Genomic DNA, 144,179 nt, shown 5'->3' with positions numbered 1-144,179 from the left:
TCACCACTTCCTTGTTACTAAGCTGTCAGTCAAGATTTCAGATCCCAATCAGGCTGAGATCAGAAGATAATGCAGCAGTGATGTGGGATTTGCCCGTCTGTGGTCTTCCCATTGATTCAAGGGGTGATAGACTCTACATCTGAACTGTGTAAACTGAATCAGGACCTTCTGACAGAGGCAAAAGTGTACCAACAGAGCCTCACGGAATCTGAAATTAACTGAGAGGCAGGCGATAAGGAGGATATTGAGCCACTACTCTATTTGGTATCCTGAAAAGGAATCCACTGGGGTAGGGAACATGTCTGCTGCTGTACAGGCTAAATGCGTGGCATAGCAATGGTCAATGTGCGTATGACCATGAACTTATACATCTGAAATATGATTCCCCTGAAGTCAGTGGTCTGAATTCCACTGCTGAAGACACTTTGAATGTATCACAGCACTCAATGATTTTCTTCAGGAGATTGTTCCGTGAGACGATCCTTTGCCTGGCATAGTCTTTGTCCTAGTTTTAGATGATAGCATCTATGCTCCCGTCTCAGGCACTCTGAGAAGGTTCTTGCAGTAACACATCAACCAACTAGACCAGAATGCTCTTCCAGATTTCATCTTGGCATTCTCCAACCTGATGGCGTGAACATCAATTTCTTTAACTTTCCTCTGTGCCTCCTCCCACCCTTTTTCCTCATTCTGGTGACTATTTCACTCCCTCTCTTCTCCTACCCCACCCTCATGACCTGCTCATCACCTCCCACTGGTTCTCTACCTCCTTCCTTTTGTTCCATGGCCTGCTGCCTCTCCTATCAGATTCCTTCTTTTTCAGCCCTTTATCTCTTTCATCTATCGCTTCTCACATCATTCCACTTCACCTCCCTCCCCCATCCACCTATCCTCCCCCTCACCGGGATTTACCTATCACCTAACAGCTTGCACTCCTCCCCCTCCCCCCACCTTTTAATTCTGATTTACACTATTTAGTTTTTATTGTCTCCATTCCAGAAGCAAGATCACAGCATCTCCAGTCATCGGACTACAGTACTTATGCGTTCAGAGGTTCAGTTACAAACCATGGAAGCAGGCAAGATCTACTAAGGTGATTCCAGGGGTTAAGTTGTTTTCAAATATGTCATTAGACAAGAAAAGCTGAGTTAGTTAATCTAGGAACAGAGAAGACGATGAAGGAATCTGATAGAATGATTTAAAGTCATGTGGATGAAAGGATGCGCCTTAACACTAAACTTCTGAAAGTTAATGGTTCTTCAACAGATTATCCTTGCTACGTGACACCATCTGACAAATCAGTCAGTTATTAGTTGTATAGTAAATGCTGAAATTCATTACTAAACAAATGGCAACAATATGACTACCGCAGCTGAAATGGATTTAGGAATGGGAAATCATATTAATAATGTTTTAGGCTGTGGCGAGCATAATAGATGGATGAAAGACAGCTGAGGTGATAGATTTGACACAAAGGGCTTTGCTAAGGGACACACAAGAGGAAGGCATTACTAAACAAGATTGAGCATATGGTACCAGGGATAGAAGACTATTCTCAATCTGAATCAATGAGTTGATAAGTCTGTACCCAAGTTTGCAGATCATACCAAGCTAGGCTGTACTCTGAGCTATGGAGAGGATTCAAAGAGCTTCAAGAGCCTTAGAAAACTAAGTGAAGAGAAGAACAATGGCAAGGCAAGATGGAATATAATGAGGAATAACATGAGAATGTATACTTTGCTATAAAAAATAAGTAAAGTTTTTTTTTATGGTGAGAAACTGGGAAATGTTGATGTTCAAAGAATCAGGATTTCTTTGTATACAAGTCATTGATAACAGCTAGAGATGTTCAGGAGCATTTAAACTAATTTGGCAGGAGGATGGGAACTGGAGTGATAGGGTTGAAAATGGGGTAGTTGGTTTACAAACAGTAGCAGTGCATAGTGAGACAGCTAGTAAGGAGAGGCTGATGTTAGGGCAAAATTGCAGTCAAGGGAATGAATTGCAATGTAAAACAGGGAAAAGGTTACAAACCAATGAAGCAGGCAAGATCTACAATGATGATTCCAGGGGTAAGGAGTCTTTAAATACAGTGGCATGCAAAAGTTTGAGCACCCCGGTCAAAATTTCTGTTTCTGTGAATAACTAAGCGAGTAAAAGATGAACTGATTTCCAAAAGGCATAAAGTTAAAGATGACACATTTCTTTAATATTTTAAGCAAGATTACTTTTTTATTTCCATCGTTTACAGTTTCAAAATAACAAGAAAGGAAAAGGGCCCGAAGCAAAAGTTTGGGCACCCTGCATGGTCAGTACTTAGTAACACCCCCTTTGGCAAGTATCACAGCTTGTAAATACTTACTTTTTTTTTGGTAATTTATTTTTTATTGGAGTTCATCATCAAACAAACATTTCCATAAGATGTATTTCAGATATTGTACATATATCATATATATATATATCATATAATCATATTTGCCACAAATCTCCACATAATATTTATCTGAGGTATACACCTATAGAAAAGAGAGGAAAGAAAGAACAAGCAAAAGGAGAAAACTATATACAAGTAGGGAGTGATCTTATTTTTACAACATGTTCATTGATTTGTGAGAATAAAATCAGGCCTATGAGGTGTTATGTAGCTGAACCATTTTTCCCAGTATGAATCAAATTGTTCCAACTTATGATTAACAGATGCTGTTATCCTCTCCATTTTGTAAATGTCCATTGTAATTTCCATCCATGCGCTTAAAGTTGGGCTCTCCTGTGATAACCATTTCCTGGTAAGGGTCTGTTTACCAGCCACCAGCAGTGCATTCATTAAATATTTATCTCTTTTCAACCATTCTTGAGGTATATACCCAAAATATATGGTCTTACTCTCTCAGGGTATTTCACATTTAAAAATGTCTTGTAAGGCATTATGTATCCCACTCCAATAGTCTTTGATAACTGGGCAATCCCAGAAAATATGATAATGGTTTGTATTTTGACTGCCACAATTTCTCCAGCAAACAGGGAGGTTACTATTATTACGGGATTTCTGAGAGGGTGTAATAAAATATCTTATCAAGTTTTTCCATCCAAACTCCCTCCATTTCTGTGAACTGGTACACTTCCATTGATACCTCCATATTATTGTCCAGTCGTCCTCAGATATTATTATCCCTCCTTCCTTCTCCCATTTTCTATTAATGTATGGGGTCAAATGTGTTTTAAGATTTGACAAACCCTTATACACGCTTGAAATTATTCTACTACTGTTGTCTGAATTATATGCTTTTCTAAATAGCTCTATCAAACATGTACTTGCCTTGGTTACATTTTTAACCCTCCTATTAACATACTGTTGCATCTGCAGATACCGATAAAAGTCTTGTTTTTCTAATAAGTGTTTCTCTTTAAGCATTTCAAAACTGAACAGTGTTCCTTCTTTCATTATATTGCAAAGAACTGTTATTAGATTAGATTAGATTATGAGGACACACAGTTCTCTTTTATTGTCATTTAGTAATGCATGCATTAAGAAATGATACAATGTTCCTCCAGTATATCACAGAAACACAAGCCAGACGAAGACTGAAAAACTGACAAAAACCACATAATTATAACATACAGTTACAACAGTGCAAGCAATACTGTAATTTGATAGAAGAACAGACCATGGGCACTGTAAAAAAAAGTCTCAAAGTCTCTTGAAAGTCCCAACATCTCACACAGACGGTAGAAAGAAGAAAACTCTCCCTGCCATGAGCTTCCAGCGCCGCAAACTTGCTGATGCAGCATCCTGGAAGCACCCGACCACAGCTGACTCTTGAGTCTGTCCGAAAACTTCAAGCCTCCGACCAGCCCTCCGACACTGAGCACCGAGCACCATCTCTGCCGAGTGCTTTGACCCCAGCCCCGGCTGCCAGCAACAGGCAAAGCCGAGGATTTGGGGCCTTCCCCTCCGGAGATTCTCAATCGGACAGTAGCAGCGGCAGCGAACCAGGCATTTCAGAAGTTTCTCCAGATGTTCCTCCGTGCTTCTCACGTCTGTCTCTATCAAATCAGAATTGTGCACGGCATCCTACTTACAAATACGATATCATTTCACCGGCGAGGCTGCACGCGCTGCGTCGCGCCGCCATCTTCTCCTCCTTCCTTTAGCTGTCCAGTCCTTAAATCTAGCATCCAGTTTATTCGGCGTAAAATCCAAATCATATGCATACCATTTAAGAATTGCAATATCTCCTTCTAGTTTATATTCTTTTATAATAGTTTTCCACATTTTAAGAGTCCATTTCACTGATGGATTATCAATAGTATTTATGTACCTTTGTAGGTTGTTATCAGCCAAAATTGCCTGTATGGGGATGGGAAGTATCCCCTCCTCAATGTTTTTCCATTGAGCATCATATGATGGGTTGCACCAGCATATCACAGCTCTCAACTGTGCTGCAAAATAATAATCTCTGAGAGAAGGTAGGCCCCATCCCCCCTTTTCCTTGGCTAATTGCAAAGTTTTGAGACAAACTCTAGGCCTTTTACCTTGCCATATATTTCTGGATAACATTTTGTTACATTCATTGAATTGATTGTTACATTCAAAATTGATTGGAATGCGACACTAGCATCAATGATGGCAGAGTGGCAATGCCTGGAAATCCTGGGAGCAATTCGGAAGGCAGAGGATAGATACATCCCAAAGAAAAAGTAGTATTCTAAAAGCAAGATAACACAAATATGGCTGATAAGTCAAAGCCAACATAAATGCCAAAGAAAGGGTATATAATAGAGCAAAATTTATTTGGAAGTTAGAGGATTGGGAAGCTTTTAAAAACCAACAGAAGGCAACTAAAAAGTTATAAAGAAGGAAAAGATGGAATACAAAGCTAGGAGAGCCAATAATATTAAAGAGGATACTGAAAGTTTCTTTAGATATATAAAGTGTAAAGAGGGTCGAGAGTAAATATTGGACCACTGGAAAATGATGCTAGAGAGGTAGTAGAACCACAAACACGAGAAAATATGCCAATGCTAGAAATCCAAGCAACATGCACAAAATGCTGGGGCAACTCAATAGGCCAGGCAGCATCTATGGAAAAGAGGACAGTTGACATTTTGGGCCGATACCTTTCACCTGGAATGGAGAAAAAGTTGAGGTCATGGTAAGAAGGCGGGGGTAGGGGAAGAAGTATGAGGTTGCAGGTGATAGGTGAAATCGGGAGGGGGAGGGGTGAAGGTGATGGGTAGGTAAAGTGAGAGAGGGAAACGGGAGTAGAGGAATGGTGAAATTGCCAGAAGTTCAAGAAATTGATGTTCATGCCATCAGGTTAGAGGCTACCCAAAAGGAATACAAGGTGTTATCTATAAAAATATAATTGAAATTCCACTTCCCATTCCAACATGTCAGTCCATGGCTTCCTCTACTGCTGTGATGGAAGCCAGACTTAGGTTGGGGGAGCAACACCCTATATTCTGTTTGGCTAGCCTCCAACCTCATGGCATGCACATCGATTTCTGCCCCCCCTCCCCCGTCACTGTTCCCATTTCCCTCCCTCACCTCATCTCCTTACCTACCCATTATCTCCCTCTGGCGCCTCTCCTCCTTTTCTTCCATGGTCTTCTACTCTACCCGATCAGACTCCCCCCTCTCTAGCCCTGTAACTGTTTCACCCATCAACTTCCCAGCTCCTTACTTCACCCCACCCCTCTTCCAGTCTTCACCTATCACCTACCACCTTGTACTTCTTCATCCATCCCCTCACCCTCTTACTCTGATTTCTCATCTCTTTAACGTTCCCGATGAAGGGTCTCAGCCCGAAATGCTGACTGTTTACCCTTTTCTGCAGGTGCTGCCAGGTCTGCTGCATTCCTCCAGCAAGTTATGTATATTGCCTGGAGAGGTAGTAATGAGGGACAAGAAAATGGCAAATGAAATGAATAAGCAATTTGCATCAGTCTTCACTACAGGAGATACTAACAGTATGCTGGAAGTTTAAGAGTGTCAGGGGAGAGAAGTGAGTGAAGTTGCCATTACGAGGGAGAAAGTGCCTGGAAAACTGAAAGGTCTGAAGGTAGTTAAGTCACCTTCACTATATGGTCTGCACACCAGAATTCTGAAAAAGGTGACTGAAGAGATTGTGGAGTCCTAAGTAATGATCTTTCAAGAATCAATATATTCTGGCATGGTTCCTGAGAACTGGCAAATTTCAAATGTCACTCCACTCTTCAAGAGGAGAGATAGCCAGGAGGAAACTATAGGCCAGTTAGTCTGACCTCAGTGGTTGGGAAGATGATGGAGTCGATTATTAATGTTGTGGTTTCAGGGTGCATGATAAAATAAGCTGTAGTCAGTATGGTTTCCTTAAAGGAAAATGTTGCCTGACAGATCTGTTGAAACTGAAGAGATAGTAAGGAGGATAGACAAAGGAGAATTGGTGGATGTTGTGTACTTGAATTTTCTGAAGGCCTTTGACAAGGTGCCACACATGAGGCTTCTGGACAAGTTAACAGCCATGATATTACAGGATACTAGCACGGATTGAGCATTGGCTGATTGGCAGGGAGTGAAGAGTGGGAATAAAGGAAGCCTTTTCTGGTTGGCTGCCGGTGACTAGTCATGTTCCACGGGGGTCTGTGTTGGGACCACTTCATTTTAGAGTATTTAATCAATAATTTGAATGATGGAATTGATGCCTTTGTGCCTAACTTTGCAAATGATACGAAGATAAGTGGACGGGCAGGTAGTGTTGAGGATACCGAGAGGCTGCAGAAGAACTTGGACGAGGAGAATGCACAAAGAAGTGGCAGATGGAATACAGTGTCAGGAAGTGTATGGTCACGTACTTTGGTAGAAGATATAAATGGAGAGAATATTCAAAAATCTGAAGTGCAAAGAGGCTTGGGTATCCTCGTGCAGGATTTCCTAAAGGTTAATTTGCACATTGAGTTGGGGTGGGGAAGGCAAATGCAATGTTAACATTCATTTTGAAAGGACTGGAATATAAAAACAAGGATGTAATGTTGAGGCACTGGTGAGGCCTCACTTGGAGTACTGTGAGCAATTTTGGGCCCCTAATCTCAGAAAACTTGTGCTGACATTGAAGAGGGTTCAAAGGAGGTTCGCGAAAATGATTCTGGGATTGAACTGTTTATCATATGAAGAGCATTTGATGGCTCAGGGTCTGTACTCACTGGAATTTATAAGAATGAAGGGGCATCTTATTGAAACCTATTGAATGTTGAAAGATCTCGACATAGTGGATATGGAGAGGACACAGCCTCAGAATGGAGGGACGTCCATTTAGAACAGAGATGAGGAGGAATTCATTGCCATGGGGATAGGGGGCTGTGGAGACAAAGTCATTGGATATATTTAAAGCAGATGGATTCTCAATTAGTCAGGGCATGAAAGGGTATGGAGAGAAGGCAGGAGATTGGGGCTGAGTTGGAAATGGATCAGCCATGATGAAATGACTCGATGGCCTAATTCTGCCGTTATATCTTATGGTCTTATGAACAATAAGCCTGCAAGTATAAAAACCTTTATTGAAAGAGAATTTGAATTCAAGAGCTCCAAACTCCTAGACCTAAGACTCAGCACCTCACTTTGCAACTAGATCCTTGACCGCCTGACCAACAGACCGCAATCAGTAAGAATAAACAGCAACGGGCCGGCTGGTGGTGCAATGACATCAGTGCCGGACTCTGGAACAGAGGTTCCTGGGTTCGAACCCAGTCGGGTCTGCTCCCGAGTACGCTTTCCATCTGTGCCAGGTTGAGTGTCGAGATCGCAACTTGACCTTGTAAAATAAAGGGAAAAATGCTGCGAAATGTCTGTGTGGGGAGTGGCGCACCACACAGTCTCTCTCTCGCTCCGCGCCTTGTAAAGGCATGAAAAAGACATCGCCCCACCAACATCGCACGCGCACAGACGCAACACACGCATGCGCCAAAAAAAAAGAATAAATAGCAACAGCTCAGCCACAATTGTCCTCAACACTGGTGCCCACAAGGCTATGTTCTCAGACCGTACTTTTTTCTCTATCCACTTGTGACTGTGTGACCAGGGTCTGTTCTAGCTCCATCTACAAGTTTGTAGGTGACACCACCATAGTAGGCTGGATCTCAAATAATAATGTGATGGAGTACAGGAAGGCGATAAAGAGCCCAGTGTCATGGTGTCATGAAAACAATTCTTCCCTCAGTGTCAGCAAACAATAGTGCTTGTCATTGAATTCTGGAAGCAGGATGGGCCACATGTCCCTGCACGTTTCAATGGTACTGAAGTGGAGATGGTTCAGAGCTTCAAGTTCCTGGGCATAAACATCACCTGTAGCTTATACTGGTGCATCCACGTGGACACCACTGCCAAGAAAGCACACCAGCACCTCTACTTGCTCAGAAGGCTAAGGAAATTTGGCATGTGAAATGTATGTCACCTTCCTCACAAACCACTGACAAAGACATGAGAGTATGACCACTATCTACTGCCGGTGGTAACTTGCTTTCCAGCCTTTTGTCCTTCCTCATAAAACACAGGAAACCACAACACAAAATACATTATCCAACAGGAGAACAGTACCTTATGCAGGTCCTCTGGTTTTATTGCCAGGGCCAAGATGTCTTCTCCATTTAATACATCATCCTCTTCTGGTTCCTCTGTAATTGGAATAATCTCTTCAACTTCCTTTTTCTCTTTCTTCTTTTCTACTAATCACAAATTAACAAGTTATAACAACATTATCCTATAAAAATACACTTTGATTTTCATTCTTAAGACATGAATGAAATTTCAGATATAGCACAGTTAAGTGCCAAGTAAAAGTCCCTTTATTCTGTCCTACCGGAGTCCCAGATCAGGTAATGCATGGTTCTGATACAGTTCTGTTAAATCATTTCATGACACCCATGACAAGCATCAGAGATTTACAGAATGGTTACAGTAAGAGATGAGACCTTTTAGCCTATCAGGTCTGCACCAACTCTATGATTCATGACAGTTTAAGACTGATGAAGGGTCTCAGTCCAACATGTCCATTATTCATTTCCACCCATAGATTTTAGCATCGTAAACCAGCAAGTTGTTTCTTATGTCTCCCCTCTCGCTGTGAAATGGAGACATCTCTTTCTCCCTTATTAGGGAGAGAGAGAGAGCCTGTGGTATGTCAAATACCAGGTGAAATGCATAGTCTTTGGAGTACTGCAAGTCTGTGTCTTTGCTCTAGCTTTTGCTGCACGCTTGAGTGCTCGGTGGTGGGTGCCGATGCTTTTTTTGCTGGTGGGGGGAGGGGGGATCGTTGCTTGTTACCGCTTATGCGCGGGAGAGAGGGGACTTTGGGGTTCTAACATTTAACTGTCATCCATTCTTTGGGGCACTCCTCTGTTTTCGTTACTGGTTGCAAAGAAAAAGCATTTCAGGATGATTGTATACATTTCTCTGACATTAAATGTACCTTTGAAACCTTTGAGATACTGTCCGATCTGCTGAGTTGCTCTGGTGTTTTGTGTGAGTTGTTTTCAAGTAGTTATTCAGTTTCCTTTTCAATGCCTCCACTCGAAGACTGCTTCGTGCAATGCAGTCAAGGCTCAATTTAAAACAACTATTATCCTCCTCATTACTCTTGGCTTTTCTGCCAATCATCTTAATTCAACATCTCTTCTGCCAATGGTACCAGCTTGCCAAATCTACTCTATAGCCTCTATGATTTAAATAAAGCTTTACCAGATCTCCTTATAACCTTCTCTGTTTCTGGACTAACTTGGCTTCTCCAGTATAAAGATTTCTCACCTTCTCCAGAGCCTTGTGACTGAACCGTGCTCTATAAAGATTCACCGTGACTTCCTTGCTCTTGTACTCTGTATCAATTTATAAAACCCAGGAAATAGGAAGGATGTCAAGGCTTTGGAGAGTGTACAGAAGAGGTTTACCAAGATTAGAGGGCATGTACTATGCGGGAAATTGGAGAGGTGGGGAGAGATCTGGTAGAGGTTTAGAAGATGATGAAAGGGATAGATAGATTAGACAGACAGTATCATTTTCTAGGGGTTGAAATGTTTAATACCAAAGGACATGGATTAAAGATGAGAAGGGTTAAGTTCAAAGGAGGTGTTACACAAAGAGTGGTGGACACCTGTAAGGCACTATCTGGGGTGGTGGCAAAAGCAGATACATTAGGGACTTCGATGAGACATTTCTATAAGCACATGAATGGGAGTAAAATGGAAGTATATGGACAATGTGTAATTGGTTCGACATAACATTGTGAGCCACAGGGCCTGTTCCTGAGCTGTTCTCTTCCCAGCCATCTTTGAGATGTGGGAGGAAGCTGGAGCACCCAGGGAAGGCCCACGGGGTGGCGGGGGGAATGTGCCACCTTCACATGAACAAGACAAGAGGTCAGAATTGAACGCAGGTCACTGGCTGCCGCAGTTCTAATAGCTATGCTAATGCTCTGCTCCACAAATAACACCACTCTCTCAAGGATGTTGCCAGTTGAGGAACTGAGCTGTCAAGAAAGGTTGAACAGGTGAGGACTTTATTCCCTAGAATGTAGAAGATTGCGAGGAGATTTGATTGGGGTGTACAAAATTAACATGGGTATAGATAGTGAAACACCCTGGTTTCCTTGGCTGCCTAAGCCTAGGGAAGTGAACCTCTGACCTGTCAAACTAGTGAGGCCCCCCCATGCCCTGTTTGTGCAGATGCTGTGTAGTTTTCTACCCTGTTACAAATTGGTGTCACAAAATAACGAACACTACACTGCATATGATTAAAGGAATAATATTTATGAATTTTAACTTAACTAAAGGGTTAGTAAAGAATAACAAAAAGGGCCCATTCTAATTAAACAGTCAAATGTGTACAAGTTAGAGCTCATCTTGAACTTCTATGTCACTCACACACTGGGCCCTCGGTCAGCGTGAACACCCACCCACCTTCTGAACGTCGCTGGCAATCCATCTCGAACAAACAGGTCTCCCACCAGATCGTATGCTACGACTGGTTCTCCCCAGCATCTTCTCTCTCCATCTCCCGCCAAACAAAAGAAACCCAAGCCCAACCTCATTGTCCCTCACCAAGTAAACCTCCTGCTGATTGAATGGCACACATTCCACATCATCCCTGATCTTCAACAGTAACCCAAACAAGCTGAAAACAAGCAGCTCTTGCAGAACGGCCGAAATGAAATACATACAGCATAACAATAAAAATATGAAGCAGGGCAATACAATAGGGTGATTGCAAGCAGGCTTTTTTCTACTGAATTTCCAGCATCTGCAGAATTCCTGTTGTTTTTGCTTTTTTCTACTGAGGTTGGCTGAGACTAGAACTAGACGTCATGGGTTAAGGGTGAAAGGTGAAATGTCTTTACAAAAATATTTGTTTATTTATTGACATACAGTGCAAAGTAGGCTCTCCCGGTGCTACCCAGCAATCCTCCAATTTAATGCAAGCCTAATCACGGGAAAATTTACAGCGACCAAATAACCTACCAACTGGTATGTCCTTGAAATATGGGAGGAAACCCATGTGGTCACAAGGAGAAAATACAAACTCCTAATGGTACTGTAAAGCGCTGTGCTAACCACTATGCTAAGTGTCACCCCACATTTAAAGGGAACTTCTTCACTTAGAGAGTGGTGAGAGTGTGGAATGAGTTTCCAGTGGAAAGGGTGGATACAGATTCAATTTCCACATTTAACAGAATTTTGGGTAAGTATATATATGGGAGAGGTATGCCGGTACAGGCCAATGGGACTAAGCAGAAATATAGTTAGGCATGGACTAGATGGGCCAAAGGGCTAGTTTATGTGCTATAGTATTCTGATTCAATGACTCTATCCTTGTTTCTTTAACCACACACCCCTGTGAAGTTCCATAATACACACTGCCCAGTCTGAGAAACAACATTTCATTACAGTTCTATTTCTTAGTTCTCTCTCCATGCTGCTACTGCCCCTTTCGTTCCATAGCCTTTATCAGATTGCTTGATTACACTGTCTGCTGTAAACTCCTCCTTAGTAAAAGGGCAAAGGATCGAAAGGGAGATGATCAGTAGGTAAGAGAAAATAAGTTATGGAGTAGAGAAACAGGAGGAGGGCTATGGGAGTCCTCCAGTTTGTGTGTACTATTGCAATACAGAATGTTCTCTTTCACCTATCAGTCAACACACCGTTGTGTGTCCTCCAGTTTGTGTGTACTATTGCAATACAGAATGTTCTCTTTCACGTATCAGTCAACACACCGTTGTGTGTCCTCCAGTTTGTGTGTACTATTGCAATACAGAATGTTCCCTTTCACATACCGGTCAACACCCCATTGATCCTTTTGCCACTTTCCTACACTAAGGGGTAATTTATAGCAGTCAATGGGATTGTTCTGTTGGGAGCTAACATGGACTCAATTGGTCAAAGAGCCTTATTCTACATTGTACGAGGTAAATAAATCTTCATGACATTTCTTTAAGGTGAGATTTTATCAAATGCCATATGGGTGTCCACATACAGTAAGTAACTTCAATATTTCCCTCATCAACCTTCTCCACTGATTTATCCAAAAAATTATCAGGCAGAGTAGACATAATTTGCCTTTAACAAATACATGTTGACTTTCTCTAATAAATGCCCGATGACTACTAATTCTGTCTCTGATTATTAATTCTAGAACTGATTCAGTGTGTATGGAAGTCAGAAACTGGAAGATTAGATTTATTTGTCACAAGTAAATTGAAATATACAGTGAAAATAAATCAGCGAGTTGTTATGACTCCCCTGTCACTTATTAGGGAGAGAGAGCCTGTGGTATGTCAAATTACCAGGTGAGCGAGTAGTCTTTGGGGTACTGCAAGTCTGTGTCTTTATTGATGCTTTGCTGCAAGCTTGAGTGCTTGGTGGGGGCGTCGATGCTTTTTTGATGGTGGGGGGTGGTCGTTGCTTTGCTGCTGCTTATGCATGGTTGGGGGGAGCTGGTGCGGGCTTTGGGGTTCGAAGATTTAACTGTCATTCATTCTTTGGGGCCCTCTATTTTCATGGATGGTTGTGAAGAAAAAGAATTTCAGGATGTATATTGTATACATTACTCCGACATTAAATGTACCTATTGAAACCTATTGAAGTGTGTCATTTACATCAAATGAAATCGGTGAGCATTTGCAGGGTAGCCCATAAGCCACACTTCATGTGCCAACATACGAGGGGTGATTGATAAGTTTGTGGCCTAAGGTAGAAGGAGATGAGTTATACAGCTCTTGTTACATGCACATGCAGTTCAACTCTTTGAGTGATTATGCAGAAAGTTTGAAGTTAATAAAGTTAAATTGACTCCTTCTACCTTAGGTCACAAACTTATCAATCACCCCTCGTAGAATGCCCACAAGTCAATAACCTGTACATCTTTGGAAGGCAGCAATTACCCTATTGTGAGCATTCTATAACAAAAGAGTCACTTAGGAACAGACCAGGAGGCAGATTTTGGAGAGGTGCAAAAGTAACTTGGGTTATTGTCATGGGTGACTTCAACTTCCCTTATATTGCTGGCACCCCCTTAGTACAAAAGATTTAGACAGGGTGGAATTTCTTAGGTGTATCCAGGAAGGATTCCTAACAAAATATGTGGATAGGTAAACTAGAGGAGAGGCCATAATTAATTTAGTGCTAGACATTGAACCAGGTCAGGTGTCAGATCTCTCAGTTGATCAGTATTTTGACAAGATACTGGCACTGTAACATAGTGGTTAGCGACCTGGGTTCAATTCCCGCTGCTGCCTACAAGGGGTTTGTACGTTCTCCCCGTGACTGCATGGGTTTCCTCCAGGTGCTTCAGTTTCCTCACATAATCCAAAGATGTACTGGTCATTGTAAACTGTTCCTCGATTAGATGAGGATTAAATCAGAGATTGCTGAATGGTGTGGCTTGAAGGGCCTATTTTGTGCTGTATCTCAATAAATAAACAATAAATAAATAAATATGAAAGTAAGGTAGCCATTAATATTAGATTAGATTAGATTATGAGGACACGCAGTCCTCTTTTATTGTCATTTAGTAATGCATGCATTACTAAATGGCGGGAAGAGAGATAACAGCGCGCTGCATGCGTGCAGCCCTCTGGTGAAAAATGATATCGTATCCATTAAATAGGGGCCATGGACAATTCTGATTTGATGGAGACAGACGTGAAAGCACAGAGGAACGTCTGGAGAAATTTCTGAAACGCCAGTTCGTTGCTGTTGTTACTGCGCGATCGGGAATCTTCCAGAGGGAAGGTCTCAAAACCCCCGGCTTTGCCTGCTGTTGGCGACCGAGATTGAGGTCAAATCATTTGGATAGAGATGGTGTTCAGTACTCGGTGTCGGAGAGCTGATCAGAGGCTCGAAGTTTTCAGATGACTCAGAGTCGGACTGTGGTCGGGCATGGCAGGGAGAGTTTTGCTTCCTTCTCCCGTCTGCGTGAGATGTGGGACATTCGAGAGACTTTGAACTTTTTACTGTGCTCATGGACTGTTCTTCATCGAGTTATAGTATTGTTGCACTGTTGTAACTATATGTTATAATTATGTGGTTTTGTTAGTTTTTTCAGTCTTGGTCTGTCCTGTGTTTTGTGATATCACACCGGAGGAATATTGTATCATTTCTTAATGCATGCATTACTAAATGGCAATAAAAGAGGACTGCGTGCCTTCATAATCTCAAGAAATGACACAATATTCCTCCAGAATGATATCACAGAAACACAAGACAAACCGACTGAAAAACTGACAAAAACCACATAATTATAACATATAGTTACAACAGTGCAAAGCAATACTGTAATTTGATAAAGAACAGACTATGGGCATAGTATAAAAAAGTCTCAAAGTCTCTCAAAAGTCCCATCATCTCACGCAGACGGTAGAAGGGAGAAACTCTCCCTGCCATGAACCTCCGGTGCCGCAAACTTGCCGATGCAGCATCCTGGAAGCACCCGACCACAGTCCGACTCTTGAGTCCGTCCGAAAACTTCGAGCCTCCGACCAGCCCTCCGACACCGAGCACCATCTCTGCTGAGCGCTACGACCCCAGCCCCGGCAACAGGCAATAGGCAAAGCCGAGGATTTGGGGCCTTCCCCTCCGGAGATTCTCGACCGTACAGTAGCAGCGGCAGTGAAGCAGGCATTTCAGAAGTTTCTCCAGATGTTCCTCTGTGCTTCTCACGTCTGTCTCCATCAAATCAGGATTGTGCACGGTACCTACTTAACAAATATCGATATCATTTCGGAGCGGCCGCTCTGAAATATGAGATGAAACCAAGTTTTTTCTGATATATAAAGAGTAAAAAGTGAGTCTAGAGTGGACATCGACTGCTGGAAAATGATGATAGAGATGTGTAAGCAACACACATTAAAATTGCCGGTGAACGCAGCAGGCCAGGCAGCATCTATAGGAAGAGGTACAGTCAATGTTTTGGGCCGAGACCCTTCATCAGGACTAACTGAAAGAAGAGATAGTAAGAGATTTGAAAGGGGGAGGGGGCGATCCGAAATGATAGGAGAAGACAGGAGGGGGAGGGATGGAGGTAAGAGCTGGAAAGTTGATTGACAAAAGGGATATGACAGGATCATGGGATGGATATGAAAAGGGATATGAGAGGATCAACCCTCCTCCTCTTCATGGACACCCTGCTCTGGATCTCTTTATTGCTAACTGCTGACAGGACATCAACCCTCTTGACTTCACCGCACCTTGTTCCCATTCCAACCTCACTCCTACCGAATGCTCTGCTCTCCACTCCCTCCGCACTAATCCTAACCTTACTATTAAACCCGCTGATAAGGGGGGTGCTGCTGTAGTCTGACATTCTGACCTCTACCTTGCTGAGGCACAGCGACAACTCGCAGATACCTCCTCTTATTTACCCCTCGATTATGACCCCACTAAGGAGCACCAGGCCATTGTCTCCCACACCATCACCAACTTTATCCGCTCAGGGGATCTCCCATCCACTGCTACCAACCTTATAGTTCACACACCCCGCACTTCCCGTTTCTATCTACCTCCTACCCAAGATCCACAAACCTGCCTGTCCAGGTAGACCCATTGTCTCAGCTTGCTCCTGCCCCACCGAACTCATTTCTGCATACTTCAGCACCGTTTTATCCCCCTTGTTCAATCCCTTCCTACCTATGTTCATGACATTTTTCACGCTCTGAATTTTTTTGATGATTTTAAGTTCCCTGGCCCCCACCGCTTTTTTTTCACCATGGATGTCCAGTCCCTATGTACTTCCATCCCCCACCAGGAAGATCTCAAAGCTCTCTGCTTCTTTTTGGATTCCAGACCTAAGCAGTTCCCCTCTACCACCACTCTGCTCCATCTAGCGGAATTAGTCCTTACTCTTAATAATTTCTCCTTTGGCTCCTCCCACTTCCTCCAAACTAAAGGTGTAGCCATGGGCACCCGTATGGGTCCCAGCTATGCCTGCCTTTTTGTTGGCTTTGTAGAACAATCCGTGTTCCAAGCCTACACTTTTCCTTCGCTACATCGACGACTGCATTGGCGCTGCTTCCTGCACGCATGCTGAGCTCATTGACTTCATTAACTTTGCCTCCAACTTTCACCCTGCCCTCAAGTTTACCTAGTACATTTCAGACACCTCCCTCTCCTTTCTTGATCTTTCTGTCTCTATCTCTGGAGACAGCTTATCTACTGATGTCTACTATAAGCCTACGGACTCTCACAGCTAACTGGACTATTCCTCTTCTCACCCAGTCTCTTGCAAAAATGCCATCCCCTTCTTGCAATTCCTCCGTCTCCGCCGCATCTGCTCTCAGGATGAGGCTTTTCATTCCAGGCCGAAGGAGATGTCCTCCTTTTTTAAAGAAAGGGGCTTCCCTTCCTCCACCATCAACTCTGCTCTCAAACACATCTTTCCCATTTCACGCACATCTGCTCTCACTCCATCCTCCTGCCACCCCACTAGGAATAGGGTTCCCCTTGTCCTCACCTACCACCCCACCAGCCTCCAGGTCCAACATATTATTCTCCGTAACTTCCGCCACCTCCAACGGGATCCCACCACTAAGCACATCTTTCCCTCCCCCCCCACCGCTTTCCGCAGGGATCACTCCCTATGCGACTCCCTTGTCCATTCGTCCCCCCCATCCCTCCCCACTGATCTCCTTCCTGGCACTTATCCTTGTAAGCGGAACAAGTGCTACACATGCCCTTACACTTCCTCCCTCACCACCATTCAGGGCCCCAGACAGTCCTTCCAGGTGAGGCGACACTTCACCTGTGAGTCGGCTGGGGTGATACACTGCGCCCGGTGTTCCCAATGCAGTCTTCTATATATTGGCGAGACCCGACGCAGACTGGGAGACCGTTTCGTTGAACACTTACGCCTACAGAGAAAGCAGGATTTCCCAGTGGCCACACATTTTAATTCCTCGTCCCATTCTCATTCTGATATGTCTATCCACGGCCTCCTCTACTGTCAAGATGAAAACACACTCAGGTTGGAGGAACAATACCTTATATTTCGTCTGGGTAGCCTCCAACATGATGGCATGAATATTGACTTCTCTAACTTCTGTTAATGCCCCACCTCCCCTTCGTACCCCATCCCTTATTTATTTATTATTATTATTATTACTATTTTTCCTCTCTTTCTTTTTTCTCCCTCTGTCCCTCTCACTATAACTCCTTGCCCATCCTCTGGGCTCCCCCCTCCCCCTTTCTTTCTCCCTAGGTCTCCCGTCCCATGATCCTTTTATATCCCTTTTGCCAATCAACTTTCCAGCTCTTAGCTCCATCCCTCCCCCTCCTGTCTTCTCCTATCATTTCGGATCTCCCCCTCTCCCTCCTACTTCCAAATCTCTTACTATCTGTTCTTTCAGTTAGTCCTGACGAAGAGTCTCGGCCCGAAACGTCGACTGTACCTCTTCCTAGAGATGCTGCCTGGCCTGCTGCGTTCACCAGCAACTTTTATGTGTGTTGCTTGAAATTCCAGCATCAGCAGATTTCCTCATGTTTATGGAGATGTACAAGGGAACTTTATCTAAATGCCCGTAGTATTAGAAACAAGGTTAGTGAGCTTGTGGCACAGATCAGTACCAAGGCATATGATTTAGTGGCCATTACAGAAACCTGGTTGCAAGGTGGAGATGACTGGGAATTAAATATCCAAGGGTATCAGGTAATACAGAAAGATAGGCAGAAAGGCAGAGGAAGTGGGGTGGTGCTCTTGATTAGGGATGAGATCGGGGCGATTGTGAGCGACGATGTAAGATCGACGGAGCAGAATGTTGAGTCCATTTGGGTAGAGATTAAGAATAGTAAAGGGAAAAAATCACTGGTGGGAGTTGTCTATAGGCTGCCTAATAAAAATATTGCAGTGGCAGATATGATTAACCAAGAAATAACTGAGGCTTGTAAGAACAGTACGGCAGTTGTAATGGAGGATTTTAACTTCCACATACATTGGGTGAATCAGGTTGGTCAAGGAAGTCTTGAGGACGACTTTATAGAATGCATCCGTGATGGCTTTCTTGAGCAGCGTGTTAATGAACCTACAAAGGAAAATACTATCTTAGATCTAGTCCTGTGCAATGAGACAGGTAAGATTAACAATCTTGTAGTCAGGGATCCTCTTGGAAAGAGTGATCATAGTATGTTTGAATTTCACATACAGATGGAGGATGAAATAGTTAGATCTAAAACCAGTGTATTATGCTTGAACAAGGGAGACTACAACAGGATGAGGATTGGGAGCACAGGCTATTTGGTAGGACAGTTGAGGAACAGTGGAATACTTTCAAAGGGATTTTTCACAGTGCTCAACAAAAGTAAGTATATTCAGACATCCCACCCAGCAAAAACTCATTTCAGGGAGATAGCACCATCAATTTGTGGGAGACTCCCGGGAGAGGTGGGATGTCTGCAATAGAGCAGCTCCTTAGCAGCTAACCAGCTAGTTTAAATAACGTTAGCTATGCTAATGAACGAATGACACCTGTTAAACTCACCTCAACATTTGTTTTACAGTCTTAACCCACCATGGGCAATGGAAAAGTCACTGTTGCAAACAGTGCAGCGAGCAACACTGTCATTATTTTTGACCCCGATTAGGCAGGGGTACACTTTAGTGTAGTCTGGGGTGACGTGTGTTTTATATTTCTGTTTGGAACACTCTGCCACTCTGACTTTTTTTGGAACTCTCTCTCTCTTGCTCTTTCGCTCGTGGTCGCTCTCACTCGCGCTCTCTCGTGCTTGCTTGCTTTCTCTCTCTCGCTCTCGCGCTCTCTCTCTCATGGTTGCTCTCACTCGCGCTCGCTCTCTCGTGCTTGCTTTCTTGCTCTTGCGCTCGCTTGCTCGCTCATTCACTCACGCTCGCTTTCAAAAAAATCAATTTCTGGGACACTGTATATAATTTGCGGGCATCAGGGAGCCACTATTAATTTGCAGGAGACTCCCGGAACTTCCGGGAGAGGTGGGATGTCTGTATATTCCAGTCAAAAGTAAGGACAGTAAGTGTGGGGAGAGCCAGCCTTGGATAACTAAGGAAATAAAAGATAGTAACAAATTAAAAGCTCATGTGTACAAAGTCGCAAAGAGTAGTGGGAGACTGGACGATTGGGAAAACTTTAAAAAGCAACAAAGAACAACTAAACAAGAAATAAGGAAAGGGAAGATAGAGTATGAAAGTAAATTAGCACAAAATATAAAAACAGATAGCAAAAGTTTTTATGAATATATAAAGCGGAAGAGGGTGGCTAAAGTCAACATAGGTCCCTTGGAAAACAAGAAGGGGAAATTGATATTGGGTGATTAGGAAATGGCTGAGGCATTGAACGACTATTTTGTGTTGGTCTTCATGGTGGAGGACACGTCTAAGATGCCAAAGAATGATGTTATGGACTAAATGGGAGGTGAAGATCTTGATAAAATCACTGTCACTAAAGAGATAGTGATGAGCAAACTGGAGGGCCTGAAGGTAGATAAGTCCCCTGGTTCTGATGGGATGCATCCCAGGGTGCTGAAGGAATTGGCAGAGGTTATAGTAGACGCGTTGGTAATCATTTATCAAAACTCTCTAGACTCTGGGCAGGTCCCAGCAGATTGGATGACAGCAAATGTCACACCACTTTTTAAAAACAGATGTAGGTAAAAGATGGGCAACTATAGGCCAGTTAGCTTAACATCTGTAGTCGGGAAAATGCTTGAAGCTGTCATTAAGGAAGAAATAGCGAAACGTTTAGAAAGGAGTGGTTCCATTAGACAGACGCAGCATTGATTCAGAAAGGGCAGGTCCTGCTTGACAAACTTACTGGAGTTCTTTGAGGACATAATGAGTGCAGTGGACAGAGGGGAACAGGTGGATGTCGTATACTCGGATTTCCAGAAGGCATTTGATAAGGTGCCACACAAGGGACTTATAAATAAGACACAGATGCATGGAGCTGGAGGAAGTGTATTGGCATGGATAGTGGATTGGTTAACCAATAGAAGGCAGAGAGTTGGTACAAATGGGTGTTTCTCCGGTTGGCAGTCAGTGGTGAGTGGGGTGCCGCAGGGGTCGGTGCTGGGCCCGCAGCTGTTTACCGTTTACATTGATGATTTGGAAGAGGGGACAGAGTGTAGCGTAGCAAAATTTGCTGATGATACTAAACTGTGTGGAAAAGCAAATTGTACAGAGGATGTGGAGAGTCTGCAGAGGGATATAGATAGGTTAAGTGAGTGGGCCAAGGTCTGGCGGATGGAATGCAACGTTGGTAAATGCGAGATCATCTACTTTGATAGGAATAATAGAAGAGCAGATTATTATTTAAATGGTGAAAGATTGCAGCATGCTGTTGTGCAGAGGGACTTGGGAGTGCTTGTTCATGAATTGCAAAAAGTTGGCTTGCAGGTACAACAGGTTATTAAGAAGGCAAACGGAATGTTGGCCCTCATTGCTGGAGGGATTGAATTCAAGAGCAGGGAGGTCATGCTGCAACTATACAGGGTACTGGTGAGACCGCACCTGGAGTACTGTGTGCAGTTCTGGTCTCCATACTTGAGGAAGGATATACTGGCTTTGGAGGCAGTGCAGAGGAGATTCACCAGGTTGATTCCAGAGATGAAGGGGTTAACCTATGAGGAGAGATTGAATCACCTGGGACTATACTCTATGGAATTCAGAAGAATAAGAGGGGATCTTATAGAAACATACAAGATTTTGAAAGGGATAGATAAGATAGAAAGGAGAAACTGTTCTTCCCAGAGATTGGTGAATCTGGTGGAATTCTCTGCCCAGGGAAGCAGCTGAGGCTTCTTCACTAAATATATTTAAGATACAGTTAGATAGATTTTTACATAGCAGGGGAATTAAGGGCTATGGGGAAAAGGCAGGTAGATGGAGCTGAGTTTAAGGACAGATCAGCCATGATCTTATTGAATGGTGGAGCAGGCTCGATGGGCCGGATGGCCTACTCCTGCTCCTATTTCTTATGTTCTTATGTAGTAACAAGGGATGAAGAAAAGACAGATGAACACTATAAGTACTTCACATCAGTTTTCACTGTGGAAGTCACCAGTAGTATGGCAGAAAATAGTGTGTCAGGGGGCAGAAGTGACTGTCGTCACTATTACTAAGGAGAAGGTACTTGAGAAGGTAGATATGCAACCAGGGCCAGATGGACCACACCCCATGATTATGAAAGAGGTAGCTGAAGAGGTTGTGGAGGCATTAGTAATGATCTTCCAAGAATCACTCAATTCTGGAATGGTTCCAGAGAATCAGAAAATCACTCAATCTTCAGGAGGAGGAGAAGATGACGGCGCGACGCAGCGCGTGTGGCCTCTCCGGTGAATGATATCTGTAATCTGTCAAGTAGGGGACCGTGCACAATTCTGATTTGATGGAGACAGATGTGACAGCACGGAGGAACATCTGGAGAAACTTCTGAAATGCCCACTTCGCTGCCGCTGCTACTGTGTGGTAACCGGAATCTCCGGAGAAGGCCCCGGATCCTCGGCTTTGCTTGTTTCAGCGGCCGGGGCGAGGTCGAAGGCATTTGGCAGAGGATGGCGCTCGGGAGGCTGTATCAGAGGGGCTGGTCGGAGGCTCGAAGTTTTCGGACGGATGGACTCCATGTCGGTTGTAGTCGGGTGCTTCCAATACATCGGCAGTTGTCAGTGCCTGGAGGTTTATGGCAGGGAGTTTCTCCCTTTTGCTGCCTGCTATCAGGGACTCAGGAGTCGATCGGGACTTGAGACTTTTTTTACCGTGTCCATGGTCTGCTCTTCATCAAATTATGGCATTGCTTTGCACTGCTGTAACTATATGTTATAATTATGTGGTTCTGTCAGTGTTAGTCTTTAGTTTGTCCTGTTTTCTGTGATATCACTCTGGAGGAACATTGTATCATTTCCTAATGCATGTATGCATTTCTAAATGACAATAAACGAGGACTGAGTGTTCTCATAATCTAATCTAATCTAAAAAATTGCAAATGTCATTTCATTCTTTGAGGGAGGCAAAAGATAGCAAATTATAGGGCAGTTAGCCTGACTCCAGTAGCTGCTAAGATTTTGGAGTCCATTATTAAAGAAGAGGTTTTGGGGCACCTGGAGGCACATGATAAAATATGCTGAAGTCACCATCGTTTCCTTGAGGGAATCTTGCCTGCTAAATCTCTTGCAATTATTTAAGGAAATAACAGGCAGGATAGATAGTCTGGTGATGTTGTTTTCTGAAGGTCTTTGACAAGATGCCTTACATGAGGCTGCTAAACAAGATACGGTATCACATGAAAGATAATAGCATTGGCTGACTGGCAGGAGGCAGAGATCGGGAATAAAGATGGCCTTTTTTGGTTGGCTGCCAGAGCAAGTGGAGTTATACGGGTTTCAGTGTTGGGACTGCTTCTTTTCATTTTATATGCCAATGATCTGGATGATGGAATTGATCACTTTGTTGCCAAGTTTGTGGACAATACCAAGATGGCTGGAGGAGCAGGTAGTGTTGAGGAATCAGGGAATCTGCAGAAGAATGTAGACAGATTAAGAGAATGGGTAAAGAAGTAGCAGGTGGAATACAGTGTAAAGAAGTGTACGGTGTAAACTATTTTCTAAATGCGGGGCAAATTCAAAAATCATAGGTGCAAAGGGACTTGGGAATTATTGTGCAGTATTCCCTAAATGTTAACTTGCAGGTTGAGTCAGTGGCAAGAAAGGCAAAGGCAACGTTAGAATTCATATTGAGAGGGCCGGAACGTAAAAGCAAGGATATAATGCTAAGGCTTCATAAAGCATTGGTTAGACCACATTTGCAGTATTGTGTGCAGTTTTAGGCCCATTTCCCTAGAAAGGATGAGCTGTCATTGGTGGGTCTACGGGAGGTTCATGAGAATGATCTTGAGAATGAAAGATGGAGTTTAATGCTGATAAATGTGAGGTGCTACATTTTGGTAGGACTAATCAAAATAGGACATACATGGTAAATGGTAGGGCATTGAAGAATGCAATAGAACAGAGGGATCTAGGAATAATGGTGCATAGATCCCTGATGGTGGAATCTCATGTGGATAGGCTGGTGAAGAAAGCTTTTGGTATGCTGGCCTTTATAAATCAGAGCATTGAGTATAGGAACAACACACATCCAAGTTGCTGGTGAACGCAGCAGGCCAGGCAGCATCTCTAGGAAGAGGTACAATCGACGTTTCAGGTCAAGACTCTTCGTCAGGACTAACTGAAGGAAGAGTTAGTAAGAGATTTGAAAGTGGGAGGGGGAGGGGGAGATCCAAAATGATAGGAGAAGACAGGAGGGGGAGGGATGGAGCCAAGAGCTGGACAGGTGATTGGCAAAAGGGATATGAGAGAATCATGGGACAGGAGGTCCAGGGAGAAGGAAAAGGGGGAGGGGGGTGGAAAAACCCAGAGGATGGGCAAGGGGTATAGTCAGAGAGACAGAGGGAGAAAAAAGAGAGAGAGAGAGAAAGAATGTGTGTATATAAATAAATAACGGATAGGGTACGAGTGGGAGGTGGGGCATTAGCGGAAGTTAGAGAAGTCGATGTTCATGCCATCAGGTTGGAGGCTACCCAGACGGAATATAAGGTGTTGTTCCTCCAATCCAAGTGTGGCTTCATCTTTACTGTAGAGGAGGCCGTGGATGGTCATGTCAGAATGGGAATGGGATGTGGAATTAAAATGTGTGGCCACTGGGAGATCCTGCTTTCTCTGGCGGACAGAGCGTAGGTGTTCAGCAAAGCGGTCTCCCAGTCTGCGTCGGGTCTCGCCAATATATAGAAGGCCACATCGGGAGCACCGGACGCAGTATATCACCCCAGCCGACTCACAGGTGAAATGTCGCCTCACCTGGAAGGACTGTCTGGGGCCCTGAATGGTGGTAAGGGAGGAAGTGTAAGGGCATGTGTAGCACTTGTTCCGCTTACAAGGATAAGTGCCAGGAGGGAGATCAGTGGGGAGGGATAGGGGGACGAATGGACAAGGGAGTCGCGTAGGGAGTGATCCCTGCGGAAAGCAAAGGGGGGGGGAGGGAAAGATGTGCTTAGTGGTGGGATCCCGTTGGAGGTGGCAGAAGTTACGGAGAATTATATGTTGGACCCGGAGGCTGGTGGCGTGGTAGGTGAGGACCAGGGGAACCCTATTCCTAGTGGGGTGGCGGGAGGATGGAGTGAGAGCAGATGTGCGTGAAATGGGGGAGATGCATTTGAGAGCAGCGTTGATGGTGGAGGAAGGGAAGCCCCTTTCTTTAAAAAAGGAGGACATCTCCCTCGTCCTGGAATGAAAAGCCTCATCCTGAGAGCAGATGCGGCAGAGACGGAGGAATTGCGAGAAGGGGATGGCATTTTTGCAAGAGACAGGGTGAGAAGAGGAATAGTCCAGATAGCTGTGAGAGTCAGTAGGCTTATAGTATCCAGACAGCTGTGAGAGTCAGTAGGCTTCTCGGGATGTAATGTTGAAATTATACAAGGCATTGGTGAGGCCAGATTTGGAGTATTGTGTACCGTTTTGGTCACCAAGTTATAGGAAAGATGTCAACAAAATAGAGAGAGTACAGAGAAGATTTACTAGAATGTTACCTGGGTTTCATCACCTAAGTTACAGCGAAAGGTTGAACAAGTTGGGTCTTTATTCTTTGGAGCGTAGAAGGTTGAGGGGGGACTTGATAGAGGTATTTAAAATTATGAGGGGGATAGATAGAGTTGACATGGATAGGCTTTTTCCATTGAGAGTGGGGGGGAGGACATGAGTTGAGAGTTAAAGGGAAAAAGTTTAGGGGTAACATGAGGGGGAACTTCTTTACTCAGAGAGTGGTAGCTGTGTGGAACGAGCTTCCAGCAGAAGTGGTTGAGGCAGGTTCGATGTTGTCATTTAAAGTTAAATTGGACAGCTATGTGGACAGGAAAGGAATGGAGGGTTATGGGCTGAGTGCAGGTCGGTGGGACTAGGTGAGAGTAAGAGTTCGACACGGACTAGAAGGGCCGAGATGGCCTGTTTCCCTGCTGTAATTGTTTTATGGTTATATGGAAAGGGCTAGCGTATGAGGAGCATTTGATAGCCCTGGCCCTGTACTCATTGGAGATAAGAATAATGAGGGGGATCTCACTAAAACCTATCAAATATTGCAAGGTCTAGATAGAGTGGATATTGAGAGAACATTTCCTATAGTGGGGGGGGGAGGTCTAGGAGCAGAGGGCTGAGCCTCAGGAAGTCCCTTTAGAACAGAGAGGAGCGGCAATTTATTTATCCAGCGGGTGATGAATCTGTGGAATTCATTGCCACAGACAGCTATGGAGGCCAAGCCAGTCGGTATATTTAAAGTGAAGGTTGATAGTTCTTGATGAGTAAGAGCGTAAAAGTTACAGGGAGGAGGCATTAAAATGGAGGTGAGAGGGGCAAGCAAATCAGCCATGATGGGATGGCAGAGCAGACTTGATGGGCCAAATGGCCAGATTCTTACAAACCTTCTCATCATACAATCCTGGTGCTTATTCAAAACAGAGCAAAGTTCCCTCTGCACTGTTTGAATAAATACTCTCAAAACCTGCTTCTTCCTGGGCACATTCATATTAATTGCCTCATAATTCTTTCTCACCACTCCCCTCTCCTCTCTATACTGGCCATTTACCTCTCCACTCAGTATCAATCCTGATTCAGGGTTTCGAGACAAAACATCAACAATTTCTTTCCTTCCACAGATGCTGTAGGACCTACTGTTCCTAAAGCATGTTGTTGGTTGCTTGACATTTGATTAAAAACTTCTACTGGCCAATCAAATTATTATAATTTGAGTAGAACTTGGATGAAAAGCAGAGTGAAACTCATTGTATAGCATAGCATCATACATTTCCAGGTTGGAGCAGCAACGAGAACAGACTCTCAGAGGAGGGCTTCATGGACAAATATACCATTGTCAATGAGCTTCAAAGCCTACCGGTCACACACTCACATCGACTTATGTCTCAGCAACTCCCGCTGCAAGACAACCAATTGTCATCCTTGTAAGCGTCTACGCCCCCAAACTGCCAGAAGACCCTGCTGTGGAGGAGCTGTTCTATGGGGAGCTTATTTTTATTGGAAAAAGTAAGGCAGCCAAGTTCATCGTCCTAGGTGACTTCAATGCCAGGGTGGGTCGAGATGTTGAGATATGGCCAGGAGTCTTCGGTCATCATGGTGTTGGCAACTGCAATGACAACAGGAGACTGCTCCTGGAGCTCAGCATAGAACTAGGCCTAGTTAAAACAAATACACTGTTTCAACAAAAAGCCAGGTTCAAGACAACCTAGAGACACCCCCAATCCAAACACTGGTACCTCCTGGGCTACATCATGGTGTGACAAAAGAATGCGTTGGATGCTCTGCACACCAGGGTCATACCGAGCATGAACTATTATAGGGATCATAGACTGGTCAGGGTAAAAGTCAGACTGGCTATGATATACAGTGGCATGCAAAAGTTTGGACACCCCTGGTCAAAATTTCTGTTACCGTGAATAGCTAAGCAAGTAAAAGATGACCTGATTTCCAAAAGGCATAAAGTTAAAGATGACACATTTCAATATTTTAAGCAAGATTACCTTTTATTTCCATCTTTTATAGTTTCAACATAACAAAAAAGGAAAAGGGCCCAAAGCAAACGTTTGGGCACCCTGCTTGGTCAGTACTTAGTAACACGCCCTTTGGCAAGTATCACAGCTTGTAAACGCTTTGTGTAGCCAGCTAAGAGTCTTTCAATTCTTGTTTGGGGGATTTTCGCCCATTCTTCCTTGCAAAAGGCTTCTAGTTCTGTGAGATTCTTGGGCCATCTTGCATGCACTGCTCTTTTGAGGTCTGTCCACAGATTTTCAATGATGTTTAGGTTGGGGGACTGTGAGGGCCATGGCAAAACCTTCAGCGTATGCCTCTTGAGGTAGTCCATTGTGGATTTTGAGGTGTGTTTGGGATCATTATCCTGTTGTAGGAGCCATCCTCTTTTCATCTTCGGCTTTTTTACAGATGGTGTGATGTTTGCTTCCAGAATTTGCTGGTACTTAATTGAATTCATTCTTCCCTCTACCAGTAAATGTTCCCCATGACACTGGCTGCAACACAAACCCAAAGCATGATCGATCCACCCCCGTGCTTAACAGTTGGAGAGGGGTTCTTTTCATGAAATTCTGCACCCTTTTTTCTCCAAACATACCTTTGCTCATTGCAGCCAAAAAGTTCTATTTTAACTTCATCAGTCCACAGGACTTGTTTCAAAAATACATCAGGCTTGATTAGATGTTCCTTTGCAAACTTCTGATACTGAATTTTGTGGTGAGGACGCAGGAAAGGTTTTCTTCTGATGACTCTTCCATGAAGGTCATATTTGTGCAGGTGTTGCTGCACAGTAGAACAGTGCACCACCACTCCAGAGTCTGCTAAATCTTCATCAAGGTCTTTTGCAGTCAAACAGGGGTTTTGATTTGCCTTTCTAGCAATCCTACGAGCAGTGCTCTCGGAAAGTTTTCTTGGCTTTCCAGACCTCAGCTTGACCTCCACCGTTCCTGTTAACTGCCATTTCTTAATTAGATTATGAGACCACTCAGTCCTCTTTTATTGTCATTTAGAAACGCATACATGCATTAAGAAATGATACAATGTTTCTCCGGCATGATATCACAGAAAACAAGACAGACCAAAGACTAACACTGACAGAACCACATAATTATAACATATAGTTACAGCAGTGCAAAGCAATACCATAATTTGATAAAGAACAGACCATAGGCACAGTAAAAAAAGAAGTCCCAAAGTCCCGAGTCGATCGACTCCCTAGTCCCCGATAGCAGGCAGCAAAGGGGAGAAACTCCCTGCCATAAACCTCCAGGCACCGTCAACTTGCCGATACCTTGGAAGCAGCCGACCCCAGCCGACCCTGAGTCCATCCGTCCGAAAACTCCGAGCTTCCGAGCAGCCTCTCCGATACAGCCTCCTGAGCGCCATCCTCTGCCGAGCGCCTTCGACCTCTCCCCGGCCGCTGAAACACGCAAAGCCGAGGATTTCAGGGCCTTCAGCTCCGGAGATTCCGGTTACCACACAGTAGCAGCGGTAGCAAAGCAGACATTTCAGAAGTTTTCCAGATGTTCCGCTGTGCTCTCACGTGTCTCCATCAAATCAGGATTGTGCACGGTCCCCTACTTGACAGATAACAGATATTCATTACCGAAGTGGCCATGCACACTGTCGTCGCACCGCCATCTTCCCCTCCCTTACATTACGAACTGAGGAAACGGCTACCTGAAAACGCTTTGCTATCTTCTTATTGCCTTCTCCTGCTTTGTGGGCATCATTTATTTTAATTTTCAGAGTGCTAGGCAGCTGCTTAGAGGAACCCATGGCTGCTGATTGTTGGGACAAGGTTTGAGGAGTCAGGGTATTTATAAAGCTTTGAAATTTGCATCACCTGGCCTTTCCTAACGATGACTGTGAACAAGCCATAGCCCTAACAAGCTAATTAAGGTCTGAGACCTTGGTAAAAGTTATCTGAGAGTTCAAATCTCTGGGGGTGCCCAAACTTTTGCATGGTGCTCCTTTCCTTTTTTCACTCTAAAATTGTGCAAAACAAAAATAATACACTAATCTTGCTTAAAATGTTGAAAAGAATGTTTCATCTTTAACTTTATGACTTTTGGAGATCAGTTCATCTTCTACTCACTTAACTATTCACAGAAACAGAAATTTTGACCGGGGTGTCCAAACTTTTGCATGCCACTGTATATACTTTGATAATAAATGCACTTTCAATTCTGAACTTTGAAGACCATGGCTCACAAAGGTAAATTACATCAACACTGCAAGATGTGATACCATCAGTATCCTGGGGGTAACACTGTGCTGAAAGTGTTCCGACACTTCATCGGGGGGATGTCTGCAGGAGAAGGACAGCAGTTCTTCCACGTTCAAAATTCGAAATGCATTTATTATCAAAGTATCTATAACATATACTATCTTGAAATTCACCTTCTTGCAGGCACCCACAAGAAAATGAAGAAATACAATCGAATCCACAAAATACCAAGACCAGGAGAGAGACTGGCGTGCTCATTTTTCTGTTGTTTAGAGCAAAGTTTCCTGTTTGTCCATCACACATTTTATAAACTGTGTTTGGAACATAGCATCAATAATAAACTGAAACCTAGGAGTAAAGATAGAAAGGCTGAAGTATTTATTGCACAAAAATATAGTAGCATTTGCCAAAGAGAAAATAATGTAAAGGAAGTTGTTCAGACTGCAATTTTAACTAACAGTACAACAGGAAGGCCAGATTATGTTTCCCTCGGGGAAATAACACACCTTTGCAGTTGGGATATAGTTAAAAGAAAGACCTTATCTTTTCCTTTAGATACATACACCACTGAATCAATTAACTATTAGAGTGGGCTTAGCAGAAAGAGTTGTCTAAACAGGACATACTATGTCACTTTAGTAAAGCGACAGATGAGGAAGGAATATAACTGCAGTACATCACTTAATTGAAGAGTCATTTGAGATAACTGTTTGTGATTGGTTCATTTATTGGAGCTGGGTTAATATAATGTTAATAGACATGAAGCATTTACTAAGTTGACTAGGGGTGAAAGGCAACGGTGAGCTCCCTGAGCCGGAAACTTCACATTGACTATGCTATAACATCTGCAGCACTGCTGGAGGTAAAGACCGAAAGGCAGAAAACCAAGAAGGGTATTGCTGGCTGTGGCTAACACTAAGATACTTCATTGCTACCCTTCAACTGACCAATCCGTCAGGAGGGAGTTATCACATCACATTGTTATCACGCTGGTGTTTGTATAAACCAATTAAATTTCTTGGTTTATTGAAAGTATCCTGGACTGGTGTGGCAGTTTGAAAGCACAGGAACACAGGAAGCTGCAGAAACTAGCATACTCCGCTCAATGTATCACTAGCACATCCCTCCCCACCATCAATTGTATCTACAGGAGGGGCTGCTTCAAGAAGGCAACATCCTTCATAAAAGATCCACAACATCGGGGCCATGCTGTCTTCTTTCAACAAACATCTGGCAGGAAGTACAGACGTCTGAAGCCCCAGACCACCAAGTTCAAGGACATCTACTTGCCCTCAACCACTTGTTTTTGAACAAAATGGCAAAATCTTAATCTATACACCATGATCTCTTTGATGACTTTGCACTAAAGTGTACTGTTCTGTGTTCTTTCTTGTAAAAATTGTGTGTAATTTGTGTTCTTCTTGTGAATACTGTTTCTGTGTACCTGTGACGGTGCTGTAAGCTTTTCGTTGCACTTGTGCAGACACGTACTAGTGCAAATGGCAATAAACTCTGCAACGGGCAACAGGTGATCTTTGGGAGAAGAAAAGCTCAAATTTTACAAGTTATGTAATGCTACTTTGGAAGACAAATGTCCAACTACATGAACCCAGATGTCTTGTGCCTTCTTTCTCAGACATTCACAATATACGCAATGCTCCTTCAGACAGTTAGACAAGTAGTGGCTGTGCACTATAATGCTATGATTGAAACTCTGACATTACCAAATGATTTAATTTTACTTCATGATACTTTATAAGTTTATTTGTTTGTACTTGCGTTGTTAAGTGCTGTTAATTCCCACAGTAGTACATCCTGAACTAAAGCAATTGCATTCAGATTGGATTTACAGATAGTCATTTATCAAGGCTTTTTATTAGAACATAGAACACTACAGTACAGTACAGGCCCTTCTGCCCATGATGTGCCGACCTTCTAACCTACACCAAAATCAATCTAATGCTTGCCTCCCACATAGCCCTACACTTTTCTTTTACCTTTGTGCCTGAATAAGGGTCTCTTAAGTGTCCCTAATGTATCTGAACCTACCATCACACTTGACAGCACACTACACGCACCCAGTAATCTTCATTGAAAAAAAATCTTACTCTGACATCTCCTCCTAATTTCCTCCAACTACCTTAAAATAGCTCTCCTATTAGTTATTTCTGCCCTGGGAAAAAGGCGTTGGCTGTCCACTCTATGTATGCTGCTTATCATCCCTATTTTCTCCTCTCACCTCTCATCTTCCTTTGCCTCTAAAAGAAAAGCCCTAGCTCATTCAACCTGTCCTCATCAGACATGCTCTCTAATTCAGGTAGTATCCTGGTAAATCTCCTCTGCTTCCACATCCTTCCTATAATGAGGCAACCAGGAATGAACACAATATTCCTAGTGTGTTCTAACCTGAGTTTTATGGAGCAGCAGTACCTCGTAGCTCTTCAACTCAGTACTGGTGAACAATGAATGCTAACACACTCCATGCCTCCTTAGCCACCCTGTGAACTTGTCTGACAACTTTGAGGGATCTATGGACATGCCTCTGTTCCTCCACACTGCTAAGACGCCTGCCAATAACCCTTCAAGTTTGACCTTCCAAAGTATATCACGTCATACTGAACTCCCATCTGCCTATTCTCAGCCCAACTCTGCATCTTCTTAATGTTCCATTGTAATCTACGACAACCTTCTATATTATCCACAACACAACAAACCTTCGCGTCATCTACAAACTTATTAAACCACCCTTCCACTTCATCATCCAAGTCACCTATAAAAATCAGAAAGAGCAGGGTTCTTAGAACAGATCCCTGTGGAACATCCCAGATCACCGACCTCCAGACAAAATACACTCCATTACTACTCTCTGCCTTTTGTAGGCAAGCCAATTCGGAATGCATGCAACAAGGTTTTCCTGGATCCCATGCTTCTTGACTTTGAGTGAGTCTATTCTGGGGAATCTTGTTGAACGCATTACTAAAATCCAAATACACAACATCCAATTGCTCTGCCTTCATCAATTTGTTATGTCACTTCCTCAGATACAATCAGACTCATGAGGCACACCTACACCTCACAAAGACATTCTGACTAACCCTAATTAGTCAATGCCTCTCCAAATTCTCCTAAACCCTGTATCTAAGCATGTTCTCCAGTAGTTTGCCGACCACTGACATAAGACTCATTGGTCTATAGTTCACAGAATCATTCCTATTACTTTTCTTTGACAAAAGAACAATATCTGCCACCCTCAAGCCTTTTGGTACTGCTGTGGTAGCCTGTGACAACACAAACAGCAGTCTCTTCCCTTGGTTCTCAAGATAACCTGGGGTATGTGATGTTATGCGCCAGGGACTTATCTGTCATGATGCTTTTAAAAGGATCTTAACACCAACACGTTGTAGTGCATTGCTCTGTTCTACCCTGTCCTGCATGTTCTAATACATTCCGCTGTTCTACACTGCCCTGCACGTTCTAGCGCGTTGCTACGTTCTACGCTGCCCTACATCTTCTAGCACCTCACTCTGTTCTACACTGCTCTACGTCTCCTAGCACATCACTCCGTTCTACACTGCCCTACATCTCCTAGCACATCACTCCGTTCTACACTGCCCTACGTCTCCTAGCACATCACTCCGTTCTACACTGCCCTACATCTCCTAGCACCTCACTCTGTTCTACACTGCCCTGCATCTCCTAGCACTTGACTCCGTTCTACACTGCCCTACGTCTCCTAGCACCTCACTCCGTTCTACACTGCCCTACGTCTCCTAGCACATCACTCCGTTCTACACTGCCCTACGTCTCCTAGCACATCACTCTGTTCTACACTGCCCTGCGTCTCCTAGCACATCACTCTGTTCTACACTGCCCTGCGTCTCCTAGCACATCACTCCGTTCTACACTGCCCTGCGTCTCCTAGCACATCACTCTGTTCTACACTGCCCTACGTCTCCTAGCACCTCACTCTGTTCTACACTGCCCTACGTCTCCTAGCACATCACTCTGTTCTACACTGCCCTACATCTCCTAGCACATCACTCTGTTCTACACTGCCCTGCATCTCCTAGCACATCACTCCGTTCTACACTGCCCTTCGTCTCCTAGCACATCACTCCGTTCTACACTGCCCTACGTCTCCTAGCACATCACTCTGTTCTACACTGCCCTACGTCTTCTAGCGCGTCACTCTGTTCTACACTGCCCTACGTCTCCTAGCACCTCACTCTGTTCTACACTGCCCTACGTCTCCTAGCACCTCACTCTGTTCTACACTGCCCTACGTCTCCTAGCACCTCACTCTGTTCTACACTGCCCTACGTCTCCTAGCACCTCACTCTGTTCTACACTGCCCTGCATCTCCTAGCACATCACTCCGTTCTACACTGCCCTACGTCTTCTAGCACATCACTCTGTTCTACACTGCCCTACGTCTCCTAGCACCTCACTCCGTTCTACACTGCCCTACGTCTCCTAGCACCTCACTCCGTTCTACACTGCCCTACGTCTCCTAGCACCTCACTCTGTTCTACACTGCCCTACGTCTCCTAGCACCTCACTCCATTCTACACTGCCCTACGTCTCCTAGCACATCACTCTGTTCTACACTGCCCTACGTCTCCTAGCACCTCACTCCATTCTACACTGCCCTACATCTCCTAGCACATCACTCCGTTCTACACTGCCCTGCATCTCCCAGCACCTCACTCCGTTCTACACTGCCCTACGTCTCCTAGCACCTCACTCCGTTCTACACTGCCCTACGTCTCCTAGCACCTCACTCTGTTCTACACTGCCCTACGTCTTCTAGCACCTCACTCTGTTCTACACTGCCCTACGTCTCCTAGCACATCACTCTGTTCTACACTGCCCTACGTCTCCTAGCACCTCACTCCATTCTACACTGCCCTACATCTCCTAGCACATCACTCCGTTCTACACTGCCCTGCATCTCCCAGCACCTCACTCCGTTCTACACTGCCCTACGTCTCCTAGCACATCACTCTGTTCTACACTGCCCTGCATCTCCTAGCACTTGACTCCGTTCTACACTGCCCTACGTCTTCTAGCACCTCACTCTGTTCTACACTGCCCTGCATCTCCTAGCACTTGACTCCGTTCTACACTGCCCTGCGTCTCCTAGCACATCACTCCGTTCTACACTGCCCTGCGTCTCCTAGCACATCACTCCGTTCTACACTGCCCTGCGTCTCCCAGCACCTCACTCCGTTCTACACTGCCCTACGTCTCCCAGCACCTCACTCTGTTCTACACTGCCCCACGTCTCCTAGCACATCACTCCGTTCTACACTGCCCTGCATCTCCTAGCACATCACTCCGTTCTACACTGCCCTACATCTCCTAGCACGTCACTCTGTTCTACACTGCCCTGCATGTTCTAACCACCAATGAAGCTCTTTCAGACCTATACATTTAATAAAGCTTCTGATCAATTAAAGACACATTGACTTAGAAAGGAAAGCAAAAAGTTTCGATAATTACATTTGCAGCAATAAAATAGATGCTAGATATCTGACCTAAATTTCTGGAGTTGCTCAGCGGGTCAGACAGTATCTGAGGTGGACAAAACACACAACTAATCTTTCAGATCAGTAGCCTTTGGCAGATGAAGGTCATTGGAAGGCTAGTTTGCCACTTCTTATTATAGTTGCTGCCTGAGTTTCTCCATCACTTGTATTTATTTCAGGTTTTCTATTTTATGTCTGTAACATCTGAGATGTAATCAACTTTTTTTCATAATTTCCTTTAAAAAGCATTGAATCAGTGAGAAAATGGAGCTGCCATCCCCCTTTTCACTGACTGAAGTGTGGCTTCCGATGTGGCGGAGTGTGCTCCTGTATTACTCCCTCGGCTTAAAGAGAAGACTCCCGGAATGTACACGGGAAGAATAGGGTCCCACAGCCGGACATGGCAGAGCTGATCTGCCTGCTGGTGTGGGGAATGGTGGGGCTAGGGAAGAGCAGGAAAACCGCACTGCAGGACGCACCAATATGCTGGGCACAGTCATCACCAGTAAAGGTAAATTCGCGGGCAAACTTGGGACGGGAAGGCGGCATCACTGAGTTTGGCGGAGGGCCAAGGGAGAGTGGAAGGGAGGGAGAGGGGAGGAAGGGAGAAGGGAAGGGAAGGGAGTAGAGGGAGGGGAGGGAGAGTGGAAGGGAAGGGAGTGGAGGGAGGGGAGGGAGGGGAGGGAGAGTGGAAGAGGGGAGGGAGAGGGGAAGGAGAGGGGAAGAGAGGGAGAGGGGAGAGAGGGAGAGGGAGAGAGAGGGAGAGGGAGAGAGAGGGAGAGGGAGGGAGAGGGAGAGGGAGAGGGAGAGAGAGGGAGAGGGAGAGGGAGAGGGAGAGGGAGAGGGAGAGGGAGAGGGAGAGGGAGAGGGAGAGGGAGAGGGAGAGGGAGAGGGAGAGGGAGAGGGAGGGAGAGGGGAAGGGGAGGGAGGGAGAGGGGAAGGGGAGGGAGGGAGAGGGGAAGGGGAGGGAGGGAGAGGGGAGGGAAGGGGAGGGAGGGAGAGGGGAAGGAAGGGGAGGGAGGGGAAGGAAGGGAGGGGAGGGAGGGGAAGGAAGGGAGGGGAGGGAGGGGAAGGAAGGGAGGGGAGGGAGGGGAAGGAAGGGAGGGGAGGGAGGGGAAGGAAGGGAAGGGAGGGGAGGGAGGGAGAAGGGAGGGGGAGGGGGAGGGAGAAGGGAGGGGGAGGGGAGGGAGAGGGAGGGGAGGGGAAAGGAGGGGAGGGAGAGGGAGAGGGAGAGGGAGGGAGAGGGGAAGGGGAGGGAGGGAGAGGGGAAGGGGAGGGAGGGAGAGGGGAGGGAAGGGGTGGGAGGGAGAGGGGGAAGGAAGGGGAGGGAGGGGAAGGAAGGGAGGGGAGGGAGGGGAAGGAAGGGAGGGGAAGGAAGGGAGGGGAGGGAGGGGAAGGAAGGGAAGGGAGGGGAGGGAGGGAGGGGAGGGGGAGGGGGAGGGAGAAGGGAGGGGGAGGGGAGGGAGGGGAGGGGAGGGGAAAGGAGGGGAGGGAGAGGGAAGGGAGGGGAGGGAGGAGAGGAAGGGAGGGGAGGCAGAGGAGAGGGGAGGGAGGGGAGAGAGAGGGGAGGGAGGGGAGAGGGAGAGGAGGGGGAGGGGAGGGAGGGAGGAGGGAGGGGAGGGGAGGGGGAGGGGAGGGGGAGGGGAGGGGAGGGGAGGGGAGGGGAGGGGAGGGAGAGGGGAGGGGAGGGGAGGGGAGGGGAGGGGAGGGGAGGGGAGGGGGGGAGGGGAGGGGAGGGGAGGGGAGGGGAGGGGAGGGAGGGAGGGGAGGGGAGGGGAAGGGAGGGAGGGGAGGGGAGGGGAGGGAGGGAGGGGAGGGGAGGGGAGAGGGGAGAGGGAGGGGGAGAGAGAGGGGAGGGAGGGGGGGAGAGAGAGGGGAGGGAGGGAGGGGAGAGAGAGGGGAGGGAGGGGAGAGAGAGGGGAGGGAGAGAGGGGAGAGAGAGGGGAGGGAGAGAGGGGAGAGAGAGGGGAGGGAGAGAGGGGAGAGAGAGGGGAGGGAGGGAGAGAGGGGAGAGAGAGGGGAGGGAGGGAGGGGAGAGAGAGGGGAGGGAGAGAGGGGAGAGAGAGGGGAGGGAGAGAGGGGAGAGAGAGGGGAGGGAGGGAGGGGAGAGAGAGGGGAGGGAGGGAGGGGAGAGAGAGGGGAGGGAGAGAGGGGAGGGAGGGAGGGGAGAGAGAGGGGAGGAAGGGAGGGGAGAGAGAGGGGAGGGGAGGAGAGGGGAGGAAGGGAGGGGAGGGGAGGAGAGGGGAGGAAGGGAGGGGAGGGGGGGAGGGAGGGGGGGAGGGGGAGGGGAGGGGAGGGAGGGGGGAGGGAGAGGGGAGGGAGAGGAGGGAGGGAGGGGAGGGAGAGGAGGGAGGGAGGGGAGGGAGAGGAGGGAGGGAGGGGAGGGAGAGGAGGGAGGGAGGGGGGAGGGAGAGGGGAGGGAGGGAGGGGAGGGAGAGTGGAGGGAGGGAGGGGAGAGAGAGGGGAGGAAGGGAGGGGAGGGAGGGGAAGGGAGGGGAAGGGAAGGGAGGGAGGGGAAGGGAGGGGAAGGGAAGGGGAAGGGAGGGGAGGGGAAGGGAAGGGAGGGGAGGGGAGGGGAAGGGAAGGGAAGGGAGGGGAGGGGAAGGGAAGGGAGGGGAGGGGATGGAGGGGAAGGGAAGGGAGGGGAGGGGAGGGAGGGGAGGGGAGGGAGGGGAGGGAGGGGAGGGAGGGGAGGGGAGGGAGGGGAGGGAGGGGAAGGGAGGGGAGGGGAGGGGGGGGAGGGGGGGGGGGGGAGGGAGGGGAAGGGAGGGGAGGGGAGGGGTGGGGAGGGGAGGGGGAGGGGGGAGGGGGGGAAGGGGGAGGGGAGGGGGAGGGGGGGGAAGGGGGAGGGGGGAGGGGGGGGAGGGGGGAGGGGAGGGGAGGGGCAGTCGCGGAGGTGGGGGAGCCGGCTGGAGCGTACAGAGGCTGGGAGGGAATGAAGGAGAAGGGGTGCCCCGGGGGTGACAGGAATAAGGGCGGGCGCGGGGAGGCAGGGACCGACAATGGTTCATGTGCGGCGGGGGGAGGCTGGACACGGGACCGGCCCCCGAGCTTCACTTCACCGGTAACCTCCGTCCTCCGGGGGTGGGGAGACGGGAACGACAGACCCCGTGGCCGTTACCTGGCGGAGTCCGCAGACCCCCGTCTCTCCGAGAAGCTTTGGAGCCGGAGCGCGTCCCCATGTTTCTGCTCGGCGTCGCGGCTGACTGGGCGGACCTGACCAGCTCAGCCCGCACCTGGCAACCGGCGCCCTGACAACGGCCGGGGTCTGGCAACCACCGGTACGTGGTAACCACCGGCGCCCTGACAACGACTGGGGCCTGGCAACCGGCGCCCTGACAACGGCCGGGGCCTGGCAACCACGAGTACGTGGTAACCACTGGCGCCCTGACAACGACTGGGGCCTGGCAACCGGCGCCCTGACAACGGCCGGGGTCTGGCAACCACCGGTACGTGGTAACCACCGGCGCCCTGACAACGACTGGGGCCTGGCAACCGGCGCCCTGACAACGGCCGGGGCCTGGCAACCACCAGTACGTGGTAACCACCGGCGCCCTGACAACTGCCTGGTCCTGGCAACCGACACCCTGACAACGGCCGGGGCCTGGCAACTGGCGGGCTGACAACATCTGAACTTTAAGTCGTCGTCATGGGCACTGTCTTTCGGTGTTTCTAAGGGTGCCGAGTTCTGGAGCTGGCCAGCGTCATCACTCCACTCAGTGCCCACCCTGTGGGCCTGCCTTGCCTTGCCGAGGACCGTTATCCATGGGACCGGGTGAGGGTGAACGGCTCCGGGCTAAAGATCACCTTGGTGAGGAGCTGGCGGGAAGAAACGGGGGCGTGGGAATGGTAGGCTATTTGGGCATTGTAAATTGGCCCTTGTTTAGGCTAGGATAAATAGGTGTATTGATGTACAGCACAGCTGAAATGACCGGAAAGGCCTTTCCCATGCTGTCTCTCAATCAATCGATTGATACAAACTGTGGGCATGTGGCTGGGCGATCTGGAAGACTCTGTAAGGAATCTGGAGCAGCAGCTGGATGACCTTCAACTCATAAGGGCAAATGAGGCAGTCATAGATGAGAGCTACAGGGAGATATCCACATCTAGGCTGCTGGAAGCAGGTCGTTGGGTGACAATCAGAGGGGGGAAAGTGAAGGTGAGCAGACAGGTAGTGCAGAGCACCCCTGTAGCCATTCCCCTGAATAATAAGTTTACCATCCTGGATACTGTTGAAGGGGACGACCGACCAGGTGTGAGCCACGGTGGCAGGGTCTCTGGCACTGAGTCTGACCCGGTGGTGCAGAAGGGTGGGACGGAGAAGAGGAGAGCTGTCGTCACTGGGGACTCTATAGTCAGGGGAGCAGACAGGAGATTTTGTGGACGTGAGAAGGACACCTGCATGATTTGTTGCCTCCCGGTTGCCAGGGTCCGGGATGTCTCTGACTGGGTGCTTGACATCCTGGTACTAGAGGGAAAGCAACCAGAAGTTGTGATACATGTTGGTATCAATGACGTAGGCAGGAAGAGGGATGAGGTCCTGAAGTGTGAGTTTCTAGGCAGAAGGCTGAAGAACAGGACCTCAAGGGTGACGTTCTCAGGATTGCTGCCAGTGCTACGTGACAGTGATGGTAAGAATTGGAGGAGATGGCAGTTGAATGCGTGGCTGAGGAGTTGGTGCAGGGAGCAGGGTTTTAGATTTTTAGATCATTGGGATCTCTTCTGGGGAAGGTGGGACCTGTACTGGGTTGCACCTGAACTCGAGGGGGAGCAATATCCTTGCAGGTAGGTTTGCTAGCATGGTTCGGGAGGGTTTAAACTAATTTGCGAGGGGGATGGGACCCAGAGAATTAGAGCAGTGAAAGAAGTGCATGGAGTAAAGCCAGATCTAACATACAGAGCGGCTTTGAGGAAAGAGAAGCAGAATAAAGGGTGTAAAGACAGTAAGGTAGAAGGGCTGAAGTGTGTGTACCTCAATGCAAGAAACATCAGGAACAAAGGGGATGAACTGAGAGCTTGGATACATACATGGAATTATGATGTAGTGGCCATTACAGAGACTTGGCTGGCACCAGGGCAGGAATGGATTCTCAATATTCCTGGATTTCAGTGCTTTAAAAGGGATAGAGAGGGGGAAAGGGGAGGAGGGGTGGCATTACTGGTCAGGGATACTATTACAGCTACAGAAAGCGTAGGTAATGTAGCAGGATCCTCTTTTGAGTCAGTATGGGTGGAAGTCAGGAATAGGAAGGGAGCAGTTACTCTATTGGGGGTATTCTATAGGCCCCCTGGTAGCAGCAGAGATACCGAGGAGCAGATTGGGAGGCAGATTTTTGAAAGGTGCAAAAATAACAGGGTTGTTATCATGGGTGACTTTAACTTCCCTAATATTGATTGGCACCTGATTAGTTCCAAGGGTTTAGATGGGGCAGAATTTAAGTGTGTCCAGGATGGATTCTTGTCACAGTATGTGGACAGGCCGACCAGGGGGAATGCCATACTAGATCTAGTACTAGGTAATGAATCGGGTCAGGACACAGATCTCTCAGTGGGTGAGCATCTGGGGGACAGTGACCACCGCTCCCTGGCCTTTATAATTATCATGGAAAAGGATAGAATCAAAGAGGACAGGAAAAATTTTAATTGGGAAAGGGCAAATTATGAGGCTGTCATAGTCCGGTCCGTGAAGTCCATGTTCCGGTTCACGGTCCGGTCCATGGTTCCTTGTTCCGGGGTTTCTGGGTTTCCCCAGTTTCTGTTTTGGGCACATGTTTCTCGTTTTGGGGCTGAGACATAAATACCTCTGCAAATGAGGGTACCTCACCTGACTCTCTGCCTGTATCGCTGAAATCTTACCGCCGGAGCAAGACCGGAGCATTGTTAGGTCAGGATAAGGAACTGTCTTTCGTTGTGTGGAATTGTCTGTCTGTGTCCACACCTTTGCTAGGTAGGTCTGGCCGTTTACCGCTACCTAGTGTTGGGATCTGTCTCTATGTCCACATCTTTGCTAGGTGGGTCCGGCTGTTTGCCACCACCTTGTGTTGATATCCATCTGTTCATGTTCAGTGTTCTGTGTGTGAGTTCTGGCCCTACGTCCTGTTCCCAAGGGGAGATCCCGGCTCTATGTTATGTGTGTGAGTCCCAGCCCTACATCCTGTTCCCAAGGAAGGGTCCTGGCTTTGTGTTCCGTGCTCCTGTCTCTTCTTGTCCAAGGCTCCGTGCCCCTGAAGGCCCTCGTCCAGTCCGTGCCTAGTCCAGTCCTATCCGAGTCCTGTCCATGTGCCTTTACCTGTCCTTGTGTCTCGCCCTACCCAGGAGTTCCACATCCAAGTCATGTCCAGTCCTGTAGCCTCATCTTGTCCTTGCCTAGTTCTGGAGTCCGAGCCCAAGTCAAGTCCCAGGTTCTGGGTCCATGCCCAGTCTCTGGCTTGGAGTCCATACCCAAGCCTCGAAGTATCCTAGACCCAAGACCCCAGCCTGCAGGCTTCAAGACCAAGACCCCAGCCTATCTCCGAGCTCAAGCCTCAAGACCCCAGCCTGTCTCCGAGCTCAAGCCCCAAGTCCCCAAGGCTGTCTCCGAGCTCAAGCCTCAAGACCCCAAGCCTGTCTCCAAGCTCAAGCCTCAAGACCCCAGCCTCCAGTCCTACAGTCATGTCATGTCCTTGCCTAGTTCTGGGGCCCAAGCCCGAGGCAAGACCCAGGTTCTGGATCCTTGTCCAGTCTCTGGCTCGGGGTCCAAGCCCAAGTCTGCGTTCTTGTCCCTGCTCCTTGTCTGTATCCTGTCACGTCCCTACTCCAGTCAAATCCTGTTCCTTGTACTTCAGTGTCTGTGTCTTGCTTTTGGGTCCATTCCCAATGCCCCCTTTGTGACAGAGGCTATAAGGCCAGAACTTGCAGGTGTGAATTGGGATTATGTTTTTGCAGGGAAATGTACTATGGACATGTGGTCGATGTTTAGGGATCTCTTGCAGGATGTTAGGGATAAATTTGTCTCGGTGAGGAAGATAAAGAATGGTAGGGTGAAGGAACCATGGATGACAAGTGAGGTGGAGAATCTAGTCAGGTGGAAGAAGGCAGCATACATGAGGTTTAGGAAGCAAGGATCAGATGGGTCTATTGAGGAATATAGGGAAGCAAGAAACGAGCTTAAGAAGGGGCTGAGAAGAGCAAGAAGGGGGCATGAGAAGGCCTTGGTGAGTAGGGTAAAGGAAAACCCCAAGGCATTCTTCAATTATGTGAAGAACAAAAGGATGACAGGAGTGAAGGTAGGACCGATTAGAGATAAAGGTGGGAAGATGTGCCTGGAGGCTGTGGAAGTGAGCGAGGTCCTCAATGAATACTTCTCTTCAGTATTCACCAATGAGAAGGAACTTGATGATGGTGAGGACAATATGAGTGAGGTGGGTGTTCTGGAGCATGTTGATATTAAGGGAGAGGAGGTGTTGGAGTTATTAAAAGACATTAGGACGGATAAGTCCCCGGGGCCTGACGGAATATTCCCCAGGCTGCTCCACGTGGTGAGGGAAGAGATTGCTGAGCCTCTGGCTAGGATCTTTATGTCCTCATTGTCCACAGGAATGGTACTGGGGGATTGGAGGGAGGCGAATGTTGTCCCCTTGTTCAAAATAGGTAGTAGGGATGATTTGGGTAATTATAGACCAGTGAGCCTTACGTCTATGGTGGGAAAGCTGTTGGAAAAGATTCTTAGAGATAGGATCTATGGGCATTTAGAGAATCATGGTCTGATCAGGGACAGTCAGCATGGCTTTGTGAAGGGCAGATCGTGTCCAACAAGCCTACTAGAGTTCTTTGAGGAGGTGACCAGGCATATAGATGAGGGTAATGCAGTGGATGTGATCTATATGGATTTTAGTAAGGCATTTGACAAGGTTCCACATGGTAGGCTTATTCAGAAGTCAGAAGGCATGGGATCCAGGGAAGTTTGGCCAGGTGGATTCAGAATTGGCTTGCCTGCAGAAGGCAGAGGGTCATGGTGGAGGGAGTACATTCAGATTGGAGGGTTGTCACTAGTGGTGTCCCACAAGGATCTGTTCTGGGACCTCTACTCTTCGTGAATTTTAGTAACGACCTGGATGTGTGGGTAGAAGGGTGGGTTGGCAAGTTTGCAGACGACACAAAGGTTGGTGGTGTTGTAAATAGTTTAGAAGATTGTCGAAGATTGCAGAGAGACATTGATAGGATGCAGAAATGGGCTGAGAAGTGACAGATGGAGTTCAACCCAGAGAAGTATGAGGTGGTACACTTTGGAAGGACAAACTCCAAGGCAGAGTACAAAGTCAATGGCAGGATACTTGGTAGTGTGGAGGAGCAGAGGGATCTGGAGGTACATGTCCACAGATCCCTGAAAGTTGCCTCACAGGTAGATAGGGTAGTTAAGAAAGCTTATGGGGTGTTAGCTTTCATAAGTCGAGGGACAGAGTTCAAGAGTCGCGAGTTAATGATGCAGCTCTATAAAACTCTGGTTAGGCCACACTTGGAGTATTGTGTCCAGTTCTGGTCACCTCACTATAGGAAGGATGTGGAAGTATTGGAAAGGGTACAGAGGAGATTTACCAGGATGCTGCCTGGTTTAGAGAGTATGCATTATGATCGGAGATTAAGGGAGCTCGGACTTTACTCTTTGGAGAGAAGGAGGATGAGAGGAGACATGATAGAGGTGTACAAGATAATAAGAGGAATAGATAGAGTGGACAGCCAGCGCCTCTTCCCCAGGGCACCACTGCTCAATACAAGAGGACATGGCTTTAAGGTAAGGGGTGGGAAGTTCAAGGGGGATATTAGAGGAAGGTTTTTTAATCAGAGAGTGGTTGGTGTGGGGAATGCACTGCCTGAGTCAGTGGTGGAGGCAGATACACTACTGAAGTTTAAGAGACTACTAGACAGGTATATAGAGGAATTTAAGGTGGGGAGGCAGGGTTTAAGGGTTGGCACAACATTGTGGGCCAAAGGGCCTGTACTGTGCTGTAGTATGTTTTATGTTCTATAGTCACAAAAACTCTTTTCTACATAGGTGTCATTCACAGATGCATTTGCAGCAAGTAGATTCGTAAAAACCAAGTCAAGTAAGTCTTTGACAAAGCTTGATTCCCCTTTTTTGTGGCATAGTCTGGAAGCTATACCCCTGAGATCGGATCAGTTATGAATCTATCAACCATGTAACACCCCACACCAAATACATTCTGTGTCCCAGTAACTTTTTAAAGAAGTGTTTGTTAAAAAAAAACATAGATTCAATGCACGTGCCAGTGCACGGCCTCCTCTACTGCCGTGATGAGGCCACACTCAGGGTGGAGGACCAATACCTTGTGTAAAATCTGGGTAGCCTCCAACCTGATGGCATGAACCTCGATTTCTCAAACTCCCGGTAATGACCCCCCCCCCCGCTTCACCATTCCCCCATTCCTGTTTCCCTGTCTCACCTCATCTCCTTACTCCAACCTCATGTGCCCCAGCTATGCCTGCCTCTTCGTTGGTGACATAGAACTGTCCATGTACTAAGCCTTCGCTGTTAATGCTCCCTAATTATTCCTGCACTACACTAATGACTGCATTGGTGCTGCTTCGCGCACCCAGGCTGAGTTCATCAATTTCAACTTTTCCTCTAACTTCCATCCTGCCCTTAAATTCCCTTGATCCATTTCTAACAATTCTCACCCAATTCTTGTTCTCTTTATCTCATCTCTGGAGACAAACTATCCACTGATATCTTTTATAAACCTTCGGATTCCCATGCCTTTCTCGACTGTACCTCTTCCCATGCTGTCTCCTGTAAAAATGCTATTCCCTTTCCTCACTTCCTTCCCTGTCGCAGTCATTCCCAGGATGAGGCTTTCCTTTCCAAGACATCAATTCAAAGAATAGGGGTTCCCTTCCTCCACCATTGATACTACCCTCACCCGCATTTTCCCCATTTCCCGGACATCTGCACTCACACCATCTTCCTGCTGCCTGAACAGGGATGGAGTTCCTCTTGCCCTCATCTACCATCCCATGAACCTCCACATCTAACACATCACTCTTTGCAACTTCTGCCATTTTCAACGGGATCCTACCATTAAACACATCATTACTTTTGCCCACTCTTCACTTTCCACAAGGATCACTCCCTCTGTGATTCCCTTGTCCGTTCGACCCTCCTGGCACATATCCCTGCAAGTGTCAGAAACGCTACAGCAACCCATTTGCCTTCTCCTTTACCTTCATTCAGGGACCCAAGTAGTCATTCCAGGTGAGGCAACACTTTACCTGTGAATCTGTTGGGGTTGTCTAGTGTATCCCTGGTGTGGCATCCTCTACACTGGGGGCACCCGACGTAGATTGTGAGACCATTTTGTCTAGCACCACTGCTCCATTCGACAAAAGTGGAATTTCCCGGTGGCCAACCATTGTAATTCTTATCCCCATTCTCATTCGACATGTTGGTCCATGGCCTCCTCTTTTGCCATGGTGAGGCCGCTCATGGTGGAGTATCAGCACCTCATGTTCTGTCCAGGTAGCCTCCAATCTGATGGCACGGATGTCAATTTCTCCAACTTCCAGTGTTTTTTTCTTTCCTCTTCTCTCTTCTTCTATTCCCCACTCTGGCCTCTTCACTCTTCTCACCTCCCCCTGGTGCCCCCCTTCTTCCCTTTCATGGTCCACTCTCCTATCAGATACTTTCTTCTCCATCCCTTTACCTTTCCCACCTAGCCAAGTACCCCCAGATCTCATCCTTAGTAATGAAGTCAGGCTACTGGCCTGTAATTGGCTGTATTTTGCCTCCCTCCCCTCTTAAGAGTAGAGCAATATTTATGATTTTCCAGTCCATTCCAGACTAGAGATTTTTGAAAGACCATTACTAATACCTTCACAATCTCTTCAGCTATATCTTTCAGAACCCTGAGGTATAATCCATCTGGTCCAGGTCTGTCTCCCTTCAGACCGTTTAGTTTCCCAAATACCTTCTCCTTAGTAATAGCGACTACACTCACTTTTGCCCCCGACACTTGAATTTTTGGCATGCTGAAGTCTTCAACGTGAAGATTAATGCAAAATACTTATTCAGTTCATCCACCATTACTTTGTTCCCCAGTACTAACTCTCCAGCTTCATTTTCCAATGGTCCAAAGTCCACTCTTGCTTCTCTTTTACTCTTTATCTATCTTAAAAAGATTTTTGGTATCATTGGTAAGCTTACCTTCATATTTACATTTTTCACTGCTTATTGCTTTTTCAGTTGCCTTTTGTTGTTTTTTTAAAGTTTCACAATCCTCTAGTTTCCCACTAATTTTTGTTATATTGTCGCCCTCTATTTTGCTTTAATGCTGTCTTTGACTTCCCTTGTCAGCCACAGTTCTTTTTTGGAATGAATTTGTCCTCCACCTTCTGAATTACTCCCAGAAACTTCAGCTAATGCTGTTCTGCCGACATCTTTGCTGTTGTCCCCTTCCATTCAACCTTGTCCAGCTCCTCTCTCGTGCCACTGTGGTAGAGGTGTGATCACTCAAGTCGAGTATGTTATTCTCCTAACGGGTTGCCCTTATCGGAGAATGCCTGTGCATGAATTTGTTTAACGCAGGGAGGCTGATGCACGGACGGGCAGCCACCACGGTCCTTGACCACTTGGGTCGGGGTCCAGAGGCACAGAATGCAGGATGACTGGAGACCCTTCGCTGCTTTACCTTCCTCCGCCTTCACTGTCCTTGTGATATGTCGCCACCTTCCACCAGCTCCACCGTTGAGGTCTTGGTTGGATCGCTCTTGGTCTGGAACATCCCCCTTCATCTTACTGCCATGGTGGTCTTACCAGAAGCTAAACTCCAGGATGGCATCGCCCCAAGAATTGTCGGAGAGGAGAGGTTTGTGAGCATATGCCTCTGTAGTATGCTTAACTCCACTGTACATCTGATATTAGCTTCTCCCTCTCAAACTGCAAGGTGAATTCTGTATTATGATCACTGCTTCCTAAGGGTTCCCTCACCTTAGGTTCCCTAATCAAACCTGATTCACTAAGCAACAAGGCAGAATTGCCTTTTTCCAAGTGGGCTTGACCAGAAGCTGCTTTAAACTGATTCTAAGACAGCACGCTGTCCAGTTAATATTTAGAACACTAAGGCCTATTCCCTCCTGACCTCAAGCTGCTCCGACAGTAGCCCTGGTGTGTTTATCCTGCTTGTTGTTTAGATGCTTCTCAATCTCCATCTCGCCTATATTTAATGAATGCCTCCACAACTCTTTGGGAAAGAGAATTCCAAAAAGTCATGACCCTCAAAGAAGAAATACCTCCTCAGCTCCATCTGAAATGAGAGCTCTCTTATTCCAAAACTGTGCCCCAAGTTGCAGAAACCCTCCAATATGGTAAACATCATCCTGGCATCAACCCTGTTTATCTTCCTTCAAGCTTTATGTTTCAATAAGATCACCTCTCGTTATTCTAAATGTCAATAACTATAGACCCAACATGCTCAATCTCTTAATCTATCAATCTTTTCATTTCAGATATCAACTAAAGTGAATTTTCTCTGCACTAGCTCCAATGAAAATATACCCCTCCTTAAATATAGTATGTAGGACTCCACTTATGGTCTCATCAATACCCAAAACTTCCAATTTCCATACCAAAACAATGAAGATCAACATTCCACTAGCCTTCCTAATTATTTACTGTGACTGGGCACTAATGTTTTATGTTTCAAGTTCCAAGATCTCCAGATTCCTTTGTATCACAACATTTAAACTAAGAAGGAATTTACTTTTTCCTTTTCCTTCCAAAGTGGATAACATCTCATTTTCTGAGGACATCTGTTTTTATTTATTGAGATACAGCAGGGAGCAGAGGCTCTTCCGGCCTGTCATGCCACCCAGCAATTCCCCAATTTAATCCTAGCCTAATCATGGGACAATTTATGATGATCAATTAACATACCATGGGAGAGAACGGGAGCACCCGGAGGAAACCCATGCGGTGTTGGGGAGAACATAGAAACTCCTTACAGGCAGCAGTGGGAAATTAACTCGGATATTATCCATTTGTTTTTCACTCCCTAGTTGTTCGGTAGAGATTTGAAGTGTTATGAATGAGTATTTTTTAACCAAAGTAAACTTTATTCATAACAAAAAATATTTACAAAAATAAACTGTACAATCCTTTTTCATTCTTACATTTGTAGACAGTGTTGAGTTACGCTTCTTAACAGTCGGCAACATTCCTCTATTGACATTTCAATAAACTGGCAGACCAAAGGGTGCTTTTCATTGATTTGATGATCTAGCAATGCTTGATATCTGTTTTGCTGTGTCCCTGGGATCAGAGAGTCCTTCTGTCAGACTGCTCCTCAGTACCACACGCAGGTCCTTGCATCTTCCTCCACACCCTCTTCACAATCCCACTGCCTGCAAAGAGGTGAGCAACCAATACAGTCTTCTTGGGGACAGTGCGTGGTGGGAGTAATGCTATATCCCTAGAACACTACAGCACAGAATCAGGCCCATCAGCCCACCTAGCTCATGCAAAACTATTTTTCTGCTTAGTCCCATTGACCTGCACCTGGACCATACCCCTCCATACCCCTCCCATCCATACAGTTCTCCAAATTTCTCTTCACTGTTGACGTTGAATCCACATCCACCATTTCCAGGAGCAGCTCATTCCACACTCTCCTTACTGTCTGAGTGAAGAAGATCCCCCTCATGTTACCCTTAAACATTTCACCTTTCACCCTTAACCAAAAACCTTCGGTTCTAGTCTCATCCAACATGTGAAAAAGCCTGCTTGCATTTACCCTATCTATAGCCCTTGTAATTTTGTGTACCTCTATCAAATCTCCCCTCGTTCTCCTACACTCCAGGGAATGAAGTTCTAACCTATTCAACCTTTCCTATAACTCAGGTCCTCAAGTCCAGTAACCTTGTAGATTTTCTCAGTATTCTTTCAATCATATTGATATCTTTCCTATAGTTAGGTGACCAGAACTGCACACAGTACTCCAAATTAGGCGTCACAAATGTCATATACAACTTCAACATAGCATCCCAACTTCTCAATGCATTGATTTATGAAGGCCAATGTGAGAAAAGCTTTCTTTACGGCCCTATCTACTTGTGTTTCCACTTTCATGGAATTATAGATCTGATTTCCCAGATTCCTCTTTTCTACCACAGTCCTCAGTGTCCTACTGTGTAAGTCCTACCTTAGTTTGTTCTCCCAAAGTGCAAAACCATACACTTGTCTGCATTAAATTCCATCTGTCATTTTTTAGCCCATTTTTCCAGCTGGTCCAGATCATCCTGCAAATTTTGATAGTCTTACTTGCCGTCCACTATGCCCCCAATCTTGCTGTCATCTACAAATTTGCTGATCCAGGTTACCAAATTATCACCCAGGTCTTTGATATACAGTAGGTGACAAACAACAACGAACCCAGCATTGGGTGCAGCACACCGCTAGTCACAGGCCTCCAATCATTAAGGCAGCCATCTACTGCCACTCTCCAACTTCTTCTGCAAAGCCATTGTCAAATCCACTTTACTACCTCACCCTGAATACCAGATGACTAAGCCTTCTTGACCAACCTCTCTTGTTAAAGTCCATGAAGACAGTCTTTCCTTTGTCAACTTTCCTTGCAACTCCCTTGAAAAACTCTAAGATTGGTTATGACCTACCACACACAAACCCATGTTGACTATCTCTAATCAGTCCATGTCTATCCAAATACTTAGATATCTAGTTCCTTAGAATACCTTACAATAACACACCCACTACTGATGTCAGACTCATTGACTAATAATTTCCCACCACTCTTGGAGCCCTTCTTAAACAATGGAACAATATCAGCTATCCTCCAGTCCTTCAGTATCTCCCCTGTGGCTAAGAACTTTTAAGTACCTTTGCGAGGGTCCCTGCAATGATCTGGCCATGCACAAAGGATCTGACTGTGAGGGACCCTCTCACCATTTTTGAAGCAAAATCTTGGTGCCTGTTGGTGAGATCTGACGATGAGACATTCTGGCAAATGGTCTGCTCAGGGAACCACTCTATTGTATCTATCGAGTCCCTTTCCTGCAGTGTCTGCAGAATGTTGTATGCAGACCGCTGTCTGGTAGGCTCGTGGTGAAAGGTGTTCTGGAAGAACTTACCCGTGAAGGACAAGTAGCGCGGCAATGGGACCAGACCCATCCTTTGCACCACCGAGGACAGACCAGTACCTCGGCATGTGGTGGTACTTGGGTGCCCATATATTTAGGTTCTACACACAGTCTGATGCGGCACACACAGAAATAGTCATCAGGCCAAGGACGATATTGGGCCAATTTTTGACTCTCTTGTCCTGGGATTTGTGTATCATTACCTGTCCGACTCATCCCATCTTTGATCACAGATGAAGTAGGAGATGGCCCTGGTGACTTCTAAGCTGGAGGAGTGGGACGGGCCACATCTGTGTCAAGCACATCAGCTCTGAGAGCACCTCACACCTGATGACCAAGTTCTTTGCAGTGCCTTCCCCACAGTCCCAATTTCTGTTTTACCTTCCCATATCAGCTCCAGACAATTCCTGCTGCATGTCTCAGATCTTGGCGCCTTCAGGTAATCAGGCCTGATGGTGAAGGGGATGCTGGATTGGTCAGGCCAGTTGCTGAAGAGCATGGCCTCACTCTTCGTGTGGTTAACTCTGATGCTAACTCAAACTGGTCGCAAATGCTGATCATTCGGCAAACCGACCATGGATGCACAGGGAAGTTTACACCTGGTCTGTTCACTGCCTTGAGTGTCACCCCGTTATGCTCTCATCCTTCTGGAGGCTTCGGTAAAGGGTTCGTACAGCATACAAACAAGACAGGATAGTCTTAATGATTTGATGGGGAAGCTATTTGTTTCCCAGCCATTGATTTGGATTGCACTACAGAGAGCTGCAACAGGGGGGAGGGGAGAGATTGGTCTCAGAGTAGGTAAAATGGTTGGCACAATATCATTGGCCAAAGAGCCTGTACAGTGCTCTGGTGTTATATATTCTATGTGCAGATGTCTGTACTGAGCAGTGGAATACAATTCCTGATTCCTTCCACTGAGCCCATTTTGGAGAGCATGTCCATCATGTACTTTGTGTGAAATCCCATCAAAGGCCTTCTTCTAGTCCAAGCTGACCAGGCAAGCATCTATCTCTCTGTCCTGCACATAGGTGATAGTATCCCTGAGCAGTGCAAGGCTGTCAAAGATCTTCCTACCAGATACAGCATAGATCTGGCCAGGGTAGATCACCCATCCCGGAGCAGACTTCACCCTGTTGTCAATGGCCTTGGACAGGATCTTGGAGTCTATGTTCAATAATGAGATAGGTCTCCAATTCCTGATGTTATCTCTGTACCCTTTCTGCATGGAGATGAGGGTAGTGATGCCCTTCCTTATGGAGTCTGATATGCAGGTCTCCCACTCTGCTGGCCCGACACCTGACTATGGATGTCCCATGTCTGTGTCGCTGATGTTTTGGATACTGAGCAGAGACATACTCCGAACTGACCTGTAATTCCCCCACAACCTAAACCCTAAACTTGACCCCTAACTCACCTCTCTGTCCCCAAAACCACTGATACAAACCAAAAAATAATTAAATCTCATCTGTAACCCAAGAGGGTTACTGAGCACCATTCTGAGTTTACAGTGGCCAGTTAAATTCTGGGAAGCTAGGCTGTCTGTGCCATTCTGTCAAATTCACAGGCATGTAAGGATCTACAGACCCTCGAGATGTCAGTCTGTGAGGGTGCTAGCGAGCCACCCTCTTCCTGAAGACTACGGATCACAAAGCTCCCTCTCTTGGAAGACAAAAGCATGAGTGTGGTGTGGACCCTAGATTGGGGGATTCAGAGACAAAGAGCTGGGATTGCTGTCCCTACACCTCTCATAACTCCTTCCTCATACCACCCTTCTTGACTGCAGAAAGAGATGTTGCTGCAACTGTCTAGAGTTTGCGCAGTTCCCTCTGACCCTGTCTTGCTTTGCAGATGAAGAACATCTTGACTTTCTTTTTGGTTGATTCCCACCAGTGTACCGGGGGGTCAAAGACTGGTTACAAGGTTCTCAAACCTGCATACTCCCCCTCTAATTCATTCATGTTCCCTGAGGTCAGCTGCTTAATGTTCAACTTCCACATCTCCCTGAATGCCTTCTATAGCCGACAGGAGGCTTGGATGAGGCAGTGGTCAGAGAGGAACACCATTGTGACGTCAGTGCATCTGACCATGATGGGGTTTAACAGGACGAGACAGTCAGTCTGGACTGGGCTGAGCACCTGATCTCGCCCAGGTGGTTTGGGGCTGAACTCTGCCTGCAGGGATGCTGAAAGCGTTGCACAACTAGATGACTTCAACTATTTCCATCTGGCATCTGAAGGCGAGGTCCAGTGCTGTCAGTAACATAGCTGAAGTCACCAGCCTGGACGTCACCAGCAATGATGGGAACATGCAAATTAATTAGCCGGAGTAGAGTGTTCAGTGCGTTACATCTGCCACGAGGAGATGTCCATCAACCCACTCTCTGATTTAGATGATTGATATGGCAGAACCCCAGGCTGGAAGCGTGAGTCATTGCCCCCCAACCACACAAACAAACACTGGGACCACCATTGCAACCACTTCCTGTCGTTGTGGAGGTGTGGTAGCCCATACTCCTGTAAGAAGGTCACATCAGCTTTGATCTTGGCAAGGTATTGAAAATTATCAACACATCGCATAGTGCTATTCACAAGGTTCACGTTTAAAGATGACAGTTTATCTGCATGTTTGAGTTCTGGAATCACAGTTCTAGTCCACTGTCACTCGGTCTGAGCTGTTGTGTCCACAACTGTGGTTAACTGGCTCACTGCTTATGGGCTCAGGTACTGAGAATAGTCCTCCCCTAGGTGTGGAGAGGTTCATCTCTGCTGTTGCTCCAACATTTTGCTCTGGTCGACCCACATACATCTGCCATCTCTCTGAGATGGGGTGTACCGGCTGCTATTCTGCTCCGTCTCCCAGACCTGGAGGCCAGTGACCTCTGTACAACACCCAGTCTCCAGGACCTGGAGGCCAGTGACCTCTGTACAACACCCAGTCTCCAGGAGCCACTGTGCTGGTCTCAGTTTCCCGGAGTTGGGGGCTGATGGCCTCTGTGTCTTCCTTGGTCTTGTACGGGTTTTGGGGTGGGTGGGGAGAGTTTAGTGCCTGGCAGAAATTCTTTCTCATTGATATTTGCCTGTTGGCTCCCTTCCAGTTTGTCCTCTCTAGTTTGGCACTTGCCATGCCTACGTTATTGGTTTCCCACTGTTTCCTAATCCTCTGATGTATGGAGGTTGCTGGCATCTGTCTGCTGAACTGCCCTTTTCCTCCCACTCCTTTTACTCTCAGCAACCCACTGTTCCTTGGATGGTGTCTTCTGGGACTTCTTCCTTTCCACTGCCACCATCCTTGTCCCTCTGCCCTTCCCTCCTCCATTGACTCTTCCTCATCATGTGAAGGGGCCTGAGATTTTTTGCCGGGGGCTGGGAGCTCAAGGCTGAGTCTTTCCTCAGTTCTGGTCTCTGTTCCAGTCTTGGCAGTGGCCTCTGCGGTGGTAGTGGAGGTGTTGCTGTTTCTCAAAGCATTATTGGTGCCAGCTACCCCTCATTGTCTGAGTGTAGGTACCAGCACATTTGGAACAGCTGGCCAGGCACTATCTATAGAAAAGAGCACACAGCTGCCATTTCAGGCCAAGGGCTTTCATCAGGACTGGAAAGAGAGGGGAGGGAAGTCAGAGTAAGAAGGCAGAGGGAGGGGAGGGGAGGAATAAGTACAAGGTGGAAGATGATGGGTGAAACCAGGAGAGGGGAAGGGGTGAAGTAAAGAGCTGGGAAGTTGATTGGTGAAAGAGATAAAGAGCTGGAGAGGGAGGAATTTGATAGGAGAGGACAGAAGGCCATGAAGGAAAGGGAAGGGGAGGAGCAACAGAGGGAGGTGATGGGCAAGTAAAAAGATAAGGTGAGAGAGGGAAACAGGAATGGAAAACGGTAAAGGAGAAAGATGGGGTCAATACCAGAAGTTCGAGAAATCGATGTTCATGCCATCATGTTGGAGACTACCCAGACAGATATATGGTGTTGTTCCTCCAGCCTGAGTGTGGCTTCATCATGGCATTAGAGGAGGCTGTGGAATGACATGTCGGAATGGGAATGGAAAGTAGAATTGAAATGGGTCACCACCAGGAGATCCGGCTTTTTGTGGCGGATGGAGCAAAGGTGCTCGGTGAAGTGGTCTCTCAATCCATGTCAGGTCTCACAAGAGGCCATAACGGGAGCACCGGATACAGTAGATGACCGCAACAGATTGATAGGTGAAGTGTCACCTCACCTGGAAGGACTGTTTGGGACCCTGAATGGTAGTGAGGGTGGAGGTGTATGGGCATCTATGGCACTTGTTCCACTTGCAAGGGCAAGTGCCAAGAGGGAGATCAGTGGGGAGGGATGAGTGGACGAGGAAGTCATGTAGGCAGTGATCCCAGAGGAAAGCCAGAAGTGCAGGGGAGGGAAAGGTATGCTTGGTGGTAGGATCCTGTTGGAGATGGCGGACATTATGGAGAAGTATGTGCTGGATGTAAAGGCTAGTGGAGTAGTAGGTGAGGACAAGAGGAACCCTATCCCTCGAGTGGCTGTGAGAGGATGGGGTGAAGGCAGATTTGCATCAAATGGAAGAGCTGCGGGTAAGGCAGCGTTAATAATGGAGGAAGAGGAGCCACTTTCGTTGAAGAAGGAGGACATCTCAGTTGTTCTGGAGTGAAGAGCCTCATCCTGAGAGCAGATGCGGTGGAGATAGATGAACTGAGAGAAGGGGATGGCATTTTTACAAGTGACAGGGTGGGAAGGGGTATAGCCCAGATAGCAGTGAGAATCAGTGGGTTTATAAAAGATATCTGTAGGTAGAAGGAGACAGAGAGATTGTGAAAGGGGAGGAAGGTGTCAGATATGGACCAAGTAAATCTGAGGGCAAGGTGGAAGGTGACATTGATGAAAATCGACAAGCTCAGGATGGGTGCATGGAGCAGCACCAATGTAGTCGTTGATGTAGTGTAGGAAGAATTGGCGAGTGATGCCGGTGTAGGCTAGGAACATAGATTGTTCCATGCAGCTGATGAAAAGGCAGGCATGGCTGGTACCCACACAAGTGCCCGTGGCTACACCTTTGGTTTGAAGGAAGTGGGAGATGCTGAAGGAGAAATTATTGAGGGTGAGAACCAGTTTCTGCCAGATGGAGGAGAGTGGTGGTGGAGGGGAACTGATTGGGTCTGTTGTCCAGAAAGAAGCAAAGAGCTTTAAGACACTCCTGATGGGGGATTGGATGTGTATAGGGACTGGACAGCCATAGTGAAAATGAAACGACTGGACCAGGGAACATAGTCATCGAAAAGATCGAGCGTATGAGTGTCACAGATGTAGGGACTGAACCAGGAGAATAAAACAGTCGACATATGCAGACACAAGTTCAGTGGGGCAGGAGCAGGCAGAAACAATGTGTCTACCTGGACAGTCAGTTTTATGGATCTTGGGTAGGAGGTAGAAACGGGAGGTGCAGGATAAAGGAATTATGAGGTTGGTAGAGTGGATGGGAGATCTTTCAAACTTTTGGTAATTGCTCCCCCTCCACCATTTGCCATTCCTGTTTCCTCTCTCACCTATCTCCTTGCCTGCCCATCACCCTCTCTGGTGCTCCTCCCCTTCTCTTTCTTCCATGGTCTTCTGTCCTTTCCTATCAGATTCCCCTTCTCTCTCTGACCAATTTCTCAGCTCTTTCCTTCACCCCCTCCCCCCTCCTGGTTTCTCCTATCACTTACCACCTCGTACTTCTTCCTCCCCTTCCTCTACCTTCTTACTCTGACTTTTCCCTTTTTTCTCTAGTCCTGATGAAGGGTCTCAGCCCAAACCGTTGACTGTTCACTCGTTTCCATGGATGCTGCCTGGCCTGCTGAGTTTCTCCAGCAGTTTGTGTGTGTGCCTTGGATTTCCAGCATCTGCAGATCTTCTCAGCTTTGACATTTTGGGTGGGCCTTGCAGAGGTGGCCTGCCTCCCCCCACAGGTAGCAGCATTTGCTTTCCCTGCTGTACCTGGTCTGATGGCTTTCATGCTTGCAGATGAATGAACTGCATTGGGCCACCAGATGTCCAGACGTTGCAGTTACGGTACAGCCTAGGTGAACGCCGTGCACCTCGTAATCACAGTTCCCTCTGATGGCAAAAACTGAGGCAGGATGGATGATGACACCATTTGCATCCAACCTCAACTTGACCTTCAACTTGTGCTTACTTCTTCAAATCCCAAACATGTCCTTGACATCCTGGTAGCTGCCTGCTGCCTCGATGTGATGAGCCAGGAACATGCGGATGTCTGTAACAGGCACATGTGGGTTGATCACATGTTCCTTTAGGGTGGGGATGCTGATTGTGGCTGCACCTTCAGCGGTGACAGTGGTGCCTCGTTTACCTTCTCCCAGAAATCCCACAGCAGGCTCTGGTATCCTGGCAGTACCTGAAGGTGACATGAAAAAAGCTGTTACCGGTGAATTCCTGGATACAGATGTCATTAATTTCAAACCTGTGGGACCTTCCCAATGAAGCAGTCCCTGTTGAAGAGGTTCCCACTCGGAGAACCTTCACCGCTACTCTGACAGTTCAAAATTCAAAAGTTCAAAAGAAATTTATTATCAAAGTACATATATGTCACCATATCCAACTCTGAGATTCATTTTCTTGCAGGCATTCACAGTAGAACAAAGACATATGATTGAATCAATGAAAAACTATATCCCTGAGACCAGTGGTGTGCCTCAGGGATCTATTCTGAGACCCCTTCTCTTTGTGATTTTTATAAACGACCTGGATGAGGAACAGGAAGACCACAATCTGTGCAAATTGGTGATAACGTATCCTCCTCACTGATGATCAATACTGGAGCACCTCAGGGGTGTGTGCTTAACCCACTGCTCTACTCTCTATATACACATGACCGTGTGGTAGGCATAGCTCAAATAACATCTATAAATTTGTTGACAATACAACCATTATTGGTAGAATCTCAGGTGGTGAGGAGAGGGTGTACAGGAGTGAGATATGCCAACTAGTGGAGTGGTGTCACAGCAACAACCTGGCACTCAACATCAGTAAGATGAAAGAGCTGATTGTGGACTTCAGGAAGGGTGAGACAAAGGAACACATACCAATCCTCACAGAGGAATCAAAAGTGGAGACAGTGAGCAGCTTCAAGTTCCTGGATGTCAAGATCTCTGTGGATCTAACCTGGTCCCAGCATATTGATGTAGTTATAAAGAAAGGAAGACAGCTGCTGTACTTCATTAGGAGTTTGAAGTGATTTGGCATGTCAACAAATACACTCAAAAACTTCTATAGTTGTACCATGGAGAGCATTCTGACAGGCTGCATCACTGTCTGGTATGGAGGGGTTACTGCACAGGACTGAAAGAAGCTGCAGAGGGTTGTAAATCTAGTCAGCTCCATCTTGGGCACTAGCCTACAAAGTACCCAGGACATCTTTAGGAAGCAGTGTCTCAGAAAGGCAGCGTCCATTATGAAGGACCTCCAGCACCCAGGGCATGTCCTTTTCTCACTGTTACCATCAGGTAGGAGATACAGAAGCCTGAAGACACACACTCAGTGATTCAGGAACAGCTTCTTCCCCTCTGCCATCTGATTCCTAAATGGACATTGAACCTTTGTCACTACCTCACTTTTTAAATAATATACAGTATTTTTGTTTTTGCATGTTTTTTAATCTATTCAATATATGTAATTGTTTTACTTGTTTATTTATCATTATTATTTTTATTTATTATTTTTTTCTCTCTGCTAGATTATGGACTGCATTGATATGCTGCTGCTAAGTTAACAAGTTTCACGTCACATTTAAATTTAGATTATTATGATTATGAGGACACGGTCCTCTTTTATTGTCATTTAGAAATGCATTAAGAAATGATACAATGTTCCTCCAATATATCACATCACAGAAACACAAGACAAACCAAAACTTAAGAAAACTGACAAAAACCACATAATTATAACATATAGTTACAACAGTGCAAAGCAATACTGTAATTTGATAAGAACAGACCATGGGCACGGTAAAAAAAGTCTCAAAGTCTCTCGAAAGTCCCATCATCTCACGCAGACGGTAGAAGGGAGAAACTCTCCCTGCCATGAACCTCCAGCGCCGCAAACTTGCCGATGCAACACCCTGGAAGCAGCCGACTCTGAGTCCGTCCGAAAACTTAGAGCCTCCGACCGGCCCTCCGACACTGAGCACCATCTCTGCCGAGCGTTTCGACCCCGGCCCCGGCAACAGGCAATAGGCAAAGCCAAGGACTCGGGGCCTTCCCCTCCGGAGATTCTCGATCGCACAGTAGCAGCGGCAGTGAAGCAGGCATTTCAGAAGTTCCTCCAGATGTTCCTCCGTGCTTCTCACGTCTGTCTCCATCAAATCAGGATTGTGCATGGCATCCTACTTACAAATACCAATATCATTTCAGAGCGGCTGCGTACGCTGCGTCACGCCGCCATCTTCTCCTCCCCTCCAACATGCCAGTGATAATAAACCTGATTCTGATTCTGGAGGGATGGGTTAGTAAGTTGGTTGATGACACAAAGGTTGGGGGTGTTGTGGATAGTGTGGAGGGCTGTCAGAGGTTACAGCAGGACATTGATAGGATGCAAAACTGGGCTGAGAAGTGGCAGATGGAGTTCAACCCAGATAAGTGTGAGGTGGTTCATTTTGGTAGGTCAAATATGATGGCAGAATATAGTATTAATGATAAGACTCTTGGTTGTGTGGAGGATCAGAGGGATCTTGGGTCCGAGTCCATAGGACACTCAAAGCTGCTGTGCAGGTTGACTCTGTGGTTAAGAAGGCATACGGTGCATTGGCCTTCATCAGCTGTGGGATTGAGTTCAAGAGCTGAGGGGTATGTTACAGCTGTATAGGACCCTGGTCAGACCCCACTTGGAGTACTGTGCTCAGTTCTGGTCACCTCACTACAGGAAGGATGTGGAAACTATAGAAAGGGTGCAGAGATTTCCAAGGATGTTGCCTGGATTGGGGAGCATGCCTTATGAGAATAGATTGAGTGAACTCGGCCTTTTCTCCTTGTAGCGACGGAGGTTGAGAGGTGACCTGATAGAGGTGTATAAAATTATGTAAGATATTGATTATGTGGACAGTCAGAGGCTTTTTCCAAGGACTGTAATGGCTAACGTGAGAGGGACAGTTTTAAGGTGCTTGGAAGTAGGTACAGAGGGGATGTCAGGGTTAAGTTTTTTTACACAGAGAGTGGTGAGTGTGTGGAATGGGTTGCCGATGACTGTGGTGGAGGCGGAAACGATAGGGTCTTTTAAGAGACTCCTGGACAGGTACATGGAGCTTAGAAAAATAGAGGGCTATAAGTAACCCTAGGTAATTTCTAAAGTAAGTACATGTTCGGCACAGCATTGTGGGCCGAAGGGCCTGTACTGCGCTGTAGGTTTTCTATGTTTCTAGAAAGACTGACAAAGAACCTATGTGCCAAATAAGACAAACCGCAAATACAGAAAAGAATAATAAATAAATAAATATGTAAATAAATAATACCGAGAATACGACTTGTAGAGCCTTTGAAAGTGATTCGATAGGTAGTGCAATAAATTCATTTTTATCCACACTGGTTTAGGAGCCTTATCACTGAAGGGTAATAACTGTTCCTGAACCTGAGTCTGCTGTACCTCCTTCCCGATGGCAGCAGTGAGACGAGAGCCTGGAGAGCCTGGGTAGTGGGGGTTGATGCTGTATTGTTGTTGCAGCACTCCTTGTAGATGTGCTTGGTGGTGATGGGATGGGCTGGGCTGTATCCAACGAGTTTTGTAGGTTTTTCCATTTTTGGACATTGGTGTTTCCATACCAGGCTATGGTGCAACCAGTCAGGATACTCTCCAATGTGCATCAGCAGCAACTTTGAGCAGTGGTCAATCAGAGAGATCAGAAAATTGAGAAGATGCAATCCACTCAGCTTTGCTGATCAAGTATAAAAAGCCAAAACTCATAGCAGTTTTGGAGCTTTGAGCAGTGGCCAGTGTTCAAGATTGATTAGCAAGAACAAATTAAAGTAAGGCAGGGGTAAGCAGAGTGCCCATCATGGGAATAAAGTTAGAGTGGTGATTCTGATGCTTTAGCTCTTCAAGGCTTCAGTCAGAGAAGGCAAAAATAAATCTGTAGGTAGAGTTTTTTCTCTCCTTTACATTTACTCAGAACGGTAGAGATGCCAGGCAGGGTAGTGAAATGCTTCTCTTGCGGGATGTGGTAAGGCAGGGAGACTGCCAGGGTACCTGATAACTACACTTGTGAGAAGAGCTTCCAGCTGCAGCTTCTAACAATCTGTGTTCAGGGGTTGAAGCTGGACTGGATGAACCCCTGATTATTAGGGAGGCTGAGGCTGTGATAGGACATATAGAGAGGTAGTTACACTAAGGTGCAGGACACAGCAGATTGGGTGATGATCAGGAAAGGGAAAGGGGTTAAGAAGCTAGTGCAGAGTACCCATGTGGCCATCCCCCTCAGAGGGTCGTGAGAGTGTGTAATGAGATTCCAGCACAAGCTTGATTTCAATGTTTGAGTTTAAGTTTGGATAGGTACATGGATGATATGGGTATGGAGGGCAGGTTGATGGAAGTAGGCAGTTTAACTGGTTTTGGCATGGACTAGATGGGCCAAAGGGCCTGTTTCCGTGCTGTACTTTTCTATGACTCTAAGTCTACAAACTTAGGACTGGCTCATGGACCACCAATTGCTTCCTCCTGTAGTTAATAATCAGCTCTTTGGTTTTTCTGACATTGAGTGAAAGGTTGTTATTGTGGCATCATTCAACCAGATTTTCCATCTGGGTCCTATATGCTTATTTGTCACCATCTTTGATTTGGTCAACAGTGGTATCACCAGCAAACTTAAATATGGCATTGGAGCTGTACTTAGCCTGATAGTCATTAGCATAAAGCGAGTAGAGCAGGGGGATAAGCACACAGCTTTGTGGTGCACCTCTGCTAATGTGATTGTGAAGGAGATATTGTTGCCAATCTGAACTGACTGGGATCTCCAAGTAAGGAAATCGAGGATTTTCTACAAGGAGGTATTGAGGTGTAGGGCTTGGAGCTTGATTAATTTTGAGGGAATAATAGTGCCAAATGCTGAGCTGTAGTCATTGAAGAGCATCCGGATATATGCATCTTCACTGTCGAGGTGCTCCAGAGCTGAGTGAAGAGCCAATGAAATGGCATCTGCTATTGATCTTATGTGACAGTAGGAAAGTTGGAGCAGGAGTTGATATATTGCATGACAACCTCTCAAAGCATTTCATCACAGTGGATGTAAGTGCTGCAAGAAAATAGTTTTTAGGTAGGTTATCACTTTCTTCCTGGGCATCAGTATGATTGAAGCAGGTGGGCACCTCAGACTGCTGTAGCTAGACGTTGAAGACGTCAGTAAACTCCACAGCTAGGTGACTAGCACAGGTCTTCAATACTCAGCCAGGTACACAACCTGGAGCAGATGCTTTTTGTGGGTTCGCTCCTGAAGGATGCCCTTGTATCAGCCTCAGACTGAAATCACAGGGTCGTCGGGGGCTGTTTCTGATCTCCGGTCCTCCCGCTGATGCTGCCATAGCTGCAGACATTCCGACTGAGCTGGAACATTGAATGTTGAACAGACATTCCTGTACACTACAGGCACTTCGACCCGCTGAGCTTTTAACCTACTCCAAGATCAGTTTAACTTTTCCCTCCCACATAGCCCTCTTCTTTTCTGTTACTCCTATGCCTATCTCACAGTCTTTTAAATGTCCCTAATGTGTCTCTTATTACCACCAGGGCATCCACAAACCCACCATTCTGTGTAAAAAAAAAATCCTCTAACATCACCCCTATAATTTCCTCTATTCACCTTAAAATTATTTCCCCTCATTTGTTAGTCTTGTTTCAGCCCAGGCTATACCAGGACCTCACTGAACACCAGTCATGATCATGAAGTATTAGTGTGTAAGGTGGGATTAAGAGAGATACTGCTTGGGGTATTTGGAGTTAGAGGAAAGTTCAAACTTTTTACAGTAGAAAGTCAGATTAAAATACATTATTAATTTGTAAATTAATCTAACAGTATCTTTGATACAAAGCTGGTTAGCTTGCATTCAAACACCAGAGCAGCTGGTGCAGGCCAGATGTTCTGTTCCAAAAAGAAAACTGCTTGCCGTTCAGAAACTCCCCAGTGGCTGTTTGGTACCTTGGAATATATAAGGTGTGAAACCTTTCATCAGAATGGACAACAGAAACATTTTCATGTCTGTAATCATGGTGAATTGAACCTTCACACCCTTAAAATGTTCGCAGTCTTAATCAGATACTTGAGGAATTATCTCACAAATGTTTCCCCTTGTCCTTTCTCTTTCACCAAGTGTATTTCTAACTGCACTTCCTTTAAACATTGTTTTTTAATAAAAGGCCCATTGACTGTAATTGTCTGAGTGTGGCCTATCATTGGTCTCCGTTACCTGCGTCAGCACGAAATGAAGAACCGCTACACGTACCCACCCTGAAGGAACTGTGACGCCAGGATACGCCATCCAGTTAGCTTGATCTCTCTTCTGGCAGACAGAAATACCACAATCTCCGGTAAAACCCATGGAGGAAGGCTATGTATCTACATTAATAAGAACTGGTGTGTGAATGCTGTGGTAGTGACAAGCCACTGACCACCTCTGGTAGGGTGGTTTTTATTTTATTTTAGCGACACAGTAGGCCCTAGCGGCCCTTCAAGCCACACCACCCCAGCAATCCCGGACAAACCCGGTTCAACCCGAACCTAATCACAGGACAATTCACAATGACCAATTAATTGAATTGAATTGACTTTATTACTTACACCCTTCATATACATGAGTAAAAATCTTTTTTACGTCTCCATCTAAATGTGGAATGTGTAATTTACAATAAATAGTATGTACAACATGACAGTCAGTATAACACAGAAATACAATTGTATCAGCATGAATTAATCAGTCTGATGGCCTGGTGGAAGAAGCTGTCCCGGGGCCTGTTGATCCTGGCTTTTATGCTGAGGTACCATTTCCCGGATGGTAGCAACTGGAACAGTTTGTGGTTGGGGTGACTCGGGTCCCCAGTGATCCTTCAGGCCCTTTTTACATACCTGTCTTTGTAAATGTCCTGAATAGTGGGAAGTTCACATCTACAGATGTGCTGGGCTGTCCGCACCACTCTCTCCAGAGTCCTGCGATTGAGGGAAGTACAGTTCCCATACCAGGCAGTGATGCAGCCAGTCAGGATGCTCTCAGTTGTGCCCCTGTAGAAAGTTTTTATGATTTGGGGGCCAAAACCAAACTTCTTCAACCACCTGAGGTGAAAGAGGCACTGTTGTGCCTTTTTCACCACACAGCCGGTAGGTACAGATCACATGAGATCCTCTGTAATGTGTATGCCAAGGAACTTAAAGCTGTTCACCCTCTCAACCCCAGATCCATTGATATCAATAGGGTTTAGCCTGTCTCCATTACTCCTGTAGTCCAGCGGTCTTGAACCAAAGCATGTGCTACCGGGCCGCGAGGAAACGATATGAGTCAGCTGCACCTTTCCTCATTCCCTGTCACGCACTGTTGAACTTGAACATAGGTTGCCAACTGTCCCGTATTTACCGGGACATCCCGTATATTAGGCTAAATTGGTTTGCCCCATACGGGACCGCCCTTGTCCCGTATTTCTCCCGCTAAGGTAGAGTGTTTCTATGAAAGCTTTCGTGCCGAAATGGCGTAGTGAAGAAGCAATTACCATTAATTTATATGGGAAATTTTTTTGAGCGTTCCCAGACCCAAAAAATAACCTACCAAATCATTCCAAATAACACATAAAACCTAAAATAACAGTAACACAGTAAAAGCAGGAATGATATGATAAATACACAGCCTATATAAAGTAGAAATAATATTAGGACTTGATGTTTCAATCCCTACGGTAAGTTGGCACTCTCAATGTTGGCAGTGGGTTTGGAGTGGTGACAAGGAGGGAGGGTAGGTACATCACCAGGGTCATCAGGTGGGCACCCTCCTTCTGTGACGTTTCGTTGATAAGCCCACGACGTCTCCAGAGGGCTCAACGGTGCTATCTGGCATCCCAGATACACCCCCTCAGTTCCATACCCTCCTGTCTTCATCTTGCAGCCCAGTTGTTGTCTTTCCTTTTAATCCAAATCCAATTGCTGCTTCCTTCTGCTGCATTTGACAAGAACTTGACTGCTTGTTGGAGGGAGTGACCCCTCACCCCCATCTTCTTCAATAGACTGGTCGTCGATGTGGCAACTAATCTCCTGCATCCCACTTCTACAGGGAAAATCTTGGTCTTCCAGCCATTCTGGGCAGCTTCAGTTGCCAGTTCAGAGTACTTGGTCTTTTTCCTCTCATAAGCTTCTTCGACACCATCTTCCCATGGTACTGTCTCCTTGCCTGCCCATCACCTCCCTCTAGTGCTCCTCCCCCTTCCCTTTCTCCCATGGCCTTCTACCCTCTCCCTTCTCCAGCCCATTATCTTTCACCAATCGACTTCCCAACTCTTTACTTCACCCCCCCCTCCCCCCAGGTTTCAACTATCACCTACCACCTTGTATTTCTGGTGCACCATTATGATGCATTACGAATGGCATGTCCCAGTGCACACCCGGTTCATTGATCCAAGTGGTGTCGGACCACGATAATGAAAGGCATGGGCCAGATTAACCTAGCTTCACCACACGAGCCCATCCGCCATAGCACCTCGTATCTCACCACTCAAAACTCCGCAGCCTTACCTCTCCCAGTCACACATCCACCAGCCCAACACTCAAACCTAATCCTAACGTCCAAGGGGGCACACACCCCCACAAACCATAGGCACATCCCGATTAACCCTGGCCACACCCCCACAAACCAGATTACCTTTGTCAGGAGGAGCAAGATCCAAGAAAGGCAAGTGTTGGACCTGGTTATTGAAGGTGTGGGCCAGATCAAAGTGGCAGGGTTGCGTGAAATTGAATCTCAAGTGAGGAGATCAAAAAGCACAAGAGGGCTGATTTGCCCACTGCCCGCATACTCTCAACATCATAATGGAGACAAGGCCCTCACTGACATCGACGATGGACGAACACATACACGTATACAGTTGACTGATAATAAACTTGAACTTCCAGTGAGTCTAAGGAAGGAATGAGTTAAAGACAGCGAGAAGCCGAGTTCCGGTAGGAATGTTGCAACTGGTTCAGAAGAGTGGGCAGCAGGCTGTCAAGTAAAGCCAGGCCTTCCCATGAACATCGTAAGCCCCTGGAGAAAGATGGGAAACAAATATTTAGCCTGAGACAAACAGGAAGGTGTAGCTCTAGATCAAATGCCAAGTCACTTTGCTCACACCCTACTTCAGCTGTTACACTATCATGAAGGATGGGTGATGACACATGATGGATGGGGCAGACTTACACTCCATCTGTGGCTGGATGTGAACCTCCATCCCCGAAGTGGAGGACCCTTTAGCAGCCCTTTGCTCCAAATTGGCTACTGTTTAAAAGACTATTTAAAATTGTTCCTGTTTCCAATGAATGCTCTCACCACCCTGCCCTAAGGGAAGATTTTCTGTTAGATTCAAAAGTAAAGGTAAAATGCATTTAAAACAAAACTGAATAATCTACAAATGAGGGAAAATCAACCATTAGGCAAGTTGAAATGAAGGATAAACACTTGAGTGGCCTGCTTCTGTGCTGTAATCTAAATTTCAATCTTTGCTGCCTGACAAAAAATCTTCTTACACAAGGGGCAGGGAGCAAAACAAGTTTAAAGAAGAACACATTTTCAGAGCTATTACCTGTCATCCAGAATAAGCAACTCCTCCTGCAGGTACTGCTGCACTTCAGGGGATACCCTCATCGCTTCCTTCAGGCTGAATAAAGGTGAATGCTGCTCCCACTGCTACAAACACAACATTTTCCAAAAGACTCAAAGCAGAAGACAAATAACCCACCTCATCAGTCAGAAAACAACTAAAACTGCAGATGCTGAAATTTGAAACAAGAACAGAAATGCTGGAAGCACTCACTCAGTCAAGCAACATCTGCGGAAGTGGAAACCAGTTACTTTACTGGACAAGGACCTTTGCTCTTTAGCATTCTTCCAGCTTTTCTGCTTTTTATTTTCTTCCCTCTCCCACCTCCCCAATCAGTCCTTCTGTCCACCGTTCCCCTGAAATCTTCACCTCACTTTCCCCATCAGTCCTTCTGTCCACCGTTCCCCTGAAATCTTCACCTCACCTCCCCCATCAGTCCTTCTGTCCACCGTTCCCCTGAAATCTTCACCTCACCTCCCCCATCAGTCCTTCTGTCCACCGTTCCCGTGAAATCTTCACCTCAGCTCGTCCATCAGTCCTTCTGTCCACCGTTCCCCTGAAATCTTCACCTCACCTCCCCCATCAGTCCTTCTGTCCACCGTTCCCGTGAAATCTTCACCTCAGCTCGTCCATCAGTCCTTCTGTCCACCGTTCCCCTGAAATCTTCACCTCACATCCCCCATCAGTCCTTCTGTCCACCGTTCCCCTGAAATCTTCACCTCACCTCCTCCATCAGTCCTTCTGTCCACCGCTCCCCTGAAATCTTCACCTCATCTCCCCCATCAGTCCTTCTGTCCACAGTTCCCCTGAAATCTTCACCTCACCTCATCAGTACACTGTTCCCCTGAAAGCTTCACCTCACCTCATCAGTCCTTCTGTCCACCGCTCCCCTGAAATCTTCACCTCACCTCCCCATCAGTCCTTCTCTCCACTGTTCCCCTGAAATCTTCACCTCACCTCCTCATCAGTCCTTCTGTCCACCGTTCCCCTGAAATCTTCACCTCACCTCCCCCATCAGTCCTTCTGTCCGTTCCCCTGAAATCTTCACCTCACCTCCCCCTCAGTCAGTCTGTCCACTGTTCCCCTGAAATCTTCACCTCACTTCCCCCATCAGTCCACCGTTCCCCTGAAATCTTCACCTCAGCTCCTCCATCAGTCCTTCTGTCCACCGTTCCCCTGAAATCTTCACCTCACCTCCATCAGTCTTTCTGTCCACCGTTCCCCTGAAATCTTCACTTCCGCTCGTCCATCAGTCCTTCTGTCCACCATTCCCCTGAAATCTTCACCTCACTTCCCCCATCAGTCCTTCTGTCCACCGTTCCCCTGAAATCTTCACCTCACCTCATCAGTACACTGTGCCCCTGAAAGCTTCACCTCACCTCATCAGTCCTTCTGTCCACCGTTCCCCTGAAATCTTCACCTCACCTCCTCCATCAGTCCTTCTGTCCACCGCTCCCCTGAAATCTTCACCTCACCTCCTCATCAGTCCTTCTGTCCACCGCTCCCCTGAAATCTTCACCTCACCTCCTCATCAGTCCTTCTGTCCACCGTTCCCCTGAAATCTTCACCTCACTTCCCCCATCAGTCCTTCTGTCCACCGTTCCCCTGAAATCTTCACTTCACCTCATCAGTCCACTGTTCCCCTGAAATCTTCACCTCACCTCATCAGTCCTTCTGTCCACCGTTCCCCTGAAATCTTCACTTCACCTCATCAGTCCACTGTTCCCCTGAAATCTTCACCTCACCTCATCAGTCCACTGTTCCCCTGAAATCTTCACCTCACCTCATCAGTCCTTCTGTCCACCGTTCCCCTGAAATCTTCACCTTACCTCCTCATCAGTCCTTCTGTCCACCGTTCCCCTGAAATCTTCACCTCACTTCCCCCATCAGTCCTTCTGTCCACCGTTCCCCTGAAATCTTCACTTCACCTCATCAGTCCACTGTTCCCCTGAAATCTTCACCTCACCTCATCAGTCCTTCTGTCCACCGTTCCCCTGAAAGCTTCACCTCACCTCTCCCGCTCCCCTTTCTGTCCACCGTTCCCCTGAAATCTTCACCTTACCTCCTCATCAGTCCTTCTGTCCACCGTTCCCCTGAAATCTTCACCTCACTTCCCCCATCAGTCCTTCTGTCCACCGTTCCCCTGAAATCTTCACTTCACCTCATCAGTCCACTGTTCCCCTGAAATCTTCACCTCACCTCATCAGTCCTTCTGTCCACCGTTCCCCTGAAAGCTTCACCTCACCTCTCAGTCCTTCTGTCCACCGTTCCCCTGAAATCTTCACCTCACCTCCTCCATCAGTCCTTCTGTCCACCGCTCCCCTGAAATCTTCACCTCACCTCCTCATCAGTCCTTCTGTCCACCGTTCCCCTGAAATCTTCACCTCACTTCCCCCATCAGTCCTTCTGTCCACCGTTCCCCTGAAATCTTCACTTCACCTCATCAGTCCACTGTTCCCCTGAAATCTTCACCTCACCTCATCAGTCCTTCTGTCCACTGTTCCCCTGAAATCTTCACTTCACCTCATCAGTCCACTGTTCCCCTGAAATCTTCACCTCACCTCATCAGTCCTTCAGTCCACCGTTCCCCTGAAATCTTCACCTTACCTCCTCATCAGTCCTTCTGTCCACCGTTCCCAAAATCTTCACCTCACCTCATCAGTCCTTCTGTCCACCGTTCCCCTGAAATCTTCACCTACCTCCTCATCAGTCCTTCTGTCCACCGCTCCCCTGAAATCTTCACCTCACCTCCATCAGTCCTTCTGTCCACTGTTCCCGTGAAATCTTCACCTCACCTCCCCCTCAGTCCTTCTGTCCACCGTTACCTGAAATCTTCACCTCACCTTCTCCACTTCTGTCCACTGTTCCCCTGAAATCTTCACCTCAGCTCCCCCGTCAGTCCTGTCCACCGTTCCCCTGAAATCTTCACCTCACTTCCTCATCAGTCCTTCTGTCCACCGTTCCCCTGAAATCTTCACCTCACCTTCTCCATCAGTCCTTCTGTCCACCGTTCCCCTGAAATCTTCATCTCACTTCCCCCATCAGTCCTTCTGTCCACCGTTGCCCTGAAATCTTCACCTCACCTCCCCCATCAGTCCTTCTGTCCACCTTTCCCCTGAAATCTTCACCTCACTTTCCCCATCAGTCTTTCTGTCCACCGTTCCCCTGAAATCTTCACCTCGCCTCCTCATCAGTCCACTGTTCCCCTGAAATCTTCACCTCACCTCCCCCGTCAGTCCTTCTGTCCACTGTTCCCCCGAAATCTTCACCTCACCTCATCAGTCCTTCTGTACACCGTTCCCCTGAAATCTTCACCTCATCCCCCCGTCAGTCCTTCTGTCCGTTCCCCTGAAATCTTCACCTCACCTTCTCCACTTCTGTCCACCGTTCCTCTGAATCTTCACCTCACTTCCCCGTCAGTCCTGTCCACCGTTCCCCCGAAATCTTCACCTCACCTCCTCATGTCCTTCTGTCCACCGTTCCCCTTAAGTCTTCACCTCACCTTCTCCGTCAGTCCTTCTGTCCACCGTTCCCCTGAAATCTTCACTTCACTTCCCCATCAGTCCTTCTGTCCACCGTTCCCCTGAAATCTTCACCTCACCTCCCCCAACAGTCCTTCTGTCCACTGTTCCCCTGAAATCTTCACCTCACTTCCCCCGTCAGTCCTTCTGTCCACCGTTCCCCTAAAATCTTCACCTCACCTCATCAGTCCCTCTGTCCACCGTTCCCCTGAAATCTTCACCTCACCTCCCCCATCAGTCCTTCTGTCCACTGTTGCCCTGAAATCTTCACCTCACCTCCCCCATCAGTCCTTCTGTCCACCTTTCCCCTGAAATCTTCACCTCACTTTCCCCATCAGTCTTTCTGTCCACCGTTCCCCTGAAATCTTCACCTCGCCTCCTCATCAGTCCACTGTTCCCCTGAAATCTTCACCTCACCTCCCCCGTCAGTCCTCCTGTCCACTGTTCCCCCGAAATCTTCACCTCACCTCATCAGTCCTTCTGTTCACCGTTCCCCTGAAATCTTCACCTCATCCCCCCGTCAGTCCTTCTGTCCGTTCCCCTGAAATCTTCACCTCACCTTCTCCACTTCTGTCCACCGTTCCTCTGAATCTTCACCTCACTTCCCCGTCAGTCCTGTCCACCGTTCCCCCGAAATCTTCACCTCACCTCCTCATGTCCTTCTGTCCACCGTTCCCCTTAAGTCTTCACCTCACCTTCTCCGTCAGTCCTTCTGTCCACCGTTCCCCTGAAATCTTCACTTCACTTCCCCCATCAGTCCTTCTGTCCACCGTTCCCCTGAAATCTTCACCTCACCTCCCCCAACAGTCCTTCTGTCCACTGTTCCCCTGAAATCTTCACCTCACTTCCCCCGTCAGTCCTTCTGTCCACCGTTCCCCTAAAATCTTCACCTCACCTCATCAGTCCCTCTGTCCACCGTTCCCCTGAAATCTTCACCTCACCTCCCCCATCAGTCCTTCTGTCCACTGTTGCCCTGAAATCTTCACCTCACCTCCCCCATCAGTCCTTCTGTCCACCTTTCCCCTGAAATCTTCACCTCACTTTCCCCATCAGTCTTTCTGTCCACCGTTCCCCTGAAATCTTCACCTCGCCTCCTCATCAGTCCACTGTTCCCCTGAAATCTTCACCTCACCTCCCCCGTCAGTCCTTCTGTCCACTGTTCCCCCGAAATCTTCACCTCACCTCATCAGTCCTTCTGTTCACCGTTCCCCTGAAATCTTCACCTCATCCCCCCGTCAGTCCTTCTGTCCGTTCCCCTGAAATCTTCACCTCACCTTCTCCACTTCTGTCCACCGTTCCTCTGAATCTTCACCTCACTTCCCCGTCAGTCCTGTCCACCGTTCCCCCGAAATCTTCACCTCACCTCCTCATGTCCTTCTGTCCACCGTTCCCCTTAAGTCTTCACCTCACCTTCTCCGTCAGTCCTTCTGTCCACCGTTCCCCTGAAATCTTCACTTCACTTCCCCCATCAGTCCTTCTGTCCACCGTTCCCCTGAAATCTTCACCTCACCTCCCCCAACAGTCCTTCTGTCCACTGTTCCCCTGAAATCTTCACCTCACTTCCCCCGTCAGTCCTTCTGTCCACCGTTCCCCTAAAATCTTCACCTCACCTCATCAGTCCCTCTGTCCACCGTTCCCCTGAAATCTTCACCTCACCTCCCCCATCAGTCCTTCTGTCCACCGTTCCCCTGAAATCTTCACCTCACCTCCCCCATCAGTCCTTTTGTCCACCGTTCCCCTGAAATCTTCATCTCACCTCCTCCCGACAAATTGCAAGACATCGTGGTTTTAGTGTAGCATACTGTCACAGTGCTCCAAAAGGCAAAGTCAAAGCTATTTACTGTTTCATGCTCAAGTACATGTTTATACCAGTGCAATGAAAAACCTACTTGTAGCAGTATCACAGGCACAGTGCATCAGCATATAAACAGAACTCACAAGAAAAAAATATTTAAACAAAAATTATGCACAATATTTACAAGAGGAAAAATATCACAAATTGAATAAAAGAAAAGGTCAATTTTAGTGCAAGCTGATCAGATTGCTGAACTGTAGTGGTGATCAGGGTTTTACTGTATTTATTTATTTAGTGTGACGGGCCCTTCTGGCCCAATGAACCTGCATCAGCCATTTACACCTGTCCTGACCTGTGTGCTTCTGGAATGTGAGTGGAAACCAGAGCACCTGGAGGAAATGTGCACAATCACAGGTAGAACGTCCAGACAACTGAACCGAGGTCGCTGATGCTGTAATAGCACTGCACTAACTGCTTTGACTGTGCTGCTAAAACCGGTAGTACCGGTTGGTTTAAGAACTGAGTGGCTGTGGGACTCCAGGCTCCTGTATCTCCTGCCTAATGGTGGTTGCAAAGAGATGGCATGGTCCTGATGGTGGGGAACTTTGATAACGGATGCTGCCTTCTTGAAGAAGTGTCTTTTGTAAATACTGCTGATGGTGGAGAGGGGAGGGATGTGTCTGTGGTGTATTGGGCACAGTCCACTATTCTCTGCAGCTTTTTACATTACTGCACATTCAAATTGTTGTACAAGACCAACGTGCAATTAATCAGAATGTTAGCAAGGAAAATTTATACAATATCTAAATTGGGTTGTAAAAAACCTCCTTTAGAAAGAATTAGAGAAGTTTAGGGAAAGAATTCAGACCTTGGATTCAGACAGCCTAAAGCACAACAGCTTATCAGTAATGTGCATGTGTCCTGCACTGATCCTGGAAGCCTGAAGGACAGTAGGGAGGCAAGCCCATGGAACAAGGTAACTTCTAAAAACTGAAGCTTGTATCCTCACCTAAACATACCCTTCAACTGTTTATCCCCCACCTTTACCACTTCTATCGACCTATTTGTCTCCATGTGTTTACTCTCCATAGCAACACACACAAAATGCTAGAGGAACTCAACAGGCCAGGCAGCATCTATGGAGAAAAGTACAGTCGACGTTTCAGGCTGAGACTCTTCCGCAGGACTCAGTCTCTCCCCCATATCTAAATTCCAGCAGTTACACATTAACCCAACCCTGGGACGGGCAGGTGAATCAGGCTCCACTGCTCCTCCAGGCACAACACAAGGTCACCCCCCCTCCAAAAAAAAAAATTCTCAATCCCTTCTCTCTCCAGAATTCCAAAAAATGGATCCTTAACCATATTTGGAATGTTCACTTATTTTATGTTAGAACTTCGTAAACTATTGGTGTTGTCTCAATTATATTTTAGCTTTCAAACTGGGAGCTGAATAGATGCTGAAAAAGGGAGAACACCCGTCCAAGTTGTCTTCATTCAGGAAGGTTAACTGGATGGGGAGAAAATGGCAGTGACAGATTCTTTTAAGTGACTAGTTAAGAATAAAAATGATGAGTGTGAATTTTTAAAAATTGCTATATGTTATAATCTTAAAGGTACTCTCTGAAAGTTATAGTGGAGATGGCTGCACAGACTGGTGGACAGCCAGTTTGATTACACGAACAGCTCTCCCCAGCACTGAGGACAACTACATGCGGCAATGTCTCAAGATGGAGACATCCCAGCATTAAGGACCCCCACTATCCAGGTCAATCCCTCTGCACATTGGCTGCCAACAGGCAGGAAGTCCAGGAGTCTGAAGACTTAAAAGTTCAACAATGGCTTCTTCCCCACCACCATCAGGAACTAATCTAAAAGACCCTAATTCAACTTTAGACTATTTTTTCCTCGATATGCACATATGTCATTATGTATTTTTGTTTATTTCGTTGTGTAAGCTATGTATGGTTTATGTTAATTTAAAGTTATGTAATTTATGTATACTGTGTACTATGCTGTTGCCGTATGAGGTTAATTTTCATGGCGTTTATACCCCGGGTACGTATGCCAATTGCAATAAACTTGAAATCGATTTAACAGCAACTTTCAAAGGGGAACTTAATGTATACTTGAAAAGCAAACATTTACAAAGAAAATGTACAAGGGACTGAAATTAATTGTGTAGCTTTTGCAAAAACACAGTACAAAAGACTGTGCTGTATGTTTCTATGTTTGTACTTAATGTGAACAGGGTCTGTATCTGTGGATCACTGCCACCACGCTTACAGGCTTAGGGCAGAACAGTTACTTCAACAACTTGTGTTCAATTCTGACCCCAGCTGCTGTCTCTGTGGAGCCTGCACGTCTTCCCTGTGACTGTGGGTTTTCACCTTGTATCCCAAGGACATGCAGTAGATTAATTAGCTGTTGTGAATTACATCAATGTCGGTACAGTAGGACCTAAGGGGGCAGGGGGAGCTAGTGGATATGGGAGAAAGAATAAATTGTAGGATTATAAGGAAAATAAGTGGAAATGGGACTGATAGAGTTGTAGGGAAAAAGAGGAGTCCTGAAGAGTGAATTTAGGCAGCTAGGTCGAGCAATCTCTGGATTGCTGCGTGCTTCACGTGCCAGTGGAGGTAAGAATAGGATGATTTAGCAGATAAATGCACGGCTGAGGAACTAGTGCAGGGGGCAGAGTTCTGATTTATGGATTACTGGGATCTCTTCTGGGGAAGGTATTACGGGTTATACATGAACCCACAGGGTCCGATATTCTTGCAAGCAGGTGTGCAAGAACTGTTGTGGAGGATTTGGCAGGTGGATGGGAAATTGAGTGATAGGGCTGAGAATTGCATACAAGCACAGGCGGTGTATAGTAAGACTGTCAGGAAGGACAGGCAGATGTTAGGGCAAAATTGTGGTCAGTGGAATGAGTCGCAGTGTAACAGGGGGACAAAATTGACAAGGGTGATTGAATACAGGACTGAAGGTTTTATATTTGAATGCACACAGTGTACAAAATAAGGTAGATGATCTTGCAGTGTAGTTAGAGATTGACAGGTATGATGTTGTGGGGGCATCACTGACCTGTGGCTGAAAGGAGATTATATTTGAGAGCTTAACATCCAAGAAAACACATTGTACTGAAAGGACAGGCAGGCAGGCAGAGGGCGTGGCATTGGTTAAAAAAAAATCAAATCCTTAGAAAGAGGTGACATAGGATCAGAAAATGTAGAATTGTTGTGGGTAGAGTTAAAGAACTGCAAATGTAAAAAGACCCTGATAGGAGTTATATACAGATCTCCAAAGAGTAACCACAACGTGGGCTACAAATTACAATGGCGGATAGAAAATGCATGTCAAAAGGGCAATGTTACATTGGTCATGGATGATTCCAATATGCAGGTAGATTGGGAAAACCAGGTGAATGTTCTTTTTGGATCCCAAGAGAGGGAATTTGTAGAATGCCTACGAGATGGCTTTAGAGCATTTTGTGTTTGAAGCCACCAAGGGATCGGCTATTCTGGATTGAGTGTTGTGTAATGAACTGGATTTGATTAGGAACCCTTAGGAGGCAGTGATCATACTGATAGAATTCACCCTGCAACTTGAGAGGAAGAAGCTAGAGTCAGATGTATCAGTATTATGTGGACTAAATGGAATTACAGAGGCACGAGAAACGAGCTGGGCAAAGTTGACTGGAAGGAGACACAAGGTTGGAGGTTCTCGGTGTAATTCAGAAGGTGCAGGATAGATAGATCCCAAAGTAGTAGTAGTTTCTAAAGGCAGAATGACACAACTGAGACTGACAGGGCAAGTCAAAGCCCACATAAAAGCAAAAGAGAGCAAAAATTAATGGGAAATTAGAGGATTGGGAACTTTTTAAACACCAACAGAAGGTAAATAAAACGCCCATAAGGAACAAAAAGGTGAAATATTAAGGTTAGCTAGCCAATATCAAAGGGGATACCAAAAGGTTTTTCAGGTATACAAACAGTAAAAGAGAGACGAGAGCAGATATCAGACCACTGGACATCATGCTGGAGAAGTAATAATGGGGGAACAAGGAAATGGGCGAACTGAATAAGTATTTGCATCAGTCTTCAATGTGAAAGAGACTGGATGTTCGAGAGTGTCAAGAGGCAGAAGTGAGACAGTTGCTATTACTAAGGAGAAGGTATTTGGGAAGCTGAATGGCCTGAAGGTAAATAAGCAGCTGGACAAGACAGCATCCACTGTAGGGTTCTGAAAGAAGTAGCTAAAGATGTTGTAGAGGCATTAGTAATGATCGTTAAAGAATCACTAGATTCTGGAATGTGTCCAAAGGATTGGAAAATTGCAAATGGCACTTCACTCTTCAAGAAGAGAGGGAAGCAGAAGAAAAGAAATTATAGGCCAGTTAGTCTGACCTCAGTGGTTGGGAAGGTGTTAGAGTCGATTGTTAAGGATGAGGTTTCAGGGTACTTGGAGGAACATGATAAAATGTGCCAAAGTCAGCATGGTTTCCTTAAGGGAAAACCTTGCCTGACAAATCTGTTGGAATTCTTTGAGAAAATAACAAGCACGATAGACAAAGGAGAATCAATGGACATTGTGTACTTGGATTTTCAAAAGGCCTTGATAAGGTCCCACGCATAAGGCTGCTTAGCAAATTAAGAGCACATGGTACTACTTGAAAGACATAGCATGGATAGAGCATTGACTAATTTGCAGGAAGCAAAGAGTGGGAAGAAATGGATCAAGGCTGCCTGTGACTAGTGATATTCCACAGGGGGTGGTATTGGTATTGGGGCAAATCTTTTTATATTATATGTCAATGATTTGGATGGCTTTGTAGCCATGTTTGTGACAATATGAAGATAGTGGAAGGACAGATAGTGGTGAGGAAGCAGAGAGGCTGCAGAAGGATTTAGACAGATTAGGAGAACAGGCAAAGAAGTTTCAGGCGGAATACAGTGTTGAGAAGTGTATGGTCATGCACTTTGTTAGAAGGAATAAAAGCGTGGACTATTTTCTAAATGGAGAAAATTCCAAAATCTGAAGTGCAAAGGGACTTGGGAATTGTCATGCAGGATTCCCTAAAGGTTAATTTTCAGGCTGAGTCGGTGATGAAGAAGGCATTGCTTTCTAGGAGACTAGAATATAAAAACAAGAATGTAATGCTGAGGGTTTAAAAGCTATTGGTGAGTCCTCACTTGGGAGTATCGTGAGCAGTTTTGGGCTTATTGTATAGAAAGACCATAAGACATAGGAGCAGAATTAGGCCATTTGGCCCATCGAGCCTGCTCTGCCATTCCACTATGGCTGATCTGACTTCCCTCTCAGTCCCACTCTCCTACCTTCTCCCTCTATCCCTTCATGCCCTGTCCAATCTCTTACTATCTCTTCTTTCAGTTAGTCCTGACGAAGGGTCTCGGCCCGAAACGTTGACTGTACCTCTTCCTATAGATGCTGCCTGGCCTGCTGCGTTCACCAGCATTTTTTATGTGTGTTGCTTGAAATTCCAGCATCTGCAGATTTCCTCGTGTTTAAGAATCATCAATCTCTGCCTTAAACATATATAAAGGCTTGCCTCCACAGCTGCCTATGGCAAAGAATTCCACAGATTCACCACCCTCTGGCTAAAGAAATTTCTCATCTCCATTCTAAACAGACACCCCTCTATCCTGAGTATTTGTCCACTGGTCTTAGACATTCCCACCATAGGAAACATCCTCTCCACATCCACTCTATCAAGGCCTTTCACCATTCGATAGGTTTCAATGAGGTCACCCCTCATTCCTCTGAATTCTAGTGAATTCAGGCCCAGAGCCATCAGACACACTTCATATGACAAGCCATTCAATCCTGCAAATATTTCCGTGAACCACCTTCGAACCCTCTCCAGTTTCGGCACATCCTTTCTAAGATAAGGAGCTCAAACCTGCTCACAATACTCCAAGTGGGGCCACACCAGTGCTTTATTAAGTTTCAACATTATATTGTTGCTTTTATACACTAGTCCTCTTGAAATGAACGCTAACATTGCATTTGCCTTCCTCACCACAGAATCAACCTGCAAATTAACTTTTAGGGAATCCTGCACAAGGACTCCCAAGTCCCTTTGCACCTCAGTTTTTTTTATATTCTCCCTCCATTTAGGAAATAGTCAACCCTTTCATTTCCTCTACCATACTGCATGACCATACACTTCCCAACACGGTATTCACCTGCCACTTCTTTGCCCATTCTCCTAATCGAAGTCCTTTGCTCCCTTTATTCCCAATCAGCCACTGCTTTATCCATGTCAGAATCTCTCCTGTAATTCCATGGGCTCATAGCTTGTTAAGCGGATTCATGTGTGGCACCTTGTCAAAGGCCTTCTGAAAATCCAAGTACACAACATCCACCGACTCTCCTTTGTCTATCCTGTCTGTTACTTCTTCAAAGAATTCCAGCAGATGTCAGGCAAGATTTTCCCTTGGGGAAAGCATGCTGACATGATGGGCTGAATGGCCAAATTCAGCTCAAATGCCTCATGGTCTTAGTGTTCTGCAGGGAGCTACCATTCATATAATGGGCTGAATGGATACAGTGATTATAGGGAGTAAGTTGAACCAATCACCCTGTACTGGTTGAGATTTCAAAGCTTTCTGACTGGAGTGTTGTAGTGATGCTTTCATTCCACAGTGGATGTTAGTCACAAAAATCAGATTTAAGGTTTCTTATGCTAATTACCTGATGGGTAAGTCCCCCATTCATTCGGAGTCCTAGCACCAGCACTTCCTCCAAGCTACACAACAAAAAAAACACATTCATTTGTCTTTAAACTCAGTAAAGATTTCAATATCTGGAACAGAATCCCTTCAACTTCAGACAACATGATTTACCAGTCCCTGATCTGTGATAGCAGGGTAAACTATTGAAAAAAAAACTTTTCTACATAAATCCATCAAATAATCCCAGTTTCATTTACCATATCCCATCAAATATTACAGAGTAGGAGGTTAGATGCAGAATAAACTGCTGTTTACATTGCCCCATCAAACTAAGCATAGGTCAGGTACAAAATAAAGTTCATTACACTGAACCAACAAGTACTATTAGCTTAGATCAGTAAATTCAAGTTTAATTGTCACTTAACCATTCAGGAATACCAAACGAAGCATTACTCTGGGGCCAAAGTGCAAAACGCAGTACCAACAGTACACACAGCACAAGGCACATAAAAGACAGTAAGCACATAAGATAACAGTCACACAAAAAACTATAGTTCAAGACCCTGGGGCCCATGAATGTTGCAGCAGTCTGCAGTCTTCCAGCTTAACACAATATAGCTTGTCTTCTGCCGAGTGGACAGTAGGGGAAGCTCGGACTCCAGCTTGAATGCCGCACCACACTCTGTCTGAGGCTATGGAGCTCTCCTGACAGCCACCAATAACTCAGTGAATCCAACTCGCAGCATTCCACAGGTAACAGTGTCCAACAGGGTGCTGCGATCCCAAGGAAAGTGATTAAGAAGATCACTCGCTGTTAAACTGCACACCGCCTTTGCATACTGACTCGTCTGATGTCTCTCTGATGCAGGCAGCAGTACGATCCACACCAAGTCCAGCTCCTTCCGTTTCTCTGCCAATGAGTAACTCACTGAGGGGTAGACCTGCAGTACTTTACATGGTTAATGTCCAGCAGGATCTTGTGATTGTAGAAAATGTTTAAAAAGGACGATAACACATTCGGTTGGCCCCATAGAACCCACTGTGATTGAACATGCCACCATCTTAGCAGTCCAAAGGAAAGTAGGACACAGGTTATTTACAGAATGAAACTTTTTTTGATCCGCCACATCAAACACTCTCAGGCCAAGTAAAAGCTGGTTTTGTTCATTATGTAAACAGGAAAATATTTTCAAATGTGGCCAAATGAGAAAATTCCAGGAAATGCTTCCAGGGATATACAGCCAACTTTCCATACTCTTCCACCACAATGCCTGGAAACGTTGTGATGTTTTATTCATTAGAAGAGACCATTCAGTGGAATACTGGCAGAAAGCATTATCCCTGGGAGTTGTCAACATTAACCCCATGCTCCATGAAGTCTGATCAGGTCTAATACAGGCAAGGCAACTTCCTCCTGATTACTACCCAAATAATCAGTACCAGAATTGAGCAGTAGTTGAAAAAAATAATAACAAAGACAAAAAGACTTTGAATTGGAGATTTAAATGTCTATTACTAGGAGTGGTTTGGTAGTTGCATCAAAGCAGGAAATAAATCCAACAAAGATGTAGGATAATTCCAGTAATTGAAAAAAATCGAAGGATTATTCAATTAATACTGCTGTATTAAATTGTGGAAGCTTATCCTAATGTCTTCTAAAACTGAGTTTTTTTTCTCAGAGAGCAGAGGTGGGAAAACTGGTTTTTCATTCTTTTTCATGGTATGAGCAGGATGAGCAGGACAAAATTTCCCAATGATACAAATCTTGGAAGAGCGACAAACATTGCAGCTTAGTGTAACATTGCAACGATATTACAGAATCCAATACAAAGTACCAAGGGATACAAGGACTGAAAGAACAAAATTACACAACACATACTAAATAGAACAGTTTTAAAGGATATTCAGTGGCAGAAGCCAGGCTGTGTATGCACTTAAATCACTCACATAAAGAGAGGATGCTAGGATGTATAACCAAAGCTACACATTTCAAACAAGTAAAGTATTGTGTCCAATTCTGGCTAAACCAGAAGATTAAGATGCATGGGATCCAGAGTGCAATTGGCTGTTTGGATTCAGAATTGGCTTACGCAAAGAAGGCCGAGGGTAGTGGCTGAAGGAACTTATTTGAGCTGGAGGTGTGTAATTAGCGGAGTTAAACAGGGATCTGTGCTAGGACCTCTGCTGTGTGCGATGTATATAAATGATCTGGATGGAAACGTGTATGGGTGGGTCAGTAAGTTGTGGATGGTACCAAGATTTGTGGAGTTCTGGGTAGTGTAGAAGACTGGCAAAGAATACAGCACGATATAGATCAGTTGCAGATATGGGCTGAGAAATGGCAGATGGAGTTTAACCCAGATAAATGTGAGGTGTTGCACCTCAGTAGGGAAAATGCAAGGAGACAGTACATTGTTAAGGGCAAGGCCCTTCACTGTGTTGCTGAACAGAGAGATCTTGGGATCCAAGCTCATAGCTCCTTCAAAGTGGCTACACAGGTTGGTTTGGTGGTTAAGGCGGCTTATGGAATACAAAGTACTTGCTTTTATTAGTTGAGGCACTGAGTTCAAAAGTCAGGAGGTTGTGTTGAAACTCTGGTTAGGCCATATCTGGAGCACTGCGTACAATTCTGGTCGCCCCACTATAGGAAGGATATTGAAGCTTTGGAGAGGGTGCAGAAGAGATTTGCCACGATGCTGCCTGGTTTAGAGGGCATGTGCTACCATCAGAGGCTGGATAAACTTGGGTATTTCTTCTGGAGTGTTGGAGGCAGAGGGGAGATCTGATAGAGGTTTACAAGATTATGAGAGGCACAGACAGACTAGACAGAGACTATCTGTTTCTCATGGTTGAAATGTCTAATACCAGGTGAGGGGGGTAGGTGCAAGGTACAAGGGGAATGTGAAGGAATATTCCCCCGGCTGCTCCACGAGGCTAGGGAAGAGATTGCTGAGCTTCTGGCTAGGATCTTTAAGTCCTCGTTGTCCACGGGAATGGTACCGGAGGATTGGAGGGAGGCGAATGTTGTTCCCTTGTTCAAAAAAGGTAGCAGGGATAGTCCGGGTAATTACAGACCAGTGAACCTTACGTCTGAGGTGGGAAAGCTGTTGGAAAAGGTTCTTAGAGATAGGATCTATAGGCATTTAGAGAATCATGGCCTGATCAGGGACAGTCAGCATGGCTTTGTGAAGGGCAGATCGTGTCTAACAAGCCTGATAGAGTTCTTTGAGGAGGGTAGTGCAGTGGATGTGATCTATATGGATTTTAGTAAGGCATTTGACAAGGTTCCACACAGTAGGCTTATTCAGAAAGTTAGGAGGCATGGGATCCAGGGAAGTTTGGCCAGGTGGATTCAGAATTGGCTTGCCTGCAGAAGGCAGAGGGTCGTGGTGGAGGGAGTACATTCAGATTGGAGGATTGTGACTAGTGGTGTCCCACAAGGATCTGTAAAAGCTTTTACAGATATGTAAAAAGGAAAAGACTGGTAAAGACAAATGTAGGTCCCCTACAGAAAGCAACAGGTGAATTGATTATGGGGAGCAAGGACATGGCAGACCAATTGAATAATTACTTTGGTTCTGTCTTCACTAAGGAGGACATAAATAATCTTCCAGAAATAGTAGGGGACAGAGGGTCCAGTGAGATGGAGGAACTGAGCGAAATACATGTTAGTAGGGAAGTGGTGTTAGGTAAATTGAAGGGATTAAAGGCAGATAAATCCCCAGGGCCAGATGGTCTGCATCCCAGAGTGCTTAAGGAAGTAGCCCAAGAAATAGTGGATGCATTAGTGATAATTTTTCAAAACTCGTTAGATTCTGGACTAGTTTCTGAGGATTGGAGGGTGGCTAATGTAACCCCACTTTTTAAAAAAGGAGGGAGAGAGAAACCGGGGAATTATAGACCGGTTAGCCTAAAGTCGGTGGTGGGGAAAATGGTGGAGTCAGTTATCAAAGATGTGATAACAGCACATTTGGAAAGTGGTGAAATGATCGGACAAAGTCAGCATGGATTTGTGAAAGGAAAATCATGTCTGATGAATCTCATAGAATTTTTTGAGGATGTAACTAGTAGAGTGGATAGGGGAGAACCAATGGATGTGGTATATTTGGATTTTCAAAAGGCTTTTGATAAGGTCCCACACAGGAGATTAGTGTGCAAACTTAAAGCACACGGTATTGGGGGTATGGTATTGATGTGGATAGAGAATTGGTTGGCAGACAGGAAGCAAAGAGTGGGAATAAACGGGACCTTTTCAGAATGGCAGGCAGTGACTAGTGGGGTACCGCAAGGCTCAGTGCTGGGACCCCAGTTGTTTACAATATATATTAATGACTTGGATGAGGGAATTAAATGCAGCATCTCCAAGTTTGCGGATGACATGAAGCTGGGCGGCAGTGTTAGCTGTGAGGAGGATGCTAAGAGGATGCAGGGTGACTTGGATAGGTTGGGTGAGTGGGCAAATTCATGGCAGATGCAATTTAATGTGGATAAATGTGAAGTTATCCACTTTGGTGGCAAAAATAGGAAAACAGATTATTATCTGAATGGTGGCTGATTAGGAAAAGGGGAGGTGCAACGAGACCTGGGTGTCATTATACACCAGTCATTGAAAGTGGGCATGCAGGTACAGCAGGCAGTGAAAAAGGCGAATGGTATGCTGGCATTTATAGCAAGAGGATTCGAGTACAGGAGCAGGGAGGTACTATTGCAGTTGTACAAGGCCTTGGTGAGACCACACCTGGAGTATTGTGTGCAGTATTGGTCCCCTAATCTGAGGAAAGACATCCTTGCCATAGAGAGAGTACAAAGAAGGTTCACCAGATTGATTCCTGGGATGGCAGGACTTTCATATGACGAAAGACTGGATGAACTAGGCTTGTACTCGTTGGAATTTAGAAGATTGAGGGTGGATCTGATTGAAACGTATAAAATCCTAACGGGATTGGACAGGCTAGATGCAGGAAGATTGTTCCCGGTGTTGGGTAAGTCCAGAACGAGGGGTCACGGTTTGAGGATAAAGGCGAAGCCTTTTAGGACCAAGGTTAGGAAAAATTTCTTCACACAGAGAGTGGTGAATCTGTGGAATTCTCTGCCACAGGAAACAGTTGAGGCCAGTTCATTGGCTATGTTTAAGAGGGAGTTAGATATGGTCCTTGTGGCTAGGGGGATCAGAGGGTATGGAGGGAAGGCTGGTGCAGGGTTCTGAGTTGGATGATCAGCCATGATCATAATAAATGGCGGTGCAGGCTCGAAGGGCCGAATGGCCTACTCCTGCACCTATTTTCTATGTTTTCTATGTTTTTCTATGTTCTGGGACCTCTACTTTTCGTGATTTTTATTAACGACCTGGATGTGGGGGTAGAAGGGTGGGTTGGCAAGTTTGCAGACAACACAAAGGTTGGTGGTGTTGTAGATAGTGTAGAGGATTGTGAAAGATTGCAGAGAGACATTGATAGGATGCAGAAGTGGGCTGAGAAGTGGCAGATGGAGTTCAACCCGGAGAAGTGTGAGGTGGTACACTTTGGAAGGACAAACTCCAAGGCAGAGTACAAAGTAAATAGCAGGATACTTGGTAGTGTGGAGGAGCAGGGGGATCTCGGGGTACATGTGCACAGATCCCTGAAAGTTGCCTCACAGGTAGATACGGTAGTTAAGAAAGCTTATGGGGTGTTAGCTTTCATAAGTCAAGGGATAGAGTTTAAGAGTCGTGATGTGATGATGCAGCTCTATAAAACTCTGGTTAGGCCACACTTGGAGTACTGTGTCCAGTTCTGGTCATCTCACTATAGGAAGGATGTGGAAGCATTGGAAAGGGTACAGAGGAGATTTACCAGGATGCTGCCTGGTTTAGAAAGTATGCATTATGATCAGAGATTAAGGGAGCTTGGGCTTTACTCTTTGGAGAGAAGGAGGATGAGAGGAGACATGATAGAGGTGTACAAGATAATAAGAGGAATAGATAGAGTGGATAGCCAGCGCCTCTTCCCCAGGGCACCACTGCTCAATACAAGAGGGCATGGCTTTAAGGTAAGGGGTGGGAAGTTCAAGGGGGATATTAGAGGAAGGTTTTTTACTCAGAGAGTGGTTGGTGCGTGGAATGCACTGCCTGAGTCAGTGGTGGAGGCAGATACACTAGTGAAGTTTAAGGGACTACTAGACAGGTATATGGAGGAATTTAAGGTGGGGGCTTATATGGGAGGCAGGGTTTGAGGGTCGGCACAACATTGTGGGCCGAAGGGCCTGTACTGTGCTGTACTATTCTATGTTCTATGATAAGTTTTTTTACTCCGAGAGTGATGGGTGCCTGCAACGTGCTGCCTGGTATGCTGGGAGAGGTAAATACATTAGAGGTTTTTGGAGGGACATGGACATGGTGTAGGTAGGAGGGATTAGTGTATGAGTGTTTTTGATCTTTTTTTTAGCTTTTTCAGCACAACACTGTGGGCCAAATGGCCTGTTCCAGTGGGGTACTCCTCTATGTTCTACATTTTAGGAGGATGTAAATATCCCCAAAGCGTGGAAGGGATTCACTAGAATGGCTTTGGTGATGACAGATTTCAGTTATGAGATTTAAAAGAGAAAACTGCAGTCTTTGCCCTCAGAGTAAGATTCTAGTACAATGGCAGCTTGCTTGGATGCAACAGCCTCTATGGGGTCAACCGAGGATGTTATCATTTTAAATGTATTTTTTACAATCGCAAGTCCCTACTGAACAATAAGAATTTAAGTTATTGCAGATCTATCCCATAAGCAAGTTGCTTGTTGGCAGAGAGACTGAAGGAGCTAGATTTGGTGTGGATTATGACGCTGCCTGCAACAGAGAGGGGTTGGTATGCAAAGGGGGTGTGCCGTCTAACAGCGAGCAATCGTCTTGGTCACTTTTCTTTTGATCACAAGACCCAGTTGGGCGTTGTTAAAGTCCAAGTTATTAGTTTATTGGTGAACATGGGAGCCTCGTGGCCTTGGTCACAGTGAGGACTAGTCCTCAAGCAGTGGAGGGTCCTGGGGGGAGGGTGCTTAACCAGACTGCTGCGAGTGGCATGGTGCGGTGTCCATGATGGAGCCAGGTTGCCATCCCCCAGCGCTCACTCGGCAGAAGACAGCTGTACTGTATTTGACCGCAGACTGCTGCAACATTCATGGACTCACGGACTTGGACTACAGGTGTCCCCCGCTTTTCGAACATTCGTTTTACGAAACCTCACTGTTACGAAAGACCTACATTAGTAACCTGCTTTCACTAACAGAAGGCGTTTTCACTGTTACGAAAAAAGCAGCGCACGAAAAAAATCAGCGCACGATAACAGGCAGCGTGCCCCGAGCAGCCGCTCTCCCCTGGATTCAGAACTGCATTCTCACCGGCATTGCTTAAACACATGCCTGTGAGCAGTCGTTTGCAAGATGAGTTCTAAGGTGTCGGAAAAGCCTGAAAGAGCTCGTAAGGGTGTTACACTTAGCGTAAAACTAGACATAATTAAGCATTTTGATCGTGGTGAACAAAGTAAGGACTAAGTGAGTTTGGCTTGTGGAAGCTGACAAAGATGATGTGGAAGAGGTTTTGGCATCCCATGACCAAGAACTGATAGACGAAGAGATGATGCAATCAGAAGAGGAAAGGATAACAATTGAAACCGAATGAGTAATGATAAAGTACGACTTTAATTTTGAAAGGATACGTTGGTTTAGGGGATATTTGCAGGATGGTTTGAGTCCTTACAAAGAATTGTATGATAGAAAAATGCGCGAGGCTCAGCAGTCAAGCAAACCTTCCACATCGGCCACAGCAGACGACGAACCTCAACCTTTGACATCGTGGTGGGCAGTGATATAAGATGAGCTGCCTGCTCTAATGGAAACAGACGACGAGATGACACCCCAGTGTCCCACCACCCCAACCCCCGGGCCATGGACAGATACCAATTCACGGAGAATGCAGCAGTAGCCGGGAGATACACAGCACATCTTTAAGAAAAAAGCCAAAATAAACATGCTAATTAATTAGGTGCCGCCCGACACGTAATTATCGGCCCAGATCAGAGGCGATGCATTTGTTTTATGAAGAGCACCTGTCGTCGAACCGTTTGTGGTGGAAACAGAATCACTCAGGCTTTGCAGTTAGGAAGAGGGAAATAGTTTGTTGGGCTATGAGAAAATTGTGGGGAAATGGGATTCTACAATGAGCCAGTACAGAGCCAAACTCACTATTTGCTGTGAACCCCATCTCCAAGACAATGTTGTCAATAACTAATTAACATTATTTCTAATATATAATCATCAAAAGCAAAATCAAACTGATTTACGTACATGTCCAATTCACTTTGTGGTACCCTCTTCCTGGTTCCATGACCAAACTGTCTCACCTCCCTGAGCCAGTGATCTGGCTCCAGAGTCTGTATCCTTGCCTCTCTGTGTGTTTTACCGTCACCCCTTGGTACAAACCGGCCATGGGCACCTAGAAACAAAAACAACACTTACCTCACCTACCACTGTCCTCCTGTCTACACCCCGGTCTCACCTATCACTGTCTCCTATCTACACAGGTCTCACCTATCACTGTCCTCCCTCCCACACAGGTGTTGCCCAACATTGCCCAGACTAATATACATTGCTCCCTCTTACGATATACATTACATTTCACCAACACTAATCATTCATACAGTACATGTCTCACTATACACTGACCCAACAAAAACATGTCTCATTGAGAACCTCTCCACTTACAATGTTCCTCGACATGGAGAATGATTTGGGTCCAATCAATGTCTATAGATTTTAAGGTCTGTTCCTTCTGCCATTTATGCTCGGCTTTTGTGCTCTCAATGCATGAACTCAAATTAAGAAAGAATGTACTTACCATAGAGGGAGAGGAACAAAGATTTATTGGGCTAGTTCCAGAGGTGGTGGGTTTGACAAGAGATTGAATGGAAGGGGGTCTGTAGTTTCTAGAGTTTAGAATGAGAGAAGTTCTTGAAATATACTAAATTCTTAAAAGGCTTAATAGGTTCCTGGGCTGAGAAGTCTAGGACTGGGAGTGAGTGTGTGAGGTAGGAGGACAGTTCAGTTAAGGATTAAGACATAGGCTATTTCGGACTGAGATAAGAAGAATTTCTACATTTTGATGGTAGTAAACCTCAAGAATGCCCAATCTGGGGAGGGGCGGGGGTCAATTCTTTGGTTCATTCAAAATCTGAACTTTGGGAGAATCTAAAAACATACAGATGATTCTGGGAAAGTCAATGACAGAGAAGATCAGGCATGATCTTGGTGAATGGTGGCATACGTTTGAAGAGCTAGGTGATCTAATCTGATTTCTTATATTCTTATTAGCTGACTAAATAACTAGAGGCTCAACGATCTGGGGGAGATTGCTGATGTTGTCTCACTGATCACGCCAGGGGTTTTAAAGAATTTTGAGCAGTATAATTGGAGGTATTCTCAGTGCTTAGAGGTGTCTTGGGTATGTAGTCCATGTTTCTGAAATTTAAAGGATTGGTAAATAATGGGTATATAGCCATGATCTTCAACCATACATTGCCTCAGAGAGCCAAGTGCTATGATGATGAGCAAGAGTTGGTGGTGAATTTCATCACTAACACCTTCCTTTACTGAGAGGTGGTGTTAAGGTGGAAACTGACTATCATTTTGCAAGGTTTCATCATAGATCTGTCTGAACCACTCTGTGGTTCCTGTAGGTTGAAAGTTGTCAGGTTGACTACCAAGTACGGACTGAGAACTGCTACCTTTGTGAGATTCTTGAGATATTTGACAGTGATTTTCTTGCATCGAAGTTTGATTTTGATATTGTTTTGCAGCCTGACTGATGGAAAGAAGAGGCACTGATTAAGTACCAACAAGTCCTTCAATTGTTGATACCTGTTATGGTACAGCTGAAATAGACATGTTCTGATGATGGTATATCCTAGTAGGTACCACAGCCCGTACCAAGTTTCTGTACAAGACTTTCTGATGATGCCATGCTTCTAAAATTTCTTCAGGGGAGAATTTCCATTAAAATTGGCTTTCTCAATAGCAGAGTAATTTTCAGATCTGTCTCTGTTAGGATTATATGTGAGTGCCCTGTATAATGAGGACCCCACTGCCACCTTCCTCTCTTCCTTCCTTTTCTAAATTGCCTCCTTGACTTCCCTGTACTTTCTACTCCTTTCCAGTGAGAGCTCAGGCTAAGTTTTTTTCTTGTATCAGTCCAGATGTTGTGAGGCAGACCTGCAGACCTCTATTCATTGCAAGTGCCGGTGATGTAAAGGACTGGGAACATAACGTTGAAATAGTGAGAACTCACCTGGGCCTACCCCGAGGTACTGCATTCCTCTCCAATATCCCAGGTTATGGAGGCACACAGCTCCCTGCAAAATAAGCAGACCACACTGGAGAAGCTCATCAAGTACCAGGAAATGGATTAGACCAGGCTACTAAAGAGAGACACTGATCCACTTTAAAGTGTTGATAGATTTTCATCTCAATAAAATACGAAGATAGCTAAATGACATTGCAATATAAATAGTGCATTCTTAATTTCACAGCTTTTCTATCTTTTCTGGCTCCTAGTCTCACATTCCAGTTATTAAATCATGCCCTAGCTTTCTGACAGGTGCTATTCAATCTGCTTCAATCATCCTTTCAATTAATGTTAGGTTACAACTTACTGCATTAATATAAACTCTCCTTTTTCCCCACTTCCTTCGTCATCTTAAATTTACAACTTCTAACCATGAACATTGGGACAGCCAGCGTGCTGGAGGAGCTGAATGATGAGCTCCTGTTTTTAACCTACTCCCCTCCTCTCCCCTCCAGCCTCTGGCAGGAAAGTTCCAGGGGAACGAGTTGTTCTCCAATAACATCTTTTCTCATACTGAGGCTAATGAAAACATCAAGCATTCCAACATTGCTCAAGGTGAGATGAGCTAAAACAGTGTATAGCACAGGTTAAAGGTGCCATGATTTTGGTTTGGTAGCCTCACTCCTACAGTACTTTGAGCTAATCAACCAATTACTCCCTTCAGCCTTTTCAATACCTCCTCTATCTTACATTTAAACGATCTCCTGCATGTGGATACACAGTAATTTGAGAGAGTAGCCTACAGCTTCCTTCCCTAACTTCCATCACTGAGTGTTCAATCTCTCTTCTTGTGCAGCCCAGTAAAGAATTACTCAATAAAGCCATCTCTTAGCCAAGTTAATTACCAAATTAATCTTCAACTTTCCTTAAATCATCAAAGCCTGCGCACACATTTCAGCCATCGACACACTCACTGCCTTGGTTCTCATGATATCAGTTACTGTGTACATACATTGGTCTATAAATCCTTCCATGCAGGGACCAGTGTGTCAAAGCAGCTCCAGTGTGGTCCGAGCCCCTCTGATCTATGAACAAAGGCTGAGCTAGACAAGAGGAGCTGCAATTCAGAATGAAGATGATGGGTTGGCAGGACAAGGCCTGCAGTTGTACAGGTCAAAGCCACTGATAAAACAAGGGAAATGAAGCAGCATTTACAGTTAGCCATCAACATGCTGAGCCACAGTAACATCAAACACACAAATGGGTGCGAGCATTGTGGAGGCATTACAATAAAGCCTCCAGTTCAACACACAGAAAGTGCTGGAGGACCTCAGCAGGTCAGGCAGCATCAATGGAGGGAAGGAGAAATTAAACGCTCCGTGCATTCCATTTGGAATCTCTCCAACTGACATTAACACAAAGTCACACAACGTAAGCTGTCTGCACAGACAGATTCTTACAGCCCACAGCTGGTAGTTACATCCTGTCAGTTCACTGACTGGACACAGTCACAAGTGTTGAACAATCCACTCCACTCCAAACATGCTAACACCCAAATTCTCTTACATTTTTAGCAAAATTTGACACTTCGTATTGATGGAATCCTGTCTTTTCCAGAATATTCCTTGCTACATTGTACATCTCTGCCACCAACTGTTGTTCAGGCATTTTCAGAACCTTCTCTTGGACCTGTTTGTAAAGGGCTGTCCCTCTTTCCAATGTCAACTGATAAAGAGACACATGAAGGTCACAGAGAGTTAGAATCTCCTCCAGTTCTTTCTCCCACAACTCCAAGCTCTGTCCTGGGCGTCCAAAGATTATGTCAACAGATGTGCAACCAGGGTAAAGATTCCTGGCTCCTTCCAGACTCCAAATGGCTTCCCGGACTGTGTGATCTCGTCCCAGGATTTTCAAGTCATCGTTACGTAAAGCCTGTGATTAATTGGCCAAGAATACAGAATAAGACAGAGAACTGGTGGACAGGATAGTTGCAACATAAGAAATAGGAGCAGTAGGCCCTCTGGCTCTTTAGGTTTTCTCTAACATATAACATGATATCAACACCTCTTACTGCACTACCCATGCCCATTGATTCCTGACTTATTCAAACATTTATTGATCTATTTTGAATGCACTACCCCAATAAAGTTAGAACCTACTGCCCGAAATAACCTACTGTACTTCGAAAAGCAGTTAAAAAGATATAAACAGTTTTTGTATAAAATCCACTGATATATTTTCTATAGTACTATGCCCAGAATTAATTCCAATGCTTCAAATGAGGACAAATTAATTTATGTTGTTATTTATGTATGTCGTCTGAATGAGTTTTGTAGGCTCATCAAGAGGATTAAGATGCATGGGATCCATTACGATATGGTCGTTTTGGATGCAGAAAGAATTGTTTGATGGGTCTTATTCTGCTGGAGGTCCATGACTGATGGTATTCCCCAAGGATCTGTCCTAGCTCTTCTGCTGTGTGTGATATATTTAAATGAGTGAAAATGTGGCTGGGTGGGTTAGTAAGTTTGCAGATGACACAAAGATTGGTGGAATTATGGATAGCATAGAAGATTATCAAAGGATACAGTATATGAGATGCAGATTAGTTTCAGATATGGGTGCACAATGGGAGATGGAGTTTAATTTGGTAAGTCAGAAAGTTTTGTTGCAGGTTTATAAAACTCTGGTTAGGCTGTGTCTAGAAGTACTGTATTCAATTCTAGTCACCCCCTTATAGGAAGCTTTGTAGAGGATGCAAAAAAGGTTTACCAGGTTGCTGTCCGGACAGAAGGTATGTGCTATAAGGTAAGGATAGACAAATTAGGGTTGTTTTCTCTGGAGTGATGGAGGCTGACAGGAGACCAGAAAGAAGTTTATAAAATTATGACAGGCATTAATAAAAGTTGACAGCCAGTACCTTTTCTCAAAGGTCAAAATGTCTAATACTAGAAGGTATACATTTAAGATGAGAGGGGAAAACTTTAAAGAAGATATGCAAGGCAAGTTTTTAGACAGTATGGTGGTTTGGTGGTGAATATTGGTGGCTTGGGTTGAGCTGTTTGATGTTGTGGTATTAGCTCGCAGATGTTTCATCACCAGTTGGGGTGACATCCTCAGTGTGCAATTTCTCTCTGGGAGTGCTCACGTTTATATAGCACCACCCCTCTCCGTTCACTTGCCTCAGTCCTGATTGGCTCTTTTGCTCTTAGGGGTTCGTCTATTTTCATATGTTTGTTTATGGAGTTATTAGAAGAGAGCCTCACCCTTTTCTCGCCTGTCCTGATCCCAAGTGCACCTTCATTCTCTGGTACTCTTTTGTGCTTAAGCATGGGGGGTGCCTGTGATGCACTGTCAGGAGTGGTAGTACTGGTGGTGGCATTACAGGCTCCAGACAGGCAGATGAATATGCAGAGAATGGAAAGATATGGATCATATACAGGCAGAAGGGATTGATTAGCTTGATTACCTTGGTGCAAACTTTCTTATGTTCGTCATTCATTTATTTTTTCTACCTTCTTTTAGCCCCTCTTATTTTTTACTAATAAATTCACTGTAATTTTCATCTCTTACAAGTGTCACAGGAATTATTTGTTTCACTTTAATTTCTGCAATTTTACTCATCCAGGGAGCTCCAGATTTGGATCTCTTCCCTTTCAATGGAATGTGTCCACTGTCTGCCTAAACTATTTCCTCTTTGAAAACTTCCTATTGTTCAATTCATGCCAAATATCTGTTATTGCCATTATATTGTCCCACGTGCTGCTCCTCCATAACCTCACTGGCATGCATTCATGCATTTATTCATTTTCATATCAAAGACTGCCTTGGATTTTCCTGCTGTCTGACACCTCGCCTATTTCTGTCCTCTCCTGATCCCTGATGCATTCTTGATCTCTGGTTGGTACTCCTCTCTTTAAGTAACTTCACATCCTTCTTCACAAGTTAACCTTTCGGTGTTGACTGCCCTGCTTGGTCTATTCTGAATGGAGCCTTCCATTCGCCACTACTCTTAACACATCTTATCTCAATGCTCTGATAATCATTATGTGCGGGCACTGGAGCATACTTTTAATTTTAGCTCTTTAATTCCCTCTGTAACTTCTGAAACCCTTCCCTTCCTGTCACTGATCAGGACATATGACTATTCCCATTCTCTACGTAAAATATTCAGCCCCTTGGCACAAGGCAGGCAAGGCACTAGCTGAGGTACATTTGGGCACTTATCTACAAGATTCCTTGTAACCTCTGTAATTTCTACTATTTCTAGTGGCCTTATATAATGATTCTCTACTTCACCCCACCAGCCATGGCTGTGGTGTAGACCACCCTTTCCTGAATTGCTGTCACCCTCAGCTTCGCAGCAATACTCCCCATTCAGACCGATTAGTCACCCATTTATTATGGAGGTGACTTCCTGAAATTCCCAGCCTTCTATGTGCTCTGCTACCTCTAACCACTCAGCCCAAACTAATGAGCACTTTTCTTGATACATGATTATGAATAAAACATGGTATGACCTGAAAGCAGCAGGATAGTGGCAGGGAATGGCTCTTAGCTTCTTGCCCCATTAAACTAATTGTAGGGTCCAGACAACCTTGATTCAAAACTTAGCAACTTTAGGAAAAAGAAAAATGGAAATCTGAAGTCCATATTCTCCCTGTCGATATTCAGCCACACACCTTACCTGGATCCCAAGGGAGATCCTATTCACTCCAGCCTCTTTAAACTCAGCAAGCTTGGACAATGAGACTGATGTAGGATTGGCCTCCAAGCTGACTTCCATGTTGTGACAGGTATGTGTCGCCTTGGCAACAGTTTCTAAGATGCTGGCAATGGTGGATGGCTTGGCTAGGCTTGGTGTTCCACCACCAAAGAACACCGAAGTGATCCTGAAAGCAAACCATAGTGAGTGTGACAGTGTTGCCAGCTGAATCCCTAGATGTTGACCAGATTTTCCAGTCAGGTTCCCTATACACCCCAATGCCACATGGCTACAAACACTACCATATCACTGATCAACACATATTCCCTCCTGGGACTGCCAGTACTGCAAGCCCTCCTCCTCCACACACATTCTTAAACCAGTCCCAATGACATGAAACTTGCTAATTAAAACTAGTGCCTTTCTATTAAGGTACATAAAAAGATATCAAGAATCAGCTTGATCACTGAACTAGTTCCTTTGTAGCATTGTGTGAAAAGAAACACAAGAGAGGTGAAGATGCTCAAGGCCAGGGCAGCGGAAAAGTCGGCTCTCTATGATAGACTGAGGAGCTTCACAAATGCTCAGTTTCCAGAATTAGAGACACATAACACAGGCAGTTATAGGATTGGAGTAGGTTAAAGAGCAAGGAAGCAGACTTTACTGGGAGCTTAAGAATCCTTACATTGAGATAGAGTCATAGAGAAATATGGCACAGAGAGAGGCCCTTCAGCCTGCTGAATCTGCGCTGACCAACAACCACCCACTTAAAAGAATACTGCTTTTTTCACTCTCATCACATTTTCTTCAACTCCTCCCCAGATTCGAGCACTCAGTGACACACTAGGGAGGTTCTACAGTGGACAATTTGTGACGCGGGATGAAACCCATGCAGTTATAGGGATGGCTTGCAACGCCACATAGGCTACTTCTGAGGCCAATCATTATCAGGTCTCTGGTCCTGTGGGTCTATTAGCTGTGTAACTGTGAAGAAAACAAGGAGACCAAGGATATAAAGCAAGGTAACAGATGATATTACCTGCCAAAGCTTTTCAAAAACATAAGGCCTATGAGGAAATGGGACACATGAAGGAAGAACACTGTAATCATACTGAAACTCTGTGAGACCACATTTGGATTCTCTGAATAAGTCTGATCTCATTTTCTATGGAAGAATATACAAAGGATTCTGGTTACTTGCACCATCAGTTAATTAGGGCAGCCGCTCTTAAAGAACTAAAACTAATCGAGAGAGTAGCTGGGATTCCCTTTGTTTATTTGGGACACTATGCTGCTTAATTGGGACATAGGATTGCTGTCAAACAGTTTCTAACTAGGGTCAGTTATGTGCACGTGTATGGCCATTAGATGCTACACTGTGCTTAGAGCTAACAGTTTTTAAATAGTGTCAGCTGCATTTGCTTGTGTTATGTTATCCATTTTGGCCAATGGATGCCAATTCAAAAGCAGCGAGTTTTGATCATTTTTTAATTTTGACTTGAAAAAAATTCAGACCCTTGCCAAGATGTCACAAAAATAATTTGACATTAGCCAAAAAAAATTACCCTATTGGCCCAAATTAAAAGCCATTTGCTTAATACCACTCATTGCCAGCTGGCAGGGACAACTGGAACGCCAAAATCTCCAACTGCACACTTGATACATCAGTAAAATAAGAATACAAGAAGAATGGGCATTATGTGAAGAACAGGGAACATTCCAAAAATGAAAACATTAAAGACGACCTCAATCAATGGGTTTCCATTGTAACTGGATGAAGTGTGCGTGTCATTGGACCAATGTTAAAAAACAAATCAGAGGAGGTAGCTAAGAAGCTAGTCACGAAGCTTTTAAAACAACACTTTAAAGGTTGGTTGTCTCGATGGAAATGTTGATGGCACATAAAGAACCCAGTGAAAAAGGTAGTGCTGATGCTATAAATGCAGAAACATAGCACAAGCGTGAGAAAATCTGCAGACACCGGAAATTCAAGCAACACAACACAAAATGCTGGAGGAACTCAGCAGGCCAAGTAGCATCTATGAAGAAAAGCCAAACAGTCGACATTTGGGGCCGAGACTCTTCATCAAAACTGGAAAAAGATGAGGTCAGGGCAAGAAGGTGGGGGAGGGGAGGAAGAAGTACAAGGTGGAAGGTGATAGGTGAAACCGGGAGAGGGGGAGAGGGGAGGGGTGAAATAGAGAGCTGCAAAGTCAATAGTGAAAGAGATAAAGAGATGGAGAAGGTGGAATCTGATAGGAGAATACAGAAGGCCATGGAGGTAAGGGAAAGGGTGGAGTACCAGTTGGAGGTGATGGGCGGGTAAGGAGATAAGGTGAGAAAGGGAAATGGAATGGGGAAGGGAGGGCAATTACCAGAAGTTCGAGAAATTCATATTCATGTCATCAAGTTGGAGCTACCCAGATGGAATACAAGGTATTGCTCCTCCAAACTGAGTGTGGTCTCAATGTAACAGCAGAGGAGGACATGGACTGACATGTCGGAATGGGAAAGGGAAGTGGAATTGAAATGTGTGGCCACTGGGAGAAGCAGCATAGGTGTTCAATGAAGTGGTCTCCCAATCTACACTAGGTCTCACCAATATGCAGGAGGCCATGCCAGGAGGACAGATACAATAGATGACCACAACAGACTCACAGATGAAGTGTCGCCTCACCTGGGAGGATTGTTTGGGGCCCTGAATGGTAGTGAGGAAGGAGACGTAGTAGGGTCAGGTATGGCATTTGTTCTGCTGGCAAGGATAAGTACCAGGAGGGAGATCAGTGGGGAGGGACAAATGGACAAGGGAGTCGGGTAGGGAGCGATACTGTAAAAAAGCAGAAAGTTGGGAGGGGCGAGATGTTGGGTTCCTGTTGGAGATGACAGAAGTTGCAAAAAATTATGTGCTGAATGCGGAAGCTAGTGGGGTGGTAGATGTGGACAAGAGGGACCCTATTCTGGGTAGGGTGGCGGGAGGATGGGGTGAGGGCAGATGTGCAGGAAATGAAAGAGATGCGGTTGAGGGCAGTGTTGATGGTGGAGGAAGGGAAGAACCTTTCTTTGAGGGAGGAGAACATCTCCTTAGTTCTGGAATAAAAAGCTTCATCCTGAGAACACATAAGACCATAAGATATAGGAGCAGAAGCAGGCCATTCAGCCCATTGAGTCTGCTCTGCCATTCAATCATGGGCTGATCCAATTCTTCCAGTCATCCCCACTCCCTTGTTTTCTTTCCATACCATTTGATGCCCTGGCTAATCAAGAACCTATCTATCTCTGCCTTAAATGCACTCAATGACTTGGCCTCCACAGCTGCTCGTGGCAACAAATTCCACAGATTTACCACTCTCTGACTAAAGTAATTTCTCACATCTCTGTTCTAAATGGATGTCTTTCAATCCTGAGGACATGCTCTCTTGTCCGAGACTCCCCTACCATGGGAAATAACTTTGCCATGCCCAAGAGCTGCCAGATGCTCCTCACACAGTAACCGTTTCATTCCTGGAATAACTCCTGTGAACTTTCTCTGAACCCTCTCCAATGTCAGTATATCCTTTCTAAAATAAGGAGCCCAAAACTGCACACAATACTCACGAGTGCCTTATAAAGCCTCAATATCACATCCCTGCTCTTATATTCTATACCTCTAGAAATGAATGCTAACATTTCATTCGCCTTCTGCACTACTGACTCAACCTGAAATTTAACCTTTAGGGTTTCCTATACAAGGACTCCCAAGTCCCTTTGCATCTCTTCAGTCTGAATTCTAGTCCTGACGAAGGGTTTCGGCCTGAAACGTTGACTGTACTTCTTCCTATAGATGCTGCCTGGCCTGCTGCGTTCCACCAGCATCTTGTGTGTGCTGCTTGAATTTCCAGCAACTGCAGATTTTCTCGTGTTTAAGTCTCTCTGTAGGCTGTTTTCTCAACACTATCCACTCCTCCATCTACCTTTGTATCATCGGCAAATTTAGCCACAAATCCATTAATCCCACAGTCCAAATCATTGACATACATTGTAAAAAGCAGCGGTCCCAACACTGACCCCTGTGGAACGCCACTGGTAACCGGCAGCCAGCCAGAATAGGTTCCCTTTATTCCCACTCTCTGTTTTCTGCCGATCAGCCAATGCTCCACCCATGCCAGTAACTTCCCTGTAATTCCATGGGCTCTTATCTTGCTAAGCAGCCTCATATGCAGCACCTTGTCAAAGGCCTTCTGAAAATCCAAGTACACCACATCTGCTGCATCTCCTTTGTCTACCCTGCTTGTAATTTCCTCAAAAAACTGCAGTAGATTAGTCAGACAGGATTTTCCTTTCAGCAAACCATGCTGGCTTTGGCCTATCTTGTCACATGCCTCCAGGTACTCCATAATCTCATCCCTAACAATCGATTCCAACAACTTCCCAACCACTGATGTCAGGCTAACAGGTCTATAGTTTCCTTTCTGCTGCCTCCCACCCTTCTTAAATAGCAGAGTAACATTTGCAATTTTCCAGTCATCCGGTACAATGTCAGAATCTATCGATTCTTGAAAGATCATTTATAATGCCTCTGCAATCTCTCCAGCTACTTCCTTCAGAACCCAAGGGTGCATTCCATCAAGTCCAGGAGATTTATCCACCCTCAGACTATTAAACTTCCTGAGTACCTTCTCAGTCGTAATTTTAACTGCACATTCTTCACTTCCCCGACACGCTTGAATGTCCAGTATACTGCAGATGTCTTCCACTGTGAAGACTGATGCAAAACACGCATTCAAAACTCTGCCATCTCTGCTTCTCTCATTACAATATCTCCAGCGTCATTTTGTACTGATCCTATATCTACCCTCAACTCTCTTTTACCTTTTAATATACTTAAAAAAGCTTTCAGTATCTTCTTTGATATTAGTCGCCAGCTTCCTTTCATAATTCATCTTTTTCTTCCTAATGACCTTCTCAGTTTCCTTCTGCAAGTTTTTAAAAGCTTCCCAATACTCTATCTGTTTTTTCCGTTAGTCCTGGCGAAGGGTCTCAATCCAAAACGTTGACTGTACTTCTTCCTATAGATGCTATCTGGCCTGCTGCGTTCCACCAGCATTTTGTGTGTGTTGCTTGAATTTCCAGCATCTGCAGATTTTCTTGTGTTTGCCTCTATCTTCCCACTAGCTTTGGCTTCCTTGTATGCACTCTCTTTTGCTTTTACTTTGGCTCTGACTTCACTTGTCAGCCACTGTAGTGTCCTTCTTCCACTCAAAAATTTCTTATTTGGAATACATCTGTCTTCCCTCAATTTTCATAGAAACTCCAGCCATTGCTGCTCTGCTGACCTTCCTGCTAGTGTTCCTTTCCAGTCAACCTTGGCCAGTTCCCGTCTCATGCCATTGTAATTTCCTTTATTCCACTGAAATACCGACTTGGAATTTAGTTTCTCCTTCTCAAATTTCAATGTGAACTCAATCATACTGTGATCACTGTTCCCCAAGGGTTCCTTAACCTTAAGCTTTTGTATCACCTCCAGATCACTGCACAACACCCAATCCAGCACAGCCAATCCCCTAGTGGGCTCAACAACAAGCTGTTCTAAAAAGCCCATTCTACAGATTCTCTCTGTTGAGGACAGTATGGGCCTGGATTTCCCAATCTACTTTCATGTTAAAATCCCAAACGATTATCCTGACATTTCCCTTCTGACACACCTTTTCTATCTCCTGCTGTAATTTGTAATCCACATCCTGGCTGCTGTTTGGAGGACTGTATACAACTGCCATTAGGGTCCTTTTACCCTTGTCATTTCTTAACTCAACCCATAGAGACTCTACACCTTCCGATCTTATGTCATCCCTTTCTAATGATTTAACATTATTTCTTATACACAGGGCCACACCCCCCCCCCCACCTACTAACCTATCTTTCCGATACACCGTATATCCTTGGACCATGTGGTGGAGATGGTGGAACTGAGAGAAGAGGATGGCATTTTTACAAGTGACAGGGTGGGAAATGGTACAGTCCAGGTAGCTGTGAGAGTCAGTGGGTTTATAAAAGATACAGTAGATAAACTGTCTCCAGCGATAGAGACAGTGAGTCGAGAAATGGGGGGGGAGGTGTTGGATGGACCAGATAAATTTTCAGGGCAGGGTGGAAGTTGGAAGTAAAGTTGATGAAATCGATGAGCTCAGCATGGGTGCAGGACGCAGCATCAATACAGTCGTCAATGTAGCGTAGATAAAGTTGGGGAGCGATACCAGTGTAGGCTTGGAACATAGACTGTTCCATGTAGCTGACAAAAAGGCAGACATAGCTGAGACCCAAGCTAGTGCCCAGGCTACACCTTTGATTTGAAGGAAGTGGGAGGAGCTGAAAGAGAAATTATTGAGAGTGAGGACCAATTCCGCCAAACGGAGGAGAGTGGTGGTGGAGGGGAACTGGTTGGGTCTCCTGCCTTTGGTATACCAAAAAAGTTCAACACATTTATTCTTGGGGTTTTAATTCATTTATTACTGTCATCTATGATACAGGTAGAGAAAAGCTTTGGTTCTGTGTGTCATCCAGACAGATTATTGTATAATTGCATTGAGAAAGAAATCAAAATACAGAATATAGTGTTGCATGAAGAGAGATTAAGTAGACTGAATCTATACTGTCTAGATGAATGCAAGATAGTCGCATTAACACCAAAAAAATCCTTAAAAGGCTTGACACGGTAGATGATTATTTATCCATCAGCAGAGAACTATAAAACAAAAGGTCAGTATCTAAAAAAATGAAGTTAATCAATCATTGGATTTCATTGTGTCAGCTACTGAGAATATTCAAGGAAGAGTAGGATTAGTGTAAATAGGTGGTTTATGGTCAGCACAGACTTGAGAGGCCAAAGGGTTTATTTCTGTATCTCTGTATTCACACGGCTGTTGTTGGGACTAGAGGGCTTGAACTGTCAGGAGAGACTGGACAGCCAGGGACTGTTTCTCCTGAGGGAAAGTGGCCGAGGATGCCCATATAGAGGTTTATATTGATGGTAATACTATGGAGACATGATTACCATATTGCGCAATTTATCAACTTACTAACATTCATTGAACCACGGTAATACCCTCTCATGTACATTTTCCCAGACTTCCAGCTTCCCCTTCGTTTTGTTCCGAGTCTATTCCGCCTGGTATCAGGTCTTGTATTCAACTTACTCTTTCACTTGGCTGTCACGCAGCAGGGTTTCCGTCTCCTGTACAAGAGCATTCCTCATGGCAGTGTGATCAACGCTGAGAGAGATGTACTTATTGAAGTTACAATATGTACACCTCCTCTTGCAGAATGGCCACTGGAAAACAGAAATGTGAATTACGTTTTAAAACACATTCTTCCACTTGGGTCTCTGTTGTCCTGGTCACACTTTATCAAGGTCACCAACTGAGCAGTCACTATTGTTTCAGTTGATAAAAGGACAAGCTTCCTTCAGAAACAGTGGGTCACATTTCCGTGAGGTCCTGAGGTCTGGCTAACAAGTCAGAGCCAAGGTTAACAATACTAATACTACCTCTACACTCAGTGGTCTGCATTAGAGTGAAGACAGGAGACTGTGTATAGGGGTGTAGTGAGATGGGAGTTTGATTCCTTTGTGTGTAAGGATGAGGCGCACCCTTCAGAGGTGATGGCAGGAAGTACTTTAACATAAGGAGTGGGAAAAATCAAGGTCTCTCTCCATCCTAGATAGGTATACTAAGGAGCATTTAAATTCTTCTACATTGCGAATGATAAATTTATACTGCTAATATCATCCGTGTAAACAGAGCAGGTTCAAGAGTCCAGCCTATTTATGTTAGATGGAGATACAAGTTATAGAGATTATTGGGGAGATAATTTTGAACCCCACACATCACAAACCTCACTGCCAACACCCCACTATACCCCATCCATGCACATCACAAACACTATCCCAAAACCAAATATAAAACCCCGCCCTCAATCTCACACACCACAAATCCTTTTCCCCAACCTCCCTTCACAAATCCTAAACCCAACCCACACATCACAAACCCTAACCACACAAACATCCCCCATTCTCCTGTTAATCATACCCTTAACAGGAGTTGCGTGTCCCAATTAACCAGGAAGTGGCCACAGGCTCCTGACCAAAGAGAGGAGGAGCTGTTGATTGTGGTTGGAGCAACGGACTGAGTCTGCTGTCAGCAAACAACAGGAATTCTGCAGATGCTGGAAATTCAAGCAACACACATCAAAGTTGCTGGTGAACGCAGCAGGCCAAGCAGCATCTATAGGAAGAGGCGCAGTCGACGTTTAAGGCCGAGACCCTTCGTCAGGACTAACTGAAGGAAGAGTGAGTAAGGGATTTGAAAGCTGGAGGGGGAGGGGGAGATGCAAAATGATAGGAGAAGACAGGAGGGGGAGGGATAGAGCCAAGAGCTGGACAGGTGATAGGCAAAAGGGGATACGAGAGGATCATAGGACAGGAGGTCCGGGAAGAAAGACGGGGGGGGGGGGTAACCCAGAGGATGGGCAAGAGGTATATTCAGAGGGACAGAGGGAGAAAAAGGAGAGTGAGAGAAAGAATGTGTGCATAAAAATGAGTAACAGATGGGGTACGAGGGGGAGGTGGGGCCTAGCGGAAGTTAGAGAAGTCAATGTTCATGCCATCAGGTTGGAGGCTACCCAGACGGAATATAAGGTGTTGTTCCTCCAACCTGAGTGTGGCTTCATCTTTACAGTAGAGGAGGCCGTGGATAGACATGTCAGAATGGGAATGGGATGTGGAATTAAAATGTGTGGCCACTGGGAGATCCTGCTTTCTCTGGCGGACAGAGCGTAGATGTTCAGCAAAGCGGTCTCCCAGTCTGCTGTCAGCAGTTGTCTCTCAGGCAGGAAGCAACGGAAAGATGGAGGTTGTGAACAGAATGTGGTATTTGGTGACAGTAACATGGAGGAAGGTGAATGGCAGATTTCTGGGAAACAGGAAAATAAGCAGCTGACTGAGGACTTATTGTCCAGTGATGAAGGCAGTAGACAGGATTTAAATAAAAGAAGGAAGGAAGCAAGATTTTGTTGAGTCTTGAATGTGGACCTGTTTCTGATTTCAATCCAATTACACTAACTAAGTATTTGAAAAAAAGCATGAGGAGGTATTATGGGTGCAAAACCTTTAAGACACTCTTAGTATTTTGTGAAGATAGTACGCAATGTGAGAAAGCTTTGGGCTAAAAGCTGTGGGAAGAAGGAAAGTAGGCCAGAAAATATTAAAATATTAACAGGTGCAGAAAAACTTCCAGAGATAAAATAATATTTAGACTTCAAAGGAGGGCTGTTAGTGGTTTCTCTAATCCTACAATGGCATGTGAGAAGCCTGTTAGCTAATGGTTAAAGGCTTAAGATATTTATTAAAGATTTACCAAATAAACTTACATGTGTACAGAAATCTTGTCTAAGTTTTTAGATACATGGTTACGTTAATATAAAAGTGATTGGAAAATGGGTCTGCCTTTGGCAAAAATGGGATAGCACATAACAGTTTTAAAGATTGGGGTTGTCTATGAGTCAATTGTGGTTGAATTTGGGGAAAGAATAGTAGAGTATAGATAATAAATTTTTATAACCCTTGCAAAAGGTGAACACCTGATATATTGGGAAGTGTCGGTGGAAATAAGAGAAATGAGGTTATATGGTGTAGGGATTTAACGCTCACTCATAATACTATATGGGGTTGTAGTGACACAAATGTGTATTTGTATTTATATACAAACACCATTCGGGATGGTGGTGGAAGACTTGGAAGAAAAGTGTTTGGTGTACTTAATGATGGTAGGAGTAAAAGATTAATCTATCTAACAACACTGTTTCTGTTATAGACCTTAGAACACAAGACCATAAGCTATTCAGCTCATCGAGCCTGTTCTGCCATTTGTTCTTAGCTGATCCTATTTCCTTCTCAAACCCACTCTCCTGCCTTCTCCCCTTAACCTTTCAACCCTGACTTATCAAGAATCTATCAACCTGTTCTGAGTATATGCCCTATGGTCCTAGACTCCCCCCTCTATAGGAAACATTTAATATTTGAGAGGTTTCAATGAGGTCTTCCCTCATTCTTCTAAATTCCAGTGGGTAGAGGACTCGAGACACCAAATGTTCCTCATATGATAAGCCTTTCAATCACAGAATCATTTTCGCGAACCTCCTTTGAACTCTCTCCAATGTCAGCACATCTTTTCTCTAATGAGGGACTCAAAACTGCTCACAATACTCCAAGTGAGGCATCACCAGCAGCTTATAGAGCCTCAGCATTATAGAGCTTTCCAGTCCTCTAATTCTTGCTTTATTATATGCCCTCTCTTTTACTTTTACGTTGGGTTGCCTCATCCTCCTTTGAGAATAGTTCTTCTTTGGGATGTATCTATCCCGTGATTTTCGAAATGCTCCCAGAAACTCCAGCTATTGCTGCTCTGCTGTCATCCCTGCTAATGCCCCCTTCCAATTAACTTTGGCCAGCTCCTCTTTCACGCCTCTGTAATTCTCTTTACTCCGCTGTAATACTGATACATCACACTTTAGCTTCTCCCTCTCAAATTGCAGAGTGATTTCAATCATATTAAGCTCACTGTCTCCTAAGGGTTCCTTTACTTTAAGCTCCCTAATCAATTTGGTTCATTACACAACATCCAATCCAGAATAGCTGATCCCCTAGTGGCCTCAACCACAAAATGCACTGAAAAGCATTTTTTTTTTGGCGTGTGCGTGCATGCGCATGCGTTTGTGCGTGTACAATGTTGGTGGGACGATGTCTTTTTCATGCCTTTAAAAGGTGCGGAGCGAGAAAGAGAGAGAGACTGTGTGGAGTGCCAATCCTCACACAGACATTTCACAGTATTTTTCCCTTTATTTTACGAGGTCGAGTTGCGATCTCGACACTCAACCCGGCGCGGATGGAAAATGTACTTGGGAGCGGACCCGGCTGGGTTTGAACCCGGGAACCTCCGTTCCAGAGTCCGGCACTGATGTCATTGTGCCACCAGCCGGCCCAATAAAAAGCCATCTCAAAGGCATTCTACAAATTCTCCCTCTTGGGATCCAAAAACACCAGCCTGATTTTCCCAATCTACCTGCATTTTGAAATCCTCCATGACTATTGAAACATTGCCATTTTGACATGCATTTTCTATCTCCCGTTATAAATTGTAGCCCACATGCTGGCTACTGTTCAGAAGCCTATATACAACTCCCATCAGGGCCTTTTTACCTTTGCAGTTCTTTAACTCTACTCACACCAATTCTACATCTGATCCTAAATCATCTCTTTCCAAGGATTTGATTTTTTTTAAACAACAGAGCCACCCCCAACCCCTCTACCTACCAACCTGTCCTTTGTTACAATGTCAGTGATAGCCACAATGTCACTCCTGCCAATCTCTGCCTACCTTATTTTCCACACTGCGTGCATTCAAATTTAGCACTTTCAGTCCCTTATTCGTCCTTTTCCATTTTGTACCCGTTAAAATGCAACTCATTCCATTGACTACAACTTTGCCCTATCATCTGCCTGTCCTTCCCGACAGTCTCACTACACACTGCCTGTTTTTGTATACCAACCACCCTATCACTCTGGTTCCCAACCCCTGTCAAATTAGCTTAAACCCTCACCCACGGCTCTAGCAAACCTGCCCACAAGGATATTTGTCCTCCTTGGAGTCAGGTGTAACCTGTTCCTTTTGTACAAGTTATACCTTCCCCAGAAGAGATGATCCAGAAATCTGAAATCCTGCCCCCTGCACCAGTTCATCTGCGAAATCATCCTATTCTGACCCTCACTGGCAGGTGCACGGGCAGCAAGCTGCAATTACTACCGTGAAAGTCCTGCTTTTCAGCTTTCTACCTAGCTCCCCAAATTCTCCCTTCAGGGCCTCATCCCTTTTCTACCTGTGTCACTGGTGTCAATGTGTACCAAGACTTCTGGCTGCTCACCCTGACACCGGCACCTGGGAGGCAACGTACCACCTGATTGTCTCTATCGCATTCACAGAATCTCATTTCTACTGCTCTCACCATGGAATGCCCTATCACTACTGCAGTCCTCTTCTCCCCCTTCCTTTCTGACCCTCAGCTCTAGACTTAGCGCCAAAGACCCAATCGCTGCGGTTTCTCCATGGTAGGTTGCCTCCTCAGCAGTATCCAAAGCGGTATACTTATTGTATAGAGTAACGGCAGCATGGGCATTCCTTACCCAGATACCTGCCCTGCAGCTTAGGTGTGACCATCTCCCTGCAATCCTTATCGATCACCACCTCCGCTTCCTGTGAGCTGAAGGTCGCTGAGCTACAGCTTGGTGCACCTGGTGCAGATGTAGTTTTCCAGAAGGCTGGAGGTCTCCCAAGTTTGCCACATCTCATAAAGAACACAACAGAGACCCCGGGACCACCCTACTGAGTACTGACAGAGGAAGAATGAAGAAGAAAATTACTAGATACTTACCTCATCTAAGCCTGTTCTTGCCAAAGCCACCTCACTCCCAACACTTATCTACTCACACATTGACCAAACCACTTGTCCCTACCTTGTTTATTTACCCTTGCTAATAAATTGCAATTTGATTGGGCTGCCGGAAGACAGCAAAAGCCCATGAATACTTCTTTCTAAATCTCACTCATGGATTAGTTAATTGCCTCCTTTCTTGTTCCCGATTTGACTGGGTTGCCGGAAGAACACCAGAAACCTGTGAACATTCCTTTTTAAATCTTACTCACAAACCTGCGAGTTGCCTCCTTTCTCGTTCCCGATTTGGCTGGGCCACTGGATATAGCAAGTGTGTGTAACTGGGAAGTGTTTAATGATACTACGGTGAGGAACAATCATTTCCCCATTATCTGTACAATGGGCATCAGAGGAAAGGTTCTCATATCCCCAGATGGAATTTTAAAAAGACAAATGGGATGTATTTGATGATTTAAGTGAATGTAGATTTCCTGATCATTGGTTTTGGAGGATGTTGAGTTGAGTAATAATACCTTGTGCTCTGTACTCAACCCAATAGCCAAGGAATCTGTGAAGATGCACTTTACTTGTAGTAAGAAGATGGCATTTTTGTCTGTAGAAAATGGAACCAGTATTGTACCAGAGTTCTTTGCAACGTAATGGTGAGTCCCTGACAAACTGCAGAGCAGCAGATGTGCAAATGGAAGAATGCCAAATATACTGATTATATTTGTATATTTAGTACAATATACAAGCATAATGTACCCTGTGCTTGAACTGAGGCACACGTAAGGATAAAGGAGTGACTTTCTGGTTTTTTGAAGCTACAGGTGTTCCCCGCTTTTCAAACGCTCGCTTTACGAAACCTCACTGTTACGAAAGACCTACATTAGTACCGTCTTCGCTAATAGAAGGTGTTTTCACTGTTACGAAAAAAGGCAATGCGTGAAAAAAGCAGAGCACGATAAAAAATCAGCACGCGAAAAAAAGTAGCTCGCGATAAAAGGCAGCGCGTGCCCCGAGCAGCCACTTTCCCCCAGTTCCAGAACGGCATTCTAGCCGGCATTGCTTAAACACATGCCTGTGTGCAGCCGTTAGCAAAATGAGTTCTAAGGTATCAGAAAAGCCTAAAAGAGCTCGTAAAGGTGTTACACTTAGCATAAAACTAGGCATAATTAAGCATTTCGATCGTGGTGAACGAAGTAAGGACAGAGTGAGTTTGGCTTGTGGAAGTTGACGAAGATGATGTTGAAGAGGTTTTGGCATCCCATGACCAAGAACTGATAGATGAAGAGCTGATGCAATTGGAAGAGGAAAGGATAACAATCGAAACCGAATGCAGTAGCGAACGGACCGAAAGTGAAGTCGTCCAGGAACTGAACGTGAAGCAACTGGGTGAGATTTTCGCCGCAATGATAAAGTACGACTTTAATTTTGAAAGGATACGTCGGTTTAGGGCATATTTGCAGGATGGTTTGAGTGCTTACAAAGAACTGTATGATAGAAATATGCGCGAGGCTAAGCAGTCAAGCATACTGTCGTTTTTCAAGCCTTCCACATCAGCCACAGCAGGCGACGAACCACGACCTTCGACATCGAGGCAGGCAGACATAGAAGAAGGTGACCTGCCTGCCCTGATCGACGATGAGGTGACACCCAGTATCCCACCACTCCAACCCCCAGGCCGCAGACAGATACCGATCCGTGAAGAATGCAGCGGTGGCCGGAACGCACCCAGCACATCTTTAAGAAAAAAGCCGAAATAAACAAGCTAATTAATTAGGTGCCACCTGGCACGTAAATGTCGGCCCAGATCAGAGACAGTTGCCGATTGCGTCGCCTCTGATCTGGGCCGACATTTACGTGCCGGGCGGCACCTAATTAATTAGCTTGTTTCGGCTTTTTTCTTAAAGATGTGCTGAGTGCGTTCCAGCTACTGCTGTACCCCTGCATACTTCGCGGATCAGTATTGGGTCACTGCCCGGAGGGTGGGGGCCACTGCACCAATCTAACCTCCGACGACTCAGTCTAACACACCATCATCAGTGTGCTCGATGTCTTCCCTATTTCGGTAAGTTATACTACACTGTACATACATTATTTCTACTTTATATAGGCTGTGTACTTTTATGTGTTATTTGGTATGATTTGGCAGCTTCATAGCTGAAAGGTTACTGGAGAGAGCTTGCACCGTGTTTCTGCCGATGGCGCTCGCGTGAGATTTTCGCTATGGAGAACAGTGCGGCAATGATTGTGGAAAAGTATTTCTACTTTATATAGGCTATGTATTCATATCATTCCCGCTTTTACTATATGTTACTGTTATTTTAGGTTTTATGTGTTATTTGGCATGATTTGGTAGGTTATTTTTGGGTCTGCGAACGCTCACAAATTTTTCCCATATAAATAAATGGTAATTGCTTCTTCGCTTTACGACATTTCGGCCTACGAACCGTTTCATAGGAACGCTCTACCTTCGGATGGCGGGGGAAACCTGTATTACTGGCTCCTCTGCTGTGCTACTCTTCCCTTACTGCAAGTAAAATAAATGCATTTATGATTGAGCAACTCTCAGTTAATGCGATATAGTGAAAAGGTGCTCGACAGAACTTGGAGTTCCACTGAGGTCCCATGTTTAGGTGCGGGAGCAGACCAAGGGGGATTGTGGTAACCACCTGTTCCCAGGGAGACTCTGGTGGAGGAGTAATCACCACACAGTAAGTTTGCTTTCTGCTGTGTGGCCTTGCCAGGTGAACAGCAAATACTGGGTTCAGCCCTGCTCCCATTCTATACACTGCAATCTGTGTTACTGTCCATTGAGTGGATCTCTCGCTCCCTGATTCCAATGCTTTCAGCATGGCAACCAGAAACACTTGGGTATCAATGATTAAATTAGAACGGTAAGAGTTGCAGGGACACCTAAAATCTGGCATCAGCAACACACCAGTAAGAATGAAATTTGTGGAAATTGAGCTCATAAATTTAATCCCTACAGGACACTGTAATGGACAAAGAAAGAGAAAATACAGTAAGTTTTGTGAGGAAGAGAGACTAGAAATTTGTAATAATGGGACAAGGAGAGCCCTTCCCTGTCCCAAATATGGGGACACCAGCATGGTGTATGTCTAATAATCATAGGACGGGATCGGTGCAAGAATTGTCGAGATGGGCTAAATGGACACGGGGGCCACCTATTCTATTGTGAAAGAGGACAACCAGACTCCAAGGACTGGTAAAGATAATATTTATGTAATCGGAATAGGGGGTCAGCCTACTAATGTCCCAAAATCAGACAGTGGAGGTTAGCATAAGATTTATACCACACCTTTCTACTTTTGCAGGATGTGCCTATAAACGATGTGCAAGAGATCTACTGTGTAAAATGTGAGCCAGCGAGCCATTGTGGACTATACTATTTTAATAGTAGAAGACCATAGGGCCATAAGGTATAGGAACACTCACAACACGCTGGAGGAACTCAGCAGGCCGGGCAGCAATGGCAACAAATTCCACAAATTCACCAAAAGAAATTCTACCTCATCTCCATTCTAAAAGGATGCCCCTCTATTCTGAGGCTATGACCTCTAGTCTTAGACTCTCCCACCATAGGAAACATCCTCTCCACATCCAATCTATCAAGGCCTTTCATCATTTGATAGGTTTTAATTCATTCTTCTAAATACTAGTGAATACAGGCCCAAAGCCATCAAATGCTCTTCATTTGACAAGTCATTCAATCCCTGAGTCAATTTTGTGAAATCACCTTTGAACCCTCTCCAGTGTCAGCACATCCTTCTCAGAAAGGGGCCCCAAACTATTCACAATACTCCAAGTGAGTCCTCACCAGTGCTTTATAAAGCCTCAAAATTACATCCTTGATTTTATATTCTAGTCCTCTTAAAATGCATGGTGACATCACATTTACCTTCCTCACCACAGACTCAACCTGCAAATTAACCTTCAGGGAGTCCTGTATAGTAGGGCTCAAGAACCTTTGCACCTCAGATTTTTGAATTTTCTCTCCATTTAGAAAATAGTCCATGCTTTTATTTCTTCTGTCAAAGTGCATGACCATCCACATCCCAACACTGTATTCCATCTGCCACTTCTCTGCCTGTTCTCCTAAGCTGACTAAGTCCTGTAGCCTCCCTACTTCCTCAAAACTACCTGCCCCTCCACCTACCTTCATATCGTCCCAAAACTTTGCAACAGAGTCATCCAAGTCATAGACATATAATGTAAAAAGAAGCGGTTCCAACACAGACCATGTGGAACACCACTAGTCACCAGCAGCTAACCAGAACAGGCTCCCTTTATTCCCACTCTTTACTTCTTGCCAATCAGCCACTGCTATCCATGCTAGTACCTACCCATCATACCTGTTAATTCCATTTTGCCTTTCAATACTTTCCATGATATCTACCTTCTGGCCTGATCTTTCCCTTACAGACCTGGAGCTCTGGTTCCTAGCCCCCCTGCAAAACTAATTTAAACTCTCCTGAGTAGCATCAGCAAACCACCAGTCACGATACTGGTGCCCTCCCTCTTGTACAGGCCACCCCTTCCCCAGAAAAGGCTCCAAAGAGTGCCGAGGTGATTGCTCTAGATTCTGTTTAGACGTATAGCTCGGTAAGTGGTACTGTTATCTTCACTGTGCTGGAAATGACCAAGTTATGCATCAAAAATTGGAGCTCTGTATCAATAAGAAAATTGTTCTAACACCTTTGAAACATACGTGGGCGATTCTGATATTGCAGTGGCAGCACAACGCCCCCAAAAGGTTCAGGGGACGATACAAGGTCGGAAGAACAGGGAACCCTACCTGACTCCAGCAGTTTCTAGAAGTAAGGTGGCAAAGGACCTTGGACCAATGGTCAAGGGTCTGCGAGGAATGCCAGGACAAAACATAGAACATAAGATGTGTATAGGATAATGAGAGATATTAATCGTGTGGATAGTCAGAGGCTTCTTCTCAGGCCTGAAATGGGTAATAGAGAAATGAGAGGGCATAGTTTTAAGGTGCCTGGAAGTAGGTACAGAGGGGATGTCAGGGGCAAGTTGTTTTTTTTACACAGAGAGTGGTGAGTGCGTGAAATGGGCTGCCGGCGATGGTGGTGGAGGCAGATACGATAGGGTCTTTTAAGAGACTCCTGGATAGGTACACGGAGCTTAGAAAAATAGAGGGCTATGGGTAACCCTCGGTAAATTTCTAAAGTAATACATGTTCAGCACAGCATTGTGGGCCGAAGGGCCTGTATTGTGCTGTAGGTTTTCTGTTTCTACTCCAGATATGGCCTAAACAGTTTTATAAAATTGCAACATAACCTTGACTTTTGAACTCAGTGCCTCAATTAATAAAAGCAAGCATTCCATAATCCTCCTTAACCACCTTATCGACCTGTGTAGCCACTTTCAAGGAGCAATGAACTTGGACCCCAAAATCCCTCTGCTCAGCAACACTGTGAAGGATTTTGCCCTTAACAGTGTACTGTCTCCTTGCATTTGCCCTACTAAGGTGCAACACCTCACATTTCTCTGGGTTAAACTCTATCTGCCATTTCTCTGCCCATATCTGCAACTGATCTATATTGTGCTGTATTCTTTGCCAGTCTTCTACACTGTCCACAACTCCATCAATCTTGTATCATCTGCAAACTTACTAACCCATACATCTAAATTTTTATCCAGGTCATTTATATACATTACAAACAGCAGAGGTCCCAACACAGATCCCTGCGGGACTCCACTAATTATAGACCTCCAGCTTAAATAAGTCCCTTCAACCACTACCCTCTGTCTTCCATATGCAAGCCAGTTCTGAATCCAAACAGCCAATTCACTGTGGACCCCATGCATCTTAATCTTCTGGATTAGCCTCCCATGAGGGACTTTGTCAAACGCCTTACTAAAATCCATGTAGACAACATCCACTGCTCTACCATCATCAATCTCTCTTGTCACCTTTTCAAGAAACTCAGTCAAGTTGGTAAGGCATGACACGCCACACACAACGCCATTCTGGCTCTTCCTAATTGGCGCATGGGTTTCCAAATGCTCATACGGTCGACCTTCAGTAATCCGACTACCTGTAATCTGGTTCCTTTGATAATCCGGCACTGATTATGCTTAATGTGATCCTTCTGTAATTCGGCATTTTCACTAATCCGGCACTCCTCAGGTCCCAATGGTGCCGGATTAGTGAAGGTCGACCTGTATATCCTATCCCTAAGGATTTTCTCAAGCAATTTCCCCGCAACTGACATGAGACTCACCAGTCTATAGTTCCCAGGTTTTCCCTTGTTCTTAAATAGAGGTACAACATCAGCTACTCGTCGGTCCTCTGGGACCTTGCCTGTGCCTAGAGAGAAGACAAAAACTACTGGACAGGGCCCCAGTAATCTCGTCTCTTGCCTCCTTCAATAACCTGGGATAAATCCCATCAGGCCTGGGAACTTACCTACGTCAATATTCATTAGGAGGCCCAACACTTCCTTCTCCGTAATCTCTAAACACCCCAACACTCAGCACTGACCTCCTGGTCTCCCATATACTTTTCCTTGGTAAATACTGAAGAAAAGTATTAAGTACCTGACTCACATTCTCTGCATCCAAGCAAATGCTCCCGCTTTATCCTTGAGTTATCCTCTCCCTAGTTATTCTCTTGCTCTTGATGTATGTATAGAATGCCCTAAGATGCCCTAAATGATATCGTATCTGTTAAATAGGGGCTGTGGACAATTCTGATTTGATGGGAGAATGGATGTGAAAGCACAGAGGAACATCTGGAGAAATTTCTGAAACGCCCGTTTGTTGCTGTCGTTACTGTGTGGTCGGGAATCTTTCGGAGGGTAGGCCTCAAAATCCCTGGCCTTGCCTGCTTTTGGCGACTGCGAAGGAGGTCGAATCGTTTGGACAGAGATGGCGCTCAGTACTCGGTGTCGGAGAGCTGATCAGAGCTTGAAGTTTTCGGATGACTCAGAGTCGGATTGTGGTCGGCATGGCAGGGAGAGTTTTTCTTCCTTCTCCCGTCTGTGTGAGATGTGGGACATTTGAGAGACTTTGAACTTTACTGTGCTCATGGACTTCTTCATCAAGTTATGGTATTGTTGCACTGTTTGTAACTACATGTATAATTATGTGGTTTTGTCTTTTTTTTCAGTCTTAGTCTGTCCTGTGTTTTGTGATATCACACCGGAGGAAATAATGTATCATTTTTTAATGCAAGCATTACTAAATGACAATAAAAGAGGACTACGTGTCTTCATAATCATAAGATTCACCTTAATCCTACTTGCCAAGGACGTTTCATGGCCCCTTCTAGCTTTCCTAATTCCCTTCTTTAGTTTCTCTTCTAGTTTTCCTAATTCCCTTCTTTAGTTTCTCTTCTGGCTTTTCTAATTCCTTTCTTTATTTCTTTTCTGGCTTCCTTAAACTCCTCATGGCTTTGTTTGATGCTAACTTCTGAAGCTGTACGTACTTTTTCTTTTCCTTCTTGACTATATTCATCACCTCTCTGGACATCCAAGGTTCTCTTATCTTTCTATCCCCATCCTTCCTTCTAACGGGAACAAATCTTTCCTCTACTCTGTGTAATTGATCTTTAAATACCCTCCACACGTCTGAGATGGACTTGTCAGAAGGTCATGGAAACAACTGGGTGGAGCCTGTGGCAACTGGAAGGAGGTAAGGGCTTTCTTTTATCGCAATCTTTGAACAGGAAGTTGTAGAAGGGTTGTTGCTCAGTGCTGATGTGGAATCTTTACTCTCCAAAGCCTCATGACAACATTGGGCCCGCCAACCAAATAAAACAGGTAAGATGCTTATAGCTGAGCCACATGAAGTGATCATCAACCCAAATGCTCCACTGCCCTACAGGGCAGAGTAGCCTCTGTTCCTGGAGGGCATTGAGAGACCATATAAATCAAACATGGTGATCCCGTGGTTCATCACAAGCAATGCATGTCATGTATTTTACAAAATCCAGGGAAAGTAGTGAAGGTGGAAGGAATTCATACACACCACCCTCTGATCAACCGCTCATGCACTTACAGATGGATTTTATAAAACTAACTTCGTATGCATTGGTCATTATTGATTTTTTTCACAATGGGTTGAAGCATTTCCTTGTAGAAAGAATTATGCAGTTACAGTGGCTAACTGTTTATTTTGGGAAATTATCCCAAGGTTTGGGATCACTATCCAGCAACAATAGTCCCACTGTAAAGCTTATTATGTAAAGCTTTACAGATTGACCCATATTTTGAGGTACTTAATGAATACAGTATTTACTACACAAAAGGATCTTGGCAATTGTAGGGATGACTTACAACGGACTGAAAAGCTTGAGCATATAGACATTAAGAAAGAGGATATGCTGAAGCTTTTGAAAAGCATCAAGTTGGATAAGTCACCGAGACCAGACCAGATATACCCCAGGCTACTGTGAGAGGTGAGGGAGGAGACTGCTGATCTTCTGGCGATGATCTTTGCATCATCAATGGAGACGGGAGAGGTTCCGGAGGATTGGAGGGTTGCAGATGTTGTTCCCTTATTCAAAAAAGGGAGTAGAGGTAGCCCAGGAAATTATACACCAGTGAGTCTTACTTCAGTGGTTGGTAAGTTGATGGAGAAGATCCTGAGAGGCAGGAGTAATGAACATTTGGAAAGGCATAATATCATTAGGAACAGTCATGGCTTTCTGAAAGGCAGGTTATGCCTTTCGAGCCTGATTGAATTTTTTGAGGATGTGACTAAACACATTGAGGAAGGTAGAACAGTAGATGTAGTGTATATGGATTTCAGCAAGGCATTTGATAAGGTACCCCATGCAAGGCTTATTGAGGAAGTAAGGAGGCATGGGATCCAAGGGGACATTGTTTTGTGGATCCAGAACTGGCTTGCCCACAGAAGGCAAAGAGTGGTTGTAGACGGGTCAAATTCTGCATGGAGGTTGGTGACCAGTGGTGTGCCTCAGGGATCTGTTCTGGGACCCCTATTCGTCGTGATTTTTATAACTGACCTGGATGAGGAAGTGGAGGGATGGGTTAGTAAATCTGCTGATGACAGAAAGGTTGGGGATGTTGTGGATAGTGTGGAGGGCTGTCAGAGGTTACAGTGGGACATAGATAGGATGTAAAACTGGCCTGAGAAGTGGCAGACGGAGTTCAACCCAGATAAATGTGAAGTGGTTCATTTTGATAGGTCAAATATGACAGCAGATATGGAGACTGGCAGTGTGGAGGATCAGAGGGATCTGGGGTCCGAGTCCCTAGGACACTCAAAGCTGCTGCACAGGTTGACTCTGTGGTTAAGAAGGCATACGGTGTATTGGCCTTCATCAATCATGGGATTGAGTTTAGGAGCCGAGAGGTAATGTTGCAGCTATATAGGACCCTGGTCAGACCTCACTTGAAGTACTATGCTCAGTTCTGGTCGCCTCACTACAGGAAGGATGTGGAAACCGTAGAAAAGGTGCAGGGGAGATTTACAAGGATGTTGCCTGGATTGGGGAGCATGCCTTATAAGAATAGGTTGAGTGAACTCGGCCTTTTCTCCTCGGAGTGACAGAGGATGAGAGGTGGCCTGATAGAGGTGTACAAGATGATGAGAGGCATTGATCGTGTGGATAGTCAGTGGCTTTTTCCCAGGGCTGAAATGGCTAGCACGAGAGGGCACAGTTTTAAGGTGCTTGGAAGTAGGTACAAAGGAGATGTCAGGGGTATGCTTTTTTACGCAGAGAGTGGTGAGCGCGTGGAATGGGCTGCCAGCGATGGTAGTGGAGGCGGATACAATAGGGTCTTTTAAGAGACTCCTGGATAGGCACATGGAGCTTAGAAAAATAGAGGGCTATGGGTAACCCGAGGTAATCTCTAAGATAAAGATATGTTCAGCACAGTTTTGTGGACCAAAAGGCCTGTATTGTTCTGTAGGTTTTCTATGTTTCTATTTCCATTGTAGCTACCATTGTCAGTCAGCAGGCTTAGTATAAAGGATGAATGGAACAATTAAAAACAAGCTTAATAAAATGTGTGAGGAAATTGGATTGAGATAGAAACAAGTATTATCTTTCGTCCTTATGACCATTAAGGCCACAGCCAATGGGACTACTGGATTGTACTGCCCTCTCCCTCCACACAAATTCATAATGGGGCGGACAGTGTGCCTGCTGTTTGATGCACCACTAGGAGTTAAGCAAATGGACATACATAATTCGGATGAAATCACATTGGCCTCTTGTGTAGTCTTGACAAAAGTATCACCAAGCATCATCAACAGGTGAAAGAAGCACAATAACTGAATGGCAACACTAAGTGTCACGACATCGAGCCTGGAGGTAACATTGTTGTCCACACATTGTTTGCAAACTCGGTTTGAAGGACCATTCCTGGTACTGTTAGTGACTAATACAGCTATCAAGGTAAGAGAAAAACCATCATGGATACACGCCTTGCACTGTAAAAAGACTTCCAAGCCATGACTTGTAAACATCCCTAGAGCAGGGGGTTTAGATGGGGTGGAGTTTGTTAGGTGTGTTCAGGAAGGTTTCTTGACACAATATGTAGGTAAGCCTACAAGAGGAGAGGCACAACTTTGTGGACCAAAGGGCCTGTATTGTGCTGTAGGTTTTCTATGTTTCTATGAGATCCCTTAACTCCACACCGATCATCCCGCGCATACTGGTGATGTTGGAATGGATGCCCCTGCTCATAACTCTTTCTTTTCACTCAGTTATGAATACAACCAACGATTGAATGTTTCGGCATGTTGGATTTCTACCCATATTCCATTCCAGTGCGAAGGAGGAATCCTGCTCTGGACTGTTCCCATTAACTCAAAACGAATGGGTTTGGTGTATACATTCAGGAATAACTAGCGGATGAGTGAGTCAAACTGAAAACTCTGTACACCGACTGTCATTCCAAGTGCATAAACGGATGGTAGGTTCCCCCTTTAAGTGTGATTGTGCAGCCACAAGAAGTAAGAGGACCAGATTCCCCACATGAAGCTGTCTGACACAGTGGCCGAGGGTGCTGATCGGGTAACATGAAGGACAAGGGCCCCTATCCAGGGAGCAGTTAAGGGTACATGTTTGGAACTGACAAATCCCTGTCCACTGAACAGCACTTACTAGGTATGTGTCCGGGTATGCCCGAGTATGAAGGGAAGTGGAGAGAGCTGTAGTCCTGGAAAGGCCGCTGTTATCTTGCCTATGTAGTGCCTCAGAAGCGACACTTGATGTCACTACCTCACCGCCCTCTGGACCAGCAGCACCAGAAATCCAGAGCAGAGGCTGAGAGATACCGGATGATTGCCTTTTCCATATATCGCACTGTGAGACTGTCCCAGCAACTAATTAATATGGCATCAGCTTTGAAGAAAATGGCAAATGAAACTGCATATGCCTTTGATCAGACCCAACAAACATTAACCAAGTTGTTGGCAGAACTGGTGACTGTTCGTACAGTAGCATTACTGAACAGAATGGCTTTGGATTTTATCCTATCAGAAAAAGAGGGCACTCAGCCCTGATAGGACAAGAATGCTGTACTTACATACCTGGCGAATCAGAAAATATAACTAATTTGGCAAATCACATCCCAGAAGCTACAAAAGAGTTTAAGAAAGTGGGAGATCAGTACCACAACTCTTACACTCAGGAGGTGGCTGGTGGCCATTCGGGGTGCTGGGACGATGCTGGGCAACTATTCTGTATTATGACATAACTGATGGTATTATAATAAAGGCTGTTATTCTTTTATGATTTAGATTATGAGGACACTCGGTCCTCGTTTGTTGTCATTTAGAAATGCATGCATTAAGAAATGATACAGTGTTCCTCCAAAGTGATATCACAAAAAAAAACAGGACAAACCAAAGACTAACACTGACAAGACGAAGGGTCTCGGCCTGAAACGTCGACTGCACCTCTTCCTACAGACGCTGCTTGGCCTGCTGCGTTCACCAGCAACTTTGATGTGTGTTGACTGACAAGACCACATAATTATAACATATAGTTACAGCAGTGCAAAGCAATGCCATAATTCGATAAAGAGCAGACCATGGGCAGGGTAAAAAAAAGTCTCAAAGTTCCGATCGACTCCCGATAGTCCCTGATAGCAGGCGCAAAAAGGGAGAAACTCTCCCTGCCATAAACCTCCAGGCGCCGACAACTGCTGATGCATTGGAAGCACCCGACCACAGCCGACTCTGAGTCCGTCCGAAAACTTCGAGCCTCTGACCAGCCCTCCGACACCGAGCACCATCTCTGCCGAACGCTTCGACCCCGGCCCCAGCAACAGGCAACAGGCAAAGCCGAGGATTTGGGGCCTTCTCCTCCGGAGATTCCGGTTACCACACAGTAGCAGCGACAGCGAAGAAGGCATTTCAGAAGTTTCTCCAGATGCTCCTCCGTGCTCTCGCGTCTGTCTCCATCATATCAGGATTGTGCACGGCCCCTACTTGACAGATAACAGATATCACCACCGGAGTGGCTGCTGTGAGCTGCGTCACGCCGCCATCTTCTCCTCCCTTTTTGTTTGAAATAACAAGATGAAGGAGAGGAAAGGATGGGTAGATGGAAGTTGATAGATAAAAAGGGAATTTTGGGGAGTACTTTGAAATTGCTTTATATACATGTAAGTATAGATTTCAATTACTGTAATTGTTAAATGTAGTGTTGTCATGAAATGATAAAAAGGAGGGAATGTAGAAATGTAAAGAAACACACACAAAATGCTGGATGAACTCAGCAGGTCAGGCAGCATCTATGGAAATGAATGAATAGTTGATGTTTTGGGCTGAGTCTTCTTCAGGATTGAAAAGGGGGAAGACACCAGAATGAAAAGGTGTGGGAAGGGAAGGAGAATAGTCAGAAGGTGATAGGTGAAGCCAGGTGGGTTGGAGAAAAATAAAGGGCTGGAGAAGAAGGAATCTGGTAAGAGAAGAGAGTGGACCATAGGAGAAAGGGAAGGAGGGGCACTGGGGGGAGGTGATAGGCAGGTGAGAAAAGGCAAAAGATGCAAGGGGCCAGAGTGGGGAATAAAAGAGATTTTTTTTTTATTAACTGGAAGGAGAAATTAATATTCATGCCATCAGGTTGGAGGCTACCCAGACAGAATGTAAGGTGTTGCTCCTCCACCCTGAGAGTGGCCTCGTCTTAGCACAATGGAGGCCAAGGACCAACATGTCAGAACGGGAGTGGGGATGGTAATTAAAATATTTGGCCACTGGGAAGTTCTGCTTTTGGCGGATGGAGCGCAGGTCCTTGCTGAAGTGGCCCCCAATTAACGACAGGTCTCACCAATGTAGAGGAGGCCGCATTGGGAGCACCGGACTCAATGGATGACTCCAGCAGATTCACAGGTGAAGTGTTGCTTCACCTGGAAGGACTGTTTGGGGCCCTGAGTGGAGGCGAATGGGCAGGTGGAACATTTAGGCCACTTGCAGGGATAAGTGCTGGGAAGGGGATTAGTGAGAAGGGACAAATGGACAAGGGAATCACGAAGGAAAGTGGAGAGAGGGAGGAGCAGAGTTATGTTTAGTGGTAGGATCCCTTTGGAGATGGTGGAAGTGGCTGAGGATGATGTGCTGGACACACAGCCTCAAGAGTGGCAAGAACAAGAGAAACTCTATCACTGTTAAGGCATTAGGAAAATGGGGTGTGTGCGGAAATGTACTTGTAGTAATAAAATGGCATTTTTGTCTGCAACAAAATGCCAATGCAACCTGAGTCCTTGACAAACTGTAGACCAGCAGATGTGTTATTTCTTCAGCGGTTTGATGCAGGCACGACTGAGTGAGTGAGTGAGTGACTGCGTGAGTGAGTGAGTGCGTGAGTGAGTGAGTGACTGAGTGACTGAGTGAGTGTGAGTGAGTGAGTGCGTGAGTGAGTGAGGGAGTGAGTGAGGGTGTGAGTGAGTCAGTGCGTGACTGAGTGAGTGAGTGCGTGAGTGAGTGAGTGACTGCGTGAGTGACTGTGAGTGAGTGCGTGAGTGAGTGAGTGAGTGCGTGAGGGTGTGAGTGAGTGAGTCAGTGCGTGACTGAGTGAGTGAGTGAGTGACTGCGTGAGTGAGTGAGTGAGTGTGAGTGAGTGTGAGTGTGTGAGAGTGAGTGAGTGTGTGAGTGAGAGTGTGAGTGAGTGCGTGACTGCGTGAGTGAGTACGTGAGTGTGTGAGTGAGTGTGTGAGTGAGTGTGTGAGTGAGTGAGTGCGTGAGTGAGTCAGTGAGTGCGTGAGTGAGTCAGTGAGTGTGTGAGTGAGTGAGTGAGTGAGTGCATGAGTGAGTCAGTGAGTGTGTGAGTGAGTGAGTGAGTGAGTGCGTGAGTATGAGTGAGTGCGTGAGTGTGAGTGAGTGAGTGAGTGTGTCAGTGAGTGCGTGAGTGAGTGAGTGTGTGTCAGTGAGTGCGCGAGTGAGTGACTGAGTGTGTGAGTGAGTGCGAGTGCGTGAGTGAGTGAGTACGAGTGCGTGAGTGATTACGAGTGCGTGAGTGACTGAGTGAGTGAGTGAGTGAGTGCGTGAGTGACTGAATGCGAGTGAGTGCGTAAGTGCGTGAGTGAGTGAGTGTGAGTGAGTGCGTGTGTGAGTGCGTGAGTGAGTGTGTGTGAGTGTGTGAGTGCGAGTGCGTGAGTGAGTGCGAGTGCGTGAGTGTGTGAGTGAGTGAGTGAGTGCGTGAGTGAGTGAGTGAGTGAGTGAGTGAGTGCGTGAGTGAGTGAGTGCGTGAGTGAGTCAGTGAGTGTGTGAGTGAGTGAGTGACTGTGTGAGTGAGTGCGTGACTGAGTGCGTGAGTGTGAGTGCGTGAGTGTGAGTGAGTGAGTGACTGAGTGAGTGTGTCAGTGAGTGCGTGAGTGCATGAGTGAATGAGTGAGTGTGTGAGTGCGTGAGTGCGAGTGCGTGAGTGAGTGAGTGAGTGAGTGAGTGTGTGAGTGAGTGAGTACGAGTGAGTGAGTGAGTGAGTACGAGTGCGTGAGTGAGTGAGTGAGTGAGTGCGTGAGTGACTGAGTGAGTGAGTGCGTGAGTGAGTGAGTACGAGTGCGTGAGTGAGTGAGTACGAGTGCGTGAGTGAGTGAGTGAGTGAGTGCGTGAGTGACTGAGTGAGTGAGTGCGTGAGTGAGTGAGTGCGAGTGAGTGCGAGTGAGTAAGTGCATGAGTGAGTGAGTGAGTGTGAGTGAGTGAGTGCGTGTGTGAGTGAGTGTGTGAGTGCGAGTGCGTGAGTGAGTGAGTGTGTGAGTGAGTGAGTGCGAGTGAGTGAGTGTGTGTGCGTGAGTGAGTGAGTGTGAGTCAGTGAGTGCGTGAGTGAGTGAGTGCGTGAGTGAGTCAGTGAGTGAGTGACTGTGTGAGTGAGTGCGTGACTGAGTGAGTTAGTGCGTGAGTGAGTGCGTGAGTGTGAGTGAGTGAGTGTCAGTGAGTGCGTGAGTGAGTGCGAATGAGTGAGTGTGTGAGTGAGTGCGTGAGTGAGTGTGTGAGTGAGTGAGTGCGTGAGTGAGTACGTGAGTCAGTGATTGCGTGAGTGTGTGAGTGAGTACGTGAGTGTGTGTGTGAGTGAGTGAGCGTGTGAGTGAGTGACTGAGTAAGTGAGTGTGTGAGTGAGTGACTGAGTGACTGAGTGAGTGAGTGCGTGAGTGCGTGAGTGAGTGAGCGCGTAAGTGCGTGAGTGTGTGAGTGAGTGCATGAGCGAGTGAGTGCGTGAGTGAGTGTGAGTGAGTGACTGAGTAAGTGAGTGAGTGTGTGAGTGACTGAGTGAGTGAGTGAGTGACTGTGTGAGTGAGTGCGTGACTGAGTGAGTGCGTGAGTGCGAGTGAGTGAGTGTGTGTCAGTGAGTGCATGAGTGCGTGAGTGTGTGAGTGAGTGCGTGAGTGAGTGAGTACGAGTGCGAGTGAGTACGAGTGCGTGAGTGAGTACGAGTGCGTGAGTGAGTGAGTGCGTGAGTGCGAGTGAGTGAGTGCGAGTGAGTGAGTGTGTGAGTGCGTGAGTGACTGAGTGAGTGAGTCGTGAGTGTGTGCGTGAGTGTGTGAGTGAGTGCGTGAGTGTGTGTGTGAGTGAGTGAGCGTGAGTGAGTGAGTGAGTGAGTGAGTGAGTGACTAAGTGTGTGAGTGTGTGACTGAGTGAGTGAGTGCGTGAGTGAGTGAGTGAGTGAGTGCGTGAGTGAGTGACTGAGTGAGTGAGTGTGTGAGTGACTGAGTGAGTGAGTGCGAGTAAGTGAGTGCGTAAGTGCGTGAGTGAGTGCGTGAGTGAGTGCGTGAGTGAGTGAGTGTGTGAGTGAGCGCGAGTGTGTGAGTGAGTCAGTGAGTGCGTGAGTGAGTGCGAGTGAGTGAGTGAGTGTGAGTGCGTGAGTGAGTGAGTGCGTGAGTGTGTGTGCGAGTGAGTTACTCAGTGAGTGTGTGAGTGACTGAGTGAGTGAGTGCGTGACTGAGTGAGTGAGTGTGAGTGAGTGAGTTACTCAGTGAGTGTGAGTGTGTGAGTGAGTGAGTGACTGAGTGAGTGAGTGAGTGCGTGACTGAGTGCGTTGAGTGTGTGAGTGAGTGTGTGTGAGTGAGTGAGTGTGTGAGTGAGTGAGTGCATGAGTGAGTGACTGAGTGAGTGCATGAGTGAGTGACTGAGTGAGTGAGTGACTGAGTGAGTGAGTGAGTGAGTGCGTGAGTGAGTGGCCATCAGCCTGTTAGAACAGTGAGAAGGGTTTAAAAGGAGACAGCATTACAGAACGGGTGACAGAGTAGAGAGGGAGACAGAGTAAGAAGGCTTTGGTTCAATGGGGCTTCGGCGATAACGGGTCAAGGCGAGCTAGGTTGCCTGTGTAGAATACAGACAGGAAGTATGTCGGTGAGGCTGGTTTTCTGTACTGGGTGTCAGATGTGGGAAGTCCTGGAGACTGCCAGTCTCCTGGACGGCCACATCTGCACCTGGTGTGTCGAGCTGCAGCTCCTTAGGAACCATGTTAGGGAACTGGAGATGCAACTTGATGACCTTCGTCTGGTCAGGGAAAGTGAATTGATGACAGAGAGGAACTGTTGGCAGGTAGTCACACCGGGGCCTGGGGAGACAGATAAATGGGTAACAGTCAGGAGAGGGAAGGGCAAGAATCAGAAACCAGAGAGTACCCCTGTGACTGTCCCCCTTGACAATAAGTACTCCTGCTTGAGTACTGTTGGTGGGGGGGGGGGGCGGGGGAAGCAACAGTGGCCATGCCTCTGGCCTTGTGGCTCAGAAGGGTAGGGAAAGGAAGAGGATGGCAGCAGTGATAGGGGACTCTACAATTAGGGGGTCAGACAGGCAATTCTGTGGATGCAGGAAAGAAACACGGATGGTAGTTTGCCTCCCAGGTGCCAGGGTTCAGTATGTTTCTGATCGTGTACACAATATCCTAAAGTGGGAAGAAGAACAGCCAGAGGTCGTGGTACATATTGGTACCAATGACATTGGTAGGAAAAGGGAGGAGGCCCTGAAAACGGACTACAGGGAGTTGGGAAGGAAATTGAGAAGCAGGACCTCAAAGGTAGTGATCTTGGGATTACTGCCTGTATCACGTGACAGTGAGTATAGGAATAGAGTGAGGTGGAGGATAAATGTGTGGCTGAGGGATTGGAGCAGGGGGCAGGGATTCAGATTTCTGGATCATTGGGACCTCTTTCGGGGCAGGTGTGACCTTTACAAAAAGGACGGGTTGCACTTGAATCCCAGGGAGACCAATATCCTGGCTGGGAGGTTTGCTAAGGCTACTGGGGAGAGTTTAAACTAGAATTGTTGGGGGGTGGGAACTGAACTGAAGAGACTGAGGAAGAGGTGGTTGGCTCACAAATAGAGAAAGCTTGTAGACAGTGTGTGAGGGAGAATACGCAGGTGATAGAGAAGGGATGCGCTCAGACCGATGGTTTGAGATGTGTCTATTTTAATGCAAGGAGTATTATTATGAACAAAGCGGATGAGTTTAAAGTGTGGATCAGTACTTGGAGCTATAATGTTGTGGCCATTACAGAGACTTGGATGGCTCAGGGGCAGGGACAGTTACACATGGCTCAAGTGCCAGGCTTTAAATGTTTCAGAAAGGACAGGGAGGGAGGCAAAAGAGGTGGGGGCGTGGCACTGTTGATCAGAGATAGTGTCACGGCTGCAGAAAAGGAAGTCATGGAGGGATTGTCTACGGAGTCTCTGTGGGTGGAGGTTAGGAACAGGAAGGGGTCAATAACTCTACTGGGTGTTTTTTATAGACCACCCAATAGTAACAGAGACATCATTTAATTGGAGTAAGGGGAAATATGACGCTATCAAGCAGGAACTTGGAAGCATAAATTAGGAACAGATATTCTCAGGGAAATGTACAGCAGAAATGTGGCAAATGTTCAGGGGATATTTGTGTGGTATTCTGAGTAGGTACGTTCCAATGAGACAGAGAAAGGATCGTAGGGTACAGGAACTGTGGTGTACAAAGGCTGTTGTAAATCTAGTCAAGAAAAAAAGAAAAGCTTATGAAAGGTTCAAAAAACTAGGTAACCATAGAGATCCAGAAGATTATAAGGCTAGCAGGAATGAGTTTAAGAATGAAATTAGGAGAGCCAGAAGGGACCATGAGAAAGCCTTGGCAGACAGGATTAAGGAAAACCTCAAGGCATTCTACAAGTATGTGAAGAGCAAGAGGATAAGATGTGAGGGAATAGGACCAATCAAGTGTGACAGTGGAAGTGTGTATGGAACTGGAGGTACTTAATGAATACTTTGCTTCAGTATTCACTATGGAAAAGGATCTTGGCGATTGTAGGGATGACTTACAGTGGACTGAAAAGCTTGAGCATGTAGATATTAAGAAAGAGGATGTGCTGGAGCTTTTGGAAAGCATCAAGTTGGATAAGTCGTCGGGAACGGACAAGATGCACCCCAGGCTACTGTGGGAGGTGAGGGAGGAGATTGCTGAGCCTCTGGCAATAATCTTTGCATCATCAAATGGGGACGAGAGAGGTTCCGGAGGATTGGAGGGTTGCGGATGAGTAGAAATAGCCCAGGAAATTACCCATGAGTCTTACTTCAGTGGTTGGTAAGCTGATGGAGAAGATCCTGAGAGGCAGGATTTATGAACATTTGGAGAGGCATAATATGATTAGGAATAGTCAGCACGGCGTTGTCAAAGGCAGGTCATGCCTTACAGGCCTGACTGGATTTTTTGAGGATGTGACTAAACACATTGATGAAGGTAGAGCCGTAGATGTAGTGTATGTGGATTTCAGCAAGGCATTTGATAAGGTACTCCATGCAAGGCCTATAGAGAAAGTAAGGAGGCATGGGATCCAAGGGGACATTGCTTTGTGGTTCCAGAATTGGCTTGCCCACAGAAGACAAAGAGTGGTTGTAGATGGGTCATATTCTGCATGGAGGTTGGTGACCAGTGGTGTGCCTCAGGGATCTGTTTTACGACCATTTCTCTTCATGATTTTTATAAATGACCTGGATGAGGAAGTGGAAGGATGGGTTAGTAAATCTGCTGATGACACTAAGGTTGGGTTGTGGATTAAGTGGAGGGCTGTCAGAGGTTACAGCGGGACATTGATAACTGGACTGAGAAGTGGCAGATGGAATTCAACCCAGATAGGTGTGAAGTGGTTCATTTTGGTAGGTCAAATATGATGGCAGAATATAGTATTAATGGCAAGACTCTTGGCATTGTGGAGGATCAGAGGGATCTTGGGGTCTGAGGCCATAGGACGCTCAAAGCTGCTGCATAGGTTGACCCTGTGGTTAAGACGACATATGGTGCATTGGCCTTCATCAATCATGGGATTGAGTTTAGGAGCCGAGAGGTAATGTTACAGCTATATAGGACCCTGGTCAGATGGTGGTGGAGGCAGATACAATAGGGTCTTGGACAGGTACATGGAGCTTAGGAAAATAGAGGGCTATGGGTAACCCTTGGTAATCTCTAAGGTAAGGGCATGTTTGGCACAGCTTTGTAGGCTGAAGGGCCTGTATTGTGCTGTCAATTTTCCATGTTTCTAAGAACACCAAATACATTAAGCAGATGAACAGAATGCATCGTCCTTGAACTGAGGAGCACTTGTGTCTTAGAGTGCCTATGCTGTCTGTTGTTCGAAGCTAGCACCAACTTTTGTGTGGTGATAGTCTTCCCTTGCTTCATGTAAAATAAATGCACTTATAACTGATTCACTCTGGGTTAATTGTCATTTGCTATTGTTACAAAATGTAACGTTTTAGAAACGAACCAACAGCAATAGATTTTACACATGGAGCCTGGTTTTGATGTTAAAACCACTAGTTTTATTAGTAACTACTTACAATATAGTAACTTAACCAAGATAAACAAAAGTTAACAGTGTTATGTGTAGATATGTGTATAAATGTAATATTGAGATTAGGGAAACTAGGTTTAGAGTCTTGAGATGGTAAAGTAGGAAAGTTCAGTAATCCATGAAATAAATGATGGGAGAGAGATATTTGTAATCCAAGGTGAAACATAGAGAAAAGTTAAGTTCGAAGTATTCGACAGGTTCCCCGCTGGTAAAACGAGTTAACAGTCGCCGTAGGTCTTGTTTGATGTGTCGTTCCAAATCCATATACAAATTATCACCGAAAGTGACCTGTCACAGGAATATCGTCTTCCAGTGGTTACCACACAACATACCCAGGCAAGGGCTACAAAAGTGGTCCCACAAGATACCCCAAAATCCACTCCTATGGATTGTATGAAGTGACAGTCACACATTCGTTGTGCAACGTGTGCCGATGTTTAACCCACCCTTGTGGGCATAAGCGAGTTCCAAGCCCCAGCTGTGACAAGCTGAAGCTACCGGCTTCCCCTGTCTCTCTCTCTCTCTCTCTCTCTCTCTTTCGACTGAAGGCTGCTTTCTGTATATGGGTTTAAGTTCGCAGCAGCCTGTGACTGACGTCATAATCTCACCTCACTCAGGTGCTTAAAGCAACAGTTCACAGTAAACAAAACCTGTGGGTTCGTAACACTATAAACTGTAGCACATAAGAACATAAGAAATAGGAGCAGGAGTAGGCCATCCGGTCCATCAAGCCTGCCCCGCCATTCAATAAGATCATGGCTGACCTGTCCGTTAACTCAGCTCCATCTACCTACCTTCTCCCCATAACCCTTAATTCCCCTGGTATGTAAAAATCTATCTAACTGTATCTTAAATATATTTAGTGAATCTCAACTGCTTCTCTGGGCACAGAATTCCACAGATTCACCACTCTCTGGGAAGAACAGTTTCTCCTCACCTCCGTCCTAAATCTTCTCCCCTGAATCTTGAGGCAATGTCTCCTAGTGCTAGTCTCACCTACCAATGGAAACAACTTCCCTACTTCTATTTTATCTATCCCTTTCTAAATTTTGTATGTTTATATAAAATCCCCTCTCATTCTTCTGAATTCCAGAGAGTACAGTCCCAGGCGATTCAATCTCTCCTCATAGGTTAACCCCTTCATCTCTGGAATCAACCTAGTGAACCTCCTCTGCAGTGCCTCCAAAGCCAGTATACCCTTCCTCAAGTATTGGCCTTTTCTTCTTGGAGCAACGAAGGATGAGAGGTGACCTGATAGAGGTGTATAAAATGATGAGAGGTATTGATCATGTGGCTAGTCAGAGGCTTTTTCCCAGGGCTAAAATGGCTAACATAAGAAGGCACAGTTTTAAGGTGCTTGGAAGTAGGTACAGAGATGTCAGGGGTAAGTTTTTTTTTTACGCAGAGAGTGGTGAGTATGTGGAATGGGCTGCCGGCGATGGTGGTGGAGACGGATACAGATCAATTCCCAGATTGTTGGGAAATATATTGTTGTGAAAAGGAGGGCTGTTCTCTGGTGGACAGATGAATGTAAAGGAGTGGTGAAGGAGAAGAATAAAGATTTTAGGAAAGTTGACCCAGCTGGTGGCGTAGTGACATCAGTGTCGCACTTCGAGACGAAAGGTCCCAAGTTCAAATCCAGCCGGCTCCCCTGCACGCTTTCCATCCGTGCTGGGTTATGCGCTGGTGATCTCTTTGGAAACTCACCCGGCAGAAGGCAATGGCAAACCACTGTTGTAACTTGCCTCGTACGCGGTTCCCCACCATGTCAGAGAGGCGTGGAGGGAAATCGTCCGCTAACCGGAGAAACTCCAAATGCAAAGTACCTTTCCTTTTTCAGGCAGTGTTACTCCTAGTCATCTTTCATAAAACATAAAAGAGCTCAAGCTGTATTTTGAAAAGTAGTGAGAAGGACAAAGGAAATGTATTGGCGAACGTACAGTGATAGCATTGGGAAAGAGATCCAGTTCGAGGAAGTTTGGGGTGTGATACAGAAAATGGGTGAGTTAGAAAACTTGATGCATTACCGGTTTTGTATGGTGGGGAGAAGGTTGCAGTTACTGACTCTGAAAAAGCAGAATTACTAGCAAGAACATGTCAGTGTACATATTTTGGCGAATATTAGAGGAGGGGTTTTGTAGGGAAACAGTTTTGGCAAGCAATTATTAGATTCCTGAGATAAAAAGAATGTTCCATTTCCTGCTTGGATACCGCTACTACTACGTCGACTCAGGCCCAGGGGCCCAGCGTCGGGCATTTCATGCCTTACAAGGTGCAAAACGAAAGACTGTGTGGCATACCACTCCTCACACAGACAGTAGGTGGCCATTGACTCACAAAGAGTTCATCCGCCCTTTGACAGGTTTTGTTTTTAGTCCTGTTGGGTACCTACACACCCTCCCTGGTTAACCGAAGTGCACCAGGGGGTGTGCCGGTCGAGTCCCCGACAACCTGACCTGAGACAGGTAGTACTGGGCTACGTGGTACCAGTAGCGAGGCAAGGCCCTGACCTGCTTGGATGGCGAATTTATATTGTCTGAATTTAAAAGGGCTATTAATGGTGCTGGTCAGACATCGTTTGGGAAAATATAGGCATCTGTTAGTCTTGTGCGCCTTGGAAGGTTTCCAGGGCGCAGGCCTGGGCAAGATTGTATGGAAGATTGGCAGTTGCCCATGCTGTAAGTCTCCCCTCTCCACGCCACTGATGTTGTCCAAGGGAAGGGCATTAGGGCCCATACAGCTTGGCACTGGTGTCGTAGCAGAGCAATGTGTGGTTAAGTGCCTTGCTCAAGGAAACAACACGCTACCTCAGCTAAGGCTCGTACTAGCGACATTCAGATCACTAGACTGACACCTTAACCACTTGGCCACGTACCAACACTTCTGGGAAAGAATATATTTGTTATAATATGTTTACATGGTTATCAGATTTGGAACTTATACTGGTTTTGGAATTTATTAATACAGTATGGATTGAAGGGCAACTCCTTGCTTCCTAGAAATTAGAGGTTATTATCCCTATATTGAAACCTGGTAAAGATCAATCTGATCCTTCCAGTTTTGGAGTATTTCGCTAATTTCACATGGATGAAAGATGATGGAACAAATGGTTATAGCAAGGCTTCCTTGCTTTGTGGAAAGTAGTGGAAAATTAGCTGTGTACTAATCTGGATTTCATAAAGGAGAATGATCATAGACTCGGTCTTAAGTTTGGAATCTGATATTCGTAAGGCCCAAGTTAATAAAGAATCAGTGGAGGCAGTTTCCTTTAATGTGGAGAAAGCATATGATGTTACAGACACAAGGGTTGATGCTTAAACTGGAAAAGAAGGGTATACGTGGTAGAATGTTCAAATGGATTCGAGATTTTTTATGCGGTAAGAAGATATAAATTAAGCTGGGAACAACATTCTCTAAGGAGTATTAGATATGGAATGGGACTCCACAAGGGAGTGTATGTAGCCCACTCCTTTTTAGTATTGGCTCAAACATTTCCAAATCGTTAAATGCTGATCATGTTGCAGTACAGAAGAGAAGCAGGAATATAAATTATATAGTTAGGAAAATGCAGGCAGCTATTAATGAAATTAAAGGAATGGGCTTGTCAGTGGGGGTTTATCTTTTCTGTTGTAAAGATTCAAGTTATTTGTTTTTCTAAAAGGAACATTACACACACAATTGATCTCGAGCTGAATGGTAAAACTGTTAAACGAGAGTTAGTGGTAAAGTTCTAGATATGTGGATGGAGACAAGGCTAACATGGAAGGTGCATGTTAATAAAATTCTAGAGGAGTGTTAAAAAGTCCTTAGTGCAAAGGTACTTAGTTGGTTGGGTGTAACTGGGGTGTGAATAGAATTTACATAAACAACTGTATATTGCTTTGATCAGATCTGTTTCTTACCATTGATGTGATGGCTATGGGTCAGCCTCACCAGTGGTCTTACAGCTCCGAGATAAAGTTCAAGTTCAATCATTGAGATCATGTTGTGCTGCTCGTAAATAATCCCCAATTTCAGCATTACTGGTAGAAATGGGTGAAGTACCTTTACATCTACGCACTTTACAGTTAGCGATGGTTTACTGGGTTAATGTAAGAGACATAAAGTTGGTCATCCAATATTGGCAACATTAGTAGAGTGTTGGAAGCACTGTATTCATAAGGTCTTCAGTTATGGACGATAGGAAATAAATAGGCACAAATCCTGGGTTGTTTAATGTGTCCCAGTGTACCCCTTTCTATCACTCCTGCATGGTTTTTCCCTTTGCCTGTGGTTGACTTGGGCCTTCAGGAAAAGATCAAGCTGAGGAGTGATTGTTTATCGGTGGCACAGGAAGTTCAGCAATTTATGCAAAACAGATATTATGGGTTCTTACACATCAACGAGATCCGGTGACAGTTCATTGAGGTAATTCTGTTTATGTTCCAAAATTCAGGTGACTAGGTGACTATTTAGAAAAGATTATCGGACAAAGCATCAGTATTCACAACTGAGATGGTTGCTATCATTTTAGCCTTCGAATAGATCGAAGAAGTGTGCCCTAATATCTACTTCTGTGCTCTGATTCATTCTCGCCATTAACATCCATTAAAACAGGTGCTCCAAATTATAGTCCAGACACTCTTCAAGAGATTGGACAACATTTGACGAGGCTACAGGGTTTAGGCCTGTGTATGCATTTCATATGGGCTCATGCCCAAATTGAGATTGAGGGAAACAAGGTGACAGACATTCTTACCAAGCAATCACTGAAAATTAAAGATATAAGTGTAGTCGTGCCTTTGCATTAGGGGGAAATGAAAGCACGCTCAGTCAACATGGCATCAAAGTTGGGATAAGGAAATGAAAGGATGGCACTTATATAAAATTCAAAAGATGTTGGGAACTCATTTGGGAGATGGGTATAAAAGGAGGGAATCTGAATCTGAATCAGGTTTAATATCTCTGCCAAATGTTGTGAAATTTAACTTAGTGGCAGCAGTACAATACAATACACGATAATATAGTGAGGTAGTGTCCAAGGGTTCAATGTCCATTTAGGAATCAGATGGCAGAGGGGAAGAAGCTAGACCTGAGTCGCTGAGTATGTGCCTTCAGGCTTCTGTACCTCCTACCTGATGGTAACGGTGAGAAAAGGGCAAGTCCTGGGTGGTTGGGGTTCTTAATGATTGCCACCACCTTTTGAAGATGTGGTGGATACAATGGAGGCTAGTACCCATGATGGAGCTGACTAATTTTACAACTCTCTGCAGCTTACTTCAATCCTGTGCAGTGGCAACCCCCACCCCCCCCCACCACCAGCTCATAACAGATGGTGATGCAGCCAATCAAAATACTCTATTAGGTGACATATCAAATCTCATCAAACTCCAATGAAATATAGCTGCTGTCTTGCCTTCTTTATAGTTGTTTTCAACATGTTGGGATCTGGTTACGTCCTCAGAGATATTAACACCCAGGAACTTGAAATTACTCACTCTCTCCACCTCTGATCCCTCTATGAGGATTGGTGTGCGTTCCCTTGAACTGCCTTTCTGAAGTCCATAATCAGCTCGTTGGTCTTAATGATATTGAGTGCAAGGTAGTTGCTGTGACACCACTCATCTAGCTGGTACATCTCGCTCCTGTACACCCTCTCGTCACCATCTGAGATTCTGCCAACAATGGTTGTATCATTGGCAAATTTATAGATGGCATTCCAGCTGTGCCTAGTCACAGTCATGGGTGTAGAGAGTAGAGCAGTGGGCTAAGCACACATCCCTGAGGTGGCCAGTGTTGATTGTTATTACCAATCCGCACAGATAGTGATCTTTCTACTTCCTGCCGGAGTAGGAAATCAAGGATAGGGTTGCAGAGGGAGGTACAAAGGCCCAGGTTCTCCAGCTTTTAGACCAGGACAGTCAGAATGACAGTGTTAAATGCTGAGTTATAGTCAATAAACAGCATCCTCACATAGATATTTGTATTGTCTAGGTGTCCAAGTTTGCGTGGAGAGTCAATGAGATCGCGTCCGCCATAGACCTATTGTGACGATATTGGCAGTGGGTCCAGGTCTTTGCTGAGTCAGTTGAGTATAACCAAGATCAAACGGCACTGGTATAATTGTTGCCCTTTTGAAGCAGGTGAGAACTTCCGACTGCAGCAGTGAGAGATTGAAAATATCTTTGAACTTCGCCCCCCAAGTTGTATGACACAAATTTTCACAGCCTTACCGGGTACAGCATCGAGGCCTGCCACTTTGCGAAAGTTCACTCTTCAGAAAGACACTCCGATGTCGGCCTCCGAGACACATCACAGGAGTATTACCTACACGATCACGCACTGGACATACTAGGTTGAATAATTGGCTGTTCAGAATTAATATGTATGAAACGGGCATCTGTATGGAGGCACTTGTCAAGGAAAGGCGCAGTATATGTTGTTTAAATGCAGTTCCTGTGTGGTGCAAAGGAAACATCTAAATACTGAACTGAGATCTTTGGGACACAGTTTAACAAGGAAAGTTAGGTAGGATATTACTGCCATAAAAGTTTCTAAAGACCATCAGACTGATTTCATTTGAGTACCTGTATTTTGGTGGAGGGGGGAATATTGTGGGTACACTCCTGTCTCGCTGCTCCATAAACCAACAGTAACGCACTGTATGTTGATCTGCCAACCACCAGCGAACTTCACAAGAGAACATCACACCTGCAGCACCTCCCCAACACTCACATGCACGTACAGGGACGCCCGCCGTGAAGCTCCATCGTCCTCCGATGCCAGTCGGGCCGTGGGCTCGCCAGGAGGCCGGAGGCCGGTCCGAACATACCCCGGGGCTCGGGACTCCCCAGGGTGCCGAAGGCCGGTCCGAACATACCGGGCCGTGGGCTCGCCAGGGCGCCGGAGGCCGGCACTAGCCCAGCCAGCTGCCTGCCCAAACGGCAGGCGCGGCGCAGCCCACCCGAGCAGCAGCATGGCGCCCTGTCCCTGCACGAGTCGCCCTCGCTGCTGTCCCCAGTGGCGGGCGGGCGGCCGGCAATCGTGAACGCGCCGTCCTGAGGGCGGCGTGAACGAGCAGAGGGAGAGAGTGGGAGGGGGAGGGGAGAGGGGGAAGGGGGAGGGGGGGGGAGGGGGAGGGGGAGGGGGGGGGGAGGGGGAGGGGGAGGGGGGGGGAGGGGGGGGGAGGGGGAGGGGAAGGGGGAGGAGGGGGAGGGGGAGGGGGAGAGGGGGAGGGGAGGGGGAAGGGGGAAGGGGAGGGGGAAGGGGGAAGGGGAGGGGGAAGGGGGAAGGGGAGGGGGGAGGGGGGAGGGGGAGGGGAGAAGGGGGAGGGGAGGGGAGAAGGGGGGGGAGGGGAGGGGAGAGGGGGGAGGGGGAGGAGAGAGGGGGGAGGGGGAGGGGAGAGGGGGGAGGGGGAGGGGGAGGGGGAGGGGAGAGGGGGGAGGGGGAGGGGAGAGGGGGGAGGGGGAGGAGGGAGGGGGAGGGGGAGGAGGGAGGGGGAGGGGAGAGGGGGGAGGGGAGAGGGGGGAGGGGGGAGGGGAGAGGGGGAGGGGGGAGGGGAGAGGGGGGAGGGGGGAGGGGGGAGGGGAGAGGGGAGAGGGGAGAGGGGAGGGGGGAGGGGGGAGGGGGGAGGGGGGAGAGGGGAGGGGGGAGGGGGGAGAGGGGAGGGGGGAGGGGAGAGGGGAGCGGGGAGGGGGAGGGGGGAGGGGGGAGGGGGGAGAGGGGAGAGGGGGGGGAGAGGGGAGAGGGGAGAGGGAGGGGAGAGGGGAGGGAGGGGAGAGGGGAGAGAGGGGAGAGGGGGGGGGGAGAGGGGAGAGGGGGAGAGGGGGGAGGGGAGGGGGAGAGGGGGGAGGGGAGGGGGAGAGGGGGGAGGGGAAAGGGGAGGGGGGAGAGGGGGAGGGGAAAGGGGAGGGGGGAGAGGGGAGAGGGGGGAGGGGAGAGGGGAGAGGGGGGAGGGGAGGGGGGAGAGGGGGGAGGGGAAAGGGGAGGGGGGAGGGGAAAGGGGAGGGGGGAGGGGAGGGGAAAGGGGAGGGGGGAGGGGAAAGGGGAGGGGGAGGGGAAGGGGAGGGGGGAGGGGAGGGGGAGGGGGGGGGAGGGGAAGGGGAGGGGGGAGGGGAGGGGGAGAGGGGGGAGGGGAGGGGGAGAGGGGGGAGGGGAGGGGGAGAGGGGGGAGGGGAAAGGGGAGGGGGAGGGGGAGGGGAAAGGGGAGGGGGAGGGGAGGGGGAGGGAGAGGGGGAGGGGAGAGGGGGAGAGGGGGGAGGGGAGAGGGGGAGAGGGGAGAGGGGGAGAGGGGGGAGGGGAAGGGGGAGAGGGGAAAGGGGAAAGGGGAGGGGGAGGGGAAAGGGGAAAGGGGAGGGGAGAGGGGGAGGGGAGAGGGGGAGGGGAGAGGGAGAGGGAGAGGGGGGGAGGGAGAGGGAGAGGGGGGGAGGGAGAGGGAGAGGGGGGAGGGGGAGGGGGAAGGGGGAGGGGGAGAGGGGGAGGGAGAGGGGGAGGGGAGGGGGAAGGGGGAGGGGGAGAGGGGGAGGGAGAGGGGGAGGGGAGGAGGGAGAGGGGGGAGGGGAGGAGGGAGAGGGGGGAGGGGAGGAGGGAGAGGGGGGAGGGGATGGGGAGGGGAGGGGGAGAGGGGGAGGGGGGAGGGGGAGAGGGGGGAGGGGGGAGGGGAGGGGGAGAGGGGGGGAGGGAGGAGGAGAGGGGGAGAGGAGGAGAGGGAAGGGGAGGAGAGGGGGAGAGGAGGAGAGGGAAGGGGAGGGGAGGGGAGGGAAGGGGGAGGGGAGGGGGAGAGGGGGAGAGGGGGAGGGGAGGGGGAGAGGGGGAGGGGAGGGGGAGAGGGGGGAGGGGATGGGGAGAGGGGGGAGGGAGGGGGAGAGGAGGAGAGGGGGAGGGGGAGGGAGGGGGAGGGGAGGGGGTGAGTAACTGAGGGAGTGGGGTGGGGAGAGTGTGGGGGGAGGGGGGAGTAACTGAGGGAGTGGGGTGGGGAGAGTGTGAGGGGGAAGGTTGTGGGGAGAGTGAGAGGGGAGGGAGGAGCTGGGGAGTGAGTGAAGGTGGATCTGGGACATATGAGTGGGGGAGGTCGGGGCTGGGGAGAGTGAGTGTGGGCAGGGGTGGGAAGAGTGAGAGGAGGGAGGAGGGGATGGGGAGAGACGGGGTGGTGTGAGGGGAAGGGTGGGGGTGGGGAGAGATTGAGAGGGGCGGGAGGTTGTGAAGAGAGTGAAGGAGGGATGGTGGACATGTGGAGTATGAGGGGGAGGTAGGGATGGGGAGAGTGATGGGGAGGAGGTCAGGAAACGGTGTAGGGTTAGGAGGGTGGGTGAGGGTGGACAGGAGTGGATGAGGAGAGTGAGAGGGGGAGGGTGGGGGTGAGGAGAGTGAGGGGGAGGAGTTAGGGGTGGGGAGAGGGAGGGGGTTGGGAGAGTGAGAAGGGAGGAGGTAGGGTGGGGAGAGTGATGGGGAGGAGGTCAGGAGATGGGGTCGGGTGAAGGTCACACGAGTGGGTGAGGGTGAACAGGAGTGGGTGAGGAGAGTGAAGGGGAAGGGAGGGGGTTGGGAGAGTGAGGGGCATGGTGGGTTGGAGAGAGAGAGAGAGAGGGAGGGAGGGGATGGGGATAGTAAGGGGGAAGGGAGGGGTTGGGAGAATGAGAGGGGAGGAGTTAGGGGTGGGGAGAGTGAGAGGAAGGGGGAGGGAGGGGGTTGGAAGAGTGAGAGGGGACGATGGGGGTAGGATGAGTGAGAGGGGCATGGTGGGGTGGGGAGAGGGAGGGAGGGGTTGGGAGAATTAGAGGGGAGGAGTTAGGGGTGGGGAGAGTGAGAGGGGAAGATGAGGGTAGGGTGAGTGAGAGGGGCATGGTGGGGTGGGGAGAGAGAGAGGGAGGGAGGGGGTTGGGAGAGTGATGGGGAGGAGGTCAGGAGATGGGGTCGGGTGAAGGTCACGAGAGTGGGTGAAGGAGGAGGTGAGGGTGGACAGGAGTGGGTCAGGAGAGTGAGAGGGGGCTGGAGTGAGTAGCAGAGGGAGGGGGTGAGGAGAATAAGACAGGAGGAAGGGAGGTGTGGAGAGTGAGATGGGGGAGAAGAGTGTGAGAGCCAAATTATTACATACATTTAAAGCAGAGAGTGTTCAGTTCTTGATTGGTAAGAGCATTAAAGGTTACAGGAAGAAGGCAGAAGAGTGCAGTTGAATGGCAGAGCAGTCTTGATGGGCCCACATGGTCTAAATCTGCTCCCAGGTCATATTTTATGGACCCGTCTGACCCTGTCATGCTAATGGAAGGATGAGCTGTGGGCCGAAGTGCAGGTAATGGGGGAGATTCAGGTATGCAGCGTCGATGATGGTGGAACAGAAATCCCATTTTGGGGGAAAAAGTGGACACCTCGGATGTTCTGAATGGAAAGACTTGTCCTGACAACAGATGCAGCAAAGGTGGAGGAACTGAGAGAAGGGAGTCACATGTTTACGGGTGACAAGGTGGGAAGCGGTATAACCAAGGTAACCGTGGGTATGAGTGGTTTTGTAAAGATGTCCGTAGATAATCTGCCTCTGGGGGTGGAGACAGTGATTGAGAAAAAAGAGCGAGGTGTCAGAGGTGGACCAAGTAAGCTTAAGGGTAGGGTGGAAGGTGCAGACAAAATGAATGAGTCAGTATTAGTGCAGGAGCAATGCCAATGCAGTTGTCAGTGTAGCTGAGAAAGAGTTCCCAAGCATAACCAGTGGAGATGTGGAGTTGTTGGCCCAAAAGGCTGTCCTCATCAGAGGTAGAGAGGGTCTGCAACTTTAAATTTCTTGGAGCTGTTATTTCTTGGACCTGTCCTGGGCCCAATACGAAGTGTAATTATGAAGAAAGCACGACAACGCCTCTGCTTCCTGAGGAGTTCGCAAAGATTCAGCATGGCAACTAAAACTTTGACAGACTTCTATACTGACTGACTGCATCACAGCCTGGTAATGGAAACACCATGCCGATAAGCAGAAAATTCCACAAGAAAGTAGTAGATAAGGAAGGCCCAGTCCATCATTGGTAAAGCCCTCCCCACCAATGAGCACATCTACATGAAACAGCGTTGTAGGAAGGCAGCGTCCATCATCAGGGACCCCCACCACCCAGCAAATGCTGTCTTTTTGCTGCTGAGTTCTGGAAGAAGGTATAGGAACCTCACACCACCAGGTTCAGGAACAGTTGCCACCCCTCAATCATCAGGCTCTTGAACTAAAGGGAATACCTTCACTGAACTGCCCAAATACAGACTCACTTCCAGCATCTCTTCATCTTATGTTCTCAATATTTACTGCCTATTTATGATTGTTTCTCTATTTTTGTATTTGCACAGTTTGCTGCCTTTTGCACAATGGCTGACTGCCCAAGTTGGTGAGGTCTTCCATTGGTTCTGTTATGGTTAATATTCTATGGGTTTATTGAGTATGGTCACAACACACTGAATCTCACAACACACTGTATGGTGACATATATGTACTTTGATAATAAATTTACTTTGAACTTTAAACATGGACTGTTACGTGAACATGTAACCAACGAAAAGGCAATTGCTGCCGTCCATAGGTTTTGGTTTGGAGAAAATTTTGCCGAAAGAAATTGTTGAGGGTAGCTATCAGTTCTGCCAGATGGAGGAGGGTGTTGGGAGAGAGGGACTGGTTGGGTCTGTTGTTCAGGAAGAAGTGGAGAACTTTAAGACTTTTCTGATTGGTGGGGAAGGAAGTGTACAGGGACTGGAAGTATGTAGCATTCATGGCCAGGGAACTGGAAGTAGTTGAAGTGATGGGCATGAGAAGTGTCATGGATGAAGGTGGCACTCGACACTTATCCCTGTACGGATCTCCCACTCGACACTTATCCCTGTACGGATCTCCCACCCGGCACTTATCCCTGTACGGATCTCCCACCCGGCACTTATCCCTGTACGGATCTCCCACTCGACACTTATCCCTGTACGGATCTCCCACCCGGCACTTATCCCTGTAAGCGTAGGTGCTACACCTGTCCCTACATCTCCTCTCTTGCCACCATTCAGGGCCCCAAACAGTCCTTCCAGGTGAGGCAACACTTCACTTGTGAGTCTGTTGGGGTCATCTATTGCATCCGGTGCTCCCGGTGCGGCCTCCTCTACATCAGTGAAACCCGACGCAGATTGGGGGACCGCTTCGTCGAGCACCTCTGCTCCGTCCGCCAAAATAGACAGGATCTCCGGGTAGCCACCCACTTCAACTCTGCTTCACATTCCCATTCGGATGTGTCCATACATGGCCTCCTCTACTGCCATGATGAGGCTAAACTCAGGTTGGAGGAGCAACACCTCATATACCATCTGGGTAGTCTCCAGCCCCTTGGTATGAACATAGAATTCTCCAACTTCCGGTAATTCCCTCCCCCTCCCTTCCTCTGTCCCTATTTCAGTCTGCCCCCTCCCCCAGCTGCCTATCACCTCCCTCATGGTTCCGCCTCCTTCAACTACCCATTGTGTTTTCCCCTATTCCTTCTTCACCCTTCCTGCCTATCACCTCCCTGCTTCCCCTCCCTCACCCCTTTACCTTTCCCCTTACTGGTTTTTCACCTGGAACCTACCAGCCTTCTCCTTCCCACCCTCCCCCCACCTTCTTTATAGGGCCTCTGCCCCTTCCCTCTTCAGTCCTGACGAAGGGTTCCAGCCCGAAACGTCGACTCATCGTTTCCATGGATGCTGCCTGACCTGCTGAGTTCCTCCAGCGTGTTGTGAGTGTTGCTTTGACCCCAGCATCTGCAGATTATTTTGTGTTATGGATGTAGGTGGGATGGGAAAGAACCAAGGGGATAAAATGGAGTCAAGGTATGTGGACACGAGTTCAAGGGACAAAAGCAAGTTGAAACAGTCAGCCTACCAGATGAGGCCAAACTCGGGTTGGAGGAGGAGCAACTCATTCCATCTGAGTAGTCTGCAAACTTGTAGAATTCCTCCAAGACGGCTTTTTAGAGCAGCTTGTGGTGGTTGAGCCCACTCAGGGAAAGGTGATTCTAGATCGGGGGTTGTGTAATGAACTGGATTTGATTAGGAACAAAGAAATGGTGGACAAACTTATTAAGTATTTTACATAAGCTTTCACTGTGGAAGACAGTAGCAATATGGCAGAAATTTGAGTGCCGGGGGTAGCAGTGATTGTAATTGCTATTACTAAGAAGACGGTGCTTCAGAAGCTGAAAAGTCTGAAGGTAGATAAAGTCATTTGGACCACATGGACTACTGTTCAGGGTTCTGAAAGATAGCTGAAAAGAACACGTAGGTATTAGTAATGATCTCTCAAGAGTCAGTAGTTTCAGAATGGTTCCGGAGGTCTGGAAAATAGCAAATATTTACACTTCAAGAAGGGTGGGAGGCAAAAGAAAGAAAATCACAGGCCAATTAGCCTGATCTCAGTGGTTGGGAAGAAGATGGAGTCTTACTAAGGATGAAGTTTGAGGGTTCCTCGAGGTACACAATAAGGTAGGCCAAAATCAGCATGGTGGCTTCCTTTGAGAGAAATCTAGCCTGACAAATCTGTTGTAATTTTTTGAGGATGGACAAAGAAGAGTCAGTGGATGTTGTTTACCTGATGTTCAGAAGTCCTTTGACAAGGGGCCACACATGAGGCTACTTAACGAGAGCCCATGGTATTACTGGAAAGATACGAACATGGATAGAGCATTGGCTGACTGCAGGAGGCAAAGAGTGGGAATAAAGGGGGCCTAACCTGGTTGGCTGCCGGTGACCAGTGTTCTGCAAGGGTCAGTATTGGGACTGTTTCTTTTCATGTTATGTGTCAACGACTTGGATGACAGAATTTATGACTTTGTGACCAAGTTTGCAGGGATACGAGGGTAAGTGGAGAGGCAGGTAGTGTTGAGAAAGCAGGGAGATTGCAGAAAGACTTTGACGGGTTGGGAGAATGGGAAAAGAAGTGGCAGATGTAAATTAGTGCAGGTAAATACACACAATGTGCTGGAGGACAAGGCATTGAGCTCATCCGGAGTGAAACCTTGTTGTCGTCTATGTCACTTGGTTTCACTTTGAAGGTGATAACATTCAAGCCCTGCTGCACCTGTCGGGGCATTCTTTAAGGATTCAAGTTTGGTTCGGAATTGCCACTTCACAAGACGGCGTTCTGGAGATCAGATCCGGGCCTCTTGTATTTAACTTAGTCTCTAGATCTGAATGCCACTGATCAGGTCCTCAGCAGATCGCAGATCTCCTGGTTCATCCAGGGCTTTTGGTTAGAAAAGACTGAATGATGCTGTAGGGACACAGTCATCTGCAACTGTTTTAATAAAGTCCGTGACAACCGTGGTGTATTCACAAGACAAAGGAGCAGAAGTAGGCCATTCGGCCCATCGCGTCTACTCCGCAGCTCCCCCATGAGCTAAACTATTCACCCATCTAGTTCCAATTTCCAGCTTTTTCCTCATGTCCCTTGATACCCTGACTAATTAGATACCTGTCACTCTCCTCTTTAAACACCCTCAATGATCGGGCCTCCACAGCTGTATGTGGCAATGAATTCCACAAATCCACCACCCACTGGCTAAAAAAATTTCTCCTCATCTCTGTTTTAAATGGGTACCCTCTAATTCTAAGACTATGGCCTCTTGTCCTGGACTCATCCACCAAGGGAAGCAACCTTTCCACATCTCCACATCTACTCTGTCCAACCCTTTCAACATTCAAAATGTTTCTATGCGATCCCCTCTCATTTTTCTATACTCTAATGAATACAGTCCAAGAGCCAACAAACGCTCCTCATATGTTAGCGTCTGCATTCCAGGATCCTCTGATGAGCCCTTGAACACGATCCAGTCCCTGACTTGAAGCAATCTCGTAGCCACTCCTTTGCTTCCCACAACCATCTCTTTGGACCCTCTTTAGCCTCTGCCTGTTTGCTGGAAGGAGTAGGTCAGCCATTGATCAGATTTCCCCATATGTGGTCTAGGCATGATAATGTAGACATTCCTAATCATAGTATAGCAGAGGTGGAGTGTGTTGGGACCCCTGGTGCTGCAGGTGATACGTTAGTGATAATTGGAGAGAAATTTCTTCAAACAAGCCTGACTGAAGACCCCAACCATGATTTGAAAGGCATCTCGGTAAGCTGTTTCTTGTTTACTGATGGTGGTACTCAGTACCTCGAGTGCCTGTTTAATGTCAACCTTTGGGAGTATGTAAACCGTGGTCAGAATCATGGAGGAGAATGCTCTTAGATATTTAGGATTTTTAGATTTCTGCATACGGTGTACTTCCTAAGTTCACTGCAGTAAGATCCCTGACCTGCTTCCCGCCTGATCCATAGAGCCTAATGTAATGAATGATTAACACCAGATGAACCTAGTTGGTGGAATTGAAGCTACACTTCCTCCTCTTAAAGGCAGCATTCAATATCTGTAACCAGTTATGGAAATCATACCACAAGTTGTGGTACTTTGTTGATTGACAGAGGATTAATGAAGCAAACATTCTGATTTGTCAGGCATAACCCTGCAGATCTTCATCAGTGAGGTGGAGAACTGAGAGTGGTGTTCCAAAGGCAGTGACAAAAGAGTTATTTACTGCAGAGTCAAACATCTGTGATAGTTCAATAGATACTTTATTGATCCCAAAGGAAGTTACTGTGTCACAAGCATTGCAAACATTGTTTAGAATTGCCAGGATTTTCTGTGGGGTCCTTTGTTCTACTACAGCCTCCAGTGTGTCCAGTTTGACTCTTATTACAGAGTCAGCCTTTCTAATCAGTTTATTGAGCCTGATGGCATCACCCGTGTTGATGCCATTGCCCCAGTACACCACCGCTTGTAAGATTGTACTGGTGACAACAGACTGGTAGAGCATGTGAAGCAGAGGCCTACACACTTCAAAGGATCTCAGTGTCTTCAGGAATTAGAGATGACTTTGACCCTATGTGAGAATATCTCATTTAAGGTCAACACAGCAATGAAACTCCCAGGATGTGGATGTAGTGTTGGAAATGTTTAATCAAGTCAAGTTGATTGTCATTTAACTATATACATGGATACTGTCTAACAAGGCAAGATTTCTCCGAACCAGGGTGTAAACTACAGTAGTACACTATAGCACACAATAATGTGAAAGTAAGGATAAAATCTACAGAAGAATCACACATAAGTAACAAAGTAAAGTGCATAAATTAAATATTGTATGGTACAGAACAGATTAACGGGTGATACTTCAAAATTGATGCGAGGCAGGGAGTTCAGAAGCCAAATGGCATGAGGGAAGAAACGGTTTCCCATCCCGACCGTTCTTGTTTTTATGCATTGGAATCTCCTGCCTGAAGATTGTGACGACAAACCAAGTTATCAGAAGATTGATGCTAATGAAAAGAGATAAGGGAGACAATGGAGGAACGTTCAAAATGTTAATGAGAGAGAAGAGAGAGATAACGGAAAAGAAACATAGTTCAGAATATTGACAGACCGGTTGCTTTGAACCTGAACAAACTGTTTGAAGTTTGATGGACAGGCAATACCCCAGCAGGGGGATAAAAAGAACAGGTTCGCTAAGGCATGACACACCACGAGATCATGAGATAACGAGACCCTGGAAGGGCAGTGTGCCCCCACAAGTTGGTGGAAGTTTGGCGGTTTGGTTGTGGGAACCGACCATAGACGCACAGGGTGAAAAGGTACGATCGGTGGGAACCTGGTGTGTGTGTCTGCCCTTGCCTGGGTGGCGGGTTCACCGCGGAAGAACGGTCGTATCCGGAACGGAGGGGTCACAGTCGGTGACCACAGAAGACATTAAAAAGGGTCCACCCGAAAGCCAACTGCGAAGAACATCAAAGGTCTGCTGAATCAGATTTGCATATCTCTATCTCTCTCTCTCTCTCCAACGGCACAACAGCGATTACTGCGAACTGTACTAAGCTGAACTGAACTCTGTGTCACTTGAGACTGATCATTTTACCGCTAGACTGCGATAGAGCTTGGTTGATTCCTATTACCCTAGTTCTGTGTACATGTGTATTTTATCATTGCTAACCTGTTGCATTTATATCCTTACGATTAGAGTACTGTGTTACTTATTTCTTTAATAAAACTTTATTAGCTTCTGTTAAATCAGACTCCAACTAAGTGGTCCATTTCTGCTGGTTTGGCAACCCAGTTACGGGGTACGTAACATAAGTAGGGATCTTGTCCGCGATTTTAAACGCCAAATTTGGGACTGGGTAAATTGATTGGGTTAAAATTCCCGAAAGAAAGAAAGGGCAAACAGCAGAAATGGAGATTAAGGAATTTCTAAAGGCGCCAACCTTGGAGGCATTAGAGGATGCCAGGAAATCAGAATTGGCAACTGTGGCCAAATGACTGAATCTTTTTAAGGGGAAGTCGACAATGAGGAGAGCAGAGATGCACAGAGCTATCATTGAGCATTATGTATCTAAAGGTGTGTTTCCCCAAGGGGAGCTGGAGGTGGTATCTATGGGCAAACCTGGTGGAGAAGCAGTACAGCGGCAAATGGAAAAATTGAGACTCGAGCACGAGTTCCGGGTAAAACAGCTGGACCAAGAAGAGAGGGACAGGCAAGTAGAACGACAACAGAGAGAGAAACAGAGGGAAAGGGAATTTGAGCTGGAGAAGTTAAGGATGACGCTAGTGCAGGGGCCCATGCCGAACAAAGTTAGAGGATTCAGGGCGACCCAGGAGGTTAGGCTGGTTCCCCCAGTTGAGAAGGCCAATGTTGATTGGTACTTTCTACATTTTGAAAAAGTCGCTGCAAGTCAGGACTGGCCGAGGGATAAGTGGGCTGTTTTGCTTCAGAGTGTACTTAAAGGAAAAGCCCAGCAAGCTGACTCGGCTTTGTCTGCAGATGATGCCCAGAGGTATGATGTGGTGAAAGAGGTGATACTCAGGATTTATGAGTTGTTCCCGGAGGCATACCGGCAGAGGTTCCGGAATGCGATGAAGCAGTGGGGCTGCACGTATTTAGAGTTTGCCCATGAGATGCAGATGTATTGTGAGCGTTGGTGCGCCTCGAAAGGGGTCAATGGGGATTATGACAGACTGCTACAGCTAATACTGATTGAGCAGTTTGAAGGTTGTGTCCCTGCAGGTATGAGGCCCTACCTAGATGAGAGAGAGGCAGACACCTTAGCCGCAACTGCTAAGTTAGTGGATGAATACGCGTTAACGCACAAAGCGAAGTTTGCCCCGAGTAAAAGCTACCAGAAGGGTAGTCAAGAGGGCGGAGAGACTCTGCCAGAAAAGTCAGAGAGTAAGCCGGGGACTAGTGAGAAGGATAAGGTAGACCGGGAGCAGTTTGGTAGGAAGTCTCCTGGTTTCATATGCTATAATTGTGGGAAAGCCGGTCACTTTGCGTCCAGGTGCTTTGCCCCAAAGAAGGAGACAGGGAAAGGAAAAACGGCAGTTCTGACTGGCTGGATTGAGTCGGCAAACAAACCACTAGGGGAGAAGAGGTCTGATAAAGTTCAGGAAGGGCGCGAGAGGTTTATCTCGGCCGGATTGGTGTCGGTGAAGGAGGGGTTAAACCCAGTTCCAGTACGGATCTGGAGAGACACTGGAATTTGTCAGTCATTGATATTTAAGAGTGTGTTAGACTTTAGTTCAGGGACCCAGACTGGGGAGGTCAGGATGATAAAAGGCATTGGGAAAGGGACTGAAGCAGTACCTTTGCACCAGATACACCTACAAAGCGACTTGGTCTC

At 46.3% G+C, this 144,179-nt stretch overlaps 2 protein-coding genes across 6 annotated transcripts in view; both read right to left on the bottom strand.

Annotated features, from left to right (window-relative positions):
• Window positions 1–38,025, bottom strand: part of mycbpap (mycbp associated protein) — a 163,303-nt gene extending 125,278 nt beyond the window's left edge. For 3 of the 4 annotated variants that reach the window (XM_063030719.1, XM_063030720.1, XM_063030718.1), the window contains exons 1-2: window positions 37,937–38,025; window positions 8,573–8,697 (exon numbers count right to left, since the gene is read on the bottom strand). In XM_063030719.1, the coding sequence (XP_062886789.1) occupies window positions 8,573–8,697; window positions 37,937–37,997 (186 nt within the window). In that variant the 5' untranslated portion in view covers window positions 37,998–38,025. Of the gene's footprint in view, window positions 1–8,572; window positions 8,701–37,936 lie in introns of all 4 variants that reach the window. The other variant, XM_063030721.1, reaches the window with a different exon arrangement.
• Window positions 38,026–62,748: 24,723 nt separating this feature from the next.
• Window positions 62,749–132,478, bottom strand: rsad1 (radical S-adenosyl methionine domain containing 1). Of its 2 annotated transcripts, none has more exons than XM_063030830.1 (9): window positions 132,227–132,478; window positions 99,938–100,071; window positions 92,751–92,955; window positions 89,630–89,995; window positions 88,067–88,130; window positions 86,071–86,218; window positions 77,786–77,840; window positions 65,733–65,836; window positions 62,749–65,197 (listed from the first exon to the last, which is right to left on the bottom strand). In XM_063030830.1, exons 1-9 carry the CDS (start codon window positions 132,467–132,469, stop codon window positions 65,089–65,091), a joined length of 1,428 nt encoding a protein of 475 aa, XP_062886900.1. In that variant the 5' UTR covers window positions 132,470–132,478; the 3' UTR covers window positions 62,749–65,088. The 2 variants fall into 2 exon arrangements, with proteins under 2 accessions (XP_062886900.1, XP_062886902.1); XM_063030832.1 differs by lacking the exon at window positions 132,227–132,478 and adding an exon at window positions 131,725–132,053.
• Between the last annotated feature and the right edge of the window lie 11,701 nt (window positions 132,479–144,179).

The sequence above is a fragment of the Mobula hypostoma genome, chromosome 22 (assembly GCF_963921235.1).
Source record: "Mobula hypostoma chromosome 22, sMobHyp1.1, whole genome shotgun sequence".
NCBI lineage: Eukaryota > Metazoa > Chordata > Chondrichthyes > Myliobatiformes > Myliobatidae > Mobula > Mobula hypostoma.
Note: the sequence above shows the minus strand (reverse complement) of the source record. Positions and strands in the feature narration are given on the sequence as shown.

What these genes read in the sequence shown, in the direction of transcription:
- rsad1 (XM_063030830.1), bottom strand. Translation starts at nt 132,469, where the DNA reads ATGCTGCTGCTCGGGTGGGCTGCGCCGCGCCTGCCGTTTGGGCAGGCA. An exon ending in CGTGACAGCCAAGTGAAAGA is followed by an intron (nt 92,956 to 99,937) that starts GTAAGTTGAATA and finishes GTTTGCTTTCAG; the next exon opens with GATCACTTCGGTGTTCTTTG. An exon ending in ATGGGGGACTTACCCATCAG is followed by an intron (nt 65,837 to 77,785) that starts GTAATTAGCATA and finishes TTGTGTTTGTAG; the next exon opens with CAGTGGGAGCAGCATTCACC.